At 44.9% G+C, this 113950-nt stretch overlaps 8 protein-coding genes and 2 pseudogenes across 17 annotated transcripts in view; 7 read left to right on the forward strand and 3 right to left on the reverse strand.

The window, feature by feature from the left end:
* UBTD1 (ubiquitin domain containing 1) overlaps nucleotides 1–8854 on the forward strand; it is a 52598-nt gene extending 43744 nt beyond the window's left edge. For both annotated transcript variants that reach the window (XM_023519815.1, XM_011373999.2), the window contains 2 exons: nucleotides 6178–6405; nucleotides 7768–8854. In XM_023519815.1, the coding sequence (XP_023375583.1) occupies nucleotides 6178–6405; nucleotides 7768–8153 (614 nt within the window). In that variant the 3' untranslated portion in view covers nucleotides 8154–8854. The remainder of the gene's footprint in view (nucleotides 1–6177; nucleotides 6406–7767) is intronic.
* A 1464-nt stretch (nucleotides 8855–10318) lies between these two features.
* On the forward strand, nucleotides 10319–19117 carry ANKRD2 (ankyrin repeat domain 2). Its single transcript, XM_011374042.2, is given in 10 exon segments — nucleotides 10319–10411; nucleotides 10413–10502; nucleotides 13589–13690; nucleotides 14509–14667; nucleotides 14765–14872; nucleotides 16292–16390; nucleotides 16759–16857; nucleotides 17720–17818; nucleotides 17924–18022; nucleotides 18852–19117. Coding segments are annotated over 10 exon segments (1083 nt in total). The 5' UTR covers nucleotides 10319–10333; the 3' UTR covers nucleotides 19002–19117.
* Nucleotides 19118–19612: 495 nt separating this feature from the next.
* HOGA1 (4-hydroxy-2-oxoglutarate aldolase 1) lies at nucleotides 19613–40742 on the forward strand. 2 transcript variants are annotated; one of them, XM_011374000.2, is made up of 7 exons: nucleotides 19614–20128; nucleotides 30374–30502; nucleotides 30689–30816; nucleotides 31306–31440; nucleotides 31644–31740; nucleotides 33363–33496; nucleotides 39849–40742. In XM_011374000.2, exons 1-7 carry the CDS (start codon nucleotides 19915–19917, stop codon nucleotides 39996–39998), a joined length of 987 nt encoding a protein of 328 aa, XP_011372302.1. In that variant the 5' UTR covers nucleotides 19614–19914; the 3' UTR covers nucleotides 39999–40742. The 2 variants fall into 2 exon arrangements, with proteins under 2 accessions (XP_023375605.1, XP_011372302.1); XM_023519837.1 differs by lacking the exon at nucleotides 30374–30502 and having other exon boundaries at nucleotides 19613–20128.
* On the forward strand, nucleotides 23465–24437 carry CUNH10orf62 (chromosome unknown C10orf62 homolog). The gene has a single exon (XM_011374032.2). The coding sequence runs from the start codon at nucleotides 23618–23620 to the stop codon at nucleotides 24323–24325; it is 708 nt and encodes a 235-aa protein (XP_011372334.1). The 5' UTR covers nucleotides 23465–23617; the 3' UTR covers nucleotides 24326–24437.
* A 1093-nt stretch (nucleotides 40743–41835) lies between the features above and the next one.
* On the reverse strand, nucleotides 41836–57632 carry MORN4 (MORN repeat containing 4). Of its 7 annotated transcripts, XM_011374004.2 has the most exons (7): nucleotides 52832–52971; nucleotides 49197–49318; nucleotides 45898–45986; nucleotides 45670–45762; nucleotides 43917–44031; nucleotides 43419–43528; nucleotides 41836–43160 (listed from the first exon to the last, which is right to left on the reverse strand). In XM_011374004.2, exons 4-7 carry the CDS (start codon nucleotides 45734–45736, stop codon nucleotides 43012–43014), a joined length of 441 nt encoding a protein of 146 aa, XP_011372306.1. In that variant the 5' UTR covers nucleotides 45737–45762; nucleotides 45898–45986; nucleotides 49197–49318; nucleotides 52832–52971; the 3' UTR covers nucleotides 41836–43011. The 7 variants fall into 7 exon arrangements, with proteins under 7 accessions (XP_011372306.1, XP_011372305.1, XP_023375613.1 ...); XM_011374003.2 differs by lacking the exon at nucleotides 49197–49318; XM_023519845.1 differs by lacking the exon at nucleotides 45898–45986.
* On the forward strand, nucleotides 44296–44414 carry LOC111728938 (annotated as a pseudogene).
* Nucleotides 57633–57961: 329 nt separating the features above from the next.
* Nucleotides 57962–83636, forward strand: PI4K2A (phosphatidylinositol 4-kinase type 2 alpha). Of its 2 annotated transcripts, XM_011374010.2 has the most exons (9): nucleotides 57964–58472; nucleotides 65905–66105; nucleotides 69951–70082; nucleotides 70479–70632; nucleotides 74426–74487; nucleotides 75962–76061; nucleotides 76715–76848; nucleotides 77587–77646; nucleotides 80888–83636. In XM_011374010.2, the coding sequence occupies exons 1-9, from the start codon at nucleotides 58038–58040 to the stop codon at nucleotides 81047–81049; spliced, it is 1440 nt and encodes a 479-aa protein (XP_011372312.1). In that variant the 5' UTR covers nucleotides 57964–58037; the 3' UTR covers nucleotides 81050–83636. The 2 variants fall into 2 exon arrangements, with proteins under 2 accessions (XP_023375612.1, XP_011372312.1); XM_023519844.1 differs by lacking the exon at nucleotides 65905–66105 and having other exon boundaries at nucleotides 57962–58472.
* A 716-nt stretch (nucleotides 83637–84352) lies between these two features.
* Nucleotides 84353–91970, reverse strand: AVPI1 (arginine vasopressin induced 1). The gene is made up of 3 exons (XM_011374012.2): nucleotides 91345–91970; nucleotides 85888–86184; nucleotides 84353–84945 (listed from the first exon to the last, which is right to left on the reverse strand). Exons 2-3 carry the CDS (start codon nucleotides 86172–86174, stop codon nucleotides 84786–84788), a joined length of 447 nt encoding a protein of 148 aa, XP_011372314.1. The 5' UTR covers nucleotides 86175–86184; nucleotides 91345–91970; the 3' UTR covers nucleotides 84353–84785.
* An 11815-nt stretch (nucleotides 91971–103785) lies between these two features.
* On the forward strand, nucleotides 103786–107878 carry MARVELD1 (MARVEL domain containing 1). The gene is made up of 2 exons (XM_011374013.2): nucleotides 103786–105965; nucleotides 106964–107878. Exon 1 carries the CDS (start codon nucleotides 103963–103965, stop codon nucleotides 104482–104484), a length of 522 nt encoding a protein of 173 aa, XP_011372315.1. The 5' UTR covers nucleotides 103786–103962; the 3' UTR covers nucleotides 104485–105965; nucleotides 106964–107878.
* A 2739-nt stretch (nucleotides 107879–110617) lies between these two features.
* On the reverse strand, nucleotides 110618–110736 carry LOC111728934 (annotated as a pseudogene).
* Between the last annotated feature and the right edge of the window lie 3214 nt (nucleotides 110737–113950).

A 113950-nucleotide genomic window follows, 5' to 3' on the forward strand; every position in this document is an offset into this window, starting at 1 on the left:
GTTCCCTTGGCTGGTCTCAGACTTGGTGTCACATCCCAGTGGGTCAATTGTGCCAGTCCCTGAAGCTACAGTAAGGATCTCTTGGGGTCTGAGATCAAAAAGAAAGGGACTGCCTGACTTCGCCCTCATGCAGACTTTTCCCCAGCTTCCCCCTGCCTGCCCACCTCTGCTCTCTGTTTTAATTCTTCCACCATGCTCCCCACCCCTTTCACGGAGTGTTTGTCAGTTCCATTTTCAACTCAGCAGAAAACCTGCACTGGGCCAGGCATCCTGTGAGGCCCTGGGATATTCAGAGAGAAGCAGCCAGGGCCTGTTTTCCTTCTGTGGGTTCTTGAGAATCCCTGCTTTCTGAATTAAGCCTGGTGAATCAGGTGTTGGGAGTGCATTTACACATACACACACACATACACACACACACGTACACACACATGCGCGCACAGATGCACACCAGGTCTGGGCAAGTTGGAAAGGACCTTTAGCGTTCTCTTTCCCACTCTTCTTTTAGTGCCCTCCCTTGGGGATGTTACAGCCAGACACCATTCATTATCAAAACCAAACCACAGCGTCCACCGTCATTATCCTCCCCCGACCCAGACAGCGTGCCCTCTTGCTCTCTTCCCTCTTTGCTCTCCGAATCTGCCCTCAGCAGCAACTTTGGGGGTGATCTGTTGAACAAACTTACACTAGCGTATAGATGAGCCTGCCATTTCCACTTCTGTTTTACTGTGTTTACAAGGAGGCTTGTTCAGTCAGAATCACTGTATACCCCAGCCCAGCCCCTACAACTCCGAGGACCCTGGCAATCTGCCTTTTTAACCAGCACTCCAGGAGATCCCAGCTTTTGCCTCTGTACTCGGAAACATACATTCCCTGCTCAGTCACAACTGTAGTTGCTGTTCCCTGCCTGCCACAATCGCAGAAACCCACGACTTCCATGGGCATTTTATACCTCCCTGTGTAGGGGTGTACCTTGACCACAGAATGATCTTTCGTTATTTTTTAAAATGTCTCTTTTGTCAACTTCATTAAGGATAAAGACCATTTCTGTTACTCTGTCTTTGACCTGGAACTTTATCTAGGACAGGTGGAGACATAAGTAGAAGCCACTAGATGCTCCTGCTGCTGAAACCAGCAGAGCCTGACCTGGCCCTGGACAGAGTCACTCAGAGCTGCCAGCAGCTGAAATCCTAGAGGCTGTGGACCTTGGGCTTTCCAGCTCATTGCCACCCTCACCCCTCCTCACTACCGCCCTCACCCCTCTTCACTCGGCTCCCCAAACTCTTCCTACTTTTCCATGGCTGCTCCCCGGCTCTTTGTGTACTTTTTTCCTTGTTAGCTACTTTCACCATATTATTTTCATTACTTACGTAACAAATGCTTATTGTAGAAAACTTGGAAAATATAAACAAAAAAATTTGGTAGCTGCCAATCGGATATAACCAGTTAACATTTTGGTGTAAATCCAGTCTTTCCAATATATATGATTTTACATACCTTTTTAGAAACAAAAGCTGGAGCACCGAGCACTTGCCGTTCTGTAACCTTTTTTCACTGTATTCTGGACATTTCCCCGTGCTACTCAGCATCCTTCTGCTTCGTCTCAGAGCGGCTGCTGCGATGCACAAGTGTTATTGAACCTTCCTCGGAGGGGTGTGCAGTGCATTTGTTTCTAGCTTTCTCCTGTTTTAAACTGTGCTGAGTCAAACAGCTTCATAGATAAGCCTTTGCCACACACTTGTGATTATTAGAATACATTCTTAGAAACCAAAGAGCTGAGCCAAAGGGAGGTACATTTTTAAGTTTTTTGGTACCATACTAAATGCCCTGTGGAAAGTTTGTACCAATTTGTATGGCATATAAGAGTGTTCACACCCTTTCCACTGCCCAATAATTTATTGACTCAACCAACTGTGAAATATCATTTATTTTTAAAGTGAATGAAATTTAAAATATCAATTTGCTTTTATCTTTCTCTGTTTGTATCTGTGCCTAAGATTGTAAGCATCAGTGTATAGGAGTCCAGACCTTTTGGCATGTCTCTTGTACATGCTTGCCTTCGGCCTAGAGAACTTTGCTGGATGTTTTTATGCTGTATTTGACTCACTGATTGAGGGAGACAGCACCTGTCCCAGAGGTGTTGTGGGTGCCCCCTGCTGGTTCCGAGGTGCGGTGCCGGCTGAGAAGGCATGGCTGGGATACTGCTGTCCTCTTAACATCAACCCTCCCCCTGCCCACCATCACCACCCCATTCTAATATTTTGTAGTAGTTTCAGTCCGAAAGGACCAGCGTGCAGCGTGAGGAATTTTTAAACCGTCGTAACCTGGGTGACTGCAATTGCTGAATTACTTGGAGAGGCTCACTCACATTGTGTCCACTATGAGTGAGAAGTATGTCTATGTTAGGAAAGAGTGCCGCTGTCTGTGTGGAGGGGTGGGGACTCTGAAGGTCAGGTATTTGAGCAAAGCATCCCTGGGGTACCCATGGCCTCCTGAGGTGGTGACTTTGAAAGGTGACACTATGGAGCCATGTTTATTTTAAAGAGACAACGGGATGCATGCACACACTTCAAGTGTCCTGAGGTCATCAGTCCAGCAACCTCAGTTGTCAGGAACAGAATCAAAATGTGACCGTTAAAGGAGAGGGGATCTGAGTAGGAACAACAGATGTCTGGAAGCCTAGTCTCTCTCTTCTTTAGGAAGCCTCTTCCTTTGAACTGGATGTTCTTGACTTCAGCAGTGCTGACAAGCTTTCTAACCCTCAGCAGATTAGGAGCGCTGCATTAGCTGGACCTGACCTCTGCCCATGGCAGCAGCAGCTAGATGGAGATCAGTGAGGAGTGACCTCTGGCAAAGAGGAAGGAGACCGGAAAGCTATAGAAATCAGCTCAAGAAGTTTAAAAGTCGCCGAAGTGGGGTCATTGAGTGGAGGGGCAGAAGTTCCACACCCCAGAGGTCCCTGAGGATGTCACTGTACTAGGACTGTGTATCTTGCTGGATCAAAGCTCTTGTTAGGGAGTCATCAATATTAAAAGACCGAAGAGGAGGAATCAGAAATCATGAAGCAAGAGTTACTTCCTGGATCTAGGGAGAAAGGCCTCTGGGCCAAATTACCACAAAAAAATACATGGATGAAACTTATCTTCTGTGTCTCTAGTGCTTCCTTTCTGTCTTTCACACTCAAGCCTTTGATTGATCTGGTTTTGATTTCTGCAGCTGGCATGAGACAGGGGTCCTGTTTCATGTGTTCTCCTACGTGGAGAATCTAGTCCTAACGCCATTTATCAGTAGTCTATTGTAAAGAAAAACTTTCTGTGTTTGTCTACTACTCACACAGAACACTTTGATTCCAGTTGTTATGAGTGTTTTTTCCCACACCAAACAATTCTCCAATTCTCTGTGGACACCAACTGGTGTCCTACAGTTCTATTCAATTCTGACACTATCCGGAGTTCACATAGACCCAACAAGTTAAGGGTCCAGTCCCACAAGACTGCCCCCTACTTCAGACACCAATCATAAGTAGTAGGTCCTCAGGTTAACCGTAATTTCTGTTCAGCTTGGCTACTAATTGGACATTCCCATGACCCCGTCCTTGGATTCGATTATCCACTAGAGCAGCTCACAGAAACCAGGAGAATAGTTTACTTCTTATTGCCGATTTATTACAAAAGATATTTTAAAGGACACAGATGAACAGTCAGATGAAGAGATACATAGGGCGAGGTCTGGAAGAGTCTCAAGCCCTTCTCTCCTGGCATGTAGATGTGTTCACCAACCTGGAAGCCCTGGGAATTTTTGTGGAGGCTTTGTCACACGGGCATGATCAATTATTGACTCAATTTACAGCCTCTCTCCCTTCTCCCCTCTCTAGAGAGTGGGGGGCAAGGCTGAAAGTTCCAAGCTTATCATGGCTTGGTCTTTCTGGTGGCCAGCCCTCATCCAGGATCCCACCAAGAGTCTCTCATTAGAACAAAAGATGCTTATGTCACCCAGGAAATTCCAAGGGATTTGAGAGCTCTGTACTAGACATTCCTATCACTCAGGAAACTACAAAGGTTTTAGGAGCTCTGTCTTAGGAATTGGGTCAAATACCAAGTATTAACAGGACCTGGGGGCAGAGACCAATATATATATTTCATCTTACACACACAATTCTGCAGTGTTTCTTCTTAAGCATATTTCTATATATGCCTGGGTCTATTTCTGGGCTCCCTATTCCATTTCATTGGCCCATTTGTCTCTATTCCAATACTACATTCACTGTAGCTTTATAATTAGTGTCAATAATTGTAGAGAAAGTTTTTCCCACCTTATTCTTACCATCCAAATTCCAATTAGTATATTTTTCATTTCTAGAACTCCCGTATGGTTCTTTTAATTTCTCCTTGGTCATTCTTTTTAATCTCTTTTTCCCTGTTCATGTTTTTAAGGCTTTCTTCTTTCTTAAATGCAATATTTAATAATCTGTGTCCGATGAATCCCATATCTGAAATCTTTGATTCTTCTGTTTGCTGTTTTTGCTGGCTTTGGCTCATATTGCCTTGTTTCTTTATATGTTGTGATTTTTCTTTTAAACTATGACCTTATTATTCATTTTCCTTTGAGGTTTATATCAGGAATTCTTTGAGGCCTGGTTTGAAGTTGCTTTCCTACAAGGAAGATTTGCATTTCCTGCTATTTCTGGGAATGCTCTAAATTAAATGTCTGGCCTGAGAATTTTCTGCTTGCACGGGTATTGGCAAACCCACAGGAGGGCTGGTTGTGGTTCAGTCTGACCTGCGGTGGAACCCTCTGTCACTTACTGTGTGACCTTGGGCAAGTCATTTAATCTTTCTGCCTGTCCCATCATCTGTGAAATAGCAATAACAACACCTACCACCTAAGGCTATTGCAAGGGTGAAATGGGATAATGTGTATAACTAAAGTGCTTTCGGGGGTTCTTTTACACAGATGACAGGCAGTGAATGTCATCCTCTTCCCCTGAAAAACCCCCTCCTGCCCCAGCCAGTGGGGGTGGCCTAGTGGTGGTGGTCTCCAGCTTTAGTTCAGTCTCTTGCCTATAGGATCTGAGTTAGGGTGGGAGTCAAGTGCTTTAGACCTCACTCCTGTGGCTCATTTGCCTTCAACTTTAAGGTGACTGAAGTTCCTAAATTCTTTGAGAGATGCTCTTGCCTCAGCCTTGACCGGGGTCTGAAGGTGTCTTGGAGGCCAACTGGGGCTAACTAACAAGAAAAATGACATTTAACAGGATTGCTTTCTTCTTCAGGTGCTGTGAGATTTTTTTGGTTCATTGGTTATGTTTTGTTTTGTTTTTTTAATCTGTGTAACTATATGGTGGGACATTAATAACAAGACATTCTAACTGTTTATAATTTTAATCGTGGAAATATACATTGACAGTAATGTAAGTGTGAAATAAAAAGAAAGTTGTTTGAATATTGGCATGAAAACATTTTAAATTCTTCATATAACGAGGAATATAAAAATTTAATAGTATAAACTCAATTACTTTGAGAAAAATGGGGGAAAGGAAACTGGATGGAAATATGTCTAGGTGTCAACAGTGGTTACTTTTGAATGGTGGAATCCTTGAGTGATTGTTTTCCACAGTGGCAGCACGGTATAGACAGCGGTCAGAGGGTAGCCTTTGGAGTCAGAAAGTCTTGTGTTAAATTGGTACCCATGTGGCCTTGGACAAACAACAGACTCTTTGGTCTTTGCTTCCCCATTGTTGGGTTGTTTTGGGGATCAAATGAAATAGCCTGCAATCTGGCACAAGCTGGTTCTGTAAATGGTGGCAGTTATTATTTTTACACATCTACATTCTTTCCAGATTTTAAAAATACTGAACACTTACTACTTTATAATCAAAGAAAGAATGCTGTTAAAACTTAAACAACAGCAGCAACAAAAAAGACAGTATATGCTTTGCTGACAAAAGTATTTTATGTTCCCAGGTTGGGTGTGTGCAGTTTCCAGACTCTTCCCTGACTCCAAAGACAGGCCCAGAGACCCAAATACTTAGGAGCCACCATCGTGTGTGTTGGGGAAGGCGGTGGAGGGGGGGCGGGTAGAGGAGGCATGCCAGGCACTAGGTCCTGGCCTGGAGGCTGGGGAGAAGGTGAACTGCAGCCCTGGCTTCAGAGATGCTGAGTCTCTACCTTCTGTCCTGCCTAGGACGCAATGAGCCCCTGAAGAAGGAGAGGCTGAAGTGGAAGAGCGACTACCCCATGACCGACGGGCAATTGCGGAGCAAACGAGATGAGTTCTGGGACACAGCACCTGCGTTTGAGGGCCGCAAAGAGATCTGGGACGCCCTCAAGGCCGCTGCCTACGCAGCTGAGGCCAATGACCACGAGCTGGCTCAGGCCATCCTGGACGGAGCCAGCATCACCCTGCCTCATGGTGAGTGGGCAGGGTTGGGGGCTTGAATCCCACTGGGCCGAGTGGGCCATCAGCTCCATTTAGAGTGGAGGAGAGCTGGTGGCCAGCCACATGTCAGGAGTTGCTATCCAAAACTGATGGGTGGTAGGTGTAGCTATTTGCTTGTTTATTCAAGCAGCCCTTATGAGCATGGACTAGGAGTGAGGACACAAAGAAAAATGAGACACAGTCCCCATTTGCCCAATGGAAGAGTGGAAAGGCACCAGCAAACCTCAAAGCAGTGTGGTGAGAGCAGGCTAAGGATTACTCAGGGAGCTTTGGGACCCCAGAACATCTGAGGTACTGACTTTGTGTTGGGTACTTATTATATGCTGGGCACTGACCTAGAAGCTTCTACTGTGTTGTTTCATTTATGTTCGTAACAGCCTATGGGGCTATATAAAGTAGAGGTTAACAGTGGAACTCTACAGTCATAGACCTAACTAAGTTTAACACAAGTGTCTCTGTTTCTTGCTGTGTGACCTTGAGTAAGGAGCTTCTCGAATTTAAAGCTTCAGTGACTTACAACTGCAAAATGGGCATACCACCTCATAAGATGTTGTTAGGATTCAACAAAGTACCGTATATCATTTAGTCCAGTGCTAGCACTTAGCTGCTCAAGGCACAGTAAATATATTTCTACATGCAATACATTATGTAAGTAAATTGTGGCCCACTAGGGTATAAGCCATGAAGGGCAAGGCCTATGCTATTTCATTTATCCTTGTAACCCCAGCACCCAGCACATGTGCTCAAGAAAGAATTATTGAATGAACAAATGGAAAGTTAAGTGATATGCCGGGGTGGAATGAACCAGTACCCCGTGAGGCCAGAATGGCAGCCCAGGTTTTCCTGACTCTATGTTGAGCTCCTCCCAGCTCTCCCAGAGACATCTGACTATAGAGACACCTGACCGTAGGGTGCGTTTGGGACTGTGGGGTGGCCATGACAGGTGTATTAGTCTGCTTGGGCTGCTATAACAAAACACTACAGACTGGGTGGTTTATTAAACAACAAAAATTCATTTCTTACAGTTCTGGAGGCCGGAGAGCCCAATATCAAGGTGCCAGTTGAATCCGTTTTTGGTGAGAGCTCTCTTCCTGGCTTGTAGATGGCTGCCTGCTCGCTGTGTCCTCACATGGTAGAGAGAAAGAGAGCGAGCACGCTGGTGTCTTCTTATAAGGACACTAATTTTGTAGGGTCAGGGCCCCACCGATATGGCCTCATTTAACCTTAATTACTCCTACACAGGCTCCTGTCTTGAAATACAGTGACAGTGGGGGTTAGGGTTTCAACATTTGAATTCCGTTCCCAAGCAGAATCTGACAGCCCTGTCTTCCACAGGCACCCTGTGTGAATGCTACGATGAACTGGGTAATCGCTACCAGCTGCCCATCTACTGCCTGTCGCCACCCGTGAACCTGCTGCTGGAGCACACTGAGGAGGAGAGCCTGGAGCCTCCTGAGCCCACACCCAGTGTGCGTCGAGAGTTCCCGCTAAAGGTGCGCCTCTCCACGGGCAAGGACGTGAGGCTCAGCGCCAGCCTGCCCGACACAGTAGGGCAGCTCAAGAGGCAGCTGCACACCCAGGAAGGCATTGAGCCGTCCTGGCAGCGATGGTTCTTCTCTGGGAAGCTGCTCACAGACCGTACGCGGCTCCAGGAAACCAAGATCCAGAAAGATTTTGTCATCCAGGTCATCATCAACCAGCCCCCGCCACCCCAGGACTGATGAGTGCACAAACCCCTGGAAAGCGGGGCTGGGCAGGGCCTCTGTGGAGCTGAGAGACCTCCGGGCTGGAGTGCCAGGCCCCCCCCACCTGCTGCTGCCTTCCAGTGCTGTTATTTTCTTCAGGGCCGCCTCCCGCTGTATGGCTGCTGGATGCGCTGTGAAGGGACCCTGCCTCCCAGGAACACCATGGGCCACCAGTGTCTGGCACCCAGGAAGCAGTGCTGCCACACAGGCCTTGCCAACCTTGTTAGAGGAAAGGCAAAAGGGCCCTCCACCCTGCCTCTCTCCCTCGGCAGGTTCGAGCCACGAGGGCTAGCCCGGAGGCCCCTGGGCCCAGACTCGTCATCTGGTGCTTCCAGGCGTGCTCGCTCCGGTTTTCTGCTCAGGGTCTGAAGCAGCTGCTGTCTCCCTCCCCTGCCCCCACCCCCTGACTCTGCCCTGGGCACATTGCCAGTCTCCTGGAGGGGAGGGGACTGCTCATGAGCCCTAGGGGCAGGGAGCCTGAGGCCGGCCTCTGCCTCTCCCTGCCCCCAGCACAATTGGCAGAGATGAGGTGGTGGCTGCTGTGGCAGGGGTCTGCACAGGGCCATTTCTTGGCTGTAACCCAAGCGGTGGGGAATCTGCAGCCAGTCATGGCCCCACAGCAGGTCCCTGTGTACAGTCATATCTGCATATTTATCAATAAAGCCTTTTGCTCCTTCCTTCTGTCTTGTCGGGCTTTGACTTTGGGCTCCCTTGCAGATTCGCGTGTGGGAGCATGTGGCATATGGCCTCCCCAGCTTCTCTGAGTGCAGAAGAGTACAGTGGAGCAAGCCTTGAACTGCTAGTATTTGGGCTCTGTGTTCTCATGGGTCCTCAGGAAAAACCACTTCACCTCTGAATTCACTTTGCTTATCTTTAAAGTAGATGTGATGCTACCTGCCCTGCCTCTTCCCTCAGTTGCTGGGAGGATTAATTGGGATAACAGATGTGAAGAAAGCAGCATCTCAGGAAGGTGGCATTGGTTACCTACTGATCTTCTACTATAGGAAAAGTGGGTGGGCAGCACCTGGAGGATGCTGGCTTCTGGCTCCAGCCTCTGAGCCAGGCCCTGGAGACACTCACCTGTGCTGATGTTAAAGCAAAATCTTTGACAAATTTAGATTATGAGCACGTATTATCTTGCCAGCAAGGGAACCAGAGAGAAAAATGAGGTGTTCTTGTGCTTCCTTAGGGAAAGTGCACATAAAAGCAGAGGGAAATCTTAGAAGGTTGCATAGGTAAAGGCAGGCCAGGCGAGTGTTACGGAACCACAGAGCTCTTTTGGTCACTGGCAGTTAAACCTGGGTCATGGTGACTCAGGGCTGGCTTCCACAGTTCCTGGTGTGAGACTAAGCAGGTTCAGGTCTGTTTTTTCTCCGGTTGGGAGTATTTTTCTTCCTCAGCACGGCTGGCCCCTGGTCAGGGTGGCCTGACAGAGGAACAAGAGGAAAGGATGACTTCTTGGAGCTGGTGTCCTGGTCAGCTGGGCTTGGCACTGCACTCTGGCCCTTCCCCCCGGCTTCCTGAGACCCCTCTTGAAGCAAGACCCTATTAGTCCCACAGAGGCCCCCTCTACAACTGACGGATGGCTGAGGTTTGTCAAGGACTAATGGACATGCAGCCAAATGCAGGAATGCTTTGCTAGGGGGCACTGTGGGACACCGGAGAAGCAAAGGCCTGCCTGAGTTGCGGGCAAAGGAGGCAGATTCCCTTATCCCCGCCTGCCACCCTGGCACTCCAGCCCAGGTGAGGCAGTCTGGCCCTCCCTAGAGCCAAAAAGTCCTGGGACTTCACAGGACAGCCTGGGGGCACATGCCTGTCTTGGGTCCCCATATTTGGCTTTCAGGCTCCCTTGATAGCACTGGCTGGGCATGGTTTCCAGGCATCCAGCAGGTGGCACTGCCATCAGGACTAGGGGCAGCCAATTGGTGCTTCTGCAGCCCAGCTGCCCTGGCTAAGGACCAGCTGGGCCCAGGCACTCAGGACAGAGGCCGGACAGGCTCTTTCCTGGAGCCCCTGCTTTTGGGGTGCTGTGCCCTCCAGCTCTAATAGGCCAGGGGTTGGGGGGCAACTGTCTCTGCCTCCCCCTTCTCCCTAGGGCTGCCTGGGGTGAAGGTGACAGGTGGGGGAGGCAGGTGGAGAATTGGGCCGGTGAGCTCATGGCAAAGGCGCCCAGCAGGGCGGGGGTGGGTGCCCTGGTCTATAAAGCCCCCATGGCCCCGTGGCCTGCAGAGGCGGGTTACAGACGGCACCATGGCGGGCACCGAGGCAGTGCAGAGGGCCACAGAACTTATCGAGCAGCGGCTGGCGCAGGAGGAGGAGAATGAGGTACGGGCAGGGGTGCGGGGGCCCCAGGGTGTTCTGAGGAGAACCAGCTCTGCTGTCAAGGGAAAGAAGAGCTCGGATGCCACACCTGCGGTAGGAAAGAGGACAGGTGTCCCAAGGGGCCCAACTGGCTCCATTGCCGCCACAGGGTACTCTTGGGGTATGGGGTTGCTGACAATGGGAGACTGAGGCTTCAGCCCCAAGAATGGAGGGACACTGAGGTAGGCAAGCCAAGGTGGACTCCCTGAGACCCTGCCCACCCACCTAGGCCTTGAGGAGACAGGCTGGGCTGCACACAGTGAGACAGCTAGGGCCCTGCCTGGGAATGAAGGAATGTGGGGCCCCAAGATCCCCCAGCTGCCGGATGGGAGGCTGGGACAGGAGAATCTCCAGTGTTTGGTCACTGAAGAGGAATAAAGACTGGGAGCGGAACGAGGAAGGGCTGCTGGGAAAGGAAGCATGGATTTTCCCAGGACTGCCAGCCACACTTGTGGAGGCCTTTGAAGCTTGGGGCTCTGGGCAGTTGCATTTTCTCTGGAATAAAAAAGTGTGGGGAGGAGTTTGCCAGCTTGTCCTATGCTTCATTTTATTTAAACTAATACTTGACCCAGAGTCTGCTCTGCCAAGTGCCCTGTGCTGTGAAAAATGAGAGGACCAGTAGTAAGGCCAGTCCCTGACTCCTTTTAACGAACCCCGCATTCATTTTAGCCAGCAGCTGTCAGGTGCACAGTCGACTAAGAAACAAGGCAGAGTGAGGAAATGGTGAAATAGAGATGTCAAATCAGAAGTGAAGGAGCAGAAAGGGTGCTCCCATTTCCACTGTGGGCCCCCAAACTTCTCTGGACAGGATGGCATTTGAGCCAGGCCTTCAAGGAAGGTGGGTGGAGATGAGGAATGGGGAGAGTATTTCAGGCTGAGGAAATAACAGGCGCTAATGTTTGGGTGAGTGAAAGCGTGACTGTTATGAGAAAGTCTGACAGCAGAGGCTAAGGCTGGGAAGGGAGGCAGGACAAAAACCAGGGAGGGCAATGGGGAGCCACTAAATGTTGTTGTGGTGCCATCAGACATATTTTAGGAAGGCAGCTCCGATAGCCTTGAGAAGGACTTTTTGGGGGTGGGGTTGGGAAAGACTGGCCCTAACAGGAATGGGAGGGAGGAGATAAATCAGCTTAGAGGTAGACTCCATTCAGAAAAGGAAGAGTGACTGGATGGGGAGAGGAAGAGGGACAGATCAGGACTCCAGCGGAAGAAGAGACGAGGACTAGGGAAGGGAGGGCAGGCTTGTCAGGGAAGAGCTGGGACTGAGCCTGCTGAGTCTTTCCCAGGGCATCCCTGGGCCTCCAGGAATGCCACTTCTCACTCTCCCAAGGGCATGTGCACCAGTGTCGGGCAGGTGAGTCACGCCACTGTGCCATTTTTGGAGTGCTGAACACAGAGACCTTTAGCAAGAGGACATGGAGCAGTCCTCATCCATTCATTCATCCAACAAATATAGCAGCAGGGCTCACAGGACACCAGGTCTCCACAGAGCCGGCCTTCCCATCCAGTACCTCCAAGTGCCAGGCACTATGCTAAGCACTGTGCGGACATTCACCCATTCAATATATACAACCATTTATGAAGTAAAGTGCAAGTTTTGTTGTGTTTCACCAACTAGCATCTAATTCAGTAAGCATTTATTGAGTACCTGCTGTATGCCAACCCACAAAGACAAACCTGAAGCCAGGGGCCACAGAGTCTGGGTAAGATGTGGATAGGCATTAGAATCCCCAGTTGTTACCATCAGCACCCAGCCCAGCTGGGTCCTGAGAGGGGAGCCTCTGTCCAGCCTGCACCCGCTTCTTGGGGGAGGAGAAAGAAGAGGGTCCTGGAGACCAGCCCAGGGGATGGAGCTCTGTTGTGGAGAGATTACTAGATTAGGTCATCACTTAGGATTTAGGGATGGGCAGAGATGCTGAGCCCACCTGCCATCACTCATTTATTCTCAAAACATTCACTGAGTACCTACTATATGTTAGACCCTGTTATAGATGCTGGAGATACAAAGATGATTAAGACACAAGCCCACCCTCTGGCTACTCAATGGGGAGCCCTGCCAGAGTCCCCACATGCAGTAGTAGCTGCAATCCTAGGTCATCCCTTGTCCCTGGGAGAAGATTCTGTGTTTCAGGCAAGGCCAACACTGGGGAGACCCCAAACCATGTAAGCCCAACACAGAAGAGAGAAGCCAGTGGACAACAGAACCGCCATAATAAAGACCTAGGAAATCAGCCTTCAAAATGGCCCTTGAAGAATATAACACAGGAGCTCAATGGGAAGTGCAAAAAACAGCTGTGAGCTCTGTAAGGGTGGCCATTCCTCCCCAGTTGCCATCTTGATCAGCACCCTCCAACCTGGGCAAATGCTCCTGGTGCACTGGGGCTTCAGAGATAGGGCTCTTCACCAAGAGTGGTTGCCTTTAGAAGAGAAGGAGACCATGAGGGAGTAGTAGTCCAGGCAAGTTGGACCTACAAGTGTAGAGGAGACTTGAAAGGACTTTCATCCATATGTTCACAATGAGAATAGGGTTTATAGGAGTCCCTTCAGCTGAAAGCTGGGGACCTGTGGCTCCCATCCCTTAGGTTCTGAGAGCAACAGCTTCCACACTCCAGGATTTCATAGATCAGTAAAATCTGAGGGGGGGAAAAAGTTGGTATCTGACATAGAGTTGCCAAATTTTGTATTTGCCAAGTAAGCCATTTAAAATTAACTGTCATCTCTTATTTTTATTGAAGTAAATTTTTAATGCCAAAAAAAATTCGAAAAAATAATCTCGGTGCTTGAAAAAATGAAATATATTTAATTTCATGAAAACTCATTCCAGTAGCTTTTAATTTTGTTTTGCCGGGGATCCAGGGCTGTGATGGGCAGGTGTATTGAGCTGGGGTTGGGGTTGGGATTGAGATGGAGAACTGGAACTTGCCCCCTTTTGGGGGTGTCTCCAGGAGTCCTGCTCTGGCCAGGGATCCTTCAGGACCAGTCAGGAGTGGGGTAGAGGAAAGGCTCTAAGGATATCCTCCCCAGAGCATGTCCTCTCCTTGGCTCACCAGAAACTCCGAGGAACCACCCACCAGAAGCTGCCCATGGATCTGCTGGTGTTGGAGGATGAGAAGCACCATGGGGCTTCGAGTCTGGCTGTACAAAAGGTTAAGGTAAGTGTGAGGAGAATCCAATGTCCTCACTCAGGGGACAGGACAGGCAGTTATGGCCTTGCTCCTCATAGTATGGTTCTCGAACCAGCAGCTCAGCACCCCCTGGGAGCATATTAACAATGCAGCATCTCCTACCACCCCAGACTTGCTGAGTCAGAGTCCGCACACGTGCAGATCCCAGGGGAAGCCCCAGTGATGGGACAGCCATACGACGAGGCACCATACAGGTGTTAAGGGGCTGAGGGAGGCTATATATGCTGACTGAGAGAACTCCATGTTGGTAAGAGAAAATCAGTTTCCATTTCACTATGTGGAAGATGATCCCACAGGAAGTGTGTCTTAAAGGGCTTCAACGAAGCCATTGTATAAATTGCCTCTGGGAGAGAAGGGCTTTCTCTTCAAAACTTTTATGCTTCTGTATTATTTTTAGTATTAATCCTGTATTACTTTTGTGATCACATACACAAATGGAATTGCATGGAGAGCTGAAGGTTCAGACCCTGTTCTGAAAGTCTGGGCTAAGAATTGCCTCTGAGATACCCTCTTTCAACCCCGCCCCCCCACGCCACCTCCCCCTACACCCCCGCCCCGCCCCCCCCCCCCATGTGAAGGCTTCACAGCAGCCTCCTCAAAGCCTCCCTTGCTCCTGATTTGAGCCATCTGTGCCTGGGTCTCATCTGCTTCTCCTAGTCTTGGGAAGGACGGCTAGACTTAGATTCTTTCCCTCTTGAGAAGCTCCCCCATCCTCCCTCTCCAGCTTAGCTCAGGAGTCCCCAAGTCCCCCCGGGGGTGGGGCTTAACCCGCCATCCATGCGCAGGGCCAAGAGCGTGTGCGCAAGACATCCCTAGACCTGCGGAGGGAAATCATCGATGTGGGTGGGATCCAGAACCTGATCGAGCTTCGGAAAAAACGAAAGCAGAAGAAGCGAGAAGCCGCGGCCGCCCAGCAGGAGCCGCCTGCAGAACCCGAGGAGATTGTAAGCTCCTGGGGAGGACACCTGTGTGGGCAGGGGGAGCTGGACATGGCCTGGATCACTGCGGAGTGCCCTCTGTGACGGCATTCACACCCTACAGACTGGTGCTGTGAGCGAGGAGACATTCCTGAAAGCCGCGGTAGAAGGAAAAATGAAGGTCATTGAGAAGTTCCTGGCCGACGGGGGTTCCCCAGATACCTGCGATCAGGTGATGATCCCACCAGCACCTGCGCTTGCTTCCCTTTCAGAGTTGTCACCCCCACCCCACCCATTTGTGAGTCTGTTTGAGAACAGGCATTGGGTGTCCTAAGGGAGGGGGGCCCTCAGAAGATTTGGGATGCCCCTTTCCAACATAGGAATTTATCTAAATCCTTAGACACTTTTTAACTTGAACCCCCTCCAGAATAATAATTGTCATATGTTTTTTCAGGTAAGAAAGAGAAAAAGAATCATAAAACGAGTCCAAGACTAAGAGTTTGGGGCTTGAATCCCATCTCTACCACTCCTTAGCTATGTGACCTGTGGCTGGGTGCAGTCACCTCTCCATGCCTCAGTTTATTCCTCTGTAAAACAGCCTGCTTCCATCAGAGCATGTTATGCAGATCAAGTGGCATATTAGTGCCTCTATAAGTATTTATTGAATGAATGAGAAAACTATAAAGCACATGCCAGGATATGATATTTTTGTGTCTTCTTGTATGACATACTTCCTTTTAAAATTATTTTTATTCTATACCTCACTATTTTAGCCATTTTAACTGTGCAGTTCAGTGGCTTTGCTTACACGTCTACTGTTGTGAAAACATCACCACTATTTTCAAAATATTTCCATCACTCATCATACTTTTTTTTGGTTTCCTTGAAACAGCCTTTCTCACTTTGTAGGGTGCTCCCATATCCTAAGATAAAGCAAATAAATGGTCATCCCCTTCAAGCCTGCATTATTGTAGGCTTAGACTACAGTCCTTTCTATTCTCTAGACTCCAGAGTTTTAATCTTGTTCTAAGCACCTCCTACCTCTGAGCACTTTGCTAGGTACTGGGAGTACAAAAAAGAAAAAGACAAAGGTTAAAAGTAGCTGGGAGACTGATGATTCAAGAGACTGAAGCAGACAACTGCATTAGGAAGGGAAGAAAGTTCATTCCTTCCTTGAATCAGAAATCAGGGTGTACCTGCCCTGGGCTAGGCACTCAGAGGAAAGAGAGGCAAGTAAGACTCAGCCTGCCCTCAAACATTCTCTCATGGTGGAGGGTGTCTGGGTCTCCAGGACACCTCTGGCCTAGAGGTTTCAAGAAGATGACGGCACTTGGGCTGCATCTTGAAGGAATAGCAAGAATTCATCAAGCACTCACAGGAAGTGAGGGCGCAATGGGTATTCTGGCACAGGGAACAGCCTGTGCAAAGGCCTTGCTTGAGGTGCTTGGGAGTAGTGAGAAGGTTGGGGTCTCTAGGTCATAGGAGGGCTCCAAGGCTGGTCTGGATAGAGCATGAGGAGCTGGCACAATATGGAAGATGTGGGGACCTAGCACAGGGGGCGGAATCAAGCTGGGATAAGGCCTGGTCTCGGCTTGGGTAGGAAATGGGTTTGGGTCCAGAGGTCAGGCCCTAACAATCTCTCTGGGGACAGTTCCGCCGGACAGCACTGCACCGAGCTTCCCTGGAGGGCCACATGGAGATCCTGGAGAAGCTTCTGGAGAGTGGGGCCACTGTGGACTTTCAGGATCGGGTGAGCACAAGGGCAGGTATGGGATGGGAGAGGTGAGTCCAGCACCAATAACTCCTCTCTCTGCCAACCTGGAACACAGATATACTGCCTCAGGGGCCAGGCCCTCCCCCCTGCTCCCACCTCTAGTGGGATGTATGAGCTTGGGCAGGCCCCATCTCCTCCCAGAGCCTCCTCTAAATCTGACTTGAACTAGATGGACCGCAAGGGTTCTTATGCTCTATTTGATCCATTGCCCAGGCACTGGAGTGCCCTGTCCCTTCCTTGTACCCTTCCCCTGGATAGCTCCCTGCCCTCTTGGCTGGGGTCCTTTCCTCCAGGGCATTTTTCTCCCTGAAGCTCTGTAGTTAGGCCTCATCCTTCCCTTCCAGCTGGACTGCACAGCCATGCATTGGGCCTGCCGCGGGGGCCACTTGGAGGTGGTAAAACTCCTGCAAAGCCGAGGAGCAGACACCAATATGAGAGACAAGGTGAGGCAATAATGCTCACAGATGTTGGGATGGCTGCGGATAGTGAGTGGGAGGCAGAGGGCAGAAAATTTCAGGAAGATAGAAAGGTAGTGAGCTAGTCTGGTTTCTGGAGTGGTTGCAGAGCCCAGGGATGTGTGCCTTCCACCAACTACAGACCCTCGCAGACCACCATTTTGGGGATAGGAGCAGGAAGAGCAGGGAAGAGGGGAGGAGAAGAGATCCACTATCTTGGGGGTTTTGGGACCACCCAAAAGATGCAGGATTTGTTCATCCATGCAATCATTCCTCATCCTTCATCTATCTGTCTATCCAGCCATCCATCTATCCATTCATCCATCCATTCATTTATTTATCTGTTCATTTATTTATTCATCTACCATTTTTTATTTATTCATTCATGTGACCTTGAGCAAGTGATGGACTCTGAGCCTCTGTTGTTCATCTGTAAAATGTCTTGCAGAGTTCTTATATAGATTAGGTGGGAAAATGTATATAAATTATTTATTCAACATAAGGCTAATAATGTTTTATAAGCTTTTTGCCATGCCCATTACATAGTTATCTCTCAATAAATGACATCTATTATAATTATTAAAAGAAGGGCAGAGGAGTGAGCAGTTGCCCACAGCTAGGTGAGAAAGGAATCATAGAAGGCTTCCCAGAGGAGGCGGCACGTAATGATTCAGAGTTAGACCATTGAATGAGATGGTGGGACATTGTAGCATTCCCTGTCCCTCCAGGGCTCAGGCCATAGCACTAGGATTTAGGGAAGGGATAAGGTTGTAGTTAAGACAGCCCCACTCCCAGAGGCACCACAGTCCAGGCCCCTTCAGCCAGCAGTTCCTGCTTCTTCTCCACCCAGCTGCTGAGTACTCCCCTGCATGTGGCAGTCCGAACAGGACGTGTGGAGATTGTGGAGCACTTTCTATCCCTGGGTTTGGACATCAATGCCAAAGACAGAGTGAGTGTTGGGTTCCCTCCTGTCCAGCCCCACCATAGGAATGCAAGCATCCTGAGGGCTCCCACATATCTACATGGGTCATGCTGAGTGTCACACTGGCTCTAGGAAGGGGACAGTGCCCTGCATGACGCCGTGAGGCTCAACCGCTACAAAATCATCAAAATGCTACTCTTACACGGGGCTGACATGATGACCAAGAACCTGGTAAGTTCATTCTTTCCCTGGTTCAGTAATCAGTGTGCACTGTTCAACCTGGCCCTGTGCCGGGCAGTTAGAAGAAATGTAGAACTGAACAAAACTTAGCCTGCCTGCCCTTGGAGCACTTTCACAGTGGAGGGTCTCTCTGGGACCTTGGGGATTTGGGGCCCACTCACATTCCCAACTCTCTCTATACTTGTCCAGAGTACAAGTACAGAGAAACAGCTTGGAGGGATGGTTGGGGGACTTACCAAAGGCCCCGAAATAGACCAAAAGGCATCCTAATATCCAGGCCCAGGGAGGCCTGGATCTCAGAGGGACAAAGCTGGAAAGAACCTGAGCACTTGGTTATCATGACCTTTCCTAGCATACCGTGTTGGTTCCTGGTGGTCCTTGAGTTCTCTTAGGTCCTTGAGTTCTCTTAGGATCCCATGTCTCCAGTCCAAGATCTTCTTTGAGCCCGGAGGAATCACAAAAGGGAGGAAAGGAGAAGGAGAGGGAGTCTCCCTGACTCAAGAAAGATTAAGAGGACATAGGAAAGTGAGGGTGATATGGGGAGGGTGTAGATGAAGACTTCTCAACCTCGACATTATTGACATTTGGGGCTGGATAATTCTTTGTTGTGGGGGCTGTCTGTGCATCATAGGATGTTTAAGCAGCATACCTGGTCTCTACTCGAGATACCTGGTCAGTACTACCCACCTCTACTCCTACCCACTGTGTGATAACCAGAATGTCTCCAGATATCGCCAATTGCTCCCTGTTGGGTATAGATGAGGGCACCTGCTGGTACAGACTTCTGAACAGTGACCGGACCTCCTCTTGGTTCCCCCAGGCAGGAAAGACCCCCACGGACCTGGTGCAGCTGTGGCAAGCTGACACCCGGAGTGCTCTGGAGCACCCCGAGCCAGGGTCAGAGCAGAACGGGCTGGAGGGGGCTGCTGAGAGTGGGCTGGAGACTCCCCCACCTGTGCCAGCCCAGTAAACTTCTGCCCCAGCCCAGCTCTGCACCTGGCCTGTCCCTTGCTTATAGCTGGAAGGTCATAAAAATGGCCCCCAGACGCGAGCTATTCCTCTGTAAAAGACCCAGGAGCCCCCCACAAGCTATCACAATAAAAAAAGTAATTTTGCTATGTGTCTTTGTTTCTATTTGTGTCTGAAATATTTAGGAATGAAAAAATGAGCTCAGGGAAGAGGGGGACTTAGAGCCCTTTGGCCCCTTGAGCCAGCCCTGCTGCATTTCCTACCAAAGTCTCTTCCCTGCCACCCCTTCTCCCTAATACCCCTCCTCCCAAGCCCCAGCCTGGATCAGCTTTGCCATGCACTCGTCCTGGGCCCCCTTCCTGGTGACTGCTGCCCTGTGGGGCTGTGTGTGGCTAGCCCAGACCTGTCACATGGCAGCCTTGGCAGGGGCAGTCTGGTAGGGAAGTGGGGCTGCAGATCCCAGGCAGTGTCTTACCCAGACTTGCCACGCCTCCCACAGGGCAGGGGCAGGGCTGGCTCAGCCAATCAGCTCCTCCAACCAACCACAGAACTGCCAAGCAGACGCTGGCAGGGCTCCTGGCTTCAGGGCTGGGAATTGTGGGAGGAGGGCCTAGGCCTCAGTGAAGACACCCTTTAGCGTCGAGATCCCAGGAACCACGTTTTGTCTGGCCAGACGGACACTGGGTTGTGGCCTTTCTTCAGCCACTCCCCAGGGGAAAGAGGACGTTCCCTGCCTTGGGCCTATAAGCCTACCCTTTCACCCTGGGGACACCCAGTCCAGCCTGCCCCAGGGCCAACAAGTCAAGGGACAGCAAATTTTTAACTGAACACATTGATCATTAACAGGAGTAAGAAAGAATCCAAACTCAGCGTCCCTCAGGGGCAGAAACTAGCTGGGCCTCAGGCTTCCTGTAATGATGCTGGGCCTCCGAGTCTGGTCCTCTGTGAGGCAGGGGCTGAGCAGGGGCTTGTCTAGGAATGTAGGGGGACAGGTTCCAGGGAAAGGGAAAAAGGTGGACATCTCAGGCATCTATCCCCCCGTGACTACCCCATTTACTGCCACTGCAGAGGTGGATTATGGGAAACTGGAGGAGAATCTGCACAAACTGGGCACCTTCCCCTTTCGAGGTAAGTGGGCCTGTCCACTGTGGGGGTCAGGGGAAATGTGAATAACCCCAGTCTCTTCAACCAGACACCAAGAGGATGGTACACAAGCTTCGTCGAGCTGCTAAGGGACAGTGGGGTACCCCGGGATCATTTTATTATGAGAGGGGAACAGTGGGCACTGGTCTAGAGTCAGGAGATAGGTGGGAAGCTCCTTGCTGGCTTGTGACCTTGACGGAATCTCTCCTGCCTCAGTTTCCCCAGTTATAAATTACTAAAGTGCCTTCTTAGCTCCCGGAATTATTGTGGGGATCAAACTAGATACTGGTTTGTAAAAGTCCTTGTCAACCAGGCACTCTACAGGTGTGAGGGCAGCCAGGGTGTCATGTGGCAGCCCAACCAGCAGGCTCATCTCCCTCAAAGCTTTGTCTGTATTCTTTCTTCTGGCAGAAACCTCCCTTGGCAGAATTAATTTCTGTTCTGGATCCTCAGACTCATTTTCTTCTTTACGCATGGGTCTCCCCTCTCTGAGGTCAGGAACCAGACCATATTCGTGACACTCAACATACAACACAGCCACAAGCAAAATAAATGAAGGTAGAAGAAGTGACAAATTCCTCCCATCCTGCTCTGCCCACACTGATCCATTACTTAAGGCAGTTCCCAGAGGCAGTACTCTGAATAACCCCATCTCACAGATGAGGCTCAGAGTTATGTGGTCACTTGCCCAAAGTCACTAGTATATGGCTGAGCTGGGATTTGAACTACATGGTCGTGCTCAGTTTCACCCCCAATGCACTGACTGCTGAGTTGCTAGACCAGATGATTTCAAGAGTCTGGTCGACACGAGCTTTGGGAGAGGAGTGGCTCCGACTGAGGCCGTGAGCGGAGCAGGTAAGAACGTGGACTCTGACTCATATAACAGCTCTGCCACTGACCTAGCAGGGAGAAAGCATCTCTAAACCTCCGTCTCCCTGTCTGACACATGGGAATAATGATACTCATCTCCTAGGATGGTTGGGAGAAAAATCTGAAAAAATGCAAGTGAAAGCATGCTGTAAATTATAAAGAGTGGTACATGGGAAGGTATTGACTCCAATGATAACAATTATTAGAATGACAATACAATTAGCACTGTGAGCAAAACTGCTTGGGGACAGTGGCTGCTGGCCTGAGAGCCCATTCATATCTCAGTGCTGAGGTGATGTGACCCTTCCTTAGAGGACTAAGAATGCCCTGTAGACACCCGCATTGAGCAGTGACACAAACCCTAAGTAATTTTCTGCTGGGGCTCAGCTCACTGGTGCCCGAAAGTCTGGACTGAGGCCTGGTTCTCTTGAAGTGAAGTGAGAAACTCCTTGAATCTCCAAGGAGTTTCCAAGGAGGCGAGAAGACTCTACTTTACCTTCCAGATTTAAGGACATCCTAGTGCAGGGGTTAGGAAGGTGGACTCTGCATCTGATGTCTGCCTGCCACCCAGAGATTCCACAGAGATCTCCAGATTCTTTAGATCCCCCTCCCTGCCCCCGCAGAGGACATGATGACACCTGGGAGCCCCTGCAGTGGATTTGATAGGCCATGGGTCACACATGCCTGCTAGTACATCTCTCATGCAACACACGCAGGAAGCTGCTTCTACCTCATCTCTCCCTTACCCCTACATACATGTTGGGGGGCAGTGGGCTACTTAGATAGAGTCCAGCGTCTGGAGTTAGAAGACTGTAACTTGTTCTGCCAGTTACAGTAACCTTGGAGAAATCACTGAAACTCTCTAATCTAGTTTCCTCATTTTACATGGGAACTGAGCCACAGGGTTCAATGCATTCCCCCAAAAAACCCAAAAAACAAGCCCCGCCAAAAAAAAAAAAAAACCAAAAGGGCCCGGCAACTCCCCCAAGAAAAAACCAAAAACCCCAACAAAGGAACAACAAACCCCCCCAAGGCCAAAAATCTGTGTTTCTCTCGCGTGATGGTGGCCCTGCTTTGTGGCCCAATACTCAGGGGCAGAGGAGGGAACCATCACATATCACATTGCCAGGGCCTCCTGCAACAAGTTAAAGGACCTCCAAAGAGGAGGCGGGAACCTGCCCTTGATGAATCAGTGAACAGTTAGAGATTGTTCCGGAAGGCATTGTCCGAAATCGCGTTGCTCTTTTATCTTATTTCACTGTTAATTTGTACTGATTATTTGAATAAAGAATATTCTTTTAAAAGAAAAGTTGTAACTAGAGACTGAAAGGTGGAGTTGCTGCAGAGGGGCCATTTGGCCCTGAACTCACTCCCACAACCTCAGAGATGAACTTTGAATTGTTATTTCCAAATGAGATTATTGGACTACAGAGATACTCCAGCTGAACTGCGGAGGTGATGTTCCCTATAGAACTTAAAGCTTGTATCTTGTGGGTTTATTTAAAATATCACAATTTTTACAACCCTATTTTGGCATTTCTTTATTTAAAAAAACGTGTTAGATGCCTCTGGGTGAAAAAATAGAGTGGCCCAAGCTTGTTTACATGCCTGGAGGCCCTGAGTATAACTGGGGATTGTGGGCCAGGATGTCAGCTGTCCGCACCTACGGAGAACCTGGCCAGCTGGCTCACCCATTCGCAACCTGCGCTGTGCTCATTTCCAGGAGTAGGGTGGGTGGTGATGGCAAATCTGGGTTCGTAGTTGTATCATCAAGGAAAGAGGTAGCAGCCCCCACCCTGGATGGCCCCAAGAATCTGAGACCTGGTGACGTCTCTTGTCCTATCCTCTCTGCCTTCTAAGTCCTGTTCGTGTCACCCCAGTTATGACCTCATGTTATTCTAGAATAAGCTCCTTGCTGGGCCCCTTTTCCTCTTGGACCTTGCTCTGTAATGGGGCTGATGGCTACAAGTGGGGATAAAATGTGTTCAGCTGGCAGCAGGTGTAGGCCCTGGATGGAGGGAGACAGCAATCTCACGTGGCCAGGAATGGATGCATGCCCAGCCAAGGGGGTCCTTCAGCCTTGGCCAGCCTGACCCTGTAACCTCTGCCCCATGGGAGCCACTAGATGGCAAAGAAGAGAAACCAAAGACTGGAAGATAAGAAGGACTGAGTTGCAGGATGGGTCACAAGCAGAAGGCAGAAGGGACTCAGAGCTGGAGAAGCTGCCCTCCCATTGACCTTGAGGACAGCTGTTAGGGTAGGAGACAGAACCTTGGCCTCAGGTGAGGCCTGCTAGGCTAGACATGAGCAATGCGGTGGCCTCTCCCCCACCCCGCCCCTCAACCACCTTCCTCACAATGGGGTTCATTGCTGAGGCGGGAAGGGCCTCTCAGAGAGGGTGCAGTGGGAGGCCTGCCTGCCAGACACCCTCGGGGAGCCTGCCCTTTCAAGCATGAAACATAACATCCAGGCTCCCCCACTCCCAGTGTGCTCTTAGCTCTGCCTGCCTGGTGTAGGGTCCTGGAGACCTTCTTGGAGCTCATCCAGCAACCATCATGCAAGGTGGTGCTGGGGACTGCCCTCTTACTTGGAGGTGGAGGCCTCATGCTGTGGTTTCAGAGGAGGAGAAGGAAGATAGTCCATGAGTCTCCACAAGATGAGCTCGGGCCACAAGAATTCCACGATGCACAGAATGAGAGCTGGATCAAATCTCACTTTAGCCGCCTTTCCGAAGAGAAGCTGGAAACTGGCAGCACCCCCACCGCTGCCAGCAGTATGGCTGCTCCCCAGCCCGAGAGTGGCAGCGGAGAAGCCAGCACCACGGTTCGCGTGGAGACCTTCACCACGAGGCAAGGAGAAGCGGGCACAGCTCTTCACCGGGAGTCCTTCACCAGCAAGCAGAAGATGTCTGGATCCTCAGTGGTAAAAGAGACCCACAAAGAGTCTGGAAAATCCTCGTCCACGAATGAGGCAACATGGGCCGCTGTGGCTGCTTGTGCCAAGGAGATTGACACCAAGGGACGGCAACTGGCTAACTCCATGTTGCAGCGTGCCACGGTTTACCAGAACAACGGCCACCTGGAGTCCAACGACATCAACCAGGAGGAGCTGAGGGCCCTTGAGGAAGTGGAGATAAAGCTAAAAGGCAATTTCTTCACTCAGCGGGAAACCACTGTAGCTGGCATGAACCACACACACACCTTGCACGGCCATGGTCATGGGCACCATGGTTATCTAAGCCACCAGAACCACCAGAGCCACAGCCTGACCAACCGCAGCCAACAAATCTATCACCCCTTCAAAGCCACCTAACCATGGATGGAGAAGCCCCTTCCCCCAACAGGGCTGGCACATAATCACAGGCCTGTTTTCTCTCCCATTGGACAAACTGTGTGGCCCAGGATGAGATGCTGCCACCCAATCCTTCTTCCTCAGACCCCTACAGGAGTCCTGAGCCCCTTTGACTCCATGAGTGGGATCTGCCACAGAGGATGGCCCCTAATGAAGGGAGAACTGGGAGGAAGCAAAGCAGCTGCGACAGACTCACAGGGCCCTGGAGACCCACCAAGAGAAGACGGATGAAGCAGACCCCAGGAGCAGCTGAGAGCCCCACGCTGATGCCACATGCCTGGAACTAAGCCAATAAAGCCTTGTATACCCTCAATCTGAGTCTGGGGTCTCTGTGGCCAACTTCAGTGCTGGGCAGGGGTGGGGAAGGGGGTTCCTTCTCCCACAGTCCTCTTTGTGTAGGCCTCGGCCTGGGGCCTTTTCACTGGGCTGGTTTGAGGAACCATAAAATGGCTTCCCCTGGTCTCAAGTTCTGGGGATGGAATATTTCCAGCGAGCTCCACACCCACCAACCTGCTGTTGTCAGAGAAGGAGGAAGCAGCCAAGCATTGGGGGAGGGAGATGAGGTGACTTCTAGTAGATGAGTTAGTAGATGGGGTGGGATGTAGGTCCCTATCTTGGTGCCATCCTCACCCTATGGCTTCTCCATCATGCGGCATCCCACAATGCAGTTCTCTCTGCCTTCTTGCTCCCTGGAGCCCACCGGGATCTGTTTTAGTGCCCCTCCCCCACCTTCAGAGCTATTGTGTTGTATATTCTCTCTCTTCGTTTGTATTAGTATTGCTGAAGTTGGGGCTGCTGCTGCTGCTAGTACTACTACTAACTACTAGTAACTACTAGTTAGTAGTACTAGTACTACCAGCAGCTCTCTCTTTTGTTTGTTTTAATATATGTCATGTTCTGTGTTAAGTGTTACGGCACAGCCCCACGAAGGAGGTATTTTGTTCTGTCCATGTTGCAGATGAGGCACCTGAGGCTCAGAGATGTAATTTGCCTGAGATAGAATAGACAGTAAGTGATGTCACTGGGGTTAGAGCTCCTTCTTTGCTTAACTTTAAACCCCAAATCCCTGCCTTATTCTGACTCCAGTGAAAGCTCACCACCCCCAGATGGGTTCACCTTTCTCATGCTTATCCCTATCCTCTTCCCACATGTCTTGACATTTTTTGTGTCCTCCTGCAAGCTTGGGACTCTCTCTACTTCCTATTCTGGGATCCCAAGAAGCCATTTCTGGGGCAAGAAGTAACCTCCCAGTTAGGCAGTTAAAGGGATGCTACTGTCTCCCCTGGGGAACTTGGGAGAAGTCAGCTACATGGCACTGTCTAACCCCCAGTGGCCCCTTTACATAGAAATTTCTTACCGTTTGCATCTATTATGGGTTTACCAGTGGTTCCCAACCTGTGAGCCTCACGCTCCAGGGAGAAGGTGCCCAGAATCATTGCTAAGGTTGGATAAATCTATAAATACCCTAAATGTTATCGATTGATTTTATGGTGCATTGTTGGGAATATCTGAGTATTTTTTGTATTACTAATAAGTGACTTTACATAAATGCTGATATATGTATATTTTAAATACTTCATAATAAAAGTCTTAATTGGGGTCAGTCACACTGGAAAATGTTGGAGGCTGCTTAATCAGACAAAAAGCAAAGGGGTGAGGTTTGGCTTTTAAAAGTCATAGTTAAAATGCATAAAATGCATACATTTACTTGGAAGACCTAAATCCCTTATTGAAAGCTTATTACATAAAATTTAAGATGAGCTAATTATGACTTTGGAATCTTCACTTTAAAAAGATTTCAACTGCAAAATCCAAATAAATCTGTGGTTAGTATTGTACTAAGGTTAATTTTCTCGTTCTGATAATTGTCCTGTATAGTTAGGAGCAACATTATCAGTGGTGGGAGCTGGGTGAGCAAATGTATGGAAATCCCCTGTACTATATTTGCAACTTTTCTATAAATTTAAAAGTTGTTCAAAATTAAAAGTCAAAAAAGTTTTCAGACAACTTATTTATGTCAAAATTTTATTACGGTTGTGCTGTAAAGAAAATGGCTTCTAAGCAGCCAACTCAAGTATATACTCCTGGTAAGAAAAGAGAATGGTTAAATCATTGTTAGACTAGATACAAAGAGTCATAAATAGCCACTAGACTCCTGTCTGAAAGTCAGCTGGGAGGGTGGCTGGTTTCCCAGATCAGGGCTTAATTCTATTAAAGCTCACCAGGAAATCGTTCAAGCATTTTGTCAGGAATGTTCATTTCTTCCCAATGGAAGGTTACGAATTACATCACACAAAAGTTCTACTCCAGACCAAATTTGGGACAATTTTTCTTTTACATGACAAATTGTCCACACGTACCTCAATAGGCAGCGTATTAAGGTATCACAGAGGAGGCCACAAATGAAGGGGACACCATTCCTGACCTTGATGATTCTAGGGAAAGAAGGACAAGTACTATGTAAGGAGGGCAAAATGCTGCAGAATGCAAAGGAGAGGAAACTTGAAGAGAGGCTTTGTGGCCCTTGCAGCACTTGAGGGGCTGCAACCAGGGAGGTGTTCCAGGCAGAAGGGAGACAGCATGAGCGAAGGCATAGAGGCAGGAAGGTGACAGTGTGTCTGGGGACCTTGACAGTTTGGCTGAAGGGCCACACTTAGAGATAGACAAAATGTAGGAGAAATCAGAAAAGTGACTTCAAAGCCTAGGGCCCAGGAGGACTTAGGAAACCATCCAGTCCAATTTTTCCTTTTACAGCAGAAGCTAGTTTGAGAAAATTTGCCTAATCCCATAGGCAGGTGTAGGGTAGATTCAAGAGTTCTGAGGATCTCTGTGCATTTTTGAGTAGGCAACTGAGGATAAGGAACAGGTAATAGAAGTTCAGAAGAGAGATGTCCAGTGGAAGCATTTCAGGAAGACTTCTCAGCGGAGGTGACAATGATGATGGGCCAAGGGACATAACAGTGAGAGACTGCGATTCCTTTTGGCCACAATAAGTCACCAGGTTGCTTGTGCATCCCCAGCCCCAAATGCCCACTCCCCTTCTCAGGCCTCTCTGGCTCTCCAGAACTGCCAGTGTAACCATGAGGGAGTAGCTTTTGAAATGATCCTCTTCCATCTTACAGCGGGAAGAGGCCTAAGAGGTCAGAGTACAGCCTCCCCTCCCACACTAGCCATCCTCTTCAAATCGAAAGCTGCCACACTCCTGGTTTAAGCCTTGGGCACTTTCTCCTGATCCCATAATAATCACAGCTAACACTTACCGAGTGCCAGGTTCTATTCTAAGTACTTTACAAGTAGTATTTCATTCCAGCTTCACAGCAACTCATTAAGGAGGGTACTAATATTATCCCCATTTTTCATTTGATGAAGCTGAGGTTTGGTTGAGCCATTTGCCCAAGACCTCATAGCTGGTGAGGGGCCACACTGCAAGTTAAACCAGGGCTCCTCTGGGTTCAGAGCCTCTGCATCTGACTGCTCCACTGCCCTGCTCTGTGCTTCTCTACCACTCATTTTCCTCCCTCCCAACCCATCCAGGACCTTGGCCTTTTCCTCTCCTCTAGTTCTCTCTCTACACAAGCAGAGGCACATCGAGCCAGAAACCGAACACCTAGCCAAGGAGAAAGAGGGGGCTCTTGACCACATCGATTCACAGATTTCAAAGGGCTTTCTGTACATTTTCTTCTTTGTGCCTTTAAGACAGGTCTATAAGGTAGGATTGAAATGATTTTATTGTCATCCCACAGAAGAGGAAATGGTGACTCAGAGATGTGATATGCCTGGTTCAATAGCCGGAGGTACCTTGGATCTTCTCTGACTCTAGCTCACTCCCGCTTCCCCAGACTGGCATCTCTTCCCTCTTGGGAGTCAGGCCTGAGTCAGATACTCCCTTAAATGAGACAAGGAAGAGGCCACTAGAAACCTTAAACACAGGAACCTGCTTCACTGCCCCAGAGTGCAAGGCCCAGCTGTCCTGCTGTTTCGGCCACATTCACCAGTGGGGCCTAGGGGCCTCTGGAACTGACCACGAGAATGGTGGGGCACTTGGGTGAATAATTGTGGTTGAAGAAGCGGCTGGAGCAAGAACCCACCCTGGTCCCCTTTGAGGAGGAGTGGCAGGTAGGGTTAGGAAGAGAGATGTCCTTGGCATTTAAATAGAGGAAGCAGCAAAAGCTTGATCTCTAAATCTTTGATCTCTAAGTCAAAGAGTGCTGGTCCAGTCATGGCTGGACTGGAGCCCTCTCCGGAGCTGGCGGCTCTGTGAATGAGGATGACCCACTGGGAAAGCACTGGGGCAATAGGTAGCAAGACAGAAGGAGGCTCTTACCAGCAGCTCCTAGCCCGACTTGGAGGAATTGCTCCCAAGGAGGCAATCCAACAGAAGCCAAAAGATATTTGCCTCAAGATGTTCCCTGTAGTGTTAGTAAGGCAAAAAACTGGAAAGAAAAAAAAAGCTAAGTACCCAGTGAGCTATTCTGGCAATCTACCCAGTGGATTCTCATGATGGCGTGAACAGCATGGAAAAGGTTCGTGGCGTAAAGTTGACTCTACATCACACTGTGTCCCCTGAAGGATGACTCACGGGAACAATCTCCTTTGGTCCCAGTGCCAGGAAATTCTGTTTCTCTAGGGCGGCTGCCTTGCTTTTATCTCAAGTTCTACATATCTGCTGGCTGACCATGTTTCCCTTTTAGCTTTGACTGTCAGGAAGCTCCAAATCAAATTTATGGCCCATCGCTCACACTGTATGACGGGGGTTTTGCAATCAATCATTCCCAGCTTTATTTTCTTTCCTTCTTCCCACTTTCTATTTATTAATAATCTTGTTGTATTGTATGCTATATTTGTCAACTACTGAAGAAAAATATTTTTGGAGTGGAATGGGGTAGAGAAGAGGAGGGAAAGAAATGGAAAGAGAAAATTAGATGAAAACAGCTGAGAAGAAAATGATTTACAAACATTGCCTTCAGATTCAGCTGAAGAGCAGTAATTCTGCTGGTCTCTGATAAATATGAGTTGACACCTTTAACTGGTAATTTTAGAAACCATTCCAGTGATTGATAAAACAGGAGAATGCAAAATAAAACAATGAGATGTCATTTTCCACCCAGAAAACTGGCAAAAATGAATGCTGATAATCCCTATGTGGGCATGAATGAGCACTGACAGACTCTTCTGTGTACTGAGAGGGTGTGAACTGGCTAATCAGGGTGACACTTGGCATGTGCAGATGCACATACATGTGACTTGGCAATTACATGCCTCAGTATCTAAACTGTAGGGAAACAGATATGGGCACAGACTACGTAGAAGAAAATGTTTGTTTCAGCATTGTTTGGCAAAAATAAAGAAACATTCTAAATGTCCTCAGAGAAAGAAAAGTAAATTGTGGCCCAAGCTCACGATAGAATATTATACAGCAATGAAAAATAGATAAATCAGAGCTACGTGTCCTGCTACGGACAAAACTCAGAACACATGTTGGGCAAAAATGGCAAACTGAGAAAGGTATATAAATTTGATTCCATTTCTATAAAATACCAAGTGACAAAAACCATATCATACCTAGAAATACCAGGTGCTGTAGGCATTAAAAAAAAAAAAAGATCCATATCATATCTTATTTACGAATCCACATGCATGTCTTAAGGGTATAAAGACGTGAATGGAAACAATAATACCCGAGTCAGGATGGCAAGAAGAGGAAGAGGAGGTGACCAGGAGAGGGTTGCCATGGGTGCTGGATACATTCACATAGATTATATTATTATTTATTCTCCTGGGTGTGACTAAAACAATTCATTAAAACAAACAGACGAAAAATGGTGCGAACGCTGTCACTGCAACTGGGTAAAACATTCTGGCTGCATCAGGACAAACATGGGAAGGAAATGTGTGATAAACTATGGTATTGGAGAGGTAAGAACCTGAGTGGGTATAACACCAATGTCCTGGTGCTTCGTGAGAGGATGCTAAGTCATCAGGCTGGCTGCGACATAGCCTCTCTTGCAGGCTTCGTGGTCCAGGGCTCCACCGGCGAGTTCCCCTTCCTGACCAGCAGTGAGCGTCTGGAGGTGGTGAGCCGCGTGCGCCAGGCCATGCCCAAGAACAAGCTCCTGATAGCCGGCTCCGGCTGTGAATGTGAGGCCATAATGCTCTGGGCCCTGGGGGCGGCTAGGGTAGGGCTCCTTGGCCCTGAGGCTGGGTTTAGTCTACTTGCTCTGTCTCTTCTGCACCCCTTGCTTGTCCCAGGGTCCTTGATCAGTCATTCTTTCTCCTGCTTTCACCCTCCATGGCCTGTGAGAAAGACCTTCTTTTTTCTTGCAGCTACTCAAGCCACGGTGGAGATGACTGTGAGCATGGCCCAGGTGGGGGCTGATGCCGCCATGGTGGTGACCCCTTGCTACTATCGTGGCCGCATGAGCAGCGCTGCCCTCATTCACCACTACACCAAGGTGGGTGTGAGGGGCGGGAATGGGTTTGAGGCCTGGAACCAAGAGGAGGCTGGATGAGGGGGAGACTTTGCCTGGGAAAGGAGACGGAGAAGCTGGGAACGGAGTGGTGAGCCTACTTCCCACAAACAACTGCTCTGGGAAGGGGAGAGATGCCACTGTGTACCAGCTGTGTGACATTGGGTTGCTGCCCTAACAGAGCTGTGTTGCTATTTCCTCCCCTCTCAAAAGGGAGGTCTCTTCCTCAAAGGGTTGTTGTGAGGACTAAATTTGATCCAAACATAAAGGACTTAGGACTGTGCTTGGCACATAGAAAGCACTCACTGAATATTACCCACTATTACTGCTTACAGGCAGGGCATATAGTGCTGTGACGTCTAGTCTAGGAGGTGGCCTGTCCAGGGAGCCCAGGCCTGGACTCGGTGGTGGACGGCAGTGCCTCAGGCTCCTTGGACCTGGGTAGCTGCTCTCTCTCCTTTCTGCATCCCTCAGGTCGCTGACCTCTCTCCAATTCCTGTGGTGCTGTACAGTGTCCCAGCCAACACAGGGCTGGACCTGCCCGTAGACACTGTGGTCACGCTTTCCCAGCACCCGAATATCGCTGGCATCAAGGACAGCAGTGGTGATGTGAGTGACAACAGTTCTTGGCTGGAGGAGGCACCTTCCTCTTTTCTTTTGCTACCAACTTTAGGGCAACTCTGGGACCCGCTTCAGTCCTGGGCTCCTGTTTGGGTTCTCTCCGTCATGTGGGCTCTCAGGGCTTCATCTCTAATTTGGAGCATGGACTGCCGAGGCTCTGGGCCCCACTCATACCCGGTTTGCTATTGCAGGTGACCAGAATTGGGATGATGGTTCACAAGACCAAGAGGCAGGATTTCCAGGTGTTGGCTGGATCAGCTGGCTTCCTGTTGGCCAGCTATGCCCTAGGTAGGCCTCCCGCTGCTCTCATAGTGTGATGGGTGACCCAGATACACCCAGAAAGGTGGGGTCTACTGGAAGGGACTGTGAGGGCCAGGGCTGTGTATGTAGCGGGACTTTGCTAGCCTACCTGCTCCAAAACCTCAGAAGTCCAGCACACTGCTTGCTTGTCTGAACACTGGGTGCTTGTGAGTGACCCCTGTTGGGCAGAGGAGAGTGTCTGGCTGCTTACAACCCTTGGCCTGTCGTAGGGATGCCTATGATTTGCTCTAAGTCCAGAACCCCTTGCTTAGTTGGCAAATTTAGGTCCTCTAACCTCACTTTGTAAATCCTCTGAGGCCTTGGGGCCCTCCCCTCCAGTCAGCAGTCCATTTTCCACTCTCCCTGGTCCAGACCAGAATGGTCAGAACTGCGGGGTTGGTCCAGGGACCTTTAGCTGCCTGATCAGATTCTGTTCCAGTCCAGGAATGTCACCATTAAACCAAATGCTCTTGTCTGTTTGTGGTCAAGGTCCTTGGGTTCAGGTTGGATGTGATCTCAGGAGGGGCAGGGAGGGGGAGGGAAGTTCCTGCAGCTGAAGCTCCAGTGAGTACAGATGCGAGTTACTTTTCCCACACTGTAGGTTCTCTCTGGTCTTTGCAGACTTTGGCTTGTTGTCTAGGTCCTTGCACATCTCTCCTTTGTCCTGTCGCAATCTCTAAAGTGCAGGAGACCCATATACGCCTTGTTCTTGAAAGTAGGGTAGATGGAAAAAGCACAGTCTGGATGCCCTATGGATCTGAGCTGGAATTTCAGCTCTGCTGTTTATTCACTGAGTATCACTGGGCAAAATACTCAATCTCTCTGGGACTGAGTTTCTAGTTGGGAAAGCAGAGAGATGTTATGAGGATTAGAGAGCATCAGCCCCATGTCTACCTTAGTGCTTAGCAAATAGATATTCAATAAATATCAGCTAGATTAGCTCATTCCAAATTGCCTACTCTCTCTCCACTCTTGGGACCACTTAGGAACACTCCTAATTAGACTTAACATTTCGCTCGCAGGCCGGTAGAAGTGGCAGGGTCCTCTGAGATCCCAGTCAGCCTATTTTCCTTGCCCAGATGAGAACAAGGACCAGAGGGTCTATGACTTGTCCAAGTTCACGCAGCTCATGGGAGGAAATACCCCATTTCCTGACTGTGTCCAGAGCACTTTCCACTCCCACATCCTACCCCTGCTGCTGTCCCAGGCTGCATTTACTGGGGAGAATAAGATTTCAGAAGAGCAAAGGCTTCATCCACTCCACCCACTTCCAGGACTGGTAAGTCAGGGGGCTAGTGGAGTGTGGAGGTGTCAACTGGCAGTTGGGACTTTACTTTGGGGATAGAGGTGAGTGCAAGAAAGGAACTGTCCTTGAATTAGCCTTCAGACTCTGCTCCCTGCCCCTCAGCCTGAGAGATTCTACTTGGAATATGCTGGCAGCTTTTCTCTTTGTACTCTGTGGACTCACAGAGCGTGCCTTTGATGTGGCCAACCATGGCATAGAAATCCACATCCTAGCATCCCAGAACGAAGGGGTGCTGGAGACCAGGGTCTGTAATTCTCTTTGAAAAGAGGCTCTGGCTGACGTTCTGCATCTTATTCTGGGGCAGGAGCTGTGGGGGGCGTGTGTGCCCTAGCCAATGTCCTGGGGGCTCAGGTGTGCCAACTGGAGCGACTCTGCCTCACAGGGCAATGGGAAGATGCCCAGAAGCTACAGCACCGCCTCATTGAGCCAAACACTGCGGTGAGCTCCCAGCAATGGCAGCAAAGGGCAAGGGGGTGGTGATCTATGTACTCTTTGGAGCAGGAGCTATGGCGGGCACAGGGGTCCCCAGTCAGTCTCTTCCCTTTCAGAAAATCCTTTTAGAGAACATTCCAGTGTGGGAACTTCTTGTGCCTCCCCACAAAATCTTGACTTCAGACAAGCCTGAGCCCCATTGGTCCTCAAACTTAAGTGTGCATTAGAATTCATTTAGGGAGCTTGTTAAAATTATAATCCTTTTGGCCCAGGAATATGCATTGAGACTGGTAGCTGTAGTGACTGTGACGTAAGTAACCCTGGAATCTTACTTAGAGAGGGGCCAGGTCCTGAAAAAAACGAATTATTGAGAGAAGTAAGGGAGGAGTTGGAAGGCTGCAGGTATTCAGAACCCAGATTTCCCAGGAGAGTTCTGTCTTCAGTCAGACTGTGTACCCCAGTTCTGTTCTGGGCAAGTCAAGAAGAGCCAAGATGGAAGGCCTCTCAAGTGCCAGACAGTGCTGTGCAAAGCCATATTGGAGTCTGAGGCAAAAAGGAAAATGTGTGTCCCTATAGACATGTTTTAAATTAAACTTTTTGAGATCATTGTAGATTCACACGAAATTGTGAAAAATAATACAGAGAGATTCCATGTATCCATTACCCAGTTTCCCCCAGTGGTAACAATATTACAATCAGGATTTTGACATTGATATAGTCAAGATACAGGCTATTTCCATCACCACAAAGATCCCTCATGTTACACTTTGTAGCCACACTCACCTTTTGCCCCCACCTCCTCTTTAACCTATGACAACCGCAAAGATGTTCACCATTTTTATAATTTTGTCAGTTCAAGACTGTTATACAAACAAAATCAGATAGTCTACAACCTTTTGAAATTGTCTTTTTTCACTCAGCATAATTTTCTGTAGATTCATCTAGGTGTTGCATGTATCAATAGTTAGTTCCTTTTTATTGATGAGTAGTGTTTCATGATATGGCCATACCATAGCTTGTTTAACCATTCACCTTTTGAAAGACAGCTGGTTGTTTCCAGTTTTGGCTATTAAAAGCTACTGACATTTAAGTGTAGGTTTTTGTGTGACCACAGATTTTCATTTTTCTGAGATAAATACACAACTACTGAGTTAAATGATGATTGCATGTTTTGTTTTTTAAAAAACTGTCAAACTGTTTTCCAGAGTGGCTGTACCATTTTACATTTACTTCAGTGTAAATGTATGAGTGATCCAGTTTCTCTGCATCCTCACCAATGTTTGATGTTGTGACCATTTTCTATTTTAGCCATTCTGATAGGTGTGTAGTAACATTTCATTGTGGTTTTAATTTGCATATCTCTTATGGCTAATGCTGTTGAACATCTTTTCATGTATTTATTTGCCATCTATATATAATGTTAGATGAAATTTACATTGATTTATGTCTTTTGTCCATTTTCTAATCGGATTGTTTGTTTTTTTACTGTTGAGTTTTGGAAGTTTATTATATCTTCTAGATACTAGTCCTTTGTCAGATATGTGGTTTGCAAATATTTCCTCCCAGTTTGTAACTTGTTTTATCAGTCTCTTAATATATCTTTTGCCAGAAAAAGTTTTTAAACTTTGATAAAGTCTAATTTATCAATTTTTTTATGTTTATGCTTTTGACATCAAGTCTAAGAACACTTTGCCCAGCACTAGATTGTGAAGATTTTCTCCTATTTTTTCCCCCAAAGTTTGATGGTTTTGCATTTTATGAGTCTGACTCTTTTTGAGTTAATTTTTGTATAAACCGTGAGCCTTAGATTGAGATTTTTTTTCCCCCCTATATCCACTTGCTCCAGCAGCATTTGTTGAAAAGATGATCTTTCCTCCATTGAATTACTTCTGCACCTTTGTCAAAAATCAGTTGGGCATATTTGTGTAGGTCTATTTCTGGATTCTCTATTCTTTTCATTGATCTATCCCTCTGCAATACCATGCAGACTTGATTACTCTAGGTATATCATAAATCTTAAAATTAGGTAGACTGATTCTTCCCATTTTGTTCTTTTTATTTTCAATATTGTTTTAGTCTAATTCCTTTGCCTTTCATATAAATTTTAGAATAATATATATCTATAAATACCCTAGCTGAGATTTTGATAGGAATTGTCTTAAACCTGTATACAAATTTGGGGATAATTGACATTTGAAGACATTATTGTCTTCAAATCGTTAAATGTAGTATGTCTCTCCATTTATGCAGAACTCCTTTGATTTATTTCGACAGCATTTTGCAGTTTTTGACAAACAAGTCCTATACAGGTTTTGAGAGATTTACACCTAAGTGGCTCATATTTTTTGAGTGATTATAAATGGTACTGTACTTTTAATTTTCTATTCATGTGTTCATTGGTAGTAGATAGAAACACGATTGATTTTTTCATGTTTATCTTGTGTCATATGACTTTACTGAACTCATTTATTAGTTGTATGAATGTTTTGGTAGATTCCTTGGGATTTTCTACATAGACAATCATATCATCTACAGAAAGGGTAAGTTTTATTTCTTCCTTTCTGGTCAATATGTATTTGAGTTCCTTTCTTGCCTTATTGCACTGACTAGAACTTCCTGCATGATGTTGAATAAGAGTGGTGACAGTGGACATCCTTGCCCTATTCCTGATCTTAAGGGACAACATTTAGCCTTTCACCATTAAGGATAATGTTAGCTGTAGTTTCCTATAAGTGCTCTTTAACAAGTTGGGGATGTTCCCCCTGCATTCTAGCTGAAAATCATGACTGGGTGTTAAATTTTGTCAAATGTTTTTCTGCATTAAAATGATCATGTGATTTTTGTTTTCCTTTTTTGCCCGTTAATGTGGTGGATTACATTAGTAATTTTTGAATTTTTACATCCCTAGACTAAATTCCACTTAGTCATGGTATGTAACTCTTTTTATATATTGCTGAATTCCATTTGCTAACATTTTTATTAAGAATTTTTCTGTCTATATTCATGAAGGATGTTGGTATGTAGCTGTCTTTTCTTTCTTTCTTTCTTTTTTTTTACTGCTTTAGTCTGATTTTGGTATCAGGGTAAAAATAGCTTCATAAATCAATTGGGAAATGTTCCCTCCTCTTCTATTATCTGGAAGAGACTGTGTAGAATTGGTATTAAATCTTCTTTACACATTTCTTGGAATTCTCCAGTGAAACCATATGGGCCTGGAGATTTCTTTTGGGGGAGAACCGGGCTCTGTATTAGATCTCTAATGATACCATCCCGGCTGCAAAGGGTGGGAGTGCCTCCTTACTTCTCCCATGTGGCCTCTGCTGATGTCATGAGTGTGCCTTTGGGGGATGGGCTCCTTAAAGGTGGGCAGTGTGAAAGCTGTGACTCTTCTCACTAGGCCACTTCTGAAACCATCTCTAGTGGATGGGGAGAGACACTCTTTAGTACTGAGTTTGGGGATAGAAGTTCTGGCTCCCAATTCAGGCTTACTGGCCTGGATGAGGGTGGGGGCCACAGTTTTTTCAGTGGGGGCTGGCTAGAGTAGGGTGGTTATTGTTGGAAAGTTTTCCATCTTGCTAGGCTGCCACTTTTTTGATCCCTGGCTAAAGAGGACAGACTTTTGTTGGAGATTTTATTGTCTATGTCCATTGGCATTTCAGGGCTGCTGGTTCCTTCAGCTCCAGGTCAAAGCCAGTCAACCAACCACTGTGTTGTTCCTTGGGTCCTGAGGTCCCCAGTCAGTCTTCCTTCTCTTTACCTTTCAGACTCTTCTTAAATTTGTTTTGATGTAATGTCTAGGGGTTTTTAGTTGTACTGATTGGGAGAAATAGGGAAAAGTACATCTATTCCATCTTCTTGGAAGTGGAAGCTCTACCTAGTTTTCTAAATGGTGATTCTCCCCCACCCCAAGAACATTAAAGTAGTTGAAAAAAATATTGAAAAATTTAAAGGTAGGTATATTAAAACTCAAGCATTAGTTTTAAATATTTTATCTATACCAAGAACAATTTATTGTAATTTTACTTCCCTGGCTTGAATGGAAGCACACTCATCAAAACAATTTTTCTGCAAATCTACTTCTAGAAAAAAAATTAGTCATTAAAAAAATAGACAAAACATGTATATAGGGGCCTTATTGCCTTACTTACATGTTTACTTTGCCTCAGACTACAATATGGCAGGGCATGGCTCTGTTGGATCCTGTTTTTATTTAAAACTTTGATATTTTGTTCATTATGAATATTTTTGCATTGGTTTTGATTTTTTTTAAAAAAAATATTGCATTAACTATTTACCGTGATGAATGAGTTTTTTGGGATCTCCTTAAGTTTTGCACTGGAGATGATAGTCCCAGACTGAGCTAGGCAATACTTTTTGTTTGGGTAAAGGGTGGGCAGGCTCCAGATCTCCTTCACAGTTTACATCTTTACCTCAAAGGGGCAGATGAACTCCGATTTAGAAAAAGGACAGCTGAGGAGGCAAGCACGAGTCTCCTTGGATGTGAAGGTTCTCCTGGGATGGGATGCTCTATAAATAGGAAGTAAGAACTGTAGAAATGAGGGCCTTTCAGCTGAGCCCCATCAGGGCACAGGCTGTATTGGACATTCCACTGGGGTGAGACCTCCGCCCTCCCACTCCCATCCATGTGCAGACAGAAGGTCCCAGAATCTGCATACCACCAAGACAGGACATGAAGTAGATCCCAGGGCTCTCAGGGTCTGGTCTCACAGTGACATTTTTCTCTTGTGACACGGGGTAGGTGTTGCTATCACTTCATTTTACATGTGAAGCAGCTTGGGCTGCCCCTTGGGAAGAGAGGATTCTTTCTGCCGTCCAACTGCCTTACCATGCCATCCTGCCTTACCCTTCACTCTGTGCCCCTTCCTGTGCCAGCTCTGGGCACATACTCAGGAATTCCTGGGACACCTTTTTGCTGCCTGGCCTGTAGGCTCAGCCTCCCCAAGAGCAGCTTGATGTCACCCAACTTTCCTTCCCTGCTTGAACATAATGTCCTTCCCTGGCCTTCCCAGCCAGCCAGCCTTCTGCTCCTGCTATATTTAGGACTTTCCAGTCTTTACCACCATAGCACTAGATCTTTTCTCAGGGTTGGAAGAGGGGCAAATCAGAGATCTTCAGGCAACTATGGTGGGAGAAAGCTTTTCTCTTAGGTACTTCTTGTGTCCATGCTCTCCCCTATGTCTTTCCCACCCTACTCATTTTGGGTGAATTGCCCAGGTTATTAGAACACCATGGCTGGCTGGGGCCAAGCCTGGGAGGAGGCTTGCTAAAGCCTACTGGCCTCTAGTGGTGAAGTCATTAGTCAATCATTTATCGGGTTCCTAACATTTTTATCACAACTTTTTTAAAAATTATTTTTATCCTTCATGAAGCCCATACTTCCAATGTTTTACTTTCTCTCCAAATAAAACTTTATTAAGTAATGATTACTCTTTTCGTTTTTAGGGAGTCGAAGATTTAGCTAACACTTTTGATCAGTATAAAATAACCAGTTGCTATGTTAAAAGCAAAGAAACTTGATGCTTCATTTTCTGTAAAACTCCATGCATGCTTTTAAATTATGACAATAGCCTTAATGTCCCTCATGACAGTGGAAAAGACTTTAGAGGTCTTGTTATCTATCCGGCCCCCTCATTTTTTAGGCAAGAGAACTTGTTCAGAGCTAATAAGTTAATGATAGAAAGTTATACAAAGAGGTTGGTTATTGAAACCTCTTTGGACAATGATGCATTGGTTTTCCACTGAGAGCACTCAGAGTTGGTGTCAGGAAGGAGCTATGGGGTGGTTGGGGGACCCTGCTATAGGACCAGTAGAGGTCTGGGCTGTGCCTGACTTCCCAGGCCTGCTGTGCCCATCTGGTTCCAAGGAACTGGGCTGCAAACCGGTGATGTCCTAGTGCCCCGACCCACAGGGCTGCTGCCTTCTCCCATCACAGAATGAGGACTGAATGCCACTTTCCTCTCTAGAGAGTGGATGTTTCTCTTAAAATCAAAGGAAGTGCCGCCTTCTTTTTTTTTTTTTTAATTACTCTATTTTTTAAAAAATTGTATTTTATTGTTAGTTTATTGTATACAGTACACTGGTTAGACATTTATATAGTTTATAAAATGGTCCCCCTGATTGCTCTTTCTCTCCTCTGAAGAGGTACCTTCTTAATTTGAGGTTTTGGCATTGCATTCTCTACTGCTAGGCTGCCTTTTGGCCTCTCAATCTGGATTCCTAATTACTTTATCAGGGAGGACAACTGTAACCCTAACTTTCTGAAAGTGACACATGTCTGGGTCCCGGGTGTACCTGTGCCGGGATTCCCCAGTATCTTCTGACATGCCCTGATTCTCAGGTGACCCAGCGTTTTGGGATCCCAGGGGTGAAGAAAACCATGGATTGGTTTGGCTACCATGGAGGCCCCTGCCGGGCGCCCTTGCAGGAGCTGAGCCCTGCAGAGGAAGAGGCGCTACGCGTGGATTTCACCAGTAATGGCTGGCTCTGAGGGCAAGTGGGGGACATGCCCAGCCTGAGCCCATCTCAGCTCCTGCCTTGCACCTGCAGCCCGAAGAGGAATATGAGGGGATGAGGGTTCGAGTCTCCTTTTCCTACTTCGGTCCTCCAGGTGCCTCTTAGCAAGCATTACCATGCACACTCATTTCCTATTTTCACAGCACTGTGACATTAGATTTGTATCTTAAACTCTGGGTCACTAGACAATCGCCTATCCCTCTACTGTGCTCTCCTATGCCCCAAGACACATGAGTCAGGAGCCAGAGGGGAAGTGCAGGGGGCAGCTGGGCACAGGAAGGCTATGTGTTGGAAGGGAGGACTACTTCGACTTGAGGATACAAGCCTGAGTCTAGCACAATGCAGAGGGAAGCCAGGCCTATACTAAGAACCCAAGCTCTCTTTCCAGGGGATGTAGTAGAAAAATGTCACTAGTCTCTGAAAGGCCCCTGAGATGCATTCTAGCCAGTGCCCTTTCCTAAGTCCATTTTGATTCCTCATATTCTTGTCTCTAGCTTTGATCTCAACCCTTGAGTGCACAGACACAACCAGAATTGGTAAATAATGACACCTGGTGGATAAATGTTACATTCTAGAAGACTACTGTAGTCAACCCAGGTCTGAAACATTAGGGAAGGGGGCTTGGCCTGAGACAGGATCATCTTCTTGCCTATAGGCATTCTGCTTGTATTGTTAAAAACAATTACTTTGTTATTGCAATAAAGTTTAATAAGTTTAATTAGTGTGGTTTTGTATAGATTAACACTCCACTGCTATGCAGATCTTGTTTCCTACCCAGATGTCAAGAACCTACCTAAAGGCAAATTTAGCTCTCAATGTCTACTTTTTCCCAGCTCTGAGAGAGGCCCTAACAATACTGAGCAAACAGGTATTAAATCAGAGGTGGCCTAGGAAAATATTTACTGAAGTTTTAAATGGGACAGGCAAGAGGCAAAAAGGTTCAATTGACGTATTTAGAAACACTTAGCTAATTAATTAATCAAAAGGTTAAACCTTATTCAGTGTTATCTGACAAGTGGCAGAAAACTCAAGATGAATTCTTTAAAAGTTACTCTGATGAAAAAGAAAGGCAAACAGGTTTCTTGTTTAGGGCAAAGGCTAGAGGGGAGAATATAAAAAGTAATATAAAAAGTATCAATCTTCAACTGAAACTGGGCATCTGGCTGGCACTGAAACTTGGCACTTAGCATCTAGAACTCTTCTCACAGGCAACTTCTAGAGGATATGAACTCAGAGGAGAATCAGGTTTAGCAATGAGGCAAAAGGTTAGGTCTAGGGAGGCAGGCTAGTGTACTGGTGGTACAGCGCTCAGCCCCTGGGCTTACATAAGATTCTGGAAAAGCCCTGAGCCTCATCTGTAACATGGGAATAGCAATAGCACCTTTCTCCCAGGGCTGTATAAGATCAGGCATGTAAAAGGGCTAGCCTGGCAGGGGAATGTGTAAAGAAAGGAAAACCAGGCAGGAGGGACTTAGCTAAGGTAACCCGGCAGGGGTGACAATTACTGGTCTCAGGACTTGGGCACTCAGACACTCAGGATGAGGGGAGTATAGTGGAAAATGCTTTGATATCAGAAAGACCGGAATACAAATCCCACCCAGCTCTGCTACTTACTAGTTTTGGCAACCTAAGCCTGTCTGATTTTTTTTTTTAAATGCTCTTACCCTGCAGAGGTTTTGAAAATTAGATGATATTATGTAGTAAAGTGTGCAGTGTCAGTTCCAAGCCCCCATCTGTGGCTAATTTTTAGAAACAGCAAATGGGTTAATATTCATGAGAAGGCAGAGCAAGAAAGTCAAGAAAACTAAATATAGGCAGTTCTGGTGATTTGTTTATTCCTCATAAACACTTGTTTCTACAGTACAATTCAGAAAATAAATAGAGGCACATGGTTATAATTTCCACCACAATATGCTGCTGTTGAGGAGACATTCAGTGTGAGGATAACAGACTGAAGGTGGGCTTGGACGTGTTTGGGTTACAGGGTAACTGGACCATGATGAACTGTGCAGGGATCCTATTAGTTAAGATCTGGTCCCCAGATCTTGATGGCCAAGGCTCATGGTGGAAGAGTTACAGTGAACCAAATGCTCTTTTAGTTCACTGTGGTCCTAGAATGGGTCCAAGTCTATTTAAGCTACAGGTCCACTGGGAAGGAGCTATGTCAGCCCTAAGGATACAGTTCACTCCATGGTAGGGCCTGAAGTGGCTCAAGGATGTCTGCCCTTTGCCCTGGAGTAAGTAATAAACACAAGTTTTAAGGTGACTGCTTACGTAAGTTTCTTTCTTGACTACCCCATAAAGGGATCCTATCCCATGTCTAAGGAAGGAGAGAGGCACAAATGGGGAGTATCTGTTGGAACTCAGGTAAAGAAGACAGCCTAAGTCAGGTAGGGGGAAAATAGCACTCTTACTTAATCCTTCAGGGGGAATAAGCAGACACGAATACTCGTCTGGTCAGACAAAGTGGAGCCTGGAGCTATGATGCCAACCAGCAGCAAATGAGGGGGTAACAACATACAATAAAGCTCTGGCCTTGACTTTCACTGGACTGCTATACTGTCTAAGCCACCCCTATCTTTTTCCTTATTTCTCCAGGGTAGGACAAAGCACACTGGCCCTAATTTGGAGCTAGGACCATCTGCCCCAAACATAGGCAGAATGAAGAGATTCTGCATCATTTGTCAGAAAATGAAGTAGAAGGCAGCAGCAGGTCGGCACTGGGTAACCCAGCATGTTAGGGACGGACAGTACCAACAAGTGAGACAAGGGAAAGACAGAATTGGTAGCCACTGCTGCAGGGCCTGCAGAGTCCCTGGAACTTCTCTGTGATTGAAACCCTGACTGGCAGGTGATGAGACACAGCACAAGGCTTCTGCTCCAAGGTCATTCTCATCTCCTCTCACATTGATTCATCTGTTTACCTCGAATGAATAGTGAGGCATCTGCTTTACCCAATACTTGTCACCTGGTGCACGATGCCCGCATTAGGCGGTGAGACTTCGGGCTGACTTGGAGGCACTCTGGGCCCGCTGAACCACTGCAGAACACTTCTCACGCCGCAGCAGCTTGTTGTTCTCAAACAGACCTTCATTGCGGGGTATTCCATGAGAACCGTCAGGGAAAGTCAGCAGGCCTTCAAGGGGGACAGAAGAAATATAAGAGTGACGATGGCATTAATGACTCAGATCACTTTGACAGGTAGAGGTCGAGAAAGAGAAAAACTCTCAGCCCTTCTCAGGAGCGCTCGCTCTGTTGGTAAGTTCAGTGAACAGATGCTAGGGCACCATCACTGTGGATTGCTGGGCATCCATGGAGGATTCAAACTGACAAGGTGTACTTTCACCCATATTTTGCTCAACTAAGTAATGCATCCTGCTGGGCTGCAACTTACCAAAACCATCTACTCTGCCATTTTTAAATTCCCCCTCAAAGGTCATGTTGTCGTGTCGAATGAAGACTCCAACACCATTAAACTTGCCCTGGGCAAACTCCCCCTCATACCTGCAGAAACACAAGATGTCAGCCTTTAGGGATGTAGTGAGCTGTCCAGGTTAACTGAATCAAGCAGCTACCAATACTTATTCCACTTATCTCAGAGCCCCACCCATCCTACTCCCAACCAGTAGAGAAGGGTCAGAGAGTCTGTATGATATGAGGCCTTAATCTCGGAGAAATAACAGAACAGCAGCGGGGTGGAATGTCACTCACATCTTGCCATTTCAAATTTCAGATCTACTTATACAGTAACCAGTAAGAGAACTAATACTTACTCTTTGCCTATTTCGGAGGGCCTGAGACAAGCTCAGGTTTGACCAGATATTTACCACTATTGTTTTTGGATCAGAGTCTCCCTAATTTAAGGCTGAGAGAGGAATGACCCAGTACCTACCTTGAGCCATCTGAGAAGGTCAGTACCCCAAAGCCATTAAAGAGCCCATTCTCGAAATGACCCAGGTAGGTGCCGCCATCTGCAAACATCAGTTGACCAAAACCATGTCTGCGGCCTGGGCAGAGAGAAGGACAAGTGTTAGGTTGGGCTGAGGCAGCTTCGGGGTCCCTTTTCACTAACATCACTTGTCTCCCATCACCGCACCCACAAAGGAAAGAAGAGAAACAATGACATTAGCAGGGCAGAGAACTATTACCGAGAGTCAGGACCAGGAAGACCTGGCTCCTGGGACCTTCCCACTTTAAGTCACAACTATTAGAATCAGACTTGGAGCAGGTCTCTCTAAGTATGAAAAATAAGAGAGCACTTAAAAATAGCAGTCTATAGCCATGCCACTCTGAATAAGCCTGATCCCGTCTGACTTCGGAAGCTAAGCAGAGTCAGGCCTGGTTAGCACTTTGTTGGGAGACCACTTAGGAAGACCAGGTGCTGTAGGTGTGAAAAAAAAAAAATATATATAGCAGACAGTACCTTTATTATGTGCCAGGCACTTTTCTAAGCACTTTGTATTTATCATCTTATTTAATCCTCATGACAGCCTTATGAGGTAGGCACAGTATTATTATGACTCCCATTTAACGAATGTGGAAACCAAGACAAACAGAAGCTAAATAACTTAAGATTCCAGAGCAATTAACTGGTAGAGCAAGAATGCAAACACAGGATGCAGTCTGACCTGAGAGCCTCAACTACATTGCCATTCTGAGAAAAATAAAAGTATATCACTTAGCGTCATGAAGCTACTGTGCAAACCTAACAGCCAGACTGCCAACACTGGTTTGAGCTCTGTCATATCAGTAGGGCTAAGTTTACCCACAGAAATGACTGGAAAACAGCCAGATGCTGAAGGAGCAATAATGCTCTTCAAAGTAGAGGCAGTGGACAGAGACGCTCCTGTAAAGGTCATATTAAAGGAGAAAGCAGCTGTTTAGGAGGCAGGAGAAAAGGCTGGGGATGTACAGAGGCAAGGTCACATCCCATATACAGAATTTCTTCTCTTGATGCTCAAGAATTCATCAGCTGCAGGATCTATCCTTAAAAGACACATATTTGGAAGCAGTATGAAGTGCTCTTCAGTGGTACAACTGTGGAGTCGAGTCCCCTTAGGGAAGTTCCTGGCTAGCTAGGCCTGGACCCACAGGACTTTTAAGTGGCAGGACATTTCCAAACTGAACATCATTAAACTACTTCCTATACAGTCTCAGGCTTAGAAGAATTTTACCATTCCTATGAATAGATACTTCCAAATGTAATGAATTGTCATTTACTCTTGAGTGTCTGCCATAATTTCCTTAACTTCTTAAGATTCACCAGAATGAAAAAAAAAGATTCACTAGAATCAAGTCATTGTAATGAATTCTGTACTTTCTGATTTATGAGTACTAAAAATAATTCATTTTACTCTGCTGAGTACATCAGCATTTAGAAAAAAATTCCCCAAAACACCACTAAAAGATAAAAGGGTTAATATATTTAGAAGTGGAAAGATTTAACTTACTCCTGGAGGTTGGATTAACAATAGTGTTTTCTAATTCCTTTATAATCCTAAAATTGAATAAAAGAAAGGCACTATTCAGATTAAATCTTGGAGTTAGACATGAAGACTCATAAAGTTGGTTTATATATCCTGAGGTATTTGTCCTTTGGCCAAATGAAGTGTTCATCACTGGATACCCCTCAAGGGTCCTCTCACCCTCTTTCCACTCGCCACGATATTCCTCTCCACTGGAGTAGGTAAAGGAACCTTTTGTCAGGGTCATGGTGACAGCTTACAGAAGGATGAAAACTGTAGGACACAAACAGAGGAGAACCAGTATCACAAGATGGCTGGATGAAGGCCTAAAAAACAACTCTACAGATACATTCTAAATGCTACTTGCCCGTGTCTTTTACCTTGAGTACATTAAATAAAACTACCCACCTCTCCAACCTCCACCACCACCTCTGTCCAAGCAGTCTTATCCTCCCACTTGTCTTTGAAGGTTTAAGCCAGTTTCAACTTTCTATGACCTGAGATGGAAATATAGGATTAATCTGCAAATATTTGTTTGATACCTGCTATACACTTAGTCAATGTGTAAAATATAGTCTTTTTCCTCAATGAGTTTATAATTTAGTTGATAAGACTAACAATCAAAACACTGTAAAATACCAGAGATAATATAATTAAGTACCAAATTGGATGGCAGAGATTAACAATGGGCAGAATTTAAAAATGAGCAGTGAAAAATACAAAGAGCAATTCCAGACTGAGAAAACATGGGGGGTGAAAGCACAAGGAGCAACATAAACATAGCATGTTCAAGGGGAATAAGAAGCTGGGTCTTGCTAGAGTTGAAGGTATATTTAGGGAGTAATAGAAAATAATTTTGTCTAGGTATACCTGGCTTCAATTTTAAATCTGAAAAGAATCTCTCAGATTTAATCCAAACTCTGTCACTTTATAGATGGAGAAACCGAAGCCCAGAGAGTTAAAAGCTAGTTGGCGATCGAGCTGGAACTAGTGCTCAGGCCTCCCCTGACTGCTGCTAGTTCTTTGCCCCCTGTATTATGCACCGCTTTTAGGGTTAGGCTAGCTTAAAGAGACCTTTGAGAGCTAGGCAGAAAAGTTTACAGCTGATAAGGTAGGTAAAGAGAAAGCCTCTTGGGATGTGTAAACAGGGATGCAATATGATGAAAGCAGAGTTTAAGGAAAAATCAATGTGGCAGTAGGAAGCAGGATGGGTTGGAGCAGCAAAAGCTTACAGCCAGAGAAGCTTGCAAGGTGGGAGATGTGATAATTCAGTAGACTGTGAAAATGAGCACAAATTATTCTCCCTCCATTCATGACACTGCAATGTGTCATGGCAGATCCTCCCATTATGAGGCAGTTTATTTATTCTTCCACCCATTGGATCTGGGTGGGTTACATAACTAATGGAATGTCAGCAAAGGTGGTGTACCAGAGGTTTGAAAAGCATTTATACCTTGGGCTTGCCCTCCTGCTGCACTTGGATCTGTTCTGTCCCCATGTGAACAAGCCCAGGCTAGCCTGCTAGATGGTGAGAGACCACATGGAACACTTGTCCCAGCTGATGACAGATGCATGGGTGAGCTCAGGCAAGACCATAAGAGCTACCCCTCTGAGCCTGGCCTCAAATTATTGGCCCACAGAATCATGGATTAAAGAAAGGTTGTTGTTTTAAGCCACTATGTTTTGAAGTAGTATGTTATCATTTGCAAAAGCTAACCGATACACCTAGGTATGAGGTCTTAAGGCCAGAACTGGGGGGATAACAGGGTAGTGGGAGCAAAAGGAATGTCTATGACAGATATATCATAGGAGAAAAACCACCACCACCACCCAATAACATTTGAAGACTGGCTAGATAAGGCTTCACATTAGTGGTAAAAGAATGTTTATATTCAAGGATATCCTATAAAAAGGAATTTAAGACACGTGAAATATCATTAAAGAGACGAATAGAATCATTTGACATTAAAAGAATGCAACCCTATTTCCTTTTTTAATCCCCTAGCTTTTTAACTCACCTCTTCGTCTTTTCCAGATCTAAACAATACAATGTTTTCTCGAGTGATTATGACAATGCAGAGTCCTAGGCCTATACCCAGAACTAATGAATCAGAATTTTGTACAGTTCAAGTCTGAGAATCTGCAGTTTTAACAAGCATATCACTAGATTCTTACACACTTGAAAGTTTGTGGACTATTACTCCAATAAATGGAAATACTGTATATGAAGAGCTCGCTGACCAAAAATCACCATTGAAAGATCTCCTGTTATTAATAATTAACCTAAGTCTGACTCTCAGGACAAGTGTACCTCTTCTTCAGAGCACTAATCTAGAGGACAACTTTTTTTAAACTCCTGTTAACGTGGTGCCAACTGCTAGCTTCCCTTTCCTTCAAGTCTCAGAGAAGCTCAATTATATACACAATGTTAAGGGTTGTACTGATGTCTCCATCATGAAGAATCAAGATGGGGTTACAAAGAGTAAGTGTCACTGTACAAGAGGGATCTGGCATAATTTATACAAAAATGCTTTTAATGTTCAACTAAAATAAGACATACATTTTTCTCCAGATTGTGGTGGTGGACAGTACTGAGTTATTTATACTCCAGGTCAACTAATGCAACCCTCTATAATCAACTGAGCTAGTCCCGGAAAAGCTATCTAAAATATCTTTATAATAGCAACTGACATTTATTGACTACTTATTGTATGCCATAATTCTTTTCAAAATATATTATCTAATTTCATCTCACAACTTTATGAAGCATTATTATTCTCACTTTATAGAGAAGGTGAGTTAACGAAGGTCACCCAGCTAACACATGCAAGTTAGAATCAGCTGGATCTAGGGCTCACACTCTTAAAACACTGTCTTATCCTCTCCTACCTAATACTGCCTTCCAGTATAATACAGTGGTGTTGTGGACTCAGTAGCACAAAGACGTGGGTTCAGATCCTGCTGAAACCTTGGACAACTTAAGTAACTATCCCTAAACTTCAGTCTCTTTTTCTATAAAGTGAAGATAATATACCTACTTCACAGAATTGGCATGCGGATCAAATTAAATAAAAGACATGAAAGTACCTAGAACACTGCATAGCCCTGTGCATTAAGTGTTCTTTTCCTCTTTCAGAAAGACAACTAAATTCACACAATTATTGTAATGGAATCAGCAATTCTGACTAATGATGTAAATACTAAGTAGAGGAAAAGCAAACTACAGTTGCCACTCATCTGTTCTTTATTAATATCCTATGGGATATTTTAATTTGGGCCTATGCTATAATGATTTTTGATACAGATGCCGCATGCCCAGACATGGTCTGATGTGAAAACAGCTTGGCCTGAACAGAGCACAACTCAGTCATATCATCTAGGCCCTGGCTCTGTCTCAGAGCTCTAGTTTGATCCAGCTATGAGGATAGATGAGTTCTGAACTCCTTGTGGTCTCACCCAAATGCAGAGAAATATTCATTTCTACCCCCACAATGAAGGCCAGCTTTGTGGATGCTCTTCTAGAGATGTTTGGGAGTCACCCCCACAGGTTCCACCAGGGACTTTCTCACTTTTCTAATTACTCAGAAACTCCATATCCACCGTCTCTCACACAGTAGATGATGTCTCGCCGAAAGGATCATTTTCTTCTTGTCTTAAAGCCCCTTAAAACCTCAGGGGCTATTTTCTCAGAGAGATGATGCTGGTACCTGGTATGCCATCTCTGTCCCATCAATGTTCCACAAGGTCAGCATCCAATTTCAGGAGCGCAATCTTCCTATCGTCAGCCCAGTATCAGAGTGTGCCTGGGGTAGAGGTCAACATGCCTCCACTGCAAATACAACATTAATGAGAGGAAGAGAAACAGTTTTCCATCAAAACTGCAGAGGAAAACTCTTTCCAGTCCAGATAGGCATTGTGGTTGCTCGAGGCCATCTTTAGCTCTTCCCAGGGTACTAAAAGTCAGCTTACGGTACAAATCTGAACTATCTCATTCCTTCAAAACAAGTCAGAATCTGAAAGGTGGTATCTTCTAAATTTTATGACTAAACAACCATTCCAAAACATAAACACAAAATCATCTGTACAGGAAGATAAGATAAGGGCATTTCTTTTAAATGTTAGGCAGCAGTTAACTTGTTTTTACTCCAAGCTTTGGAAGGAGTTATTGCTGTGAGATTTGAGGAGTCAGACTGACCACAAAGGGGCTCAGGGGGAACAGTCTCTTGTTTATTTTTTCTCAAGGCCACATGAAACTCCCAAATCGTGGCATCCCACTTTCTTTCAGTGGGACCAGTAGATGGTCCCTGAAAGAAGGAGAATAGTGTTTCTCCAGTTTGAAGATTAGCTGTGGACAAAGTACTAGCCAGTTCCTGAAGTTGTAAACCTAGCCACTCTTTTGGTATGTTGTTAGCTCTTGGGAAATATACTCTGTTAAAAAGAAACAACAGACTCACAATAGGGTCATTTGTGGTAAGCTCCACCAATACTTAATACACAACTGCAATTTCAGCTTATCCCAGGAGTGGAATTTTACACCCATTTGTCTAGAATTCCCTGGTCAGCATTAGTGATGTAATCTGCCTGATAAGACCCCTGACCTTCTCCTAAGGGAAGGTAACTGTGCCTGAAATAATCTATTCTTTTAACTTCCTTGTCCCATCCGCTTTCTGGCTATAAAAATCTTCTATTTTGTACAACTCCTCAGGAGCACCTTTCTATTTTTACCAGATATGCTGCCCAATTCAGGTATCATTCAACAAAGCCAATTAGATATTTAAATTTACTTTGTTGAATTTTTTTTCTTTAACAACCCTAAATATTTCAAAGAAGCTAGTGAAATTTGAAAGATTATCTTCTTATTACCAAATGTGGTAGATTGTATTTTCCAAAGATGTTTACAATCATAGCTCCTGTCTTACAAGTTCTTCTACTATTTGACTTTGCCATTGCCCCACCAAAAGTGTAATCTAACTCCTTTCTTTTGAATCTGTGTAGGCTTGATTACTTTGACCAATAGAACAGGATGAAAGGGATAGTATGTTCTTAAGTTAGATTATAAAAGGTGATGCAACTTCATCTTGTTCACTGTACACTTGTGCTTGGAGACCTGAGCCACCGCATAAGAAGTCTGACTACCCTGAGGCTACCAAGCTGTGAGGAAGCCAAGTCAGACAGCCAGCCACATGTGTTGAAGCGCCAGTTGGCAGTTCTCATCTTTGAATCATTTTAGCCCAGGCATCAAGCACTAGCAAAGGAGCCTTCAGAAGATCCCAGCCCCCAGCCATTGAGCCCATATCCCATCTGAGGTACCTGTGAGCATTATATGGTTGTTTTAAGCAGCTAAGTTTGGGATAATTTGTTATATAGTAATAGGAACTGGAACATCATCTCTCAACCTAACCTTGTCACCATCCTTTCCCATTTGTTTTCAAAGGTACATACTGCACTACAAATTTCCATTCCTTTTTGGCCTAGGAAAATAGAGCAAACCCCTTTCAACAGTTGCTTGTCAAAATGATATCCATTCTCAAGAACACAATCAGAAGTGCTAATTAAAGAGAATACATGTCAAGTCCATGAGGCTCAGGCTATGGTTGAACACATTGACTAGAAACTTCTACCTGTACCCAAATAATTGATATTGTCACTGTCTAGGGCAGTGTCAGGATTTTCATTTATGACTTCGGTAATTAGCCATGCTAATTAATAGTCAGCTGCATAGCCACTGACCCAGAAAGAAATTTCACCTGTTACTATGGTCACTGAGACAAATCTAGTTTAATAGAGTATAGTCAGTGCTGATGAAGACAGAAAATCCCAATACTTTAGCAAGTCAGTATTTGTATCAGTTATTTAAAATTTTTTTAAAAAGAATAGATGGCCTAGGAGTTTAGGCTTCAGATATACATATGGAATCTAGTCACAAAGTCAAGATAATGCATGCTGCTTCTATAAATATACCCGCCCTTTCTTCTCTCTTGCTGGGTGGGTGGCAAAGGATCAACCCAAACATTTATCTAAAAGGAAATGAGTATTTTATCTGTGTAAACTAATACACTATTAGCCTGCACAACAGACTATATCCCTGCTATTTTTCTTTTCTCCTGACCCACACATTTCCAAATAGAAGTCAAAGACAGAAATAATAAATTTTATTTCCACTCCATTTGTCTTTTTTTAATTTCAGAAATTTTTAAATTTCAAACTTGTTAAAAGAATATTTATGCATTCATAGTAACCTGTGTACAAATTCAGAGAATAAAGAAACTAACATAAAGGGAAATAGATTTTAAGTTTAAGAATATTGTTTTGAGGCAGCTACCTTAATCACCCACATTACCTTCAACATTGTCCCACTCCCAAACCATCCTCCCCAAAGTATGACAGTCTTGTCAAAGTTCCTTCAGTTATAAAGAAAGTATAGTACTCAAGCTTTTAGAATCCCAAAGAGAAGAAAATGAAGGCTCTGATGAACAAAGATTAGGCTTGTAAGAAACTTAGAACAGAAAGTCAAACGTTCTTTTTAAGGTGATTTAAATGAGCATGAAATACTGTTTTTAAGTCTGGAAGTTTCTTTTACTGTAAGTCTCCCTTACATTCGAAAAGTAAACAAATGTATCACTACTAGGTAAAGTTCTTATTTAGGAATACTGTGGGACGGTTGGATAGAAGGAATTTGGAAGAAAATCCTGACACCAGAAAGAAGGTAAAAAATTAAAATAAAAAGACTTAGGGCTAATGGGGACTGACAGGTATTATTCTATTTCCTGGTTAAGGAAAATGCCTGGGCAGGGTTCTAATATAGCCGAGTTACTCCTGCTGAGTTACTCTAGCATTCTGGTGATGCTAGACTGCAGGGATGCCACCATCAACTAACTGAGGCATCCCATTTCCCAAGCCTTGATGTGTGGGACATCTCTCTAACAGAGCGTGAGAGAGGCGAGTCCAAAGCAAACAAAGCCGTAGATTGCAACAAGGCAACATAGTCGACCTCCCCTTTCCTGCAACCACCCGTTCTTGCCTTTCAGAACTGCTCCTTCCCTCTACTCCGGGTCTGCTCTCCTGCCCGGGCCGGATCTTCCGCTCACACAGGTCAGCCAGCCCCTCCTAACGCGGCCCCTACCTACTCCGCTCACTAACCCTGGCGCTGGGGCTCTCCCAGGCTTTGGTCCCCGGCAATGAAGACGGGAGGCCCGGGTTTGGGACACCCGAGCAGCCACCTTCAGGAAGCGCGTCGGGCGTGGAGCCGCGCTCCGAAGACCCTGTCATCTCGGGCTGGGATCAGTCCCTTCCTCACCGATCACACTTTCCCGTCCTCCTCCCACTCGCGCTGCCAGCCAACCTGGGCTCCACCTTTCGTGATGACCGTCAGGCCCCGGCGCGGGGGCTCCAACAGCCCGGACCACTGCTCCGCGGGGCTTGTTCCTGCCACCTGCTTCTCCGCCACCTCCACCAGCTCCTGCCCCACTTGACGCCGCCATCCCGGGCAGCCGCACTGGGCACAATTCCCACTGCTCATTGGCTGTTACCTAGGCAACCGGGAGCAACGCCACTCCCTATTGGCTCAGCCTAGGCTCGGCGCCATCTTTGTGCGGGGAGAAGTGTCTCGATAGCCATGGTCCAAATATCTGAAAGAGGGATGGGGCTAAACCGCGGTTCCTACTTTGACAATCCTGATAAAGAACTCAGGTATCGTCTACCCAGAGACAGCCTAGACGAAATGTCGAAACCAAACCGAACCGAACCAAACTGAACTAAGCCAAACCAGCGTCATACACAACAATGACCACCAACTCAAACGGCTTCTATCCTGCTCGGATCTCCATAGTTATAAATGGCCCCGCTGCGGAGTTTAAGGACATACCTAAACACGGCTTTTAAGGTGCAGCTTTGAAATTGTAACGCGTTGGACAAGGCAACTATAGTTCAATGAATATCAACTCTGTGCCAGCCCTGTGATATCAGGGCACGTTTACATTCATTGTAGGGGTTTGTGTTGTCGTTGTCATTACCCAGATCCTTTGTGTTTAAAATATAGTGCCAAGATGAGAGCAACTCCTCCCAAATATCATGCACGCCAATTTTTTCAATCCATATGTTTATTAACAATGTGAATGCAGTATGATGCTAGGTTCTGCCAGGCTAGAAAAGACATAATCACTGCCCTCATGGGACTTAGGGCCTAAGTGTGGAGAAGAAAAGATTCATGCGCATGGAAAAAATCCAAGACTATATTTAATTATTAAGAGAAGGCAAAATACCTGAAGAAAGTAAGCAAATTGCTTCTCAGAATTTAAATTTTCCTCATCCGTAGGATAGAAAATTATAATGATGATAATGATAAATGCTGCCCAGGACTTGTTGAGGAATACAGTGTCAAATACTCAGTACTGAGTCTGAGACATCGTAAGTGCTCAATAACCGATCATTTTTAATTGTTTTAGAAGACTTGTATTCTGTATTCAAATCCCATCTCTGCCACCGTGTATGGCTTCAAGCAAGTTATTAAGCTCTCTAGCATGTAAAATGAGATTGGACTAGGAGACACATAAGATTCAATCCAGCTCGAACATTCAATGTTTAAACATGCTAAAACTGTGGGTATTGACTATAGATATAAATACAGTAGTTGAGAGAATGAAGTGTCAAAAAAACAGATTGGACAACAGGACAAGTAATAAATGTTGGAGAGGATGCAGAGAAAAAAGAAGCTTCATACACTGCTGGTGGGACTGCAAATTGGTACAACCACTATGGAAAATAGTATGGAGGTTCCTCAAAAAACTAAGAATTGATCTACCATATGATCCAGCAATCCCTCTACTGGGTATTTACCCCAAAGACTTGAAAAACCCATATCCAAAAAGATATTTGCATGCCAATGATCATAGCAGCATTATTCACAGTGGCCAAGACATAGAAGCAACCAAAGTGTCCTACAATAGATGACTGGCTAAAGAAGCTGTGGTACATATATACAATGGAATATTACTCAGCCATAAGAAGAGATGAAATACTGCCATTTGCGACAACATGGATGGACCTCAAGATAATCATGCTAAGCGAAATAAGCCAAACAGAAAAAGTTGAAAGTCACACGATATCCCTTATATGTGGGATATAAACCTAAAAGCAACAAATGAACAGGACAAAGAGACTCGTGGACATGGGCAATAGACTAGTGGTTACCAGAGGGTAAGAGGTGGGGGAGGAGGGGGGAGGTAGACGTGGTAAAGGAGGTCAAAATGTAGGGGGGGGCAGAGGGAGGGTGAAGTGGGTAAAGGGGATCAGATATATGGTAGCTGAATGAAATTAGACTTTAGGTGGTAAACACAATAGAATATACAGATGTCAAATTATAATGTACACCTGAAAATTATATAATTGTATTAACTAATGTTACCCCAATAAACTTAATAATAATAAAAAAGAAAACAGATTGGAGAATGTGTATTAGAAAATATGAAGAGATAATGGTAAATAGATTGTGGGTAAATTATGGAAAGACGTGAAAAATTAGAAGATATGGTTTGCAAAATGTAGTTTCTTGAATAGGCAAATTCATAGACATAGAAAGTATAATAGAGGTTACCAGGAACTAGGGGGAGAAGGAGTTATTATTTAATGGGTACAGAGTTTTTGTTGTCATGATGGAAGAGTTCTGGGTCAAGATAGTGGTCTTGGTTACACGGCATTGTGAATATTTAATGTTACTGAATTGTACACGTATGAATGATTAAAATGATAAATATTATGTATATTTTACCACAATAAAAAAATGTAGTTTCTTGATCAGAGCAGTGACACAATGAAATCAGTATTTTAATAAAATTAATTTGGTAGTAATACCCAGAGATGATCAGAGAGAAATCGGAACCAGAAACAAACCTAGAAGCTATTGTAATGTAGTGAAGACATCCTGGAATGTGGCATCAGTGAAGATGGAAAGAAAGGGGGTAAATGTGAGACGCATTTCACAGAGGTATTTAATATAATGTTTAAAGCGTGGAGCTAGTCTGCTTGGATTTGGATCAGCTCTGCCACTTACCAGCTATATGACCATAGGCAAGTTACTTTACTCAGTTTCCAACATTGCAGGGAACTGTGATGCTGGTTACATGATTTACTCCATGTAATGCACTTAAAATAATGTCTGGCATATGCTTAGCATTTGCTAAGTACTAGCGCTTCACAGGTAATAGGGAATGCATTGACACTCTTTTCGGTAGAAGTCAAGTTCTAAGAGGTAGATACAGAAATTCTGGGGGTTTTCCATAGAGAAAACTCAGAATTCAACGGAGAAGTCTAAATCTTGGAGCTTTCCTTGACCATAATTTGAAGCTTAGGAGATAAATAAGATGAATAATACAGGAGATTATCTCTGTGGCTCTGGTCTCTAGCACACAAGAGAAAACTATTACTTAATTATTTGGTGTTTGAGTAGGAAAGGGAAATACATATCTTGTAACTGAAAGAGTTAATTGAACCATCTATATGGACTTTTGCTAGAATGGCTTATTTAGCAAAAAAATATATATATATTTAGGACATTTCCATACATATAATTAAACAATTCAGTACTTCTAGTTAGCTGTGGCAATAATTTGATTCAAGAAAGAATTGTCGAATGAACTGAAAAGGAATCTGGAAACTTTGGCTGGAAATAAATGATAAAAATTTATTCAAGGATCTTAGAGTTTACAAACTAGAAATACAACTAGACAAAAACCCAGAAGTGTTCTGAAGAAGAAAGAAAAGTTAAGTGTTCTTATAGTAAAATGTGCATCTTAAGAATAATCAGTTGTGCATTCTTTGCCTTGGGATTGGACATCAGTCAGACGTCAGATTTGGAAGATGGGAGCCAGGAGTTCTGGTCACATCATGGTCTGGATAATGGCTGTTAGGCAAATGTCAAGTGGTCTGGATATGTGAGTCCTTCACGGGTTATCTGGAGGTTTGGTTTATGTCCAGGTATTGACATACAACAAATTGATGTATATCCAGGCATTGATGCAGGACTGGAAAGTTCAAAACTTTAAGTTCCCAGGCTAGTCAAAGCAAGAATAGGTTATTTTTTCATGCTTCAACCAAATTGATTTTAGTAATTTGGTAACTTCCCAGCTAGTAAAAACAAGAATAGGTTATTTTTTCATGCTTCAAGCAAATTGATTTTAGTAATTTGGTAGTTTGACTATAGTGACTCCATTTTATTTCTTCATTCTGTTCTTCAGAATGATTATGAAATATTGGTTACCATGTGGTTGGTCATCTTTCTGAAAATCCAAGTCTCTTGTCTGCTGGTTACTTTAGTCACAAAAACAAAAACATCAACAATAACCTCAGCAGTGATAAAAACCTACCATTTGTTGAGTGCTTTTTATGTACTAAGCATTATGCTAAGTTCTTTACATACTTATCTTGATTCTTATTTAATCAATTGGGGAAGAGATGATTACTCTCATTTTATAGATGAGAAAGCTGAGGCTTAAAGAGTTAAACATCTCATACAAAATAACTGCTAAGTGTGAAGCTGGGGTTTGAACTCAAATATCTCTAATTCCCTTTTCTCCTCCTCCCTCTCCACCCTTCAGTGATTTAATTACATTTGTTTTTTAAGACTTAGCTCAGACCACGTGCCCCACGTAAGGCCTTTGCTGACTCTCCAGCTACCCCCAAATTGCTGAACTCCTATTATAGAGTTTTCAGCTCTCATTGTTGGCTCTTTTTCTCCTACTCCTTCAGAATGCTGTGTTTTCAGCTTGAAGGCAGGAACTATATCATCCTTCTCTTTTCCACTGATAAAAATGTACTGAGCACCTACTGTGTCTAGACACTGAGGTTTTACAGTGATAAATATAACAGACATAGACTCTTACCTCATGGAATTTTTGTCTGATGGGACCATAGCTTTCCTCAATTAACAAATAAACATTGAGTTTTAGGCTAGGCACTGTGTATGTTGCATGAGGGCTGGGATTTTTTAAAAACCTTTTTTATTTATGTAGAACAGGGATTTTTGTTTCTTTGCTTCACTGCCGTTTCTCCAGCATCTAGAACATAGTAGATGCTCAATATTTAATGACTGAATGCATGATTGAATGAATATAGATATAAAGATTACCTTTCTCCAGTCTCACAGCTGGTTCACAGACACTCAATAATTTGTGACTGATTAGGTAGTCTACTTTATTGAAAACTCCCAGAGACCGGTCAACGATTGAAAGCTAAGGGCGGGGCGGGGCTGGCAAGAGCTGACCGGCGTGTCTGACCGGAGTTTGGCACTTAGAGCATGCGCAGTCCTCACAGAAGATGACGAGCAAAAACTGCGGAGGGCGCGATTGCGTAGGCGCTGGTTCTGATTGGCTACTGTTCGCGGGCAAGGGGTCGTGTCTACTCGTCACCAAGTAAACAGGGATGGTGGGGGCGGGGCCAAAGAGGCACCAAGAGCTGGTTGGCCAGGCGAAGATTGGGGGGTGTTGTGGATTGGTCCCGGCTGGAGCTCCGCTGTGTGGAGCTCGCGCCGGGACCCGGAGCCGGCGGTCTGAGGGATGGACGAAACGAGCCCACTAGTGTCCCCGGAGCGGGCCCAACCCCCGGACTACACCTTCCCGTCCGGCTCGGGCGCTCACTTTCCCCAGGTGCCGGGGGGCGCGGTCCGAGTGGCGGCGGCGGCCGGCCCGGCCCCCTCTCCTCCGGGCTCCCCAGGCCACGACCGGGAGCGGCAGCCACTGCTGGATCGGGCTCGGGGCGCGGCGGCCCAGTGTCAGACTCAAACCGTGGTGGCGCAGGCCCAAGCCCTAGCCGCCCAGGCCGCGGCGGCGGCGCACGTCGCGCAGGCCCACCGCGAGCGGAACGAGTTTCCAGAGGACCCCGAGTTCGAGGCGGTGGTGCGGCAGGCCGAGCTGGCCATCGAGCGGGGCTTCTTCCCCGAGCGTATCTACCAGGGCTCCAGCGGAAGCTACTTCGTCAAGGACCCTCAGGGGGTGAGAGCATGGTGGAAACCGTGGCCGCAGGCTTCGACAGAGTGGGCCTGTCCAGGGGAGTTTGGGGTTTCGCATAGCCAGAAGGAGGAGGGGTTTGAAAGAAAGGCAGCAAAAGGGAGAAACTTCACAGTGTGGAGCCCCTTGGCAGAATTTTGGAATGCCACGTAGGACTGAAGATGCAGAAGCTCTGCAGGATGTGGAAATAAATCAGAACCTATTTGGTGGGGGAGGAGTGAGCGAAAAATGAAAAGAGGAAATTGACCAGATACAGGCGAGGGGCCCAACGGTGTGGTGGGGCAATCGGCCTCTGAACAGAGAGGCGCGGGGAGATGCTGCTTTCTAGTAGGTTCCTTAGCTTTAAACTACAGAGTCTGCTTTTCGTTCATTAACCTTCAGATTTACAGTTTTGAGCTTTGGGCCCATTATCTCTTTTTGGGCCAAACCAGTGTTGTCGCTGTTCATTGAGAAGGACGGGTAACCGGTTAGGGACTCTTGACGGTTCAGTTCCAGCTTTCTGTGCTGTGATGATGTCTCCTGCCGCCTTCCCAGGTCTCTTATTGGCGGACGATGGTGATAAGAGTGGGTGGAATCACCAGTTTTAATCTCTTTTGGTTATTGCTCACTTCTTTGGGGAAATTGTTCAAATCCTTTTTTATGGTTCCTCAGCTTAGAATGGAGTTTTAGAATCATGGGACTGTTATCTGCCTTTTTACTTTCATTTATCTCCCAGGACAGTCAGTTTGCATTTCATCTAAGGCAGAGTGTTTGCTGACCTTTATTTTATCCCCTGCATGTGTAAAAAGGGGGTTGGGGATGGGATGGGGCATGGAGTAACCAGGGCAGCTGAGAGATGACCTTTGTTCCTTTTTCATTTTTCATTTTTTTTTTTTTTTAGACAGGACTAAAATTTGATTTCCCTGGTTATGGGAGCCCCAAAAACATGAGATCCAAAGGCAGTCAGGCAGTTGAGGCTTATATGCTGTTCTGAGCTAAGGGATAGCAGCCTAGAGCTTCAAAGGAGAGGAGGGATATTCGCAGGAAGTTAAGAAGAGCAGGTGTTTGGTAATCAGATGTTTTACTTGCCATGCAGGTAAGTCTTTCAGATAAAAAGTTATCTTGGTAATAGCTCTCTTTCTGGGCCAGGCCCTCTATCTAAATACTTTTATGCAGGTAAGGGAGAGGTAAAAGTTTTTCCTGAGTCTGCTAGGGCTTGATTGCCTTCAGCTCAAAACAGTCCACATGCAGAAGTGGCACATTTTGGGGTGGTATATTCTGCTCCCCTTTAGTCCCGCCTTTGAAACTTCCCTAAGAAGTTTCTCAGTCCAGCCCAAGAGGTTTAGTTGATGGATTGCTCCATCTCATTGAACTGATCTCTTAGTCTTGAGAATGTCTACCCAGTTAAATATGTCTCATTTCTGGAGGCAGTGATGCAAGTGGGCTCTCAAAGTTAGGCCTATATTGTACAAGCAGTCAGTTATTTAATAAGAAGCATTTCTATGGAAACAAAAGAAAAACAAAGTTAATAATTGGAGCAGACTATAATCCATTTTGAGTTCTGAAGGCAGCAAGCTGCAATTTCTAGATGCATGGCTTGTAGCAGCTTCAGATGAGTGTGGGCAGGCAATGGTGATCTGGTAGATTTTCCTGGTTTACAGTTTGAATGTCTCCGGCCTTTATTCTTTTGAGAACTGCAGAGATATCATGGGAATATCAGAAGGTCAAAAAATATCAAATCTCTTTCAAAGTTCTTAGATGGGCCAGAATGGTTTATTGGAAAAATATATTATTTTTATACTTATTAGAATGATGGGTGTGAAAGCTCCCTCAGATTTTCACTGTATTTCTCCTGTGTGAACTCTAGTTGGTATACTGTTTTGATAGGAGTGCTGAGTGGCCAGGATGGGCCATGACTTCTAACTCTAGGTTAGGTTCATTGGATGGTCTGGTTATTCTCCCAGATGTTGTCCCTGAGTTATCATCAAGAACCAGAGAACAATTCTGCCATCGACTCAGTTAACATAGACTGAGATGGGGAAAGCTTTGAGAGTAATAGGTCTTTCCAAGTTCCTTAAATAAGGGAGCAGTGAGTTGAATTGAAAGCTCAAAGGAGAACCATCACTTCAAGAAGAAAAGAAAGCTGGGTATCTTGAAGTCTAAATATTAGCAAGATGCCTTCATCTTTTTTGTTTGGGAACCAGAATGACACCTAAGATATGAGTAGTTTTTTTGTTTTTGTTTTAGCTTGTTGACTGATTATCTTTGATAGGTACAGGAGCCAGAGGAAGGTTTTTGTTTTTCTTTCATGACACTGTTACAGCTCTGTTGGAAGTGTATCAGGTCAGCTGAGAAGTGGTCAGGTACTCTGACAGGTGGTAGTAATATGATCTCTTAATTCTACGTGGCAGGTAAAATACTACTACCTCAGTACATGGGTCACAGAGAATGACAGACCACTGGTATGTTTCTTGGTGATTGGCAGGATCCTGGTCTCTAAAATTTCCTAGGCCACTGTCTTGTCTTAGGTGGGAAGTCAAAACACATATGCCCTGACAAAAATGTCACCATCTCGCTACCACTGAGGAAAATGTGGTTAAGAGCAGGGGATCACTTCCTAAATGCTGTGGTATATCATATTGGCCCACGGATTCACTGTTGTTGGTCTCGTCATCTTTGGCCCTGCTCCAAATGTGTTTATTTATTTGCCTTAGCAAATACTTAGACAGCACTTATTATATGCCAGGCGCTATTTTAAGTGCTTTACAAGTTAACTCAATTCTCATAACCCTCTCACAGGTAGGTACTATTATTATTCTCACAGATGATAACACTGTGTAACTAATTGGCTCAGGGTCTCACAGCTAGTTAGTGGGAGGCAGGATTTAGACCCAGACAGACTGGCTCCAGACTTCATGCTTCTGACCACTATGCTCTGCTGCCTTAGAGTTAGTCATCTGAATTTCTGATTTCTCTTTTCAGCTACCATTTTGGTTGGAATTAAATTTAGCTATGTGTGACAGAAAATTTAAAATGATAATGTCTTGAATAAAAGTACATTTAACTCATAAAAGAAGTCTACAGGTCACTCAGAGCTGGCATGGCATTTCACTTTATCAGAGCTGCAAGCTCTTTCCAAAAATCCAGCTAATCAGCCATCTATAGCATGTGGCTTCTACTTCATGATCCAGGCTAGCTACTCAAACTGCAGACATCTTGTCTGCTTTTCAGGCATTTGAAGAAATGGAAGAGGGAGAGTATATCCCCTCTCTTTAAGGCATTTCCCAGAAGTCACCCCAGACTCTTCTCCTTATATCTCATTGTCCAGAACTTAGCTGCAGTAGTGTCCGAGAACTGTAGTCTTTGTTTAGCCCAGCTAAAAGTCAGAAGTCCTGGGTCCAAGGAAGAATAGGGGGCAACAGTTTTTGTGACAGCTACCTTTGGAGCTCGACAGTCCAAAAGGTTCTTGAAGATAACAACCCTGACTCCATTTCTCAATTTAGATTGGTTTCTCCCTCAGGGTGAGCATGTGAGGACCTGGAACAGTAGGATGGAAAATGCAAGATCAGAAGTCATGGTGGAGAGTGCTCCTGTTACCCTCCTCACTTACATCCTTGCACTTCACATCTCAATACTCAATCACCTATTTTTTGAGCATTTTGTTTTTTGTGAGGCTAGTAGTACTAGATGTTCATATTACCAGGAATCATAGAATAGCATGTGATTCACTAGTTTATTAAGAAGATTAAATGAGATATCACACCTGAAAGCCCCTGGCATGGTTCCTGGGTTGTTTTTAAGTTGTATGCCCACTGACCATAGATTAGGCTTTCTTGGATACATTAACAGTGAGTAAGGCAAAAGTAGTATGATTTTGAGAAGATAGTTTCATAACCACTGAGAATAGCAATTCATTAGATAATCCTAATTGGTATTTGCTTCAAAATTTTATAGGTATTGCTCACATGTTCTAGGAATTTGACCTTATATCAGTAATTTTCAACCTTTTAAAAATACTTTACCCACCTAGTTTGTTATGAAAATGGTACAGTATTTTTTCCACTTTTTAACTACTAACTTATGTTATAATATTGAATGTGCTTCTTCTAGCTACCCGTGCCCTCTGAGAAATTCTGATGTCTTTACACTTGGTTGAGAACCACACTGATAGCCAAGTAAAGAATATGTCTCGAATAGAATCAGTTTTACTAAAATGTTAAGAGGCAGTCAACTTTCAGTATTATATAAATGTAGTTCTTAAGATTTTAAGTATCATCTGCCATCTGTTATAGGGAGCTGTCCCAGGCTACAAGTTGTAATGGATGAGGCAGGTGGGGTCGATGGCAGAGGACAGGAAAATAAATATAGGCTAAATCTCTTTCACTATATTATATTTGGATCTCATCTTCTTTCAGGGTCTCATATAATTGGAGTAGCCCATCCCTCTCTTTTGTAAGAATTACATGTAAATAGCTAAGTCAAGGAGTGCTGTTTCCCTCCAACCTCTAATAGAGAATACAGTAGTTCTCAGAGTGTGGCCCAAGGACCTCTAGGAATCCTTTTTGGGGTCCACAGGTCAAAATTATTTTCATAATAATGTTAAGACTTTATTTACTTTTTCCCTTTCATTTCCTTATGACTGTACAGTGGAGAACTCCAGAGGCTGAATGAGATGTGGTATTGAAGCAGATTGAATATTACAGAAGAAAAGAGAATACAGTGGTCTTTTATTAAGGTGGACATTAGAGAGATCTGCAAAAATGTTAAACAGTGCTAGTCTCACTAAAAATTATTTTTGAAAATATAGTTATTTTTTCTAAAACATGTCACTTATGTTAACATGTAATAGGTTTCTTTTTATTATTAAATGAATTAATAGTTTTAACATTTAAGTTTTAATTTCTACTATAGCAAATATAGATTTTACCCACATAAACTAAAGCCTTTGGGGGTTCTTAATAAGTTTTAAGAGTTTAAAGGGATCTTGAGACCACATAGTTTGAGAACCATTCACTTCAAAAAAAAACTTCTGTTAAAAGTTATTTCTCTATATTTCACTGTATAATATGAATGATGTACTTGAACTGTCTTAGATTTTAGGAAAAAGCCTCTTTAGCATAGCCATAATACCTTCTTCCTTGTGGCTGCTGGTTAGATACAGGAACCCTTTTGGGCTCCAGGTTCCAGTAATTGGTTGTGAGTCCTGACACCAACCACTTAGTGGCCTCTTGCTTCCTTGTACAGTTCTGTTTTTAATCTACAACTTCATGGACTGCTGCTACTCAAGCTATCTGTACCTTATCCCCTTTGTTAAAAGGGGATTAGTAAGTGAGTGTTAAGGAAAGTTGTTTTAAAAATATTGATATCAAACTGAAGTTTTCTCCTAAATGTAATACAGGAATTGAAAGTTTATTAAAGGAGAAGATGGTAAGAAAAATTAGTCAGTGGTCATTTTCTTCCTCAGCCAAAAACTGGTGGTGTCTTTCTAATTCGAGTGGGTTTAGAGTTTGTTTTCTGTGAATAAAGAGAGTATTCTTGAGTATTCAGTAACATGGTTGATTATGTGAAGTGAACATTAGCTTTGGAAATTTGGCCAGGGTCGTTTTATGTATCTATCTAGGAAACCTGCAGAGTACTCACACAAACTAGGTACTGAGCAAATGTTAACAGAATTGAATTGGACTGAGGCCTACACTTCGTCCTGAAAGGCACTTGTCTCCCCTTCTGTCTAAATGTCTTTCTCTTCCTCCATCCTTCCCACCCTACCGTTCCCTCATTTGTCCAGTCCAGACATTATTATTTAATGAAACCCTTGTAGTACTGAGATAACCATAATTATTAATGCTTTTAGAATGAGGAAATGCTTTCAGATTCTCCTTATGGTGGAAGGAAACTGAAAAATTTGAAAGGTCAGTCTGTAAACGATGCTTGGCTACAGTCTTGGCCTTCAAGTTTTGCTTTCTTTCAGGGAAGTATTTTAAGCCTCAGTACTGACATTTTTCAGCCTGCTAGTAGTAGGAATGTCTTGTTCTTCTTTTTGGGAACCAACTTGCTGAACTCTGCATTGCGCCTCAGTTGAACTGACTTTGGGTTTTGGGACATGCCTCATGTTGTCCTGTGGTTCACTGCCCAGGTTCCAGAGAGTTACAGTGGACTCATCAGTCATTCTGAGTGGTGAGCTGCTGTGTGATTTACAGCCCAGGATTCCAGGGGAGCAGATATAGAGAGGAAAATTGCTAACTGTGGTCTCTTGCTAGCCATTTTGAATAAGAATGCAATTCTGACTTAGGATACAAATATATGCATTTGACATTTTCCAGTGAATAAGTAAGTTTGTCTTTAAGAATAATCAGTTTTTTAGGAGGGAAGAAGAGAGTTCTGTATTACTCTAGCCCTCTCAAATCCTCACAAGGCTTTTTCAGGGAACCGGTCTTAAGACTGACAAAAACTTGTTGGAGACATGTGCCTAGCCAAGTCCTAATATGAGTGCTTACTTAATGTAGGCAGATGGGTGTAAGTTTTCTGCTGTGACCTGCCATTCAGGAAGTGACACCCACAGGAAAATACCATATGACCCAGACTAGCTTGAGCTGGCTGTGGGGTGAGGGGAGAGAGGGAATCATATGATACGAAGATGAATCACTTGGATAGCATATTTGCTTCTCTTGCTTTGAAATGACCAGTTTGGGGACTGCAGGAAATGAAATAAATGAAAACAACTTCAGAGGGCTGACTGGCCTGCGGAAGAACCTTCAGGAGAAAGGGCCATAGTTTTTAGGTTGCAGCAGCATTCCATATTTCCAAGGACCTTTGAGGATTAAGTTACTGTATGCTATAGAAGATGGATTTAATCTTTTTGCCTCTCATATCCTGATCTCTTGCCTATCAGAATTACTAAGAGAACCCCATTCTAACTAGGCAACAGATTCTTTTTTCTGCTGTGATTTTTCTCTTCCATTGCTTTCTTAGTTTGTCATTCCTAAACTTTTTATTGTAAGGTTTCATTAACATCCAGGGGGTGGGATAGTAAGGCCGATAGAGGAAATCAACTATTGATGAAGGAATTTTTTTAACCTCGTTTTATTATACCTTATTAAGTCCCTTTCAGTTGATAATTTTGAGTATTTACATAATTGATACAGAGCAGTAGTGTGTATGTATGTACCTTGGAAGCTGGGGTTTGATGGTGTTAAAATCTGTTGTACCATATATACCAGACTCGGCACCTTTTTTGGCCACAGCCCTTTCTATCATTACGTCTCTTAGTTATACACTTGAGCTGATGTCTTCCCCTTATAAGCTAGGGAGAAGCCAGTATCTGTATGTAGGGGTTGTCTGCCCATGCCCTCTCATTTCTTTATGGATTCCTGCTGACCTGGTCTGTGAGCTACTTTAGTCAACTTGCCTTTAATGTCCTCTTTTTCTTTCATCTGTGCAGAAGATCATTGCTGTCTTCAAACCCAAGAATGAAGAACCATATGGGCACCTTAATCCTAAGTGGACCAAGTGGCTGCAGAAGCTGTGCTGTCCTTGCTGCTTTGGCCGTGATTGCCTTGTCCTCAACCAGGGCTATCTTTCAGAGGCAGGGGCCAGCCTGGTGGACCAAAAACTGGAACTCAACATTGTACCCCGTACAAAGGCCAGTGACCTGTCCGCGGGGAGTCTTACTGCCTTACCAGGGCCCTAAAGCCCTGCTACATGTTAGTGGGACTCTTAGGTCCAGTGAGGGCTCCTTATGCCTTGAGTCTAGGGTTAACAGCCCTAGTGGGACTTTTAGGTCCAGTGAGGGCTCTTTATGCCTTGAGTCTAGGGTTATCAGCCCATCTTGGGGGTGGGGATATATTTAGACTCATGATTTGATCATTTGATGAAAGATATCTTGAGAAGGGTACACATAAAATTTTTGCATACAATTTCAAGAAGGTCACTCACTAACCGTCTGATGCACATTTATGGGCTTCTTGCATCTTTGGATCCCAGGTAATCCCAAGCTCGTTAGAAACCTAGCTACTTTTGTATCTCACTCTCTTAGATTTCTGAGCCATTCCAGGATTTAGATATAGTCTAGAATGTACTAGCTGATGTTAGCCAAGCACTTATGCAAGATCTGGCAGGGAGGACTTTAGATGGGCTTGAGGGTAAGAGTAAAGATCTGGCCTATAGGGAACTGACATGGAACTCTCTTCACCCATCTTTATGCTATGGAATTCTGGTACTTTTCTGAACAAAACAAATTGAGGTCCCAGGAGGTAAATTCACACTTAGAATGGATTGAGATTCTAATGAAGGGTCTGGATCATACTCCCTGTCCTCCCCTCCCCCAAATGCTTAAATACAGAATTAATTACATATAATGTCAAGATATTTACTGAGGCCAGGTTAAGAACCCCTGTACTATAGAGTGTTCTGTGAAACTTTCCAGGGATTATGATAGGAAGGAATCTACTAGTCAGCATGTGAACATTTAAGGACATGTCATCACCTGTTGAGTATTTGGCTACCTGAGGTTTAGTAACAATTTAAGGCGGATCTGATCTGATGCCCGAAGGTTGCAGGGGTGTCTTGGTGGCTCTAGGTCTTAATTATCTTTGAGAATCTGAGGAAAATTATAGACCTTGTTTTCAGAAAATAGTCACGTATTTGCATATAATTTCAGTGGATGATTCATAGACCAGTTGAAGTCCATCCATTGACCCTATAGGGACCATGCCTCTAGATTAAAGGCCCCCGCTTGAAGTTTTCTTCACAGATTTAGATAGCAGACTTTGGGCAAAGAGACTGATCAGGAGACAGGAGCTTCCCTTCAAACCTGTTTATTTCTGTTTTCCCAGGGTATCTTAAGAGAAAATGTGCTTGTTGTAGATGTTTAACTGTGTCTACTCCTTTGCCACAAACTCCAAACAATAAGCCAACTAGTTTGTAAGTCAGGGAACATTTCTTGAAATTTTATTCTCCCTTCTCAGCACCTAGCGAAGTACTGTACTTATAGCAAGCATTACATAAGTACCAGCTGAATTGGTGAATGAATATCAAACCATGAGAAACAACACCAAAGACCTCCCAACTTCAGGTCTAGGAGAAAATGTTTGAATGCAGTTCCCGGTATGTAGCTTCCATTTGGCATCTAATTCACTGCCTGGCTTTGCACAGCTCATTTCTTCACTTCACGTTTCAATCCTCTCTGTGCAATTAGCTTACTTTGACCATCTTGTATAATAATTAATGCTCCTAAAATCTCCTGCCTAACCTGAAATCCTCCTATGAGGGCCCTCTTAAACTCTAGAAACTTTTAAATACTCCTTGCTCATCACTCTGTAATTTCCTTTTCTCACTAGGTAAATAGTAGAGCACCCTTGGCCTGGTGCCTGCCTATTCTGCCTGTACTTCTGGAGTGCAGTGCCTGAGAATCAGAGGCCTTAAGTTTGAATTTTGGCTCTGCAACTTTTTATTGGGTGATCCTTGAGCAAGTTACTTAAGACCATCCCCCGCACCCTGACCCCATTCAGTTTCCTCACTATAAAAATAGGGATATAAATAGTTCCTGTTTTATAGGATGGTTGTTAAGATTACACAAAATAATCCATGTAAAACACATAGCCCAATCCCTGGCACAATGTAAACACTCTATACATCTTAACCTGTGGTATTTTTATGACTGTTTTAACCATTAATGATACCCCCCTCCCCCAATCCCTTTCTTCCCCATCTCTGGTCTTCCTCTTTCCCCGTTAGAGAACCTTAATGAGGCCTGAGGACCTTTTGCATCAAAAAGTCAGCAACAACAAAAAAACTTGTCTTCTATGAGACTGAGATGAGACAGAACTTTGCAAATTTAACGTATAGCTGCTGGAGAATAGGAAGAGGAAGTCTCTCCCCCTTGTCTCCCTACCCTTATGGCAGGATTCTATCCAGTTGATCAGAGCATCTGTCACTATGAAAACGGGGCTCGCATTGGAATGGATAGCTGTCTTTGCTCTCTGTTCCTTTAAGGTTTCAGGTTATTATAGTTTCTTTCATTAGTCATAGGGAAAAAGAGGGCTGTTACAAAGAGTGATCACAAATAAATCCGATGGGGGGAAAAGGTGGTTTATGAGTTTTCACTGTGGAAACTGGCAAGATAACCTTTGTTCCTTTATTCCTGTGCCTGAGTGTCCTGATTTGTAAGGCAGAGAGTGCCAACCTGCAGTACCTTGCACATCCATTTCAGGTACTCCATTAACACTGGATAGATGGATGCATGGATGGATGGATAGATTGGGAAGGAAGGAATTCTTTTGCTTTTCTCCATTTCTAAGGTTCATGGGCAAAGTAGTTATTTGTAATGAACTTTCAAGGCCTAGGAAAAGAAAGAATTTTCTTATAAATTTGATTTCAGATATTTATATGCTAAAATCCACTTGTTGCTGTCTCTGAAAGAAGTGTGTAACTCATTCATTCATTCACTTAATATTTTTGAGCATGTGCCAGGCGCTGTGTTAGATACTGGGAATGTTAATGTGAATAAGATATTCCCTTCTTCCCCTTATTTCATTAGTCAGAAGTTAGATATACATACAGATAATCACAAGACAATGTGATAAGTATGACAATAGATGTAACATATGAATTATAGATTATGGTGATGTCAGCATAATTTGACAATCAAGTGTAATATTGATGGCCCATTAAAAAATTTTGTCTCGAATAGGCAATTCATGCATCTAGTGCTAAAATCAGAAGACACAGGAGAGAAAACAGAAAAGAGTAATTCAGTGTCCCTGCCACCCCTTTCAGCCACTCAGTTTCCTTTCTCAGAGACAGCTGCTATTACTAGTTTCTTGTGTAATATTCCAGATAGAGTCTGCATATAAATACACATATATATAGCAGGCCACTAAAAATGAAACCAACTTTAATGTTTATTTTTTGAATGTGGATAATGCACATAGTACAAAATTCAAAAGGAAATAAAAATGTACAGAGTAAATTACAATTTGCTTTTATCTGGATAGAAAATAGGTATTGGGCTATCTTCTCCTAACTCAGGAGGTGGCTGTTTTAGTCAACATAATTCATGTTAGTTGCTGTAACACTTCCTGAATCACAGTGGTTTAACATAATAGGAGTTTATTTCTTATTCACATCATAGATCCATTCAAGGCAGGCAGCTCTTCTAGATCCTCTGTCATTCCACAAGGGGTCTAGGGTCCTTCTGTGATGTGGCTCTGCCATCTCAGAGCCGTTCATTTCCAGCTGCAGAGATTGGGAAATATGATAGAGTTTAGGGGCCAAGTCTGGAAGTGATGTATATGCATCACTTTGTCAGCATTCCATTGTCTTGAAGTAGTCATTTACTCTATCTTAGCTGCTAGGAAGGCTGAGAAATGCTATTTGTGTCCCCTGGAAGAGGAGCAGTATTGGTGAGCATCTAGCTATTCTCTGCCATGGTGGTAAAGTTCCTTTAACTTGACTCTAATCTAGGTATCTCTTCTTTTTCCATTATAGGTAGTATACCTGGCCAGTGACACCTTCAACTATAGTGCCATTGACCGAGTGAAGTCCAGGGGCAAGCGGCTTGCACTAGAGAAAGTGCCAAAAGTTGGGCAGCGCTTTAACCGCATTGGGCTACCGCCTAAGGTATAGACTTCATCTGTGTGACTTATGATTTATGGTGGCATATAGTGATGACTTATAGTGGCATAGCCATCCAAGTGATGAAGCAATGTGTCTATAGACTCTCATATGGGCATGTGAATAGCTTGCCCTGAGGCTCCTGTCTTCCTCATTTCTGTCAAGGGCCTAAGACCCTAACTTTCTCACTTTATTCCTCTTGATGGACTACTTGAATTTGGATTGTCAATCATAGTCACAACCCTTTTCTCCTATACTTGCAATGAGATGAAGAAGTAAAGATCTTGAAAACATTTTCTTTGTGATATAAAATTCACAAGGGCTTACTGAGTACCTCTTAGTCCTGGGGTCTTTGTACTTAGGCTATAGGGAAATACCTTTGTTCTTCCTTCTTGGTTGCAGGTTGGTTCATTCCAGCTATTTGTTGAAGGCTACAAGGATGCAGATTTCTGGCTACGGCGTTTTGAAGCAGAACCTCTCCCTGAGAACACTAACCGGCAACTACTGCTGCAGTTTGAGCGGTTGGTGGTGCTGGATTACATCATCCGCAACACTGGTGAGCAGCTGTGGGTGGTTCTTTGCCCTGTGCCAGACTAGTGAGGTACTGGGGGAGGGAGGCCTGGAGGCTTGCAGGGCTTGGTATCAGAGGGCCTTATTAGGATGGGTTTTTTTCTCAGTCAGAAGGGTTGTATTTGGGGAAAGTCTCAGAACATACTTTTCCAAGACAAGCTTTGCCCAGGCACATCATGTGCAGTAATCAGAGGTGGTGAGGCCTGCAGCCAGTACTTACGTTTTATCTTAGCCTCTTTCCTGGTCCCAGACAGAAGTCACTTGGCCTTCCAAAGCAATGTGAAGAGTATTGGGTACTCTTATCCTTGGTCTCTTGTTATTCTTATAGCAGCAAAACTTATTACAGGACAGTTTTTTCTTTAAGTACCTCATGCAAGTGGACTTTTGCAGTATTTGTCATTTTTGTGAGTGGCTTACATTTAGCATAATGTCCTCGATTTTCACTCATGATGTAACATGTCAGAATTTCTTCCCTTTTTAAGGGTGAATAATAGTCCATTGTGCATGTATACCACATTTTGCTTATCCATTTATCTGTTGATGGATGCTTGGATTGCTTCCACATTTTAGCTATTGTGAATAATGCTGCTATGAATGTGAGTATACAAATATCCCCTTGAGACACTGCTTTTAATTCTTTTGATTATATACCCAGAAGTAGAATTGCTGGATCATATGGTAATTCTGTCTTCAATTTTTAAGGAATTGCCATACAGTTTTCCACAGTGGCTGTACCAGTTTACATTCCCATCAATACTGCAGAGAAGTTCCAATTTTTCTACATCCTTGTCACCACTTGTTATTTTCTTGTTTTTTTTTTTTTAATAGTAGCCATCCTAATGGGTATGAAATGGTATCTCATTGTAGTTTTGATTTGCATTTCTCGAATTATTGGTGATGTTGAACATCTTTTCAAGTGCTTTTTGACCATTGGTATATCTTTGGAGAAATATCTATTTAAGTCCTTTGCCCATCTTCATATCAGGTTGTTTTATTGTTGTTGAGTTATAGGAGTTTTTCATATATTCTGGATATTAATCCCTTATCAGATATATGATTTGCAAATATTTCCTCCCATTCTGTGGGTTGCCTTTTTACTCTGTGATAGTGTCTTTTGATGCAACTAATTTTTTGATTTTCATGAAATCTAATTTATTTTTCTTTTGTTTTGTGTGCCTTTGGTATTATATCTAAGAAATCATTGCCAAATCCCATGTTATGAAACTTTTGCCCTACGTTTTCTTTTTAGAATCTTTTAGTTTTGGTCTTAGATTTAGGTCATGGATCTATTTTGAGTTAATTTTTATAAATAGTGTTAGGTAAGGGTCCAACTTCATTCTTTTGCATATGGATATGCAGTTTTTTCAGCACTTTGTTGAAAAGACTGTCCCCATTGAACAGTCTTGCCACCCTTGTCAGCGATCATTTGATCATATATATACAAAAGTTTATTTCTGAACTCACTATTCTATTCCACTGGTCTGTATGTCTCTTTACAGTGTATCTAGTAGTCAGTTTTGAAACCAGGAAGTGGGAGTCCTACAGCTTCTTTTTCTGGATTGTTTTGACTATTCAAAGTTTCTTGAGATTCCATATGAATTTTAGGATGAGTTTTTCTATTTCTGCAAAAAACATCATTGGGATTTTGCATTCAACCTGTAGATTGCTTTGGGTATTATTGACATCTTAACAATATTAAGTCTTTCTGTCTATGAACATGGATTATCTTTCCACTTATTTATGTCTTCTTTGATTTCTTTAAGCAGTGTTTTGTAGTTTTCATTGTATAGGTCTTTAATCTCTTTGGTTAAGTTGATTCCTAAGTTTTTTTTCTTTCTGATGCTATTGTAAATGGAATTGTTTTCTTAATATTCTTTTTGGATTGTTCATTGTTAGTGTGTAGAAATGTAGCTGGTTGTTGTGTGTTGACTTTGTATCCTGATACTTTGATGAATTTATTAGTTTTAAAAGTTTTTTTATGGCATCTTTAGTGTTTTCTACATAGACAATCATATCATCTGTAAACAAAGATAATTTTACCTCTCCTTTTCAGTTTGGATGCCTTTTGTTTCTTTTTCTTGCATAATTGCTCTGGTCTTCCAGTACTATGTTGATTAGAAATTGTGAAAGTGGGCATCGTTGCCTTGTTCTAGACTTAGAGAAAAAGCTTTTGGTCTTTCACCATTCAGTATGATGTTTGCTAGGGGTTTTCCATCTATGACTTTATTATATGAAGGTAGTTTCCTTCTAGTCCTAGTTTGTTGAGTGTTTTTAATCATGAATGGATATTGAATTTTGTCAAATACCTTTTCTGCATCAGCTGAGATTATCAATCTGTTAATGTGATGTTTTACATTGATTGATTTTCATATGTTGAACCATCCTTACATTCCAGCAATAAATACTGGTCATGCTGTATAGTTCTTTTAATATGTTGCTAAATTTAGTTTGCTAGTTTTTTGTTGAGGATTTTTGCATCAATATTCATAAGGGACATTGGTCTGTAGCTTTTTATCCTTGTTGTGTCTTTGTCTGACTTTGGTATTAAGGTAATGCTGGCCTCATAAAATGAGTTATGGAGAGTTCCCTCCTTTTCAGTTTTTTGGAAAAGTTTGAGGATTGATGTTCTTTAAATGTTTGATAGAATTCACCAGTGAAGCCATAAGGTCCAGGGCTATTATTTGTTGAGAGATTTTTGATTACTAGTTATAGGTGTACTAAGATTTTCTGTTTCTTTGTGGTTTAGTCTTGGTAGGTTTTGTGTTTCATCTAGGTCATTCAGTTTGTTGGCATACAATTGCCCGTAGTACTCACTTATCATTCTTTTTATTTCCATAGAATTGATAGTGATGTCCCCACTTTAATTTCTGATTTTAGTAATATGAGTACTCTTTTTTTCCCTTAGTCTTTGTAGCTAAAAGTTTGTCAGTTTTATTTATCCAGCGAAACAACTGTTAGATTTTAATTTTAGAGCATTTGGTTCATTTATCTATAATGTATGTATAGATATGTTTGGATTTTTATCTACTATCTTATTATTTGCATCTATGTTTTCTATCTTCTCTTATTCTCCCTTTCTCTCTATTACCTTTTTCCTATCCTTTCTTACTTTCTTTTAAATTATTTTATAATTATTTCATTTTTCACCTCTAGTTTAGAAGTTGTGTATTCTTTCTTTTGGTGGTTACCTTAAAGATTACTATGTGAATCCTTCACTTTCCAAATCTAATATTAATTCGTACTTTTACCATTTTCTTGGACAGTGCAAAGATCTTAGGAACTCTTAACTCCACTTACCCATTTTAAGACTTTTATATTATTAATGTCATGCATTTAAATTAAATATGTATGTATATACATATATACATATGTTATGTATATATATGCATATATAAGCACATTTATATAAAACTATAAGACAATGCTGTTGTCATTAATAATAATTGTGGAGACGACACAATACACTAATAAGCAGAAAATGAACCTTTATTAACTAGTCATCCCACCACTTAGCCTCTTCCCAAATCAGCAGATGCTCTATGGAAAAATGCTGGACTCCCTCTCTAGATTTCCAATCTCCCAGATCTTAACACTTTAACTCTTAATGGTCTTGTTAAAATCTCCAAACCCTTCAAGAGATTTAAAAATATTTTATCCACTTTTTTTTTTTGTAGTTGTTCTCAGTAGAATGATTGGTCCAGGTGTTCAAAATACCTAGTCCATCATGAAAATGAATGTCACCCCAGTTTTTTCTACTAACTTTATATTTCTGTTCACAGATCGAGGCAACGACAACTGGCTGATTAAATACGACTATCCAATGGATAATTCTAGCTCTCGGGTAAGAGGTTCATCTGTATCTTGAAGAAGATGAAGTGGAGTATATGCATTCAGAAGAATTAGGATAGCACATGTGTTTAAAATTGATAGGTTAATATTTGGTAGAGTTTTTCCTCTGTTTTTTAAGGAATATGCTACTAAATGATGTTAATAGGAATAGATGAAGAAAAGTTCAGTAAGTTTGGGACATATTTAATGGTTTCCTTAGAGATTCACATTGCACAGTAACATAGTAAAGGTCTGAGAAATTGTGCATTTAATGAACCTGTTTAATTTTGCTTGGCTCAGTGATTTTTAAACTTTTTTTTGACCATGGAACATTTTTTTTGCAACAGACTACAATTCCACAGAACATCAGTTTAGAGAAAGCTACTTTCTTTAGCTTTCTTTACTCTCTCATTCTTTTCATACTTTACCACACTTCTCTATTTCTGCTCAGTCTGCACATTTTCAAAAAGTAATGGCAAGACTCCTTGGAGAAGGAAAGTGAGGTTGGGTTTTATTCCTCATAATGTCTTTTTTTTTTTTTTCCTTTCGGCTTTATTGAGATATAATGACGTATAGCATTGTGTAAGTTTAAGGTGTTCAGTGTGATGATTTGATACATGTATATATTGTGAAATGTTTACCACAATAAGGTTAGTTAACACATCCTCATAGTGATTTTACTTCCTTCTTTAATAGTCATTCTCAAATTTTGTACATCAGAATCACCTGCAAAGTTTATTAAAAAGAGTACAGATTCTTCAAGGCTTTCTCCCATGAGGTTGGGTAACTCAGGATTCTGCACTTTAATAAGATATCCCAGGAGATTCTGATGCAGATGTCCTGGACCCACATTCCTTGTTCTTGTGATGGCACCAGTGAACCTGAAGCATGAAACCAAGTAGACACTCATGAGAGTGTTTGACATGGGCTGTCGCAGATAACCTGCCCCACTCTTTTAACATTCAGCTCTTGTTCTTTTCCTTTTTATGTATCGCGAAAGCAGGGAAACAGACTCCCTTGTGCAAAAGCAGCCAACCATTGTCTTCCATGGTTCTGTTGTCTCACTGGAAAAATATGATCACCACCAGTGAAGTGACATTTGAGTCAAGGTCCACACAGAAGGACCTTGACCAACTGATACTGATTTTTTTTCCTTTTTTCATGGCCTCAGGAATCTCATTGCCTTTCCCTAGGAGGAATGGCTTATAGTTACCTTTTGTTATTGTCACTTCCCCTCTTACCAGTGACTGTGGCAACTCCTGGGGAAGTATACCTTTTCTAAGATGAGAAAGGGACTCTAAAAACCTTGTACAAGCCAAATCAGAGGAGCCATTAAGTGTACTGTGTTTAGGTAACTAGCGGAAACTGCTTTAAGAAGCTGCATAAGGATTGCTACTTGAGGAGGTTCAGATGGGATGCTTTGCTACTACTTTAAAGGGCCTGAAGCACATGAGACTCTAAATATTTAATCTTTCCTTGCTCTTCAGGACACAGACTGGGTGGTAGTAAAGGAGCCTGTTATCAAGGTGGCTGCCATAGATAATGGGCTGGCTTTTCCCCTGAAGCATCCTGACTCCTGGAGGGCATGTAAGTCTTAAAACCACTGTGGTCTGGCTCCTCTCTTGCTGGGTCTCTGTTTTCTTGTCTGTGCAAGGTAGAAATACCTCTATCACAGGATTGTGCTAAGAATTAATGAAATAATGCAGCTCATGCACTTTAGCTAAATGGCTGGCACATGGCAACAACTCCATAACGTAAGCCATTATTGTAATTTTTACCTTACATTATTCCTATTTGTGTCTATTTGCTATCAGTATTCTGTCTTCCTTGTTGACATCCTGGAAGTCAGCTCCTGCCCCGTTATAACTGAGAAACTTTCAAAAAGAGGGAGAGATGCTGGTTGGAGGATTACTAGCCTCTTTGCAGCATTAGTCTGTCTTTTCAAAAAGAGCATCTTGGTGTCTCAGGAGCAAGAAATTGCTTCTAGATAGGCTTGCATCTTGGAAGGTCATGTAATATCTGGGAAAGAGCACAGCTCTGGGATTAGGCAGACTTGGGTTTGAATCCTGGTTCCTCCACTTACTGTGTAACCTTTAAGGTTCACAGCTCTTGTAACTTTTCTGGTGTATATCAAGGAAGAGGGGTATTTTACTTTTTGCACTGGTCTGATAGATAAAGGATATAGATGGGCAGGGAATTTTTTTCAACATCAGCTTTGCTTTTGACCTTTCCTCTTTCAGATCCTTTTTACTGGGCCTGGTTGCCCCAGGCAAAAGTCCCATTCTCTCAGGAGATCAAAGATCTGATTCTTCCAAAGATATCTGACCCTAACTTCGTCAAGGACTTGGAGGAGGACCTATATGAACTCTTCAAGGTTAGCCCTGGGAACATCAGCCTTATAACCATATAGAACAGCGGTCCCCAACCTTTTTGGCACCAGGGAATTGTGCTCCCATGAGAATCTAATGCCTGATGATTTGAGGTGGAGCTGAGGTTGTGGTACTAGTGCTGGGGAGCGTCTGCAAATACAGATGAAACTTTAATCACTGGACTGCTGCTCACCTCCTGCTTACCTCCTGCTGTGCAGCCCGTGACCCAAAGATTGGGGACCCCTGATATAGAAGAAAGAATTCCTATTGCAGGTTTTACTAATTGGTCCTGATACAACTAAGAAAGCATGGCTAACACCCTTCTGACTTATATTAGCCAATGAAAAGCAAGATTTCTGTGTGTGGACAGCAGGACCTAGTTTGGATTGGTTTGAAGAAAATTGGCAGGTGTAATGAATCACACTGGTGTGTTTGTATCCTGTGTGTCATGTGGCTGCGTGTATATGCAGAGCTCTCATTTTCAAATGAGAGCATTTTCAAACAGAGCATTAGAGCCTGGAGTTCTTTAGAGTTAATAATGAGACTTAGGACAAGATATTTACTATTCTCTATTTCCCCAACTGTGAAACAAATAGGGAGTTCTAGGGTGATAGTTAACTTCACTAAGCCTCATAAGTCTTAGTGTAAATTTTCTGTAGTAGCAAATTTCTAACTAGGGGAGGAAAATGGGTTCTTCTGAGAGATTTATGCAGGTTCCATCTCCTTCTGCCCTTCCTTTGCAGAAAGATCCTGGTTTTGACAGGGGCCAGTTCCATAAGCAGATTGCTGTCATGCGGGGACAGGTAAGCCTGGGACATCCTCATAGCGTCATCTTTGGGATCTCTTGGGGAGAGTTATTTGCTCATGTTGAACAAATGTGGAAAGCTTGTATTTTACACCCTTTTCATTCTATGCCATACATACCTGTGACTGCCTAAACACATGGGAGAGGAAAGGTAGCCCTCCTTAATCTTCCACCTCTTCCACAGTATTCAGTGCTTGATGAAGCACTTACTGAGTGCTTAGTTCTGTGCCAGTTGCTAGATAGTTAATCGGTAAATTTACCCAGTGGTCTCTTATCAAGTTGCTCAAGGCAGGCCATGTGCCTTGGTGGTTAAGAGCTGGGCTCTGGAGTCAGACTGCTTTACTCCTTACAACTTCATGGCCTTGGACAAGAGCCACTGCTTACTTGTTTGTAAAATGGAACAGTATTAATACATCACATAGTTGGCCAGAGAATTACATGAGATAATGCATATCAAGTATACCGTAAAAATAATGCCTGGCATATGGTGAACACTCAGCTATTGGCTATGGTTATAATATTTGTTGTTACAGGTCATATTATTCTCTTTCCACTCCACATCAAAGAGAGCTAAGGAAACCCCCAGGGCATTACTGATCTTTCAAAAGAATATGCTTGAAAAATTGTTTAAAAACTCTTTAGGGCACCGATATTGTGCTTATTACTTTGAAGTCTTCTTAAAGAGAGCTGAGATGGTCCAGCAGTTAAGGGCACGAACTGGCCAGAATGCCTAGGTTTTAATCCTGGCTCTGTCATTTACTATCTATGAAGTCTTGGACAAGTTACTTAATTTCTCCTTTTACTGTCTCCATTTGTAACATGGGATTAATAACAGCATCTGCTTCATAGGGTTAGTATGAGATAAATGATTAAAACAGTTGGAGGAGTGCCTGGCATATTGAAATACTCAATATGCGTTAGCTATTTTGAACACCACAAAGTTCTGTGAACATCTAGCTCCTCTCAGTGTGTAGGTGGCCAGTAGATCAGTCACATCCTTGCTTACCAATCACACAGTGAAGCAAAACAAGCCTCTGCCTTGTAGAACTCTGACATACTGCAGAGAAAGGAGGTTACAACCTTCTGCCTACCTGAGTTGTAATCATAGAGTGAGTTATACAGGGGCTCTGAGCTGAAGGGAAAGAGTGAAGAACCCCCAGAGAGATGGACTTGAGTAATACTTGTTACTCACCATAAAGGCTTCTAACAAGGAGTTAGATAAAGAATGCAGAGTCTAAAGGAAGCCTCTTTAAGTAACATTTGCAAAGACAGTATTTATTTTTTAGCGTTATGTGCCTGCTATAAATTTTTCTTCAACTTTTTAATTTAAAAAATTTCAAACCTCAGTAAAGTTGTAAAAGTGGGATCTTCTCCTAGATTCACCAGTTGTTAAATTTTTTAGTTAAATTTGCTTTATCTCATATCTTTATATATTATCTATATGAGTAATGTCTATCTCTAAATACCTATATAATTTGTCTACCTCCCTAGATAGATTTTATTTTTGGCCAAATATTTTGAAAGTAAGTTGTAGACAACTGACATTTTATCCCAAATACTTCAGCATACCTGAAAGGTGGCGTCTAACCCAAAGAACCAAAGGAAGCACAGGAAGACCCAGCTAGGGCAGGTTTAAAATCCTCTGTGTCTTAAGTTGGGTGGTCTCCTGCACAATCCATTCCAGTTCCATTTGAACCTCCTTTTAATTCTCTACCCTGATCTTGTACTCAGGGCTCTTAGAAGCAGTGTAGGATGCTGACAAATACCAAAACAAATAAGTAAAACAGGAATTAATTACTGGCAGGATCTACTTCCAACTTCTGACCTCTGTTCTAGGTGAATCTCTGCCTCTTTATGGGTGGCATTTGTGTGCCAAGGATATTTAGCTTGAAGGCTGTGTGATTCGAGGGTGCAGCCTAGCTTACCGTACCGTATGTCTGTGGCCTGGCTGCGCAAATCTGTAACATCTAGTTCTTTAAAGAAGGCTATCATACGACAACTTCAGCTTTTGTATTATCCTGCCAGAGTAGATAAATGGTGGTGATTCTAATTTTGACAAGGGGGAGAAAATGTGTCCCCATGGACACATGTCTGAAATATCTTTAAAATACAGACAAAAGTTGATAAGGAACTAAATGCAATGTGGTATCCTTGTATGTGATCCTGGAAGTGAAAAAAAACAGTACTGGAAAAGCTAATGTAATCCAAATTAAGCCTGGAGTTTGGTTAATAGTAAGGTTCCAGTGTTCCTGGTTTTGCTGAATGTACTATAGTTATGTAAAAAGAAACTGGGTAAATAGTATATGGGAACTTTCTGTACTATCTTTGCAAGTTTTCTGTAAATCTAAAATTATTCCAAAAATTTAAATACAAAGATGATGAAGAGATAGCATTAGAGAGAGAATCCAACTGAACTCTTGGCTTTTTAAAAGATATGGTCTTTGTAGGAAAATCAGAAAATAAGGATAAACAGTAATAAATAAAAATCACCTGTAATTCCTTCACTCAGATATAATCACCACCAACTTCCAAAATTTTTTTTTTCCTGCAGATAGGAAGATAGAATTTTAGAAAATACAGGTGGCGTCACATTATAATACTGGTTCCTTATTCTCCTTCTTTTTCTATCTAATAACATTGTGATCAGCTTTCCATGCCAATAAATTATCTTTTTTAATTGTTTGCTTTTTATCCCTTAGATTATTAACTGTTCCCATATTCTTGGGCATTTATGTCATTTTTACTTCATAAACAATGCTGCATTATATTGGTCGAAACTATTTGGTGCATGTTCACTATTGTTTCCTTAGTCTTAAAAATGGAATCGCTGAGTCAGAAGGCCTGTTCACGTTTAAGCCTTTATTCTTCTCTGAATTTTCTGAAAGATTGTTCTTTCAGGCCCTACATCCATATCTCTGAATTCTCCCCAGCTCTATGTCATCGTCATCTTTTGTATTTTTACTAACTAGAAGGGCAAAAAACAAGATGTTTATTGTATTTTTAAATTTTTTGTATTTTTAAAAATGTATATTTTTAAAATGACTAGAGAGGTTTCCATTTTCTATATATTGCCCACTCATATTTCTACTTTTATAAGTAGTCTATTTGTACAATTTTCCATTAGTATGTTGTTTATTTTTTTGTTGATTTATAGGTACACTCTGTCTGGCAGTCTCCCTTCAGAGGCAGACCCAAATGCCTATGCCTTTCCCTCACTAATCTCATTTTTCCCACTGCAGATCCTAAATCTGACTCAGGCCTTGAAAGACAACAAGAGTCCCCTGCACCTGGTCCAGATGCCACCCGTGATTGTGGAGACTGCCCGGTCCCACCAGCGGTCTTCTAGCGAGTCCTACACACAAAGCTTTCAGAGTCGGAAGCCCTTCTTTTCGTGGTGGTAGCCTGAGAGGCAGACAAAGGCGCATTGTCTGAGACTTGGGCTGGGAGGAAGCCTGGGGAACAGGTTGCAGGAAAAGTCAGAGAAGCCAGTGGAGAACAGTGCCCTTGAGAACTCTCCCTCTCTGCTTGCCACCTGCCTCAGGGCTTTCCCAAGTACTGGGAGAAGCACAATCAGAGGGACAGTGAGTGCTGGTGAGCCCTTCTGAGTTCTGGGGAGGGCTGGAGCTCCATGCAAGGAGTCCAGATGCCCAGGAAGAAATGGCTTCCTTACAGCGTCTCCTGGGGGCAGATTGGGTAATTGCCTTTTCTCCCTGACACCCTGCTCTCTTGCAGTTTCTCATTATATTCTGCATCAGAAACAAACAAATAACAAAGACAGATTTAAATACTATTAGGAAAACCCGGGCAGAATCTCAGATCCTCTTATATCAGAAACCTTGAATCCAGACCTACGTTTGCATGGACCCAGACATTCCGGTGCCTAGCAGTTCCCCACTCCCATGGACCAAGGCAGCTGGGTACTCACAGTGCTGGGACAGACAGAAGCCACACCTTCCCTTTGGGTTTTTGCCAAGTCTTCCCCTTCTCCCACCAGTGCAATAGACTGACGAAAAGCCTCCAGACCCAATTTGCATGGTGGGGGTACTTTAGCTCCAGACCTCCCAGCAGTTCTGTATATGACTCTGTAGATCAGCTCTGCTCTCTGCCCTGCTAGGGACCCAACTTCTCTAGTGCAGACCTGCAGCTTGCCTCTCATTCAGGCAAAGGCAGGAGGGAGGACGTAGACTCCCCAGCATGCACAAGTGATCCATGTGGTCTGAGTGTACGCTGGGAGCTGTAATTGGTCAGTGGGCAAACTTACCCCAGTCTTGCTTTCTGAGTCCACTAATATAGTTTCTGTTGTTTTAGATATTTTTTTCCTCAACTCTTGACTTAGGGGTCCAGTTCGGATTGTGGAGTGGGTCTCAGCTCATAAGAGAACAATATTAGATCCTTGGACTTCTTTTTATGCTACCATTGCTGCTTGGTGGAGGTAATAGGACTCGTATTCTGCCTCCTAATTGGTAGCTGCCCTTTGCTCCCTGACTTCTTGTTCTGGGCCAGTTTTTCTATGGCTTATTGAGAAAGGTGGGGCCCAAAGGAGAGAGGCCTTCAAACTGTTCCCCAGTGCCTGCCCAGCTCAGTGCATCTTCCTGCTTCCATTGTTTCTTTTCCCTCAACTGTCTCCCCTGCCAGGTGTCCGAGCCCTTTCTACACCAAAGCAAAGAATGGCCTCAGGAGGGAGTAAAGAGGGTGCTATCTGTGGCTAAGGCACAGCCCTGTGCTACTGGATACTTCAAGTGTCTGGCACCCAGCGATTAGTCAATCAGCCTTGGAAAGAAACTATCTTGAAGGTTTGAAAAACAACCAAAGAAAGGGAGTAAGGACTATGGCTGTGTGCCCTCTGCTTGCCCAGCCCCACCATCTAGGAGGCAGAGCAGAGATGTACAGCCCTCTTGTCAGCTAGGCCAGGCTGGTGTCCTTCCATTCCAGCCCCCAGGAGCCAGCTTGTCCTGGGCTTTCACCCAGGTGACAAGAGCCTCTGGGAGCTGGATATGCATGCAGTGTGGATAACAGCACAGCTCCTTCACCAGCCCCAGCCTTGACAATCCTGGTCAGCCAACCTGGACACTAGCTTTGGGGACCATGTTTGTGAGAATGCCTGCCTTCAGAACGCAGGAGCAGCAGGGCTCCCAGAGGCTGGAAGGGGACCCAGGTGAGTTTAGCTTTCCATAGACATCTTTAAAGAAATGTGCGATAAAGCTCCACCTGAGTGTCAAGAGAGCCTGAGGAGTCTGAAGAGGGAGTCTGGTTGCTCCCCAAGCCAAGCTGACCAGCTCTGTGAGGAGAAGGAAAGCTGGGTCCAACGTACGAGGGGCTGGTCACATTTCTGGCAGGTGAAACAGTGGGGGGCATCCTTTCCTGGCCTGTCTCCATTCTGCCTGAAGCCTGTACTCAGGTTGCCTTGACTGTGGGCTTTGGGAGAGCCAGGGGCCCAGTGCCAAGGCAAGCTTATGGGTGGCACTCAGAACCACCCAGCCCTCTGCCAGCCATAGACCCTGACCCGCAATGTCAGGGAGTGGAGGCTGGACTATGAGAGTCCTGCTGCCTCTGTATTGTTCTTCTAATGCACTGTAGAAATTGTATGTAATGTATTTAAATCAATGCAGATGTATGAATAACAAGCCCAATTCTGACCTTTTTTTTTTGTCTAGTTTTCTTTGGTGGGAGGTAGACAAAGTAGAATGCAATTTTAAGGACAAAGAACACCGCATTTCTATGTAGTTGCTGAGTTAGGGCTCCTGAGTCTATTTTCCTTAGTAGGAGAAATACAGGTCCTCATTTCCAAAGTCTCAATGCTCTGAAAACCAAAAATATTTTCATAACTCCTTTGATACCAAAACTGACCTGAACCTACACTGATGTGAAGCTATTTGTAATCATTATATATCCCTCTTAGTGTGAATATTTGCTGTAGAAATATTGTTTTGTTATGGGATGTTCCCCTACTAGAAATTATACAGTGTTTTCACTGACTACTTCCTGAAAGCTGAAAAAATTCTGAATCTCAAAATTAGCCTCAAGGGTTTGGGATAAGGAATATGGACTGGCTTCTCTTCGTGGCCACGAGAGGGCAGTCCTGCTGTGTATGTGCGTCACTACCTGCTTGGAGCACTTTGAATTCTGGCCTCTTTAAGTGATGGATAATCAAGCAGATAGGATGGGTGGAAGGAGAGCTAAATGCAAATGAGCACATGGTATGCTGCTTTTGAGATGAAGCCAGAATAGTAATAAAAATCCTCACCTCGGGTTTTCAGGTTATGGCAACCTTGGATAATGCAGGAAGCTCAAGAATGATTGGTCCAGCTGTTGACCCACCTGTGGATGGTTGGCCCATGGGGATGAAGAATCCAGCTGAGGAGCTGGTATCCACCACTGAGACTGCAGGCTCACTGCCTACTCTGCGGGGCTGACTGTATAGCATTCCCTCTTCTAGAGCTGGCCAGGGGCCAAGAACCCTCTCTTCTCCTGTGGATCAGGACTGTATGCAGAGAGGTTTCCATCTTCCCCATTGATAGCTTCTGGGAAAGAAGGCCTCAGCACAGGGGCTCTAAGGGATGGCGGTGAGAAAGCACAGGGGGCCAGCCCTATTTTCTCCTTCCTGGGAACACACGCCCCTTCCCTGTGATGAGCCCAACCCCACAGCCCTTGGCTCCAGAGCATCCATTTCAAGATTCTCCCCTTCTGTGACAAATACACAGTTCTTGATGCAAATGTTTTTATTTTGCCACTTAAACCACAGTTTCCTTGTGTGGCATGACAGGGGCAGGGGTGTGGGACAGGCTGCTGGACCATGGGTCGTAGTAGTAGCAGGAGGGTTAACAGCAGGAGTGGTGAGATGCTCAGTCTTGAGTGTCTGTCACTTGACTCCCAGGGGAATATCATGCAGCCCATCTATAGTGTTAGATGAGGAAGGGCCAAGGCAAGAACGGTCTCTGTTTCTCTTCCTGGTGAGGATGGGCCCCATATAATGTAGAGCTCAGTGGACACCTTCAGTCCTGTTCTGAATTGAGCAGGCTAGTAGCAGTATGGGGTGCTGTCTGCCTCAAGTCTCTTCCTTCTTCACCTCCCCAGGCTCTTTGGCAAAAGTCCCTGATTCTTGGGGAAGATACTGCCATTCCAAGCCCTTTCCCTGGATCAGTGTCTGATCTGATGGAGGTAGTTTGTGGGACCTGGCTTCCTCCAGTTCCGGCGGATCCTGGCACTTGTCCTCCGAGAGTTCAGATACTGATCGCTGGAAGCCATCTCAGTGGCACTGCTCTGTGGATTGGCCTGTGGAGCACGGGGCTCTGGGGTTCTGCAGAGAACAAGCATGTAATAGGCCGTCAATAGGAGAACAAAATGGGGACTAAAAAGAGATTTTGGTCATGTGAACTACTAAAACACTATCGGGGCAATATGAGACCGGGGCTCTGGTCTTGGCTCTGCCCCCTGAGAGCTACGCGACAAAGCAAAGCTTTCAGATTTCTCATCTGTAAAGAGAGTTGGACTAGATCAGGGAGTGCAACATTCAACCTTTTCTATCTTCCTTATCCTGTACTCATGGCAGACACCATTAATCAGTCATGATATGTGACTGGAGGAACCAAGTACCCTTAGCAAGGTGTGTTAAGTAGGGAGTTAATATGGAGTTGATGATCTCAGAAGGCCTGTTCAGGTCTGATGTTCTGATTGTGGGGCGCAGAGTATACCCGTAATGGTTAGGCCATATGGTTCAGCTTGATTTCTGGGGGCTCCCTGTTCCTGGACTGGCAGTGACCTAAGCAAAGAGGTAGATGGCTAGAGAAAGTTTAAGGTAAAATTTTGCAACCAATTTTTAATCTTTGATTTCTCTACAGTACTTTCCTATGCTATATTATCTGTAATCTTATATCTAAAAGTTTTACCAGGCTGACTTTTGAATGTTACTTGTTCAGTAATAGGTAAACAGGATTTTTTTTTTCCTTTCCAAATAATAGTCTCTTGTACCTGGTTGAGAATCACTGTGAAATGAGGTGGCACTGATAGGACCCAGGCACCCCTTCCCTTCGAAGTTCACAGGGTCATATGATTTCAGTTGTAACAGCAACCTTTTAAGGGCCAACCATGTGGTAGGCACTGTGTAGACCTTACCACAACCCCAATGGTAAGCATTTTACAGTGTAGCCAGGTTGGTAGCTCCAGGTACCACAACCAGGAAATTGTGGAACAGACATCATTAGTGCTCTCACCCCTCAGCCCTCCAGTCCCAGGAACCCACCTGAGCCGGCTGCAGTGGTGTAGCGAGTGGCCCAGGGGTTTCTGCCTTGGAGGCCTCTTCCTGCGCAGCCTCCTCAGGGCCTCGGCAACATGGTGGTCCCCGGCACACTCCCAGATGATCTGTGCCCGTTCTTCAGCCAGTTGGTCCCCACTGCGCTGAAACAGGCCCTGGATCTGTAGAAGCTCAGCATCCTGGAAGATGTTGGCTGAGGCCTGCTTGCGGCCCCGGGCCTCAGTTGGGGCCTGCCAAGGGGGTGGCTCGCTCACCACAGAGGCTGGGGTGCCCATCCTAGGTGCTCTGAGGAAGGAAAGCATGGAGAGACATCAGCAGCTCAGCAAGCTTTTCCCAAACCTGGGTGTCCTGACTAATGCAAGGACCTCTGGTGTTTCTCCAAGATCCAAAGTGGTGTAAGTCTTTATCTTAAAATCAAACTTCTTTAAAGAGTGCTTATGTGTCTGACACATGGATTAACTTGAGTCACAGAAACCTGTGAGGTAAGAATTGTTTACCCCCACTTTACAGATGAAGAAATGTGACTCAGGTTAAATGACTTTCCTGTAGTCACAAAGCCCTGGGTAAGTGCAGAGCCAGAAGTAGAACCCAGGTCTGTCCAGCTCTAAAGTCCAGGCAGTCCCCAGGATACTCAGGTCCTAATGATAACTCCAGCGCAGCAGCTGAAATGTGTTGAGCTTTTAACATGTGTCAGGCACCACTGAAGAGCTGTATTTACCTAACATTGAAACGTGAGCACGGCAGCCTTATGTGGTAGGTACTTTCATCTTCCTCACTTCACAGATGAGGAAACTGAGGAACAGAATCCAGATCTCTGATACTGAGGCCCAAGCTCTGCAGCACAGAAGTAAGAGAGGGGTTGTAGAGCTGGGCGATGCAGGTTGGAATCCTACTTCTAGCTGCCTCCACCACTTGCTGGCAACCCTCCACACCCCAGCTGCTTCCTGTATACACATCAGCTGTACTAGTACCTATTTGGCAGGATTGCTCTGATGACTCAGTGAAGATACACATATTCCTTGGGAAGGCTGCGCAGGAAGAGGCCCCAAGGCAGAAACACCTGGGCCACTTGCTATACCACTATTCTGCTAAAATTGACAAGAGTCATCTCTCTCCCTATTTTCAAGACTTGGGGATGAACCAAGTCCATATAAATTAACGAACTATTAAATAGACCAATCAGATCTAACTACAGTCCAAAGGACCACAGAGAGAAAAGGGGCAGAAGAGGCTACAGGGCTAGAATTAGTATCAGGGCAGAGGCTAAAGCTTTTAAGAAAATTCCATAAAAGTTAGGTTCATGTCAATGTCCCCCAACTATATCCAGGAAATGAAAATTAAAGCATTTCCCTCAGTTCTACAGTTTATTTTGAACTGTAAATAAACTATATTTTAAGGCTCACCCACCTTATCGCTGTCTCTGGTACAGCCTGAAAAAGCCATGGGATTAGAGAACAGACTGGAGACAAGAAAGATGAAGGACTTTGGCATTCCACAAAACTGGGATGAATACCAGCTCTGCCGCCTTCTCTGTAACCTCTACAAGCCTGTCTGCTTAACTGTCAAATGGAGCTATTAATCGCTTCCCAGGATTGTTGTAAAGATTAAATGAGTTTAGTATGTACCTATTACCCAATAAGAGCTAAATAAGTGCAAATATCCCTCTTATTGGCCTCCTGGCCTTTTGTACTTGGATCAGGGGTGTGATATGGACTCCCTTTTCCTCCAAGCAATCAGCCTGAGACAGCTAAGGGCCTGCCTTGCTCCCTCTAATCCTCACAGCTCCGGGCCTAATGGGGGACGGCTTGGTTGCTAAGTCAGACCTCATTCCACAGCTAGCTACAGAGACATCTTGTCAACCAGCAACCAGCTTAGAAAGGGGTGGGGGGGTGGGGGGGCGGAAATAAGTTAAAATGTACATGCTCATTGTAAAAAATGCAAACAGAATCATATAAATAAAAGCATTACTGGTTTCCTATCCTCAGCCCACTTACAAAAATAGCCCTTACTCTCACATGCCTTTTGTTCTCTGGAAAGTCTGAGCCATCACTCTATCCTGTTCAGACTCCCCAGAAATGAGCTTCCCTCCCTTGCCCCGGCCTTCCCTCCTCCTGACCTCAATAGTCACTCTTCTTATTCCAGTAATTTCCACACTCCCCTGCCCCACTCTCTAGGCCTTCTATCATAAGAACCCACTATCTTTTCAAAAGATTTAGTAACTAAAATAAACCTGCAGAAGACTTTCAGATAAATTAATTTCATAAAAATTGTGTTTATCTGGAAAATGACCATTTTAAAACTTCTTGCCTTAGGTACTATAATGGGAATCCAGTTAAAACCTAATATGTCTGGTAATTAAAACCTCAGAACTGGATGATATAAATATACTGTGACCAGAAAACAGCAGTCACCAAGTAACAACTGCAGGCTGATCAGAGAAATCAAAGCTAACTATGGGGTATTTATTCTGCTAACCAGGCAATATGTATGACATTTCATCCTTAAAACAATTCTAAGAATCAGGCACTGTTATCCTCACCCCAGGTCACAGAGGAACAAAGGGAAGCTGAGACACAGATATAAGTACCAGTGGCTTAGCCAAGGCCAGAACCAGCTCAAAGCACATCTCTTCCCATCATTTCTGTGAAGAGTACTTCACTATTCCTACCTAACTCACAAAGAGGGAAACACACCAGTGGAAAGGAAGAACACTGACTATATCACACTTGAGGCAGGGATGGGCGTGGAATATATTTTAATCTTTTTACTAATGTCAGGCTGTTCACTGGGTGACAGGCTGCCCCAGCCTTGGATCCGTGACACTCTAATAAGGAAGATCCCCTGCTTCCACAAAAGAAATCCGGAACTGCAACCCAGCTCAAGGCAAAGAGCACTGGCTTATGAATCAGTACTGGGTTCGCCCCAGTTCTGCCACTCACTGGCTAAGAGGCCTCAGGCACTTTGCATGCCTCTGTGGGTTGATTTCTCTCTTACATCTGTGAGAACAGGTTGATGCTGATGGTCTCTGAGGGTGCGTGCCAGTGTTGAGAGTCAATGATTTCATGAGGAGGCTAGGTCTGTACCAAAGCAGAGATGGGTTTGCTCATCTGCCAGGGCCTCGCAGCAACGTGTGTGGACAGGTCTAGCTAATTAGGTGCCAGAAAACTCCCCTACTAGCAGCTCCCCTTCTCAATGTTCCATGGAGGCAAGATACTGTTTTGCTGCTATGGGCTGTGAGGTTAGGGTCTGGTAGACAAAACTCACGGCTCTAAAGCACTCTAGCGACCTAGGATGGCTGTGGCCAAGCCTGGGACAGACTCCTAGCGGGGTTTGGGTGATGGGAGAAGTGTGATGTCCTTTCTCTCAGACTCAGGTAATCTCACCCTTTCCTCTGAATGGCAACAGGATCAAACAGCAACAGCTGCCTCAGGGAGGAAATGGCTTGGAGCCTGACTTCTCAGGTAGCCCCAGCCAACTCTGCCAGGGCTGCAAGGCTCTGCAAGGCCCTACCGCCAGCCATGGAGTTACAATGAGTTACAAATGCACTAACGAAAAACCATAACCATCAGGGAGAGTCTGAGACTCCAGCCTCAACCATACCCTGCATGAGCCTAGTTGGGAGGGTCACCTCCAGATTTTGAGACCCCTCGGTCTTGGCTTTGCCTCCCACCCCAAGATAGACAGCAGTTAGGCTGATAATCAGTGGCTATCAGGAAGGATTAGATTGTAAACTTTAGAAAAATTGAAACAGAACACTTATTAGAAGAAATTTTTCATTCGGTCTGTTCAATAGTTACTTTCTCCCTCATTTCCTGGAGAAGACCTGAATCTAGGAAAGTCAGTGTATACTTGAAAAGCGGTACTCTTTAAACTGGAAAATGAAACCACAGGGCTATTAAAAGTTTACAAATGAATCTCTCATTTCAGAGCTGACATAAAAGATAAGCAGGGGTCTGTGAGCAAATGAGTAAAGATTAACTGTAAAATACTTCAGTTTGACACAAACTAGGTTAAACAAATGAACCCCCAAAGTAAATACCAAATGTTGAAAATGACAAAGTTCAACTTGTTTTGAAACAGGCAATAAATGAACTGTAGAGCTCTAACAAAGAAATATATTTAAAAAGTGACTCATCATGCAATGAATTTGCAATATATAAATATGGTGCACAACTGAGCATTCTTTGTAATGTCTGAAGCTCAGTTTGGACACATACTCACCGTGGTCTCAGGGAAGCACTCGTAACTATGAGAGGCAGAACACACTTGTGTGAGCTACACAGCAACTGGCTCCTCACTTAGCTCACCCCCTTCAGATAATCGTGGTGGTGGTGGTAATCTGTAACCTGAGGCCAAGGGCCCCTTAGAAAAAGAACCGGAGGCTCTGGCCCAAGGCCCAAATCAACACTTGTGTCCCTGGCCTGCTTCCGTATACAGACATGCCACTGGACAGCAGCCAAAATCTGCGGCTCCTCAAGTGGTAGGCTCAGTCCCAGTGGCCGTGTGAGCCCCCAACCCCGAAGGGCCTGGCCTTGGCCAGGCATGCCTGAAAGAAACGACATACATTGGCCTCCAAATCTGTGTCCCAGGGAGTGGAGAAAGAAACTGGGCCCTTTCCCCAGACTAATTCTCAGATATGACCTGGAAAAAAACTCCTACTAAATCTAGGAATAATTATTTTTAAGTGTTCAAGAACTCTGAATTCTGGCTGTGCCACTGATGACTGAGTGTCCTTTGACAAGCCTCAGTTTTCCCCTGCCTCAGTTTACTCATCATCAAAATAATGAGAATAAATAACCCTTAAGGGGATAACGACATAAAGTATGCGAAAGCATCCATCCCAGTACATTATTTCATGAATGAATGGTGTAAGGAAAAGACTGTTTAACCACCAGGGCCCGTAGAATCATGGTCATTTTCATCATCACCACTATCTGAAACTCCCTCAAAAGGGATCTTAAATCTTGAAAGATAAGGGTAAAGGGAGATGGAGTCATTGGGGGACTTTAAATCATAGCTGCCGTTTAGGTACCTTGCTCCAAGTCATGTGCAAAACAGTACTTTTAGGCGGGTGATCTCTAATCCTCATGACAGCCCTATGAGGAGGCACTATCGCTACACCCATTTTACAGATGAGAAAGCTAAGCTCAGGAAGCTTAAGTAACTTGCCCAAAGTCACACAGGTGGTAGGTGATAAGACTGGGAATATGAACCCAGATAGTCTAACCCCAGCGCCCACTCTCTCAACCACTGTTATTTTTGTTCCCGCCAGATGGCTGCCGAGGTCGTCAGAGGAAGGACCCAGGAGGCTCTGAAACCTCCTGGAGCCTGCTATCTGCTTCTGCCGGTTTTGGAAGGCGCAGGGATTGAAAGTCGAGTCTCCCAAGCCACCCTCTGTGCCCTCCGCACTCCATAGCCCCGCGGGGAGTTAGAGCGATTACTCACCACGCTCAACTGCAGCGCCAACAGACCACAAATCGGGATGGGGCGAACTAAGATGTGCTTACTCCAATCCCTGCCCGGCCTTCCGAAAAGACAGGTGCAGCTCTGGGCTTCTGCTGCGAAGGTGCTCACAAGAACGAGGCGGCGTTCACCAAGAGGACGAGAGCTTGGGAGGGGGTATCCTGGACGAGGTCACACAGCGACATCCCCAGCAAGGGTCGGCCCCCGAGGCTCAGACGTAGCGCTTCGCACAACAACGGGCCCTAGGTGGATCTGGGGGTTTGGGTCCCGGCAGCACCCCGGCTCTGACGGCTCGCCCTCCCGCCCGCTCCCAGCGCAGCGCGAGCTGGGTCGCGGACCTACGTACCCGGCTGCCCGAGGCGAGTCGCCGAGATCACAGCCGCGGTTCCCCGGAGAAAGCGCTCCCCAGCCTTGGAACAGCCAATCCTCAGCCGGGCCTTGGTGTGAGCTCTGCCGAGAGCCTTCCGAAATCGAACGCGGAGACTCCGTGGGCCAATCAGCGACCTAAGAGGGATGAGGGGCGTGTTCTGGCTCCGCCCATTCCCTCCTTCGGCCTCGAAACCCGAGTGCGAAGACTCCCAGGTCCAATCAGCGGTGGAGCAACAGCAAGGGGCGTGGTCACTTGGGCCCCTTCCCTTCGCCCCCGACCGCCCTCGCGTAGCGCTGGGAGGAGCCCCTTCATTGACGTCAGTCCCCAGGGAGAGCGTGGTTTCGCTGGCGCGGTTGTGGGGCAGGGCCGCATTCCTGCCCTGGGGTGCGGCGGTGGTTGTCCCTGCAGCGTACACGTGAGGGGTGCCCCCTTCCATGGGCCCTAGGCCTGTGCGCACCGCTCCGAGTTCCTTACAGCGTGCGTCCCTCAGCAAATAGACCTACAGCTCCTTAAACTCATCTCCTCGATCACTTACATTCTGGTTCCAGCTTTGAGGAAAGGGAAGGGAAGGGGCAGAAAGGGAAGGAGAGGGAAGGGAAAGGATAGTGCGGTGGTCACACCTTGGGCCTTAAGGCCAGAATGTTATGGGTTCAAATCTTGTATTAAGTGTGCAACCTTTGGCCAGTTACCTGAATGAGACAGTATTAAAAAGGTTTTATTCATTTGACAATGGCGCATTAGGGACCCACCTCCTCCGAGTTTCTTGATAGTGAACGTGAGACACCTATAAGCCCTTCCCCTGGGGGAATTTACAGTCTAGTAAGAGAAGCAGACATTAAAAAGCCTAAAACATTTAGCTGTGATTACAATTGTGATAAATATTATGGCTATGAGGGTAAAATGGAGGAATCTAAACTCCCTCTGAGATGCCCTGGAAGGTAGAAATAACATTTAAGCTGAGATATGACAGAGATGAAGATGGTCACATGAAGAGAAGTGGGTTTGGGAAGAGTGTTTAAGAAAGAGAGAATAGTATGTGCTAAGGCCAGGAGACAGCTTGACTCAAGAGGACTTAAAATGAAGTCTGGAGTAGGGCTAGCAAGGGAGAGAGTAGTGGGGGAAGAAGAAGGCAGAGGCAGGCAGTGAAGAAGTTTCCATTTCTTCTGAAGATCCTCTGAGGGCAATAGCATTATATGCATTTATTTAATAGCCATCGTATAGCACTTACTATGTGCCTATAATGGCAGTCAGCACTTTACAAGTATTAGCTCATTTCATCCTTATGACAAATTTGTGTTTTTAGAAGGTCACTTTGGCTAGAGCTTGGAACTTGGATTGGAGGAGTCAGGAGTGGATTCAGGGTGTCCAGGATGGCTCTTGATAAATGCTTGTTTGCTTCCTTGGAAGATTAGGGGTTGTTTGTGCACTGGTTCACAAATGGTCAGGAAGGAGGCCTAGGGGTAGACAGCTAGGTCTCCCTGACTTCTTTTGTTATAGAGCTGAGCTTTGTAGTCATTTAATTTCTCTTCCGTTAAAGTTCCGAGGGGAAAAGAGTAAGCGCCAGCACACCAGGATTTGAGGATCCCTTTTTGCAAGGTGGAAGATATCTTTGGGAGCTGTTCTTCCTCATCCCTTGGTCTCCAGTTCCTCTTTCTGTCCTGCACAAAAACAACATCAGCAAGTGCTTTGCTGTAGCTGAACAGTGGCTTCTCTTTGTTTTTCCTGAAGCCCTGGGGAAATATTGAAAAGAGCAAAGAAATCAGCAGTGTTCATCTCCAATAGCAAGTATTGCGGCAAAGCCTTTCAGCCAACTGCTTGGCTAAGGAGGGTACTGTGCTGATCCTGAACCAGGAGACTGGGCTTCTGAACCAGGGACTCTCTCTATCCATCCTAAGCAATGGGAAGGCTACACTCTTGGCATGTTGGTGCCTGCAGAGCCTAGGAATTCTGACACCATGAGCTCAGATGAATATACCATGGTAAGAATCTGAAACTTGTGGCTTCTAGGTCATATGTGACTAAGGCTGGGTGAAGAATATCTGGTGTCTGTAAACATTTTTGCAGGCATGTGACCGTGCGCTTACCACACAATGGAACCATTTCTTTTGTTATATCTTTATAGTTCAGTATTTATGATGAGAAGATGGGACACTTTCACAGTTATGTAGGCCATGAAGGAGTAGGAGATCTGGGATCCACCCCGCAACGGGGTCCTGTTTAGAGAAAGTCAACTCTAGGGAATGGAGCCTTGGAGTAATTCAGGCCAAGGCTTGGTTTTACCAGGAATCAGGTTAAGGCGAGGCCAGTGAGAAAAATTTCTTAGGTGTGATATTTAAGGGGGCACCAAAAAACTCAGTAATAAAGATACATTTTAATGTAATATTTTTAAATATTAAAATTAATGCAAAATATCTATGGTGAACAAAATATCAACATTTAAAATAAGGAAGCTTTTGTTTGTTTTATGACCCTGAATCATTCTGCAATGGGAACAGTCATTTCCAATTAGCCCATAGTTCCCAAGCAGGTCACCATTGTGTCCCCTGCCAGTTGGCTTTATGAGGGTTGACAATAGTGTGAGAATGGACTGGACAACACAAGGTCATGTTTTCTGATTTTAGAACTTTTAGTCTCTTCTTCCATTTAGTTCAAAATATGAAGGCTATTTTGATAAGCGCATATATAGGTACACATATTTCCTTTTGCCCCAGGCTCCATGATGGTTCAGCAAAGTGCTGGTTTTTAGGGGAGTCAAGTCTAGGAAAGGGGTTCTAGATATTCAACCTTAGGCAAATGACTTAACCTCTTTGCTACTCTATTTTCTCATATATAAAATAGGGATAATCGTACCCACCGCCTAGCGTTGCTACGAGGACGGAGTGAGGTTGTAGAGGTGCAGCACTTTTGGATGCAGATGCTAAGCCACTATTCCACTCCTTCCCCCTCTATCCTGCAGGAGTTGTTCAAATAACAAATAGGCCCTCAGTGGGGCTGAGACATGTTCCCATAGCGTTGTTGTTGCTGTCAGTCCTGTTCTGGGGAGAGCAGGGGGAACTTTTACACTCAGCTGACAAGCAATAGTGTGACTTTTGAGTCAGCTCTATTCTTCTTGATAAATGATTCTGGTCATTATAAATTTTTTTTTAAAAAGTGCCCTTCTGCTTAAGACATTACACAAGACAACTTATTACAGCCTCTTCTCAGAATTTACAACCAGACAAACAGTTTACATTATAGAAACACTAAAACAAACAAATGAACAAACAAACAAAAACACCATTCATATAGATTAACTAAAGGTCAGTATTATAATAGTTTTCTCAGGCTACCATAACAAAATACCACAGACTAGGTGGCCTAACAACAGCAATTTCCTTTCTCACAGTATTGGAGGCTGGGAAGTCCAAGATCAAGGTGCCAGCTGATTTGGTTTCTGGGGGGAGCTCTCTTCCTAGCTTACAGAGTGCTGTGTCCTCACATAATGGAGAGAGAAAGAATGAACTCTCTGGTGTCTCTTCTTATAAGGACATGAATCCTACCAAATCAGGGCTCCACTCTTATCGAAACTCTCATTTAACTTTAAATATTTCCTTACTCCATAAAGAGACACATTGGAGGTTACAGCTTCAACATATGAATTTTGGAGACCCAGTTCAGTTCATAGCAAGTATGAAGTCATGGTTGTTAATATACAGATAATTAGATATAGAAATAAATCTAGCTGTAAATGTATCTATGTGTTACATATGTGTATCTGTACATGTATACATGTGTATGTATATACATGAACACACAAACACACATATTCCCCAACTGTGTCTACTCAAAGGGCCTAGAAGCTATACTACTCCAATAGGAATAAGCACATTTAACACTCTGCTATTGATTTCTCAATACCATTCTCCACAAAAGGATCCACGGCTCCTTGGAGAAATGATTGATTCTACCACTGGGGCTGAGTAAGTTCAAGATGATCCTAGAACATCTTCTGCCAGAAAGTAAGGAAGTACTCAAGGAATGATGGGGACATGTCAAAAGGACTAGGATTCAGTTTATAAGGGCTCCCCATTTGCCAACTGCAGAACATCAAAATAAAATATAACAGGAACACATAATAACCCAATGAATAAAGTAAGACTACATAAGTCCATAGTAATATAAATAAATGAATAAATGAATAAAAACAGAGGAGACAAGACAGGCCTTCCTTATAGTAGATTGCCAACTAATAAATGTAGAAGAAATGAGGCAGTTAGAAAATCATTAGTGCCTACTAAAACAGCTTTGTGCCCAATTATAAAAACAAGGACTGTAGTAGTTTTGCATATTTTCCCTCTGTTAAGTATATATGACGTTTTTGTACATAACTTTTTCTCTCTTCTTATTTTTGCTTTATATGTAAGTTTATATGTAAGTTGTTGAAAGTTAGTGTTACAATTTAGTCTTTAGGTAAAAGCATATTCCATGGGACTATGACAAAATCTGAGAAGTATTTAGTATAGACTGTTGGGACTGCATATCTCATTTTGGAGAGAGGGTGAGAACGTCTTCACTTGTAAGAAAGACAGCTGTATCTCATTAGGCGAAATTATGAACCTGTTATATTGTATGGAAGTCCAAATGTATATAGAAGGTTGCATTTGGAAGTTGAGTCTCCAAAGGGATGGACTGTGTGGGTTATCTAATACTGAATGGAGCACAGTCCTGTATATTTCTCCTTTTCCATGTGAAGCAATGCTCAACTTTGTCACTAGAGGGAGCTGGTAAGACACTACAGGAGGAAGGCGTTTCTCTTAGTTCTGATTTGCTCTTCTCACCAGGCTCCTTCAGCTTGCAAAGCATCTCCAGTGCCAGTTCCTGGACCACAAATTGCTTCCCAGGCACCAGGCTCCTGCAGTTTGGGCAGCTTCTTCAGCGCCTGAGTCCTATAGCACATTGCAGCCAGCAACACACAGTGGCTAGCAGTTTCCCTTGGCATTCTCTTGGGCCGCTTTGCAATAAGCTTTGAGAGGCATGCAGTAGCTCCCTGCAAACGATTCTCCCCAGCATCCCTGATAGCTGATTTCCAGCAAGTCCTACCAGCACAGCACTTCAGCAACTATTTGGGGGGTGGGGGGGCGGTGGAGGTGGGATCTACCTCAGCCCTCGGGTTAATGGCTGCTCCTCATATATTCTTTCCTGTATTCTTTAGAGTTCTCTTTAACTTCTTATTACCCACTCTCTCAGCACTCTAATCCTCTGTTATAGTAAATAATTCCTTATACTGAAATTTCTCTGTTCAAATTCCCGTGTGGCTTCTGTCTCCTGATTGGACTCTGACTGATACAGGGGAGAATGGAAAGACTAGTAGGATGATGAAGAAGGAAGGAAGAAGAAGCTCAAGTGAGAGCAGATTTTTGTCTTGCAATCCAGGGATGCACTGAAAAACAGTGAGCTGGGTGTCAAAGCTCCTTTAGAAAACAATATTAATAAAGGTAATACATATCGAGCTCTAAGCACTTTACATTTCATTTAATCCAACAACAGGCCTCTGAGATAGTGGCATTGCTATTAATCTCATACCAAAGAAGAAGCTGAGGTTAAGAGACTGGCAAGATATTATATGTGTTCCAGTCAAAACTGCTGCATAACAATTCCGACCCAAAACTTAACAGCATAAAACAACCATTTTATTATGCTCACAAATTTTGTGGGTCAGGATGTTTTAAAATGTACTTGAGATTTTGGTTTTATTCAGGAAAGGTGAGGCCAACAGGTCAGGAAATGATTGCTGTTGAAAAGATAATTTGTTACTCACAGTTCTGAAGAGGAGGGGTCATGCCACGCCATGCAGGGCCACATGGGGGAAGCTCCAGGGTCAGTCAGGAGGCAGAGGAGCAAGAAAAAGCAAAGGTATGAGTTTTTATTGTAGTTTTTTATGAGAAGGAACAGGCCGGGCAAGTATGCAGGCTAGGCAGGTTAGGGTTGGCTAGCTTGAATAATTCCAGCAAGCTCTGGTACCTGGCCCTGAGATGATTAGGACAGAGAAATATTGCCTTCTGGAGTGTAAGAGCCTCTGGAGTGTAAGAGCCTCTGGAGTGGTTCAGAATATGAGCTCAGGATTAGTTGGTTTGCATGGCAAAAGTGTGCTCACTGGCAACTTATTTGCTATCTCTAGGAATTAGCTATCCCTAGGATGGGCAGTCCCTGCCTGGATCTGCGAGGTCCCAAGATGTCAAAACATCAGAAAATACAGAAAATAAAAACCACAATTGATACACAGGAATTCAGATCACAGTGGGAGTGGCTTGTCTCTTCTCCACAATGTCAGAACTTCAGCTGGAAGTCTTGAACACTGAGGTTGACTTGACAGTTGGGGATTGGAATCACTCAAAAGCTCACTTCTTATATGCCTGGTGCCTAGTCTGGGAAAACTTGAAGGCTAGAACTGCAGACTGGAGTGCTTCAGTGGCTTCTCAATGTGACTTGGAGCATGGTGGTCTCAGAGTAGCCCAACTTCTTCAGTGGTGGCTCAGGGCTACAAGTGTGAGTTCTAGTGAACAAGGCAGAAGCCATATGGCCCTTTTCGACAGAACTTAGAAGTTATATAGTATCGTTTCTGCCATTCTGTTAGTTACAATCAACTCACAATCTGCTCAGATTCAGGAGAAGGGGACATAGACCCAACCTCTTGATATAAGGGGAGTCAAAGCATTTACGGCCATTAAAAAAACAAACAAACAAACAAACAAAAACGGAGCAAAACTAGGATTCAGGCTGCAGCAGTTGGGCTCCAAACCCTACTTGCTTCAATATATTGCTGCTATAAGAAACAGAAATCAGTTTAAGTTAGCTCAAGAAAAGAACTGGGGAGGAGAGGTTACTGTAAATCAACAGTGAATTCACAAAAATAAAGTCCAGCTGAACAGCCTGGAGCAAGTCATAGGCACCTCTCACTATCTCATTTCTCTGCATGACTGCCTATGATGGTTAACTTTATGTATCAGCTTGACTGGGCCACAGCTTGCCCAGATATGTTCTTAAACTTAATATGGGTGTGTCTGTGAGGGTGATTTTAAATGAGATAAACATCCGAAATGATAGACTGAGTAAAGCAGATTACCCTCCCTAATACTAGTGGGTCTCATCTAATCAGTTGAAGACCCAAATAGTACAAAAAGGCTGATCCTCCCGTGAGCAGGAAAAAAACCTCTTCTGCTTGACTGTTTGAGCTGGGACATTGTTCTTTTCCTGCCTTTGGACTCACACTGAAATATTGGCTCTTCCTAGGTCTTGAGCCTGCAGCCTTCAGACTAAACAACACCCTTCCACACTCCTGGGTCTCCAGCTTGCAGACCTGGAGATTTGTTAGCCTCCATAATTGCAAGAGCCAATTTCTGATATCTTTGATCTCTCTGGACTGTGGCAGCAGTGTCTTACTCTACCTGTCTAGGTTGTGGGGGGCGGGGTGGATTTCTTGGCAGCAGAGAGAAAACCAGAGTTGGGGAAAATCTCCATGATTCACCACATCTTTAAGAGGCTCCAGTGGTAACGGGAGGTTGGAAGCCTAAGTGGTAATGGAGGGGAGTCCACATTTGCTTTTACTGTTTTGTTTGAATGGATAACATCTTGTGAAGAGTCTTTGTGAGACTTAGAGGAAAGTTCACAGTCAAAGCAGACATAGAGAATCTAAGGCAGCCATAACATGTCTAGTGGTCTGGAAATTTAAATTTAGTTCCTACTTAATCTGTCTGAATCTCATTTTCCTCAACTGTCAAGTGGAGATAATGAATTACCTGCCTCACAAGGTTGTTACAAGGGCTAAGGAGGTGATACAGGTTAAACGGCCAGCACAGAGCATCATCTGATGGGGACCCTGAGCTCCAGCCCAGCCCTTGGGGCCCACTTCTGCTGTAAAGCTCCAGCCATGGGTGGGTTAGGGAGTTAAGGGAAGAAATTTCTCTTTCCTGGGCCCCTTGCATATCAGGGTGGGAAATGGAAACAGCATATGCAGTCAGGCTCTCTAAGTGCAGATTTTGAGGTCTGTATCAACCACACCTACTCTCATGGCCTCTTGCCTGGCCCCTACCCACTGACCGTCTCCACAAAATTGGGGCTGTTTTCTTTGTTGCCACTCAGGGGCAATCCTATGATGTCTTGTCTCTTCCTATACCAAAGCCTAAGTCCCACATATGCAGTGATTAAAAGCCTGGATTTGGAAATAAAGTATTTGAATTCCACTCTCCACTAGCTATGTGACGATAGGTAAGTCACATAACCTCCTTGTCACTCGGTTTCCTCATTTTAAAGTGATGGTAGTTTTAAAAGCCCCTACCTCATGAGGCTACTGTGGGAAGTAAATGAAACTAGTGTGGAAAGCACCTGGCATGGTGCCTGGCACATGATAAGTGCTCTGCAAATGTTGGTTACTACTAATGAGCCGCTGCCAGTTTTATCCAAGGCTGACTGGCAGAATGGTGACTGACTCAATCCATCCTGGTTCAAGGTGTCTGTCCATTCTCACATGTGAGGCCTCTCTTTTCCCCCAGGAATATGGGCTGCTGAGGTCTGCACATCCCCATCACAGGTCCCAGCAGGAGGTGATCTTGAGCACTTCATGGGAAGCCTCTTGATGTGGTTTCAGGGGCACCTACCTTGGTCACCCATAGTTACTGAACGCTGTACCAATGGTGTCATAGAGCGAACACTGGATTGAATCAGGAGACCTAAATTATAAACGTAGCACTCACATTATCAACCAGCTGTGTGATCTGGAACAAGTTACTTACCTTCTCTGGGCCTCGGTTGCCCCCTCATAAAATGAGAAGCCTAGAGCAAATTACCTTTAAGGTCTTATCCAGCTCAAGAACACAATTGTAAGTACATAGTAGGTGTTCAAGGAATGTTTATTTAGTAATTTAAAGATAAGATTCAAGGCAAGATTCTGCAGGTCAAGGCACCCATCTTTCTCATTATGCATTTTGACTCTACTGTTAGATGATTTGTGTCAAGTGCCAGCTCGGGGCTTGGCACATCATGGGTGTTAAACCAGTGTGAGTTGAGTCAATCTATGCAGTGCATTTACAGTAGCTCAGAGATGGGATCTCAGGGTGGGCACGTGTTCCTCTTTGTTACAAGTAGCCTTCCCCTCTGAGTATATTGAAAATTATTACATTGGAGCTTAGAATATCCATCAAGAATCACTTCTCCTTGTTCACTAAACAACCTAAGTCCTGCTTTTGCTCACATATTTCCTCAGCCTAGAACATCTATCAGGGTCTGGAATTTACACTCCTTACAAGCTAATAAGCTAGCCTGCTGTCGTTTCATAAATGCTGGCAGAAGATGTAGGATTCCTGATCTGGAGACAAAGGACTTAACCCTCTTAGCACAGCAAGCAGTGTGAGCATTATTGTTACATATCTTTCCCTTGTTCCCAAGTTTCATGGGAGAAACATAGAGGGGCCCAGGTGGATGTTACATATGCAGGGGGTTTACATCATAGCACAGAGCTTGGGAAAACCAACATTGTCCACTCCTATCAAAACCATTTTTATAGTAGGCAACAAGCAAGCTTCCTCTTTGTCTGGACGCTGTTCCCTCATCCCTCAAAGTTATGGCTGCAAACACAACACTGAGAAATGTCTGGAGAAAAAGCAGCCATGGGGTTGCATTCTTGGCATACTCAGTGATAACATCCAGGGACGCTCAGAACTTATGGTGGACTGCCTTGCACAACAGTGCCCATCCCCCATTTCTGCTTGTCAAAATTCTATCCATTTTCAAATGACATTTTGTTCTTGCAGGTTTCCCCAGTCTCCCGTTACAATACTCCCTCCTTTCTTATTGTGTTTCCTTATAATTCTCACCTATTCCCCTCTTTTGTGTCCACAGCTGTACCTCCCCTACCAGCAGAGCGCAAACACTTTGAGAGTAGGAATTGGTCCTTTTCCTGCATTTCAAGCCCAGATTGTTTGCATCCAGCAGGTACTTACGCCATATTTTTTGAGTTGGAGGGATCGAGATCTTTGTGTTTGGTTAAGCTTTTGCAGAGAGTTTGCTGGGCCGCCCCTTGGAACGTCTTCAGGAATCCAGAGGCTAAAAATATCTCCCCAAAGCAACCGCAAAGACTTCCTTGTAGGGAGCAGGACTTGGCTGATGAGGCTGAAGGTTTGTGCCCACCAGGTGGCACCCCACCCTCAAATCTCCAGATGCCTTTTTTAGAAGAAAGGAGTCTCTTCTCACCCTGTAAATGTTTATTGGGTTTGGTTCCCCACTGACAGTAACAGTTTGTGTGGCATTACCTGCTATCATCAGTCCAGCACCCAGATTCAGCCCCCAGCTGCCCGTCCTACCGCCAGCCCTTCTAAAGATTGGCTGGCACCAGAGGGCACTGAGGACATCCCTCCTGGGGTTGCTAAGGGATGCTGAAGGAAAAGCCCAAAACTGGGGTCAGAAGACTTAGGTTTGAGTCTCCACACTGACACTTACTGGTTCTGTTTCTCTGGGCAAGTCACATAACCTTTCTGGGTCCCTGTAAGAGCAACTGAGAATAAAATATAGGAAAGTATATTAAAGCACTTTGAATGTGGGCCTGGAGTCAGCCACACCTGGGGTTCCTTTTTAAACTGTCACCCATCAGCTCTGTGAACATGGCCAACTTCTTTAACCCTCCAAAGCCCAGATTTCCCCATCAGTGAATCAGAGCTAATAGCAGTTTTTTTTATAGAGTTGGTGTAAAGATTAGGTAGAACAATGAATATAAAGGGCTCGTGGAGTGCCTAGTGAATAGTAAGTATTCAGTTCATAATGATCACATATGTATTATGTATCCTTAACCTCTAACATGGAGCCCAGCACTTAATAAGTGCTTAATATCCATTTGCTGAATGTTAGGATTTCACAGATGAAAAAACTGAGGCATGAAGAGGTCCCAGCACTAGGGACTGATAAAGCAGTGATGCCCAGCCAGGCAGTCTGCCTCCAGGGTCTGCAGCCCGAGCCTCTACATCAGAGGTCCCCACCCCTCAGGCCGCTGACCAGTACAAGTCTGTGGCCTGTTAGGGACTGGGCTGCACAGCAGGAGGTGGGCAGCGGGTAAGCTAGGGAAGTTTCATTTGTATTTGCAGCTGCTCCTTAGCGCTAGCAGCACTGCCTCAGCTCCACCTTAGATCATTAGGCATTAGATTCTCTTAGGAGAACCCGTCCCTGGCGCCAAAATGGTTGGGGATGGCGGAATTTGTAAAGCACAGTAATAGCAATAATGTGAAGCATCGTTAGGCTCCGTTACAGGCCGTTTGGCCTACTGATTAAGCACATGGGCTTTGCTGTCTCATAGACCTGGGTTTGTGTCTTGGCTGTGTTGGGTAGCATATTTTCAATGTGGGCTTAGAGGGTGGCAAAGAGGGTTGGGAAAAAAAGTGATTAGTGTGATAGGACCTTGCTTTGTGGCGTGTGGGAGGGGCAGTGGGGCCTTTGGGTGATGGTCTCTTTCTCTGACACAGAGCACTCAGATGGCTGAGACAAAGTCTGAGACCAGCTTTGTACACGTTAAGTCTGAGGTGGGCACTAGCCGGATACTCTGGATGTCCAGGTGGGAATGGATGTAAGTTCAACACCAGCACTGCTCTCCTCCAGTGCTAAGGAAGAGCCAGAAGGCCCCGGTGGGCGCTATAACAGGAGAAAAAGAACGAGGCCGAGCCAGATAATGGAAGAACAGTTCCAGAAGAGTTTTCCCTTCCAAGGCTGGACTGGAGCCGGGGAGGCAGGGCGAGCAGGGCAAGCAGGGCGAGCAGGGCGGCTCCAGATGTGGCAAACTTCACTCAAGCCGGATAGAGCGGAAGGCCGGCGGTTGGCTGTGGGGTGCGGGTGCCCTACGCCCTGCCCTGAGGAGTAAGGAATCCGAGCTGCGAGTCTGGCGCTTGCTGGAAAGAGGGGCGCCAGGGTGGTGAGCAGGCCGAAAGAGAGATGGCAGGAAGCCGGGAGGAGCGGGTGGGGGTGGAGACCGAGGAGGGGAAGGGGAAGGGCGGGTAGGAGGGATGGCGAGAGGGAGAGAGAAAGAGAGGAGGGCTGGGGGGAGGAGAGAGGGGAGGAAGGGTGGGGAGTAGGGAAGGCGAAGCACGGAGGACTAGGAGGAAGCGAGGAGGCCGCGGGTAGCGCATTGGGCACGTCGGCCGGGTCACCCCCGCAAGCAAGGCGCCGCCATTCCGCTACTAGGGGCGCCGCCGCCCCCGCCACCGCGCCCAGGGGCCATGCTCCCGCCACCTCCGCGCCAGCCGCCGCCCCAGGCGCGCGCGGCCCGCGGTGCGGTGAGCCTGCAGCGAGCCTTCCTGCGCGGCCCGCTGGGCGTCCTGCGGCTGCTGCAGCTGCTGGCCGGCGCCGCCTTCTGGATCACCATCGCCACCAGCAGGTACCAGGGCCCTGTGCACTTCGCGCTCTTCGTGTCCGTGCTCTTCTGGTTGCTGACCCTGGGCCTCTACTTCCTCACGCTGTTGGGCAAGCACGAGCTGGTGCCCGTGCTGGGCTCGCGCTGGCTCGTGGTCAACGTGGCTCACGACCTGCTGGCGGCTGCGCTCTATGGCGCCGCGACAGCCATCATGATCGACCAGACGCAGAAACACAGCTACTGCAACCTCAAGGATTACCAGATGCCCTGCGCCTACCACGCCTTCCTGGCGGCCGCTGTCTGCGGCGGCCTCTGCCTTGGCCTCTACCTGCTCTCGGCGCTCTATGGCTGCTGCCGCCGCTGCCAGGGCGAGCTGGAAGTGGTGTGAGGCCGCCGCGCCGCGGAGCGGGGACCCTGCGGAGACCGGCGCCCCACCCTGCCCTGCCGCCCCGCGTCCGCGCGCCTTGGCACCCTCCCTTGCCCTGAGTTCCCGCCGCCGCCCGCGCCAGGGCACCCTGACACGCAGTTCCCGCTGGACGGCAGCGCCACCGCCCTGAATCCGGACCGCTGCGCCGGATGCGCTGTCTCCAGGGACCCGGACAGGGCTACCTCTGAGGGGCGGATGCGCACTCAGACTGGCCGCCCGGGGGCGAAACCTCTCGGTTCCTTTCCCCCTTCCCTGCCGAGAGAGAGACGTGGACGGGCGCCGCAGAGATCCGGGGGAGACTCCCAAATCGGAAACAGTTCTCTGGCTGCTCCCCTACACCCTCCTCGCCTCCCCGCGGAGGGAAGAACATCCCTTTTCCCGGGCTTGTCTTCCAGCCTCGAGCGTTGTGAAAGCAGGCACACAGCTGCAGGCGGTGCTGGGCACAGGCCGCCACTGGTCCCGGGATGAGCGACGAGTTTGGTTTTAGCTTGGGATTGTGCGGGCATCTTGCGCAGCCCTTCCCGGCCCATCTCTCGATGCTTTGGTATCTTGGGGTGGAACCCATCTCCGAAGGCGAGGATGGATGGACGGCAAGAGTCCCGGCCTGTATTCTTGCCTCTGCCTGTTCCGCCTTTGTTCTGGCGGTTTTTGGAAGCCAGATCCAAACTCACACTAGTTTCCCAGGCCTAGCCTTCCCAGCCTTCCTCTCACAGGCTTCTGTTCCACTCCCACCTCCTAATATCCTGTTGCATTAGGGATCCCACACCAGCGGCACGGAATGTTAGGGTGAGCCTCACTCCTTTTTACAGATGGAGCCCTAGAGCTTGCTCGTAAAACAGCCAGAATAATATTAGAAGCTCATCTCAGCGCTCCCAATCTAGCACTGTTTACATTAAAGCAGTGGGTGTTCCCAGGGATTCTGGCTCAGGAGTTACCCTCTAAAAGAGGGTTTCAGAGTCAAATGGATTTGTCAAGGGTGCATATCAAAGGCTCTGAGAGGTCCCGCTGTAAAAGAAGACAGAGGTATAAGTGTTTACTGCCTCTGGGCCTGGATCAGTTTTTGCCGCCTTAAGGTTTCTGGCAGCCCTGTGCTGTCCTCTGTGCTGTCCTGACTCTCATTCATTCCAACCCATTGGCTATGGTCTGTTTGAAGTTTTGGGGTGGCCTTGTCTTTCCCAAGGACTTTCTCTAGCAGCAGGAGGGCCCAGGCCGGTGAAGGAAACTAGCTGCCCCTGCCAGGCCAGCGAGAGACCTGGAACTGGTGAATTCGAACATTCCTTTAAATTGTCTGAGAAATGTAGCCAAGGTTCCGGGTGATTTCCCAAGTCAAAAGGAACGTCACCTGTAAGAGATCCTGGCATTGACCGTGACAGTGGTCAGACTTACCAAAGAGAGAAGAAAACCCTGGAGCTGGGGTGAACAGCTGGCCGGACCTCTATAAGGTAAGACACTTCTTGGTTTTCTGGAGGGGTCATGGGCCTTTAAATAAAAAATAAGAGTTCTTCCTTTTCTAAAAATTAGAGGGTTTTTATTCAGAGAGCAATTAGGAGGGGTGACAGTAATAACTGCAATGTCCAAAGAGTCATGACCGTTCAACCTCTTTGCTAAATCCTTCAAAGGTTTGTTCTTTGAAAAAATTCACCCCTCACTGGATTGGAAACTAGAACAGGGGAGGCCAGAAGGTGTGTTTGTGAGCATGTTTTTAAGGCTTGGGCAGAGAGGTGTTAGGTTCTCTGTTTTTGCCATGAAGATCTGGGTGGGGGTGGGGGTCACTTACGTAAGGTCTACGTAGTAGCCATTGCATTTATCCGGCCTTCTGTGTACCTGGCACTGCTCAGAGCACTTAGACGTATTCATTTCATCCTCTCAATGACTCTGTTGAGTTGGGTTCTATCATTATTCCCATATTCCATATGAGGAAAATGAGTCACAGAGAGGTTGAGTAACTTGCCCAGAGTCTCCCAGCTGGTAAAGGGTGGAGCTAGGATTTGACCCCTGGCAGTTGGCCTCTTTAGGACTGGGCTAATCTGTGTCTAGTAGTGGGTCAATACACGTTAGATATTGTTAACATGGTAATTTTAAAGGTTTTTTGTTTTTTAATCGTGGTAAAATATACAAAACAAAATTAATCATTTAAACCATTTTGAGTGTACGGTTCAGTGGCATTAAGTACATCTGCGTCATTGTACAACCATCACCACCATCCACCTCCAGAGCTTTTCATCTTGCAAAACTAAACTCTGCACCCTTTAAAACTGTGGTTATCTTTGTTGTTTTCGCTCCTCTGGGAAATCTCAGAACACTGAGCCCTACTTTGTTAGGCTGGCATACTGCTCTCATGCCTCAGGCAGTGTAACTGGTCCCCCAGCTCCCACTGCTGGGGGTGGGCTTTCCTTCGGAGTGGTTTGGGAACTCAGTGACTTTAGTTTTTCTCTTGCAGGTTTCCATGTTGCTGTGGCCATGGAGATTCCCAGGGCCTGCTTCCTTGAGTGGGCAGCACCATTCTGGCCTGGGCCAGCATAGGGTTTCAGAGTGGGGAGAAGGAATGACCTCTGCCTACCAGCTTCCCAGCTGCCCAACACCATGCAATGGAAGAGCCAAGATGGGTGAAGATTCATTTTGCCTCAATACAAGAGAAATTCTGATTCTCCTCATGCTATGATGTGGGCGCAAGATTCCAAACACCTGGAACTGAGCTGTGTGCCTCTGTACCCTAAACAATGGGTTTTGGCTCCAGCTTTTGTTCCTTTTTTTTCTCCTTTCTTATACCATCATCAAAGCTGCATCCTCAGCTCAGATCCAAGTCCCTGAGGATGTTTTCTTAGCCGCCCACCCCATGGTGCTCTGTCTGTGGTCAGGTGACCTTACTCAGGAGCAGATCTCTCCTTGGCCTTCATGGTATCTTATCTATCCAGATGTGCCTGAAACATTCCAGTGCTCACTGGCTCTTCAAGATGTGCCTTGCGCTTGGCCTCCAGCTGCTTCTCCAGATGTGAGAAGGACGTGTAAGATGGCCCCCACCCTATCCCCTTCTCTCCCTCAAGGCCCTGTGCTATAGGAATGGCCACCTGTCCTGGCCTGGAACTTTTGGATACTGGAGGCAGTCCCATTGGCCTCTTTCTTTGGACTCCAGGACTCAGTCTAGCCCAAGACCACTGTAGGCTGCTCTCAGCCCAAAGTCTGGGTTCTCTTGTAGACTCAAGAGAAGATTTTTCCAGCGTTCTACAAAGGACACAAGCAACAGTGGGAATGGAAGGGGTGAGGGCCGTTAGGGAGAGGGACCTATGTGCCTCATTTAATAGTTCAGTGGTGATTACTAATATGCTTTTCTGAATAAAGTTTGGTTTGTCTGATCCTGGTGTGTGTGCCTTCTCTCCTGGACCGGTGCAGTAACCCTCCGTGCCAGGCCCTCCAGCCTCCCTCCATTTTCTCATTATGCCACACTGCCCTGTTGTCTGCCTCCTCGGCTTCCCCTTTCTTTCTGGAAGGGAAAGAAAAATGAGTTCACACATTTCCAGTGCATTCAGGGCAAGACGCAGGAACCAGAGGGGGGGGGGGGGAAATGACTGCCTGTGTCCGTTCCTGACCGAGGGCAGAAAGAATTCCAGACTCCTTTCCCAGCTCTCCGCGGGCCCCCTGGGAAGCTCCACAGCCTGATGGGCAGGCACAGAAGGACCGTGGTCATGGAGCCAGAAGGATCCTGTTCTAGTCCAACCCTGTCTAGTCCATCCCCTTACAGATGGGGAAATGAACCGCATGGTGGAGTGGCAACTTGTCTAAAGTCACAAAGCTGAGTAGGGCAGAGTGGGGTCTCCTGGAAGCTATGCTCTGGTTTTTTCCTGCAGAGTACTCTGTTCTGGCGTTGGCTCCTGGACAGACCCCACCTGATTTTCCTCCCTGGTTTCAGACACAGCTTGCTGACTAAGGTGCTCTGGAAAGGGTGGGAAGGCAGTTAACAGTCTTCCTTGTTGGCTATTCCTTCCTGTGTCCTGGGCTGAAGTCTGCAGGCAGGACACAGGATTCTACTGACAAATCTCACTTAGAACAGCAGCTCCAGGCAGGAATCAGATGCTGTGTGTCCACACACAGACACACACAGGCACACGCACGTGCACACATCCTCCTCTTCATAGTTTGGATTTCCAGGGAGGAAAAAACCCTCAGGGCCAAGGACCCTCCCTTACTCCCTTCTCTCTGCGTCTATTCATGAATTTCACACAAAATGAAAGTGGCCTCCTTTTACGAAAAAGCTGGTAAGCCCCCTGCTCTTCTTGAACTTGGTGAAGAATTTTACAATTGAAAATGCACTTCTACTTGCATTACCTTATTTGATCTTGTCTACAGTCTTAGAGGTTGGTATTGACACTCCCACTCAAGAGGCAAAGTGGAGTCCCAAAGAGGAGGGCCTTATCCATGGCCACACAGGCAGTGGCAGGACTGGGACTGGTAAGTGTCCTCTCACCACCCTTGGCAGCTGGTTGTTAAGCTCTTGTGGTCCTCTGGCAGGCTCTGAAGTTTAGGTGGAGTTTGGTTTTTCCACCTGGAGAGCAGGTGTTTAGAAATGGTCTAATCTGACATTTCCTGTTTAATGCTGGGGGCACTTTGAAATAAGACATTACTCCTCAGAAACATGATTGGGCTCATTTGTGTCTAGGGAATCTGAGAGATTAGCTCATTTATGTCTATTACTTTTCCTGCTTTTCTAGGGATGGGGGTGGGGTGGTCGGTGGTGAGAAAGGAAAGCTAAAACACTAACATTTTCAGGGATAAAAGGAAAGAGCAGGGAGATAAGAGAGGAAGGGCTGGTTAGCACTATTTATATTTTTATTGTTTTGTTCATTACAGTAGTTATGTGTAAAATAAATACCCATACATATCTATTAAAATACAATAGCCATACATATCCATTAAAAATTTAAACTGTTCAGAAGTGTATAAGATAAAAAGAGGCATTTGATCATCGTAATCTCATGCTCTAGAGATAAACCATTGTTAACTATTAACTCTCCTTTCTTAGTTTTTATAACTAATCAAACATACATGGATATGCACACACACACACAGAAATGTATATACATTCAGATTTTTGTACGACTTGCTCCTTAAAATTAACAAACACATAGTTCTATATGTTCAATAAATATAATAATATAGTTTAACCCTTCTTAAATGTCTGTATGAATAGTAATGGACGGCAAGAATTTTGTGACTTTTCTGGAAACTTTCTAACTTTCTCACTTTGGTTAACTTTGTTATTTCCTTGGCTGCTTCCAATAGAAATCATAGTAAAACCCTTAAAGGTGGGGGAGGGGGGTCCTTTTTTCACTGATGAGGCAATAGAGGCTTGAAGTGGCCTGCCCAGGTCTGTGCTCTTTCTGCTCCTGACACAGTCAAGAATAGCAAGGAAGGGAGGGAGCAGTGGGGCGGCTGTATCTGGGTCACAAGCAGTCTTGAGGAGAGGAACATCAGGGACTCGGGTTAATGGGGGAAGCTGGAAAGAGGTGAGGAGGGCTTGAGACTCTCTGGGCCCCATGGGGCAAAGAACAGGTATGCTGGGGAGGTGGCCAGAATCCAAGAGAGCAGTGTGGCATAGCCAGCTGCAGGCAATGAACCACCACATCGACCACATCAGCAGGTGGAAATTCCAGTAGGGCTCCTGCTGTTCACCCTCTCTGTTCCAGGACCCTTCCTCTGGTGGCTACGTGGGATCTTGCAGGCACCGAAGCTGTGATGTTTCTTCCCTTCCCTAGAAATGAAGCAAGGGCAAGGTCCCACAGGCAGTCCCTTTAGTTTCGTACCTGCATCTTTCTCCCTCAGGTGGGATGCAGGTTCTCCCTGCTGCTCTCTCTGTTCAGGAGTCCTGAAGGGGACGCTCTGAAGCCCTGGTCATAAAGCACTTCTGAGTCAAGGTTAGGAAGAGGGGAGCAGGGGAACTAATCTCGTGAAGTGTCTTCAGTGAGCCAAGAGAATGACGAATACCTTATGTAACATCTCATCATCCTCTCAAGCCCATGAAGTTTATTTATTTATTTATTTATTTATTTATTTATTTATTTAATTTTTTTAAATTAAAAAAAAATTTTTTTTTATTAAATGCCAACAGCACTTGGTATTCCTAGGTGGTCTCCCATCCAAGTACTAACCAGGGCCAACCCTGCTTAGCTTCTGAGATCAGACAAGATCAGGCATGTTCAGAGTGGTCTGGCCACAGACTCATGCTCATGAAGCTTTAAATACCCCCATTTAACAGACAAGGAGACAGGGTTGGAAGGGTAAACTGATTTGTTCAGGGCACTTGATTAAGTGACAGAAACAAGATTCAAACTCAGGTCTGTGCTTCCACACCATGCTGTTTCTGAAGGTTCCCCAGAAGACAAATTTTTCTCCCAACCATCCAAAGACTTAACCCAGAGCTACAATGAGCGGTAATATTTATAGCTTGAACTAAGGCAGGAAGGAAAGATTGTGGAGAAAGTTATTACAAATCCAAATTACGTCAGTTTCTTTCTTCCCAGTTTACAATGAAGTTAGATAGTTACCTTTAGTTTTAATCAGCTCACTGTGCTGAAGTTACTCTCCTGGTTCCTGGAGACAGTCTCTCTGTTTGCCAGATGTTAGAAGGACATGTAACACTATCCCTCCATCCAGCCCTCCTCCCTCTCAAGGCCCTGTGTGCCATAGGTATGGCTGCTTCACTTGACCCCTCACCTCTGCCTGTCACAATCTTGTCCTGTACACTGGGAAGTCTCCTTCTGTGTCCCCTAGGCAGTTAGCGTGACTGGCTCTAATTTTTAGGTGAGCTCAGCCTGTGACGTCAGAGGTGAGCCTAATCTCTTAGTTGTTGCGTGGCCTTAGGCAATTTACTAAAGCTCTTCACGTCTCAGCTATATCTCTTACTAAATGGGGATACTACCAGTGCCTACCTCACTGGGCTGTTGAAAGGACTTAGTTAGATCATGCACGCAGAGCAGAGTACTTGGCAATTAGTCAGTGTAGCTCAGCTCTCAGCAGTGCAATGCTGTTGGTTGGACTTTATAAGATAATGTTTGTAAAATGCCAAGCCTAAGCCATAGTAAGTGCTCATGAATGTTAATTCCTTCCTTCCCCACTCCTCCATGGCTCCCTCTTCACCTGAGGAATGACAAGCTCACCAGCCTTGGATTAAACTCTCTACTGTTTTTGTTTTTTTTTTGCGTGTGCGTACAAATTTGAGCTTTCTTGAAAAGATGGCACAGAAGCGTTAAAATAATTGTTACCTACCTGAAGGTTGAGACCTTCTTCTCTACAAAATCCAAGGTCCTTCTTTGTCCTCTTTTTTATTCCCTTTTGCAGTACCTAGACTGTGCCTCTGTGATTTTGGCACTTCTGCCTCCTTTTAACCAGGGGAGGACTCACCATTGTCATCTTGTTTCCTGGGCTTCCAGTCCATCTGGAGAGACGAACTGACCATGAATTCTCTGGTGTCAGTAGTGGGACGTTCACAGACTCCCCCCATTATTTGTTTGCAGGATCTTCCATGATTGCATTCAAATAAAAATCTGTCCAGGCACAGGAGGCATTTACAGGAGCAGTTGTGTACCTGGCTTCCTTAGTCATTGCATATCTGGACATTTCTGGACATCTGGTCTTTCCTCACTCCCCCTTTAAACCCTGTTATTTTTATCAGCTTGTCGCTTTCTCCTCCCAGTCAAACCCCAGGAGCTAACTAGTGAACTTACAGAGTTTGTTTTTTCTTTCAAGTTAAATTGATGAACTACCTCTGTGATCTTAACATAGGGTACCAGAAGACCAACGTGAGGGAGTCTTTTTGTAGAGACTGTGATAGTGATGATAATAATGACAACGTTATTGTTGATAATGGCATTAATAGAAATAAAGATTATACAATGCTCCTACCCCTTGTATTCACAGTTTGCAAAATATTTTTACATTCATTATTTCATCTTATCCTCATATGAACAGATAAACAGTGTAGATAATAATTGCATTTTGTAGATGAGGCTCAGAGAGGTGAAGTGGTTGCCTAGATGTCCTTAAAAAAACAAACAAACAGTTATTAGGGTATACTTGATGTATGTTAAACTGCACATGATTTAAATGTACACTTGACGAGTTTTGACATATGTATACACTTGTGCAACCATCACCACAGTGAGCAGCATGTCTATAATATCCAAAAGCTTCTTTGTGCTTCTTTATAATCTCTTTGTTTTTCCCCTTCTTGAGCAATCACTGATCTGCTTCCTGTGACTAGAGAGTGGTTTATATGAGAGAAAGTTTCAGTGCTTTTTTTTTCTCTGGGAGTGGTGGTGTCTGGCTTCTTTTACTCAATTGTTTTGAGATCCATTCATGCTATTGTGGTAACAGTAGTTCATTCATTTTTGTCACCAAGTATTACTCCATTGTATGTATATATTATAGTTTGTTTATCCATTTATCTGTTGATGGACATTTGTGTCGTTTCAAGTTTTTGGTTATTGCAAATAAAGATACTGTGAACATTCATGTATAAGTCTTTGTGTGGATATATACTTTCGTTTCTCCTGGTTAAATATCTAGCAGTGGAATGGTTCAGTTGTGTGGTGGGTGTATTCTTTTTATTATTTTTAATTGGCTATATTCCAGATGAAATTTCTTTTCGTGTGTGTGTGGTGTGCTCTTGCCTGGAATTTGTATCAGGAATGGTAATTCTGAATCAATTGGGAAGTCTTCTATCTTGTTCTGTTCTTTGGAATTGTTTAATTATATCATTTTAATGATGAGTTTAATAAAATATGTCTACAAAATAATCTGAGCCTGATGCTGTTTAGGAAGTGTTTTTGTTAATTCTTTCAAATTTTTTTTAATGGTAATTGGTCTGATATTCAGGTTTTTTTGGCAGGTCACCTACTGCCCTTCCACTGGTGACATACTTATTCAAGTTTTCTCTCCCATTAAGTCTTCCATCTAGTTCTTTAATTTAGAATTAGAACTTTTTGAGGAAAGAATTCCAGGCTATTCATCTCTATATTCCTATGCTTCTATATTCAATAGTCGTTTAGTGGAACGAATGTATATTGATGTTTAGCTGCCATAACAAATACACCCTAACATTTCAGTAGCTTAATATAATGAAAATTTATTTGTTGTTTATATACAAACTTACTTGTTCCTCACATAACTGATAATTGTGGATATTGCAGATTACTGGAAGGCTTTCCACTCCGTGATAATTCCAGGACTTAGGTTCCTTGAACTTTGTAGCCCAGCCATCCTCTCTGCATTGAATTGGCATTTGGGAGAAAGGAGGGAGAAGTAGAATTCTGACTTCTAATATCTTGTTCTAGAGGTGACATCATTTCCATTCACTTCTTTTGGGGATGAACATAACCCAATCTATATGCAAGGGGGCTGGGAAATGTAGTCCCTGGCTAGGCATCTGCTGCCC

Source organism: Pteropus vampyrus, unplaced genomic scaffold, assembly GCF_000151845.1.
Source record: "Pteropus vampyrus isolate Shadow unplaced genomic scaffold, Pvam_2.0 Scaffold238, whole genome shotgun sequence".
In the NCBI taxonomy this organism is placed as follows: Eukaryota; Metazoa; Chordata; class Mammalia; order Chiroptera; family Pteropodidae; genus Pteropus; species Pteropus vampyrus.

Coding starts and splice junctions, on each gene's coding strand:
- HOGA1 (XM_011374000.2), top strand. CDS start 19,915: ATGATGCTGGGCCTCCGAGTCTGGTCCTCTGTGAGGCAGGGGCTGAGC. Junction 30,817..31,305: donor TCATTCACCACTACACCAAG/GTGGGTGTGAGG, acceptor TGCATCCCTCAG/GTCGCTGACCTCTCTCCAAT. Junction 33,497..39,848: donor TCATTGAGCCAAACACTGCG/GTGAGCTCCCAG, acceptor CCTGATTCTCAG/GTGACCCAGCGTTTTGGGAT.
- CUNH10orf62 (XM_011374032.2), top strand. CDS start 23,618: ATGCTGTGGTTTCAGAGGAGGAGAAGGAAGATAGTCCATGAGTCTCCA.
- MORN4 (XM_023519846.1), bottom strand. CDS start 45,736: ATGACCCTGACAAAAGGTTCCTTTACCTACTCCAGTGGAGAGGAATAT. Junction 44,032..45,669: donor TCGTGGCGAGTGGAAAGAGG/GTGAGAGGACCC, acceptor CTCTCTGCCCAG/GCCGCAGACATGGTTTTGGT. Junction 43,529..43,916: donor ACCTTCTCAGATGGCTCAAG/GTAGGTACTGGG, acceptor GTGTTTCTGCAG/GTATGAGGGGGAGTTTGCCC.
- PI4K2A (XM_011374010.2), top strand. CDS start 58,038: ATGGACGAAACGAGCCCACTAGTGTCCCCGGAGCGGGCCCAACCCCCG. Junction 66,106..69,950: donor ACATTGTACCCCGTACAAAG/GCCAGTGACCTG, acceptor TTTCCATTATAG/GTAGTATACCTGGCCAGTGA. Junction 76,062..76,714: donor TCCTGACTCCTGGAGGGCAT/GTAAGTCTTAAA, acceptor TTCCTCTTTCAG/ATCCTTTTTACTGGGCCTGG.
- AVPI1 (XM_011374012.2), bottom strand. CDS start 86,174: ATGGGCACCCCAGCCTCTGTGGTGAGCGAGCCACCCCCTTGGCAGGCC. Junction 84,946..85,887: donor CACCACTGCAGCCGGCTCAG/GTGGGTTCCTGG, acceptor TGTTCTCTGCAG/AACCCCAGAGCCCCGTGCTC.
- MARVELD1 (XM_011374013.2), top strand. CDS start 103,963: ATGCTCCCGCCACCTCCGCGCCAGCCGCCGCCCCAGGCGCGCGCGGCC.